Source organism: Schistocerca cancellata, chromosome 1 (genome assembly GCF_023864275.1).
Source record: "Schistocerca cancellata isolate TAMUIC-IGC-003103 chromosome 1, iqSchCanc2.1, whole genome shotgun sequence".
In the NCBI taxonomy this organism is placed as follows: domain Eukaryota; kingdom Metazoa; phylum Arthropoda; class Insecta; order Orthoptera; family Acrididae; genus Schistocerca; species Schistocerca cancellata.
This window is the reverse complement of record NC_064626.1, coordinates 792932908-793077086: the sequence shown is the minus strand read 5'-3', so window position 1 is coordinate 793077086 and position 144179 is coordinate 792932908. Positions and strand designations below refer to the sequence as shown.

The window sequence follows — 144179 nt, the reverse complement described above, 5'->3', positions numbered from 1 at the left end:
TAAATAAAATTTTTAAACTGTTGTGATCGTATTTCACACATTATTAGATATTCTGCTTGTGATATTTTCATATAAACATGTGTTTAAAAATGTAAAACATTCCCAGTATCAACATGTTTTGTTAAACGGATGTCATTAAATCAGAGCTCAGATATTGAAGACCACAGAGCTTTCACATTAATTGTAGTAATGGAGGGTTGACTTGATGCTTCCCCGTTATTTCTACAAGAAATTTAAGTAGAGTCGGGTTTTATATACTGAGGCCCACACATGTTAACAATATTTAAGAAACTTCTGATTGGTTTACCACAGCTTTTCAGGGGTCCTGTTATTTTCCAGGGAAAATATGGTAGGGTTAAGTAGAAGCCGATAACATTCTCGGAATAATAACGTTTCATACATTGTATTGTAGAATGCCGTCCAGACAGCTTACTTCAGAATATTTTCAACAATCGTGAAGATGATACCAGGCAGAAACATAATGTTAAATTTCCATTCAGTAACCAAGTAAACTATGTATATTTCCAAGCTTGTATTGTCGAGGTTCTTAAGACTTACTTAAACTAGCAAGTTGTTTAACAATATTAAAAATTTTTGTCGTTGGTAAGCGCAATCATTGCCGAGCTTGTATTGTCGAGGTTCTTGTGTTGTTGTGGTCTTCAGTCCTGAGACTGGTTTGATGCAGCTCTCCATGCTACTCTATCCTGTCAAGCTTCTTCATCTCCCAGTACCTACTGCAACTTACATCCTTCTGAATCTGTTTAGTGTATTCATCTCTTGGTCTCCCTCTACGATTTTTACCCTCCACGCTGCCCTCCAATACTAAATTGGTGATCCCTTGATGCCTCAGAACATGTCCCATCAACCGATCCCTTCTTCTAGTCAAGTTGTGCCACAAACTTCTCTTCTCCCCGATCCTATTCAATACCTCCTCATTAGTTATATGATCTACCCATCTAATATTCAGCATTCTTCTGTAGCACCACATTTCGAAAGCTTCTATTCTCTTCTTGTCCAAACTAGTTATCGTCCATGTTTTATTTCCATACATGGCTACGCTCCATACAAATACTTTCAGAAACGACTTTCTGACGCTTAAATCTCTCGATGTTAACAAATTTCTCTTCTTCAGAAACGCTTTCCTTACCATTGTAGTCTACATTTTATATCCTCTCTACTTCGACCATCTTCAGCTATTTTGCTCCCCAAATAGCAAAACTCCTTTACTACTTTAAGTGTCTCATTTCCTAATCTAATTCTCTCAGCATAATCCGACTTAATTCGACTACATTTCATTATCCTCGTTTTGCTTTTGTTTATGTTCATCTTATATCCACCTTTCAAGACATTGTCCATTCCGTTCAACTGCTCTTCCAAGTCCTTTGCTGTCTCTGACAGAATTACAATGACATGGGCGAACCTCAAAGTTTTTATTTCTTCTCCATGGATTTTAATACCTACTCCGAATTTTTCTTTTGTTTCCTTCACTGCTTGCTCAATATAAAAATTGAATAGCATCGTGGATAGGCTACAAACCTGTCTCACTCCCTTCCCAACCACTGCTTCCCTTTCGTGTCCCTCGACTCTTATAACTGCCATCTGGTTTCTATACAAATTGTAAATAGCCGCCGGCCGTGGCGGCCGTGCGGTTCTAGGCGCGTCAGTCCGGAACCGCGTGACTGCTACGGTCGCAGGTTCGAATACTGCCTCGGGCATGGGTGTATGTGATGTGCTTAGGTTAGTTAGGTTTAAGTAGTTCTGAGTTCTAGGGGACTTATGACCTAAGATGTTGAGTCCCATAGTGCTCAGAGCCATTTGAACCATTTTTTGTAAATAGCCTTTCGCTCCCTGTGTTTTACCCCTGCCACCTTCAGAATTTGAAAGAGAGTATTCCAGTCAACATTGTCAAAAGCTTTTTCTAAGTCTACAAATGCTATAAATGTAGGTTTGTCTTTCCTTTATCTAGCTTCTAAGATAAGTCGTAGGGTCAGTATTGCCTCACGTGTTCCAATATTTCTATGGAAACCAACCTGATCTTCCCCGTGGTCGGCTTCTACCAGTTTTTCCATTCGTCTGTAAAGAATTCGCGTTAGTATTTTACAGCTGTGACTTATTAAACTGATTGTTCGGTAATTTTCACATTTGTCAGCACCTGCTTTCTTTGGGATTGGAATTATTATATTCTTCTTGAAGTCTGAGGGTATTTCGCTTGTCTCATACATCTTGCTCACCAGATGATAGAGTTTCGTCAGGACTGGCTCTCCCAAGGCCGTCAGTAGTTCTAATGGTATGTTGTCTACTCCTGGGGCCTTGTTTTGACTCAGGTCTTTCAGTGCTCTGTCAAACTCTTCACGCAGTATCGTATCTCCCATTTCATCTTCATCTACATCCTCTTCCATTTACATAATATTGTCCTCAAGTACATCGCCCTTGTATAGACCCTCTATATACTCCTTCCACCTTTCTGCTTTCCCTTCTTTGCTTAGAACTGGGTTTCCATCTGAGCTCTTGATATTCATGCAAGTGGTTCTCTTTTCTCCAAAGGTCTCTTTAATTTTCCTGTAGGCAGTATCTATCTTACCCCTAGTGATACGCGCGTCTACATCCTTACATTTGTCCTCTAGCCATCCCTGCTTAGCCATTTTGCACTTCCTGTCGATCTCATTTTTGAGACGTTTGTATTCCTTTTTGCCTGCTTCATTTACTGCATTTTTATATTTTCTCCTTTCATCAATTAAATTCAATATTTCTTCTGTTACCCAAGGATTTCTACTAGCCCTCCTCTTTTTGCCTACTTGATCCTCTGCTGCCTTCACTACTTCATCTCTCAAAGCTACCCATTCTTCTTCTACTGTATTTCTTTCCCCCATTCCTGTCAATTGTTCCCTTATGCTCTCCCTGAAACTCTTAAGGCTTATTTAAACTAGCAAGCTGTTTAACAATATTAAAAATTTTTGTGTTTTGTAAGCACAGTCATTTTAAAACGTTAAAGGTTAAAAATGAGTACAGAGCAAAAAATGGCGCCCCCTTAAGGTGCCGCCCCTAGGCCCGTGCCTAGTGGGCCTATATGTAAATCCGCCCCTGTCAAAAACGTGACGGTGACGTTCCCGCAAATGTGAATTCACCTTTACACGAGCGAACCCGGCCGCGGCCGACCGCTCCATCCTGGTGCCCGCGGCGCGGGCAATTGAGCTCAAGCGTGCCGGCAACGGAGGGCGGGAGCCGTGATGCGCCGTTATCCCGGCCGAGCCCAGTTGTCAACAGCACTCCGTACTCAGCGCAACGAGGAACAGAGAGCGCTGGGAAGGCGGGAATGACTGGCCATCCACGTGCGGAATTGCTTTCTGAATCGTCTGCACTCGTTTGAGAGTCGTGAAGCTTTGATATGCTAGGCACAGGGCGTTCTTGATCCTTTACAAAGAAAAATAACGCGTAATGTAAAATAATAGGTGTAACATAAAAAAGTATGCCCTGTAACGTGGAAGTAATTGAATTCAATGCAAATGGTTTAATAGCCTTAATGCTTTTATAGTGGTTTACGTTTCACCTGTAACACGTCAAAGGAGCTGATGAAGCTTTTGCGCAATCGGTAGGTCCAGTGTGCAATATTAAAATATTTTACACTTTTCTGTTAATCCACAAGTTTTCAGTATGGATTTAACTGGCTCAACCCTCCCTCAGAATTGTTCAGGAGGATCTGCCTGCTTTACGTGTGACGTAACTTTGAAATCAGAAACCACGGAACGTAAAGACACTCTCAAATTACGTCTACTGTGGAGTTTGTTTCTGAAATTATTTTTACATATGTGAATGAAGGAGACGCCTTTTCGCACAGATATGTGGACGAGACAGGTAATACACTCGTTACCGCTTTATTTAACAACATTGGAAACTTCGCCTTTAAGCTTAACCACAAAGTTATCGGTAACAAACATTCATTTTCTGTAACTTAGTCACAGAAAGTTTCGAGTCACTACTCGTTTCAATTTACACTTCATGTGGATTCCATAATTACTGTCTTTTCGAAGCGACTGCGAATGCAGTTGTTATTACTAGGCAGAGCTGGGAAACAGTCTTTGAAATTTTTCCAAATCCTTTCATACGTTGCTCAACTTTATTCTTCACATTTTCGTCCGAAGTAAGACGAATTTCTACTAGTAAACCGTGAAGGATACCAAAGCACCCAATTTGATTGGAATTTATAAAGATTTCGCAAACTGCAAGGCTTTTAATGAACGGTTCGATACAGGATTGACCATTACACTGGTTTGTGTTTGTCCATGAAATAATAAATTTAAACTGTTGATTTTTAACAAAATGTCTGTCAAATAAGCAGTCGGGAGCTAGACTTGGCCTAGGAAAAGGAGTACCTGCTGAGAAAAAGATAAACGTCATACAATATGAGAACAGTTCTGCCGTTGTATAACCATTGGAGAATTTGGGCAACGAACACGATGTTCATGATGTGTAATGACTGTCAACATTACTGATTAACATACACAATACTTATTTATACACATTATACAGACAAATAGAACCTAAACATTTGGGCCCGCATCTCGTGGTCGTGCGGTAGCGTTCTCGCTTCCCACGCCCGGGTTCGATTCCCGGCGGGGTCAGGGATTTTCTCTGCCTCGTGATGGCTGGATGTTGTGTGCTGTCCTTAGGTTAGTTAGGTTTAAGTAGCTCTAAGTTCTAGGGGACTGATGACCATAGATGTTAAGTCCCATAGTGCTCAGAGCCATTTGAACCACTAAACATTTGGCTGGCTCTGAGCACTATGGGACTCAACTGCTGTGGTCATAAGTCCCCTAGAACTTAGAACTACTTAAACCTAACTAACCTAAGGACATCACACACATCCATGCCCGAGGCAGGATTCGAACCTGCGACCGTAGCGGTCGTGCGGTTCCAGACTGTAGCGCTTTTAACCGCTCGGCCACTCCGGGCGAAACATTTGGCGTCTCAGCCTGCCTTTGTGGCCGAGCGGTTCTAGGCGCTTCAGTCCGGAACCGCGCTGCTGCTACGGTCGCAGGTTCGAATCGTGCCTCGGGCATGGGTGTGTGTGATTTCCTTATGTTAGTTAGATTTAAGTAGTTCGAAGTCTAGGGGACTGATGACCTCAGCTGTTAGGTCCCATAGTGCTTAGAGTCATGTGAACCATTTGAACTTGGCCTCTCAGAACACACTGCCCGAGATCCAGAGATGCTGCTTTTGCAGTGATATTCTTGGAGACTGAAATCCACAGAGCTTGTGTCCCTACACCATCTTACATCCGTGTGATTCAATAAAATCGTTTAAATACTTAGGTTAATATTACAAAAATTCCCTAATTAGTAGGATAACCAGTAATAAAATTAACTATTCTCATTGCATCGTAAGATACAGGGGTTTTTCAGTGCTCGTAACAAAAAGTTAATTTAACAATTACAAGCAACGGTGGATATTTAAATAACAATCTTGTTGCTGATGTTGCAGCCATCGGATATAGTGATATAAGACCGGAAGTGAAGTAGTGTGTCGGTAAATACTGTGCGAAGTAAAAAACTGCTTGCAGACGGGCCACGGAATTTTCATTTGCCCCCCCCCCCCCCCCCCCAGCAGTGTACGGGCGGATTCGTGTTCTAGCAGGGCACGCGGCTCGACCTGTTCACCGGACAGCGCGAGTCAAGCACGCCTCTGCTACCGAAGCACAAGCAGATGAGCAAAGTGTAGCAGAATTAGACATGTCGCACGAAACCGAGTACGTGCAGTCGATTCAGTACCACCGTACAAACAGTCGTACAGGGAATATAAAGAAATACCCGAGGAGTAGCATGAATTGAGAGACTCAGAAGAATAGGAGAAACAGACGCGAGGAGCTGGAGAGAGACAAGTGGCTATGTGCCGTGAGGTGCAAACCCAGGTAGCGTCCTGGCAATAGACTGCGAGAACAAAAATGAATTTATTGAGTTACAAAAATGAATTTGAGTTACAGTGTCCGCAAAGTAATACCAAGAGTGTGTGATTAGTCACAGACAGTGGAGCGTAAATTAGCCTTGCACACAATAAATGCTTGAAGGAGCAGGTGCGATACAGACCAAAAGGAAGCATACGAATTGAAGGCACAGCGAACCGAGTGATGAACGCTAAGGGAACAGTGTATTTCAAATCAATAATTGGTGATGATCTACAAGTGACTCACGAATTTCACAGTTAGACCTCCAGAAATTTCTTTCAGTTATGCAATGTAGTCAACTGTGCAGACGGAAGTTTGTAGCTCAGAAGGTGAAGTTACGCAGGGTAATAAAGCCGAAATGAGGAGATCACCGAGAGAAGAATAGTAGATCAGAACATGAGCAAAAGTGAGTGATTGCAGTAAAGTGGAAACAAGTAAATTTTGGAAGCGCAACCGATGGGAAGCAGCAGAACTAGCCATAGAAGATAAGAAGATAAAACAACAGATTTAAGCAAAGCTATAATTTTGAAACAATAATTGTTGGAAAGGATATATCTGCCAAAGGCATTAGTAACCATGTAACTGCCACCGTAGAAAAAGGTACATGTAACCACTGTATTAAACACTACCTCCCATTCTGCACAGTATAGTGTCCAACCGCTGGAGTGGAAGCAGTACCAAGGGAAATGGTGCACGAGAAACATTGTATACAGAAGATAGCAAAAATGTCCATAGAGGTGCAATCGCAAAAGTTAAAGGAGTCGATTATCTGTATATCCAGAAAAACGGGCGATCACAGAGTTCTGCGCCACTTACAGAGACGTATTTCATTTAACCTACACAATAGCATCAATTGTTACCTTCTTACTCTTATTACCAGTTCTATTTAACTCACCACCCATGGCTGGATAGACAGCTTCAAGTTTACAACATCACCACAATAAAATGAATACAATGTTGCAATTTAAACCATGATTCTACAACGGATACTATAAAACGTAAAGTGAACAACCAGATTACAATATACTTTCCAATAATAAGACGATTAATATTAGTACACAGTGTAGTAAAATACCAGAGTTGCTGCTGCTATCATTGGCACTAAGTTGTAGCTCAGGTAGACACTCTTCTATCACCAGACAAGTATTCTCCATCACTGTACAAAGGTTGCTATTTTAACAAGCAAAATTTTAGTTATAACTTGTTGGTACTGACTGAATATTCTTACATAGAGCATTAAATGGTTTTAGGTCCAACTTGTTTACATACGTGTTCGGTTTTTTTATGATAGATTTTGTTTCACTGAAGCACTCGTTGTCTACGCTTGAGCTGCATGCAGCTATGTTGGGATCTTTATCAACGTTCTCTCTCTTTGGAAAATTACCACCTGATGATTTTGCTGGCTTTTTACTATTGTTTTGGTTCGTAATACTCGTAGGTGTTGCTTCTCTAATGTCCTCCAGTCTTGCATTGGGTTTTTCCCAGATTAGCGATATTTACAATTCAGATTCGGTCAAAGTACATGGAACATTATTTTCAATATTCTCTACACATTGTCTTTCCACGTTTCTCGAAGACTGACATGATAGTAATCGTAACTAAATTGAAAATATTAATTTTACATATATAAGTTGAACTCTTTAAATATATTTAAATTTTATAATTAACAATTTAACATTGCGAGAAATAAAATGAAAAAAAGTTGGCATCTGCAGGAACTGAACCTGCAGCCACAAATTACAAGTGAATACTTCAGATCACTCGCTTACATCTGAATCCTGTCACTGACGTTTACTCATAGTGTATGCTTGCACAATACGCTACACACAATTTCAAAGAAAAATACTGACCTTTAGGCTTTAGTAATCTGTGGGAAATCATTGACTTCAGATTAAGTACTTGTTCAGAACATGATCTGCCCTTCGTAAAACCACCTTGACATTCATCTAAATTTCTCTCAAGTGTTGTTCTTACTATGTTTAGTACATCCTTAGAAAATATGTTATTTGCAACTGGTTGCAAGAAATCTTCTGCAGTTGCTTATTCCCTTTCTTACGTAGTGGATGTATCAAGGCCACCTTCCACCATTATGAAAGGTTTTCTGTTTTCAAAGTTTTCTCAATGATTAATTATAGTTTATTTATTTAATTCTGAGTAGTGACAGTTTCAAATGTTCTGCTGTAATAGAGTCTTCTCCACTAGCTTTATGGGTTTCAATAAGTTCTTCAATTTCTGTGATAGCTGCGGGTAAGTCTTCTTCCAGATTTTGATTAGTATTTGAGTGTTTGAGCTTATGGATTGGTTCTGGACAATTAAGGTGCTGATCAAAATATTTTGCAAGTATTTCGAAATTTTCAGTATTACATAAGCCAAATTGGTGAGTCCCATCCCATGCTCCTCTGTTCTGAGATTTAAATTTAAAGTACGTCTACTTAACTCTTTAAAACTCGCTTTCGCTTCTAATGGTGTGCTGGAAAAGAGTCTCTTTAGCACATTAGCTACAGAAAACAATTTCGTTCTAAATTTCCTTCTATAAATGCTTGTTTTACCACCATCTAGCCTAAGATCTTTTGACTTACAAGGGTAGTAATCTTAACTAAATCGAATATATTAATATAACGTATATAATCTGAACTATTATTTTTAATTTTTATAACTAATAGTTTCACAATGCGAGGAATAAAAGAAAAGAAAAATGTTGATATCAGTGGGAATCGGACCTGGGCCCATAAATTTACCGGTCAGTGGTATACCACTCGCCTGCAGGCGGATTGGTGGCTCGAATTCGAAGCGAAATGGCATAATTTTAGAGCGATACTTACAGTTTGCTGTAGCACATTAGCACATGATAACCGGCCACCACTAGGAGACATTTCTTCACTTTGTGGCAACAACATTTCTAAGCTATAGTTTGTAGCAATCACAGTATCTAGTTTCTCTTTTATTTTTGTTATTACTGTTATGTTCTTTCACTATTTGAGTAAGATTAAATGACCTAGCATTAACCAAACAGTGGTATAGCATTATCCAGTTTGCAGATGACACAAGCATCTTAGTCAGTGGGAAGACAGCAGAAATGTTAAGTACAACACTATCTGAGACATTAACTAGTGTTGTGAACTGGTTCAGCTAAAACAAACTAATAATAAATAAAAGTAAAACATAAGTGTTAAATTTTCATAACATCTAGAAATCCAGCGAAGAGGATTTAAAAATGCAGATATGAGATACAGATAGTGCAAGTGTGGCTAATACAAAATTGCTGGAGATATGGCTCTAAAATAACTTTAGATGGGATACCCACATTGATAGCATGAGAGACTAAGTACCATGTGCTGTTTAATGAGAGTGCTTGAAAACGTTGTCATAAAGACTTTCTAATGACTGTTTTGTTGTGATAATATACATTCTATTGTGAAGTATGGGCCAGGATGCAGAAAATGACAGTGAGAATCATGGCTGGAATAAAAAAGAAAAATAACCAGCAGATCAGTATATAAAAGGATGGGTATTCTTCTTCCATGTGTTTACATCTTTGAAAGCGCAATGCTTATTAAGAAATATGTAACAAAAAACCCTACTGTCCTCCGCAGACATGGAAATCTGCATCAACACAACACAAGACAGAAAACTGACTTTCACATGCTTCAAATAAAAACCAATTTGTGGCAAAAATGAACATTACACAATGGTAAAATTATTTACTATAAGTTATCAAAAGAAATTAAAGTAATAAATGGTCAAAAAGTAAGAACAGTATTAAAGGAATATCTATTAATGCATTGCTTCTATAGTCTGCAATTTTTGATAGCCTAAGAAAGTTAATGTTACATGTATGAGCCACATTCTTTACTACTTAAAAAATATTTGTAAATATATCTACTTGTAGCATACAAAGACTGTAGACATTAATATTAGTTTATTCATATTTTAAGTTGTAATTTTCTAGCTAAAGTGGTTTAATAGTACGTATTCATTAATACATAGAAAACACCACATAAACATGAAGACACATTTGTGTTGATCTGTCCAATATCTGATGTGCTGTACTGAACATGTAAGATTCACTGGAACAAATAAATACAAAAAGAGACACAAATGCAACATAACCTTGCTACCTAGAGTATAAAATTTGATCATGTTTTACTGTATTTGTGTCCTCTGAGGTTTCCTCACCTAACCTCACGTCTCAGTTTTCACAAACGAATATTAACCGACCTTTTGAGCATTTTACAATGTGATCTTCACGGTCATGACCGGAGAATAAGTGGTGTATAATATGCTCTAGCCTGTACACAATGCTGTAAGTGCAGAGGCAGACACTGCAGCAAGGGGTAGGCAAAATGTTAGAAGACAATACAATAGTTCCAAGCATTAGCGAATGGAATCCCCAATTATAATGATCACGAAGAAAAAGGACTTCAGTAATAAAAAGAAATGGTGGATAGAAGCTGATTACCACGACCTAAATGATCGCTGTATCCTCACAATTTACCCACTTTCCCAAATAGATCAAATTCTAGATAATTTGGGAAAGAAAAAATATTTTTGACATTAGATTTGACGACGGTATGTTACCAGGTGTCACTCGTCATGAAGGATCAACAAAAGGTGGCGTCAAGCACTACACTCTGCGTGCGTTTGAGTACAAGTGAATGCCCATGGGATGAAAAATTGTTACCAGTACATTCCAAAAATTAACGAATTCTGTAATGATGGCTCTGCGAGGAGCTAAATTGTTCACCTACTAAAAAAATTAAATTTTTTTGGACCTTCCCTATAGAAGCATAATGACTGGTTTGTTAGCCTGAGGCTCCATAATTTGAAATTACGCAAGGAAGTAAATCCTAAAGAAGGTTAGTGCTGTAAAAGGATATCCAAAACTATGTACCATGAAACCATTAAAATTATTACTCACGTTAATCGACTGTTACTGATGGTTCATAAATGTTTTCAGCAGGACAGCTAGACTGCTGCATGAACTGCTAAATAAAAGAGAAAATTTTGAGTAGGGCAACCTGCAAGAGGATTCATTTCAGACATTAAAAAATAATAAATCCACTCTTATTGCATTACGTGGATTTCTCGTTATGGTTCATGCAAGTCAGGACGCACAAACAGTTCTACGCATGTTTTGGTGCAGAAGATTATACTAAAATTCAGATTCCAATCTGTTTTGTTAAGTGACTAAGGAGGTAATTTTCGAGAGTGACACCTTGAAGAATGTGTGCAACGTCATAGGGAAACGACACAGTCCTACATACAGAACTTTTTGGCCTTTTGCTACAGTGTGGACATAAATATGACAGCATCTGACAAAATCGCACACTTGGTGAAAGTGGTCACAGAAGACATGTATGAATATCTTCTGAACAATGTCACATCAACTGAGGAATTCATCAGATGGTGCCAACACAATGAGGAAATGAATGTGAAAAGAGTCGGATGAAAGAAAAATCTACGACTTCCGAATGTGATACCTATGGTACTTGCAGAAAACCACTAAGAAGTCGCCTCTCTGTTATGCCAGCTTGTGAGAGGAGAGTACAACATTTTATGGCAACCAAAACTGTCAAGAGGTAGCAGCCATGAATGTTGATCGCATATGTTGGGAGGTAATAGAAAACTTTGAAGAAGTGGGGTGACGATCTTTAGCACCAATAAAGTCGATGGCACCAGGGAGAATGGACTCGAGCAACTCGAACTTTTAACAAAGTCATCAAACGACGAACCAGCACGCAACTAGTGCAGGCGCAACGTACTCCCTGTTAAGTATAACGCCCTGCATATGAACAGACGTTTGAAGGGCAGAAAACAACACACCGATGTGCTTCCACTCTGGATGACCGAGACGTGTTGTACATTGCTGCAGCGAAAGAAGGAGAGTTTTCGACGACTACTACTCCGCAAGACCTCAACCGTCACAACAGTTCTATAAACACCATTAAACTGCAGATGATTACACTCTACCTGTGGGGTATCACTTTACCCTGGATGAGGTCACTCCCAAGCATGCAGTAGCCGCTCCCCAATGCTACACAGATACCAGCCGCTCACCTAGCCGCCGAATTCAGGAAACCGAGGCGGCTGTCTATGGAGGTGATACCACACAGATGAAAATTCTCTATGGACGACAGTCATCAAGATGTCAGGAAATCTCACTTAAGTCACCATTGACAGCGAACTATCCAAGCGATAGTCAACTCAGTAAAATTCCTTTTCTGTAATGTTCAATGTTTATCATCACCAGTTAATGAAGACTATATTCTGTGATAGGAAAGCATTTTTGCTGAAAGTCGCAAATAGGAAATACATCCAGCCGACAGGAATTAGTATTCCAAGAATAACTATCAATGACAAAACAGAGAACTTCGAATCTTTCCCTTTTATCACAATGTAGTCATAATGTTATTCTTGGATGAGACTTCCTGCAGCCATCACAAAAAGTCATAGAGTGAGGACGTTCAGAACTCCAGACTGACGAAGCTACACCAGCAAGCACACACAACTGTTATACTGCCGCCATCAACGAGACGAGTTCCATTCGTCAAGTGAGATAATCAATTAAGCTGTGAAGTTTCGGCGACTGAAAAAAAGCTGCTGAAGCTCACAAATATATTCTACATGCCAGTGACGACTACTACTCCGCAAGACCTCAACCATCACAACAGTTCTATAAACATCATTAAACTGCAGATGATTACACTCTACCTGGGGGGCATCACTTTACCCTGGATGTATGTGGTCAAGGAGACCTTGGAACCACTAATTCTTACGAGCCAAACAGGTGCTACGATTTTGGGGCCCCGGGTAAGCGTTTTTAGTCTCCTATCCCAACTTTTTTATTGTTTTTTGGGTAAAGTTAGAAAAAATAACGCAAAAAGTCTTTTTTAAAGAAAATATCTTAATGCTGGCAATTTCCATAAATTTGACTTTCTTTCTAGCTTTTTAGATCGAACTCTTCGATGATCCCAGTATATTCTAATGAGTGGGCTAACTCTAGCTCTGTTGCTATCGAGGTTAATCCAACAAGTCGCACTTTCTCTGCTGTAGTTCTCAAACAATTCTTAACTCTTGCAAGAATGCTGAATGACCACTCTACTTGGGCTATAATAACAGGCAAAGAGCAGGTAATGTGAAAGGGTACAACTATATTTAGAAATATATTATTAAAATTGCAGGAAGTAGACGTGGCTCAGGCCCAAAATGGGGTGCATGAATCTTTTTTAACTGTAAAATTAAATCTTTCAAATCCTGCTTATTCTCATCTATGCTGTAGAAAAATGCTACATTTCCTATTCGTTCTGATAGTGCAAAATAGTCTAGGCTTATTTAATTCCACAAGAAACCAAATGTGTCCATCATGTTGCCTACGGCAGCATTCCTTACAGTTAAGTTTCCGACAACATACTAATGTTAAAAACATTTAGTTTAAAACTGTCGTCTGGGCACATATTTAAATCTTATTCAGGTGTTTCATCTGCAAAGAAATTACTTTTGCTTTTCCGTTTCTCTGTTCTGTGAATCGTTACATTCAAATCAGGTGCTATTCCAATACAGTCTTCGCAATATCCTTTCTTCCAGGAGTGCTAGTTCTGCAAGGTTCGTAGGAGGGCTTCTGTGAAGTTTGGAAGGTAGAAGACGAGGTACTGGCAGAACTGCAGCTGTGAGGACTGGGCGTGAGTCGTGCTTGGGTAGCTCAGCTGGTAGAGCACTTGCCCGCGAAAGTCAAAGGTCCCGAGTTCGAGTCTCGGTCCGGCACTCAGTTTTAATCTGCCAGAAAGTTTCATATCAGCGCACACTCCACTGCAGAGTGAAAATCTCATTCTGAAAACATCACGTTATGTCTCGTGTAGTTCGCTAGTGCCGAATCGCACTGTAAGGAGTGCTAGCGGCAGTTGTGTTAAAGATGGCTGCCTTCACTGGACCCGAGTGTTCTGGCTGTGTGTTTTGGTGTGAAGAATCGAAGTCGGCTACAACAGTTAGCGTAATTTCCGCACCAAGTGCTCTAAAGATCCTCCTAGTGGGCCTACAGTTTAGGAGCCCCATGAAGTGTTGTAGAGACAGGGTGCTCGAAGACATAGGAAATCATTAGGTCGTCGAAGCACATCTGACGATGTCGTTGAGCGAGTGAGACAACGCTTCGCCAATAGCCCTACGAAATCGACATGGCGTGCATCTTGCAAACTTCAAATCCCACATACGACTGCTTGGCAAGGCTTGAGAAAACGTTTCCATTTTAAACTGTAATGATTGACGATCGTACAAGCAATAAAGAACACTGATAAAATTGCTCAAAGGAACTTCTTGTTAAATCTATTACATGAGGATGAACATTTCTTGGACAAAATCATCTTTTCTGACGAGTCGACTATTCACTTAAATAGCGAGGACTTGGGGCAGTGAAAATCCACATCATACATTGCAACATGTTCATGACAGCCCTAAACTGAACGTTTTTTGTGCATTGAGCAAGAATAAAGTGTACAGCCCCTTTTTTTCCATGAGAGAACCACCAATGGGATAGTGCACCTGGATATGTTACAACAATTTTTGATACCACAGATCGATGAGGATGACCAAGAACGAAATATTTACTTTATGCAAGATGGTACACCACCCCACTACCTAGCTGATGTCCGAGATTTTCTCAGTGAGCACTTTCCAGATCAATGGATTGCCCATGATGCACCCATTTCATGGCCCCACGTTCCCCAGAACTGACACCATTCGATTTTTTTTAACGGAGATCCATCAAAGATATCATGTTTGTACCTCCTGTGCCAGCTTCTCTACCTGAACTTAGAACAAGAATTTACGCCGCCACTGAGCAAGTTACACCTACAATGCTACTGTGAGTTTGGGAAGAAACTGACTTATGATGATTCTGTGTGTAGGATAACCAACGGAAGCAACAAACAGCATCTTTAGTTTGAGGTAAAAAAACTTGATGTGTTTCCCTACAAAAAAACAAAAAAAAAGTTCTGTATCTTCTTTCAACAAATTTATATGAATTTTTAAAGTTGTAAAATCCTTTTTGAAACACCTTGTATTTTCTACTACCTTGCAATTTTCTGTGTAAACACTATCCCAACTACTTCTCTATTTAATTATCTCTTCCACTAGACTCAACATTGGCACTTTAGACACCTAACTTTAATCAGCGTCTATTGTGGTTTCCCTTGCTTGAAAGACAACGTTATGAATGTTTATTGTTACTAATACGTTCTAAATTCGTAAAATGTTATGGCCTATTTTGCTGTGGTCGAAGAGAGTTTATATTTAAATCCAACGTTTAGTCCACATCTGTTGATGACATTTTGAAGGGGGATTGTAGCTTCTCTGAGTGTCCGGTTTACATCCTGCCCCGCTATTGACTACAGCAAAATTGTGATATTTCTGGCTGTGAAATTTTAAATTTTATGGCTAATACTTTGTACCACACCGAAGACATCAAGGCACACTGAAATGATTTCAAATACTGCTGAATTACCTTTAGTTCAGTACTTGCCTCTATGGTCAAATTTAAGTTAAAAGCAAGTCCCACCACCGAGCAAATGGTTGGTAAATGGAAGAATGGCATCTGTCACCACAGACCCTCTTGTTTCTGATAGCCCATGAAGGGGTGATCCAATACTTTCTTTTAAAATATTCCATCTTCAGGAGGCTAGAATGAAAAAAATATATATACACTGAGGTGCCAAATTCATGAGATACCTTCTAATATCATGTTCGGGCTCCCAAAGTGTTCAAACATTTCCAAACATGTACATTTATCTGGTTGAGAAAATACATACTTGCAAACATCAAGCAATATCTAGAACGCAGTAAGTAGCGACTTTTTGCCTTATTCTCTGTAACTCGCTTTCTTCCTGTCAAACGACATCGAAAATTACTTTTCTCGTCAAATAGTTCTGACATTTTCGCTGTTGAAGTAATTTTCATTAAACACGTTTATCTGTATACGTTCTTATTTAGGCATATTGTAGGATTTTTCCGTGTAAAACGAAAATACCTTTTTGCTTTGGGTTATTTAGTCTCTCTTGTAGGAGAATAGTGGTAGGAAATATAGCAGGACCTCGTGCAATCTTTTCATTGTCACAAAACGAAGCAAACAACATAATAATGATTAATACGACACGAAAGTACAAAATCTGTTTCTATAATAGGAGTGAGATCTCCCAGAACATGTTAACTTCCGATATTAGTAGAAGCGGCCATACTCTCCTGTTTCTGCACATGCGCTGTGTGCAGTATACAGCAAGACCGCGATGATCCGGCAGACTCGATAGTCCGGCATGCGTCGGATATTTTCCGGTATTTTTAACTCGGTGCTGTTGGCAGTACAGTCCGACGCCTTCAACAAACATCAAAACCTTTCGGCGCGGCGCCTGCTCAGTAATAATTCCTGCCTCACTGAGCGATTGTTCTCTCCAAGATTAGCCAGTTGCATTGTTAACTTCGTGCAAGTATCAACGATTCTTCATTCACTAAACCATAATGTATAGTACTTACATTTTTATCAGTGTTCTTCAGTTTTATTCAGTATTTGTTTAACAAAGTCAGTTCGCACGCACAGTGAATATATTTTCGAAGCAGAGTAAAGTGGGCCTAAAACGGCGAAACGCAAACGTTTCGTTGAGAGTCCACCAAAAACTGGACAGCACAAGAATACTGGAAAATGGAGGGAATCGAAACAATATCATGAGTGAAGTTAAAGCCTAGTTTACACGACGACATTAGGTTGCGCCACTAGTTGGGTGGAATGAGTTGCACGCAAATGGTTTCATATTTGACTGTAGACATGGAGAAACCAGTATACACTTCAGTTTCGTCGTTTTGTGGGTTCTTGAGTCGTGTCTGAAATGAAAGTTTTGGCAGCTGCACGTCGCACGAGTTGTGATGGAGTTAAAGCATGTGTAGAATCGCTGCATGAGAAAAAAAAAAATGAGAAACGTGTTTCGATCCGTGACTGGATTAAGGAAAGACGTCAGCTCGGTTGCTCAGCATCCTTGCTGAAATAATTTGTAATGGAAGACCCAAGAAGTTTTTTAATTATCTTAGAATGTCACCAGAACTGTTAACGTTTCTTCTAAATAGAGTTAATTATGCAATAAGGAATAAAGATATTGTAATGTATGACGCACTGTCGCCAGAACTGAAATTACATATCACATTGCATGCATTACAATCGAGAACACTCGGTATGCTATAAGATGCGGTTTTCATTAACACCAATAATTATTAACAGTAATGATTATTAACATTGACAGCAGTAATTATTCGAAGCAGGCCGCATTAAGAAGAGGATGGTTTGCAAACTACTCTCTTGAAGCTAGATCTGTTCAGTGGCAGTATTTGAAAACTCAAACATATGTGCATGCGAAGCACTGCTGCGACGTTTTATACAGATGAATACTCATTAAAGACTGTAGCTTCTCGATTTGTGTAGCCTTCCCTCCTGTCAACAACATTTATTTATTCACTTGTATATGTGCTGCTAATTTAGTAAATTTTGCCCTGCAGCTCAGATAATGTCGAACTAGCTATGTTCTGATCGCACGTGACGGCAATATCTTTGTAATCAGCATCACTGAAATACCACAAACACCTATGCAATGCATAGATACCCAAAAAGCAAACATTATTCTCCGTTTCCCACTTCATATTTCAGTTTGTCTACACTCTATGAACACACATAACCACAAAACTTATGCAACTAGTGTCGCCAAAGTTGGAACACGTCGAAAGTGTTTAGTTTCACAGACGAGCTGCGCGCATGCGCAGTGGCCGGTTGCGCAGTGGCCTGCGAACTAGTGTCGTCGTGTAAACTAGGCTTAATATAGTATCTTCTACCATATATGGTGTTAAAAAAAGAAAACTACAATTTCAAAAATTTGTCTCACAATCCGCTTCAGTTAAGAGCATAGAAATCAGGCAAACTCAAAAAAGAAAACCTAAGCTGGAAACACTTGATGAAGTTTTGTATTAAGTGGTTTGGTGCAAGAGAGCAGAGGGAAAGTCAATAAAGGGGTCTATGTTAATTGAAAAGACCATTTTTTTTACAAGGAATTAGATCTGCCCACAGATGACGTTCTTTCATTCTCGAAAGGATGGCTTCTTAATTTCAATATTCGTCATGGCACCCACAAACTAGACGTTCTGGTGAAATTAAATCCCCTGATGAGGCTGCTGCTAATGAGTACAAAACAACGTTTCAAAAACCAAATTTACAACGCTGATAAGACTTGCCTGGTATGATGGTGTTTGCCAAATTCAACCCTGGAGGTAGCTGAGGAGTGCAGTGCAAATTATTTTGAAAAGAATAAAGACGTATGATCGCCTTAGTGTGGGGAAATGCTTCAGGCAATCATAAACTGCCTTTTGTTTGTGATTGGGAAATATCAGAAGGCAAGGCGTCTAAAAATGAGACATATCTACATCTGTGGTATTACTCTGCTATTCACAATAAAGTGCCTGGCAGAGGGTTCAATGAACCACATTCAAGCTGTCTCTCTACAGTTCCACTCTCTAACGCCGAGCGCGAAAAACGAGCACTTAATTTTTTTCTGAGCGAGCCCTGACTTCTCTTATTTTATCGTGATCATGATTTCTCCCTATGTAGGTGGGTGCCAATAGAATGTTTTCGCAATCAGAAGAGATAACGTGTTGAAATTTCATGAGAAGATACTGTCACAACGAAAAACGCCTTTGTTTTAATGATTGCCATTCCTATTCCACAATAATACAAAACGAGCTGCCCTTCTTTGCACTTTTTCGATGTCACCCATCAGTCCCACCTGATGCATATCTCACGCCGCACAGCAATACTCCAGAATAGGGAGGACAAGCATGGTGTAAGCAGTCTATGTAATCCCAGCTAGCACTCAAGCTTATTTCAAGGTGGATATTGAGTTTACGTTCAGTTGAAAATTCAAGATTGAAAAATCAACCTGTTACACAGCTTGTTTCAAGGTGGGTATTGAGTTTAGGTTCAGTTGAAAATTCAAGATTGAAAAATCAACCTGTTACACAGTTTACATCAAGCTGTAAAAATTTAGCTTGAATTAAAATAATTTTCCCAAGCTTGAAATAAACTGTAATTTCCCTGGAAGGCTGTACAGCAGATGCGTGCGCAGCATAGCTTCCATAGACGTCCACGGGAAGCGCCACAAGCGTTTATAAGCCGTGACGTAAGGGTGTTGTCGTGTGTGACGTCATGACGGCGCGGAGTTTGGTTTGAGTGTGGCTGTCTCCAGTTCTGTTTTATCTTATTTTATTTACTTTTCTGAGCCTTGCTATGTTTACGGCCATTTTACCTTTGTGACGCGCGTTAATGGTTGTGGTTTGTTGACAAGTTTGTTTTATACTAGAAAACAGTTCGGTACGTTAATGTTACAAATGTCAAATATTACGTAACGTAAAGTTACGTTTACGGCCATTTTACCTTTGTGACGCGCGTTAATGGTTGTGGTTCGTTGACAAGTTTGTTTTATACTAGAAAACAGTTCGGTACGTTAATGTTACAAATGTTAAATATTACGTAACGTAATTAATTAGGTTCAATAAATTCAGATTAATATTTATATAGCTTAAAACAAGCTGTAAATACCAGGCTGTATTCCACGTGTGTAGATACAGCTGGAGCCAAGCTTGATAAGTCAAGCTTGAAATATAGCTTGAACTCTGCCAACTTTGATGTTTATTTCAAGCTAGAATCCAGCTAACAGGCTTGAATATTCCAGCTTTGATCAAGCTTATATACTTGAACTTTACAGCTGGAAACAAGTTTGAAACCGGCTTACTGTGCTATCTGGGATAGGGCTCTTGCACCTTCTAAGTGTTCTGCCAATGAATCACAGTCTTTGGTTTGCTCTGCCCACAACATTATCTATGTGATTGTTCCAATTTGGATTATTTGTAATTATATTTAGTTGATTTTACAGCCCCCAGGTTTGTGTGACTTATAGCATAATCGAAATTTAGCGGATTTCTTTTAGTACTTATGTGAATAACTCCACACTTTTCTTTATTCAGAGGGTCAATTGCCAATTTTCGCACCATACAGATATCTTATCTAAATCATTTTGCTATTCGTTTTGGTCGTCTGATGACTTTACAAGACGGTAAATGACAGCATCATCTGCAACCAATCTACAACGGCTACTCAGATTGCCTCCTATGTCATTAATATAGATCAGGAACAATAGAGGTTCTATAACACTACCTTGGGGAACGCCGGATTTTACTTCTGTTTTACTCGATGACTTTCCATCTATTACTACGAACTGTGACTTTTCTGACAGGAAATCGAGAGTCCAGTCGCACAACTGTGGCGATATTCCATAGGCACACAGTTTGGTTAGAAGACTCTTGTGAGGAACGGTGACGAAATCCTTCTGGAAATCTAAAAATATGGAATCAATTTGACGTCCCTTGTCGATAGCACTCATTACTTCCTGAGTATAAACAGCTAGTTGTGTTTCACAAGAACGATATTTTCTGAATCTGTGCTGACTATGTGCCAATGAATCGTTTTCTTCGAAGTACATCATAATGTTCGAATGCAGTATATGTTCCAATGCCCTACTGCAAATCGACGTTAGTGATATGGGCCTGTAATTCAGCGGATTACTCCTAATTCCGTTTTTGGGTATTGGTGTGACTTGAGCAATTTTCCAATCTTTAGGTACGTATATTTCTGGGAACGAGTGGTTGTATACGATTGCTAAATATGGAGCTATTGTAACAGCATACTCTGAAAGGAACCCAACTGGTATACAACCTTTATTAAGTGATTTAAGCTGCTTTGCTACATCGAGGATATCTACTTCTGTGTTTCTCATATTGGCAGTTGTTCTTGATTGGAATTCAGGAATATTTACTTCGTCTTCTTTGGGGAAGGAGTTTCGGAAAATCATATTTAATTACTCTGCTTTAGTGGCACTGTCATCAGTGACTTTACATATGCCAGGTATCTACGTGCACATACTTGGAAGACAGCTGAGATGTTCAAGGACTGATTCCTTCACCATTTCATTCCAGCTGCGAAAGAAAATTTCGAGAAAATACGATTACCAACAAATTCTAGAGAAGTTCGCATTTTGAACAACTGCCGAGCTCACCCCCAAGAATCAGAGCTTGTTTCAGGTAACATTTATTGCACATTTCTTTCTGCCAACGTTACATCACTAATCCAACCTTTGAACCAAGAACACAAAATTTCAGGCACCGGTACCAAGGTACGTTTGCACAAAAACTGCTCAACTCACATTCAAGCATCAAAGAGTTCCAGTACAATTTTAACATTAAACACGCTAGATTCACAGCTGCAGTTGCTTGAACCTCTGTGAAAAATACAACATTGCACGGGGCCTAGAGAAAACTATGGCCTGAACTGGTCGAAGAAGCCGAGATGGAAAGCCATGTAAATGATGATGATTCAACAACTGATCGCCCTGAAATTATACAAGTGATAAGAAGAAGTATATGAATTGACTGCCATTATGTGAAATTTACCGCCTGCCGGGGTCTTTCACTTCGACTACTATTTGCTAATAATGCAACTTCAATACATCTCAAAAAACGAATTGTCAAACCAAATACTGCAAAATTAAATATTAACATTCATATAATATTGTGGGCTGTACTCATCTGGTCCTTTTTGTCGATCCACTGCTGCAACAGTCACTGAGTTACTGTGTGTCCACTGTAACTTGGTGTTTTATGCCAAGAATGACTAAATTGAACATTGTTTCAGAACTTCTTTTTTTTATATCACCTAGTTTTTAACCTTTTCATGTACACTGGTGTAAAGATAGATCAGCCTTATTACATATTCCATACAATTTGGCAAGTCTGACATGCTTACTGCACGAATTTACATAAACTACTCACATAAGCAATTATATGCTTCTTGCACAAAATTTCATAAGATACTGACGTTTTTACTCCATCGAATGATCATAAAGTACTGCCCTCTTTTTGTGCCAACATGGCTGCCCCTTTTATATACAATTCCAAACAATCCTCAGTATTGCTATAAAGGGGTTTTTAATAAAATTACAATTAAAACTTTTACCTCAAAATTAATGACTCATTTCAACAGTTGCACTAGCTCTTATAGAGCAAATACATAAATGAATTTTCAAGCTTATAACATTTTAAGAGTGTACAAATGCTCAAAATATGAAGTATTAACAATATTTTTACTTTTTTTTATTAAATTCAAAAGATACCTGGTTCGGAAAATGTTCCTACCAATGTATATGTTTCCAAGTCTCCCACTGAATGTAGCAAAATAGGTCTTTTATTTATTATTGACAAAACACCTAAAGAACTACCTATGTTTACACACCACTTACAAACTTTTGCTAATTACATTTTAATCTTCTAATCAATTTTGATTCTCTCAGTTGGTTTTTCCTTTAAATACCACAGACTTTAATTTAGATACTGTTTTAACACAAATCCATCTCAGTTTCAAAGAAATGACTTTGACCGTTGTACTACATCATTTGTTACAGATTTCACCTAATTACGTTAATCCTAAATATTTCTACCAATTAAAGGACCTATATACTTCAATACAATTATAATTTAGTAACCAGTGTCATTGTAACAATTTTATATGTATAGTTTTACCTAGACCACTATCTTTTGTTTACATCAGTGATTCCTGTTTATTTCAAACTGGATCGAAAAATACGTGTTTTAAATGGGTTTCAATGGACTGTTGCGTCTCAATTGACAAAAATAGAGCCATTGAAGAAGTGACTGACGACGTAATATTACAAAGCGCTTTCAACCTATAGGGGTCACCAGAGACTATGACCAGAAGAAGGAACGCCTACAGCTCGCTTCTCTTGGGTTGAGGCTTCAGGTGCCTTAAACAACTTTGTGAAATTCACTGAGAGTAGCAGTTCTGAAGTTCTGATTCTGTATATCATGCAGAAAGAGATCAATCCAATAAACAAGCTAGCATTTCTATAACGTTTAGAGGGCTGAGATGAAAATTTCAGCTGAACTGTCAGTGGCAGTTACCAGTCCAACATATTCCACTCCGTCTACAACGTCAGATATCTGTACTATTACTAAAGACAATTATACTACACCAAATTCTTGGTATCAATTTTTATTAATTAGCTTTTTCCTGAACTTTTCAGTTCAGTGGTGGTTATTTTATTTCTTAACTGGCACACAAAAATTATTAATGTCTATTGAATTTTTCTAAAACTTGGAGCATTAGACTTATTTTATATCCCTTTTTAAACCAGTTTTTTAAACGTAGCATTGATAGTCCGCTGTATTTGAGAATCTGGTATTTACAGATCGCCAAGCAAGCTGGATTATCAAGGTCCTACTGTACTCGGAAATTTTGAACTCCACACTTAGCAGAATCTATAGATTACTGACGTCGCTGACACACTACTGAGGTGGTTGACTGCTGATTTACACGCATGTACAAAAGGTGCACGCTCTTCGACTAGTCGATTTTGACCAGAAAGTCACTCATGTAAAATGGGCTTTACTGACGTCTCTCTCTAGATCAACGTGTTTCCACCTCTGCGTCACTGATGCCACAGATGCTTCTAAACAACGTCTTTCTTGCATATCGACATCTGCAAAATTTTGAAAAAGTGCACTAATTTTTGAACCAGAGGATCGTTCTTCAGTACTACACCAAAACAACCTTAATAAGTTAAAAGTGAAACCATCCAGGTAAGGACGTACATTGTATCTGAGAATCCTGACTGGGCTCATTATCACTTATTATAGCCCCAATGTCATCTCCACATCCTTCTGACTCCCCAAATACTGTTTATGTTGCGAGTGGCACATTGATTAACAATGTCGTCCCATTTTGCAGCATTGTCTGTTTCAGCCTTACACTTTCGTTTTTGATGACCCAATGAAGTGCCGTAACATTTTTATCCTCTTGGGTCATTTGTTTCCCTTATAACAAAACCTTTAAAACTGTATGATGCAACGATACAAAGACGTAACATCATACACAACCACAAAATATTCATTGGACTGTTGCCTGTAAACACGTGCAGTGTCAGTGGTCTTGGAAGAGAGCTGTAGAGCGGCTCTGTAATTGTTCTCGCGTAGTGATTTGCAAAGAGGAAAAAATCGAGATTCGAGCAGTGATTAAGTACTTCATAAAGAAAGGTATGAAAGCAAAGGACATTCATGCTGATTTCCAGAATACACTGGGAGACTCTGCTCCTTCATATTCAACTGTTGCCAAATGGACAAACGAATTTAAATTTGGTTGGGAGAGCTTAGATGACGATCCGCACAGTGGTCGGCCAAAATGTGTCACTACTCCAGAAATCATTGCAAAAGTGCACAAAATGGTCACGGAGGATCGCCAATTGAAAGTGCGTCAAATTGCTCACGATTGCCAGATGTCATCTCAAAAGGGTATATGACTTTTTAACTGAAGAATTAGAAATGAAAATATTATCTACAAGATGGGTGCCACGACTCTTGACGCTGGATCAAAAATTCATGAGAATGGACATATCAGAACAATGTTTGGTCTGTTTTAGGAGAAACGAACAAGATTTTTTGCCCTGGTTTGTGACCACAGATGAAACTTGAGTGCACTACTGTACCCCAGAGACAATACAACAGTCACAGCAGTGGAAAGATGCTGATTCTCCACCACCAAAGAAAGCAGACAATTCATTCAGTGGAAAAGGTCATGGCATCAGTGTTCTGGGATGCAAAGGGGATTCTATTTGTAGATTATCTCCCCACAATTACTGGAAAATACTATGGTAACCTCCTGGACAAATTGCAACAAAAGATACGCAAAGAAAGGCCACGTTTATCAAGGAAGTAAGTCATCTTCCATCAAGAGAATGCGCGCCCGCACACATGTGCCGTCGCCGTGGCAAAATTACACGAACTAAGGTACAAATTGTTGCCACACCTGGTTATTCACCTTAATTGGCTCCATCAGACTTCCATCTCTCCCCAAAACTGAAAATTTTTCTTGGTGGACGAAGATTCACTTCAAAGAAAGAGGAAAGTCATTTTCGAGATGGGATCAAGACACTGGAACATCGTTGGACCAAGTGCATTAATCTACAAGGAGACTACTTTGAAAAATTAAAAAAGTTTCAGTGATGTAAGTCCTTTTTTCTATTCCGTTCCGAGAACTTTTCAAACCACCCATGTATCACCCACAGAATTCCATATGCGTATCTGTTGATGCTACAGGTTGAGGTGTAGAGTGGCCTCGCTATCCAACAAATTACTTCAGTAGTACAGGGGTCGCCAAAAGATTTTACCATCAGACTTGTCAACTTCCAGATGTGTGGAATCCAAGTACAGCTGCGATACTCTTACCCTCTACACCAAATCAGTAACACCAAAGAGAAGCCCATCGTTCGGGATATACCAAGCAACATTACAAGTGACTATAAAGGAGCAAAGACAACCCCACCATTCGGGATATACCAAGCAATATTACCGGTGACTATAAAGGAACAAAAAGTATCTCATAAAGAATAACAGGAAATGAAGAACTAACGTTACTGTAATGTTTAAGTCACAGAATAGGCAGAAAAGCTGGCCCCTCCATGTTGTTTGTAAGTTAAAACTTAGGCTAAGGATATCTTTCCTACTGGTTACTGGTTTTTGCCAAGAAAATGTGCGTGACAACAGAATTATTGATAGCTTGGCTAACTAATGGTTAGTGCCACAGACCTTGTGCACTGCTCAGTAAGGGAGCTAACCCAGTGTTGGATGACTTCCATGGTCATTGCACACCTGAAGTAAAGAACAGAGTTGCTGCAGTGAGCATAGACCTAGTCATTATACCTGGATGTAGGACTTCAAAACAGCAAGTGCTAGATGCCATTGTAAACAAGCCCTTTAAGGACTATCTCTAAAAACACTATCCTGACAGATTTTTAGAAGGGCTCACAGACTCACTCCTTCTGTCAACTTCAAAAAGCCATCGGTCGGCCTTATGTCTGAGTGGATTCTTTCTTCACTGTGCACAGGAACTGTCATCAAAATGCTGTGTGCCCAATGGCCTAGTATTCGTAAGTAGATGTTACAGCAATATGTGGAGAAGAAAAGAAGAATTTTTGTGTTTAACATTTGATCAACGCGGAGATATTCATTTATTATAGATGTAGCAAAAGCTTGGATTGAACACTTTTTGTATGAAATAACTTAGTGGTCAGACAGGAATTTGAAATCCATTCCTCCTGAATATATGGCCAAACAGCTTAACCACTGTGTCATCTCGGTCAATGCATGAAGAAATCTTCATTTCAATTTGGATGCCCAGTGATGCGCAGTCTTCCCAACTATCTTTGATACAACAACCACAAATACTTCCCATCTGGAAAATTTTTATGGTGCTGTGAATCAAATGCACAATGTAAAACACTTCTTTACAGATTTTCAAATGTGACATTACATGCCAGTCACTGTCCCATGTAGCTGAGATTTGGGCCACCATTATCGTTTTGAAATGTAACATTACTGGGGAAGAAATTATACAAACAAATAATTCACTTCTTAGAAGAAAAACATTAACAAAACAATTTAGTCATGAAGAGGAGCATCGAGAGTGTTGAAGATGGGCTGTACAGATTTAATGGCATAGGAACATACAAAAGCAAATTTAAGTGTATGAGAAACTGTAAACCACATTTCACACAAAATGCTTTATATTTTGTTTGATGTGTAGCTTACAGAGTACAGAAGGGTTGAGAAAACAGCTAGCCAACAATATCAGACAATGATCAAAGATAAGAAACAGAATACAAAGTGACAATGACTCACCCATGGACCAAACTGGTGGCTGAAGTGCAATTACACTGCTCGCAGCTCTTGCATTGCATGAAGATTAGGTGACAGTATATGGTGCAAATGAGGATTGCTGAATCTAATGGTTTATTTCAATGGAAGATGTGAACTGATTATGTTCTGGCATAACCACAAATGCCGGAATGAAGAGGCAGCATGCAAGAGCAGAGAAGGCGGTGAAGAAAGGGCAGCTAATGGTGCGTGGAATCAGACTGCACCACACCAGGCGTGCCCTCTGCAGCAAGTAAATATATACACAGCTCCTGCTAGCCTCGGGCACTTAGATTGGCCCGAGTCTGCAACGTGTTTAGAGTTTCACAGTCAGACTGTATTGTTTTCATGTGGCCTTTCGCTAGTGACATTTGCTATAGTCAAGTTAAGTAATTGTCAATTTGCTTTCTGGGAATAAAACTACTAATGTTATTTGACTGAATTGTTGTATAGCTTTCCGAGAATGCTTCTTCCCTTGGGCACTCTATTAGCAATGAGTGGGGCAAGGCACCACAACTGGCGACGAGTCTTATCACGGAACTTTGTGTCTGCTGGCCACAGACTTTTTTTTATGTATAGGTGCCTTAATTCTTTTACAGATTAGGTGCAGTGCTTTTGCACAGAATTGGTGATAAAGACAGAGCTATTGCTTTCACATCAAAAGTGTTATCCAAAGCTCAGTGTAACTATTCACAAATTGAAAAAGAGGCATTGGCTATTGTGTATGGTATCTCAAAATTCCCCCACTATTTGTATGGCAGAAAATTCTACTTAGTAATGGATCACAAGCCATTGCAGTCATTGTTTCATCTAACAAAACCAGTTCCTGTATGAACTCCCCAAAAATTGCAAAGATGGGATTTGTTGTTGTTTCAATACCAGTACGAGATTGTGTATTGCCCGACAGCTCAACGAGGTAATGCGTACACACTTTCACGCCTCCTGATTGCCCCTGACATGGACTTTGATGCTTCTGCTGCGTCTTGTTATCACATTGACGCTCAAGATTCTAAATTGCTTCAGGATTTTCCACTGAACTATAAGAAAGTTGCACAGGCTATGGAAGCTGATCCAGATGTGAACATTTTGCTCAATTATATTTGCACATCTTGGCCTTACTCATTGAATAGCATAAAGAACTCTGTAGTGCGCTGATACTTTGCATGTCAGCATAGCCTCACTGTACAAAACGGTGTGATTCTTGTTCAAAATGACAATGGATAGTTACATGTATTGATCCCTAAAGTTTTGCTAAAGGAAGTGTTGCAGTTACTTCACCAAGGACACTGGGGGATTGTTCGTATGAAACAGGAAGTGCGTTAACACTGTACTTGGCAGGGAATTGATGCCCAAGTTGAACCGATGACTCACAGTGTCATGCATATGCAGCAAATATGTCTGCTCCACAACAAGAGTTCTCTGATTGGCCTGAGGTGCAATCGTCATGGCAACTTGTGTACATAGATTTTGCGGGCCCCTTTTCGAACACTCGCTGGTTAATTGTGGTTGACTCATATAGCAAGTTTCCTTTTGCTGTGCCCATGAACTCAACAACAACATAAAGCACAACTCAGGTGTTGTCTTCGACTTTTTGCCTAGAAGGTTTACTTGAAGTAATAGTGTCAGACAATGGACCTCAGTTCACGTCACATGAATTTCAATCATTCTGTGAACATAATGAGACAGCATCTGTGTAGTGCACCATTCCACCCACAGTCAAACAGCAAAGCTGAACGTTTTGTCAGAGCATTCAAGCAGCAGAGGGCCAAACTTCACTCTGCACACATCAGGGATCAAGCATTGCAGCTGTTTCTTGCCTCCTATCATTCACACCCACAAGATGGACCATCGCTGGTGGAATTGCTTTACGGCCGCTGCCATTGCACACTGCTCCTCCTCCTTAGCACCCAGTGCAACAGGAAGGGTGCAAGTATCACTTCATGCCACATGATATTGTCTTTTACAGGGTTTTTAGCAGCAGCAGACGCTGGGCGCAAGGCGAGATTGTCTGTCGACTTGGTGCTTGCATGTATCTTGTTTCAGGTCCAGATGGTTTGCATCGCCACCATCAAAATCAACTTCGCCTCTGTCATGTACTTTCAGTCTCCCCCCCCCCCCTCCCCCCGATTCACAGATTCAGAGCAGAGGACAGTGTGGTCACAGCAGCTGCCGGAGGGTGCCAGCACTACACCGCGGGATGACCTGAAGGAGACGGAGCCTTTGCCTCCTCTGCCACCTCTCATCCTACCCATGGAGATGGACCTGCCCGCATCACAGCTGTTGCTGCCTTCTTCATCTGGTTCATGGCGGCAGGGGGTGCATGCGTACCTTTCTGGTCATTTTCCAGGGGATGTTTCCACCAGAGTGCAGGCTGGATGGTGGGGTATGGCCGAAAGCCGGTCATCCCCTGTGGCTACAGCTTCCAGCCCATCAGAGGCATTCACCCTCCTGCATCCCCTGCCATTGTCACATCCCCTGCCGTTGTCACACTGAATACATGATGATGGTCTGTCGCTTTTGGGGGGGGGGGGGGGGGGAGGAATGTTCTGGCACAACCACAAACACTGGAACAAAGAGACGGCACGCAGGAGCAGAGAAGGTGCTGATGAAAGGGTGGCTAATGGTGCACAGAATCGGACTGCATCGCACCACACGTGCCTCCTGCAGCAAGTGAATATATACACAGCTCCTGCTAGCCTCGGCCACTTAGATCAGCCCAAGCCTGCAATGTCTTTAGTGCTTCACAATCAGACTGTATCATTTTCATGTCACCTCTCGCTAGCAACATTTGCTATAGCCGAGTTAAGTAATTGTCAATTTGCTTTCTGGGAATAAAACTACTAATGTTATTTGATTGAATTGTTGTATAGCATTCCGAGAATACTGCATCCTGTAGGCACCCTATTAGCAACAAGTGGGGCAAGACACCACAGATTACATTTGTTTTCCATATGGAGAGTGCCACAATAATTTTCACTGGTCTGATTATTATGAGTTTTAAGGTAGGTTACTGATTTTTGTATTCCTCTGCTAACCAGAAAAAAACTAGATATAGTGACGCACTTACCTGTAGCAAAGCACAAGACCTTGATTAGGTTGGAATGGGACAATGTGCTTGTCAGATGGCAAAGCCACAGAATCTCAACATCAAAATACAATTGGTGAAATAGACTGGTGTGTAGTATAGTCCAATATATATGTTCATCATCACAATAACTTACTTGTGTATATATGTTTTGATTTTGTTGAAAACTTTAATGATATATTTAAATTCTAACCTAATAGAACAAAACACCATCTAAATTTATTTATGAACCATGGCAAATTTTGAATGAGCATTTTCGTTTGCTACTGACAACAAACCCATCATTCGACATATTCAGTTCCCATAATTCATCATGTGAGTTGTTATCAACATCAGCACATAATGTAATAGCCATGAAACCGTGGTAATTATTTGTGAGGGGACAAGCTTACAATTTTAACATAACTATCATGATTAGTTGGCAACAGGTCAGCTCACAAAACCACAAGATTGTCTGGTGATCTATGTTTCATTAGTAATTTTGCTTTAACTAGAACTCAGAGACTTTTATTACTATGTCAGGCTATTTTCCATCTATTCAAGACCAGAGAGGGTGAATTTATTTTGTAGGCTAATATTTGAACACAAATCTAGCCTACTGCCCTCATTTTATGACTGAACAGTTATTTATTTTGTACCATGGAAATCTTACTTACAAGGGAAAAAATAATAAAAAGGGAACTTCATATGAGGATTTTTGCTGCTATATTCATTAGGAGTTTCACACACTCCTCTCCAATAAAAAAAAAGATTCAATTAAAGCCTGTCCATATGAGGTATTAAGCTTTATTTGAAACATAAAGTATAGGAACTATCTAGTAAATAAAAAATATGCATTACACATGATGTAGCGAAGTGCATGGTAAATAATCTACCCAATGCTGAGAGAATTTTCCTAACTGAATTTAAGTAATTCAGGAAAGCAACTCATCAAACAAACATCACTGCCAATGTGGTTGCATTAAGCTACACAATCAGAAGACAAATGATACAGAAGAAATATCAGATGAAAGAAATGTACTTGTATTAGAACACATCGCACTATTTTCTTTGAAACAATCTGAAACTTTTGTACGCTTGACCCTTGCCACTCCAATGGCAAGTGGCATTCAACATTGTGAATTTTGTTTTCCTCTCTGATGTCTTACCTCACATTTGTCATGATTTTTCGTAGCTCCCTTATGCTCCATACCCAAATCTGACTGTACTGGCATGAATGCTGAATAGTACTGCTATCTAACAAGCCCTGTGTAAACTGTGGTGTCACCGCCAGACACCACACTTGCTAGGTGGTAACTTTAAATCGGCCGCGGTCCATTAGTACATGTCGGACCCGCGTGTCACCACTGTCAGTAATCGCAGAGCGAGCGCCACCACACGGCAGGTCTTGAGAGACGTACTAGGACTCGCCCCAGTTGTACGACGACTTTGCTAGCGACTACACTAACGAAGCCTTTCTCTCATTTGCCGAGAGATAGTTAGAATAGCCTTCAGCTAAGTCCATGGCTACGACCTAGCAAGGCGCCATTAACCATATCTAGAGAGAGTCTCACTTGTATCATCAAGAACGCTGTATACAAATGATGGATTAAAAGTTAAGTATTTCAGCAGTTACGTACTTTTCTTTATAGCATTCATTACGTATCCTGTCCCAGACCTCACGCCCGTCTGCGTTAGATTATAGCGTGCATTTCGGCCTCCTCTATCTACAAGGTGTTGGCACATTTGCCAATACATCATAAACTTCGTGTCGAACTGCAGCAGATGTGCTGAGAGAAAGGTAGTAATTATTATGTTCAAGTCAGCACGCAGAAAGTGATTAGCCCTTCATGTACAGCCGTTTCTGAGGAAGAGACTGTAGAGCTTTTACAGGAATCTCTAACAGAAAACAAGAGAAACAATTATTTTGATGATGATATTAATTCATTTGTAAACAATTTGCTTGAAAATGATGACAAAAACAGTGAAAATATTCATGTTTCTACTGATCCAGCCGAAGATTCATGGTGAATATGGAGTGACAATGACTGAATTTGCAGATTTTCTTTTCGATGTTAAAAAAATCAGTGAAACTAGTAATGTTCCATCATCACCAGTTGGTTCCTTTTGTTTAATTTTTACAAACAACCTGTATCAACAATCAGCAGCTGAAACAAACATGTATACTACAGTAAAAGTATGGGGTGTGACATCACTTCCACAACAATCTGCAAGGTAGGCTGGAGGAATGTCACCATGGCAAAAATGAAATGCTTCATGGTGTTCCAAGACTGTAAAAACTTGCACCATATTTTTTCAAGAGACTTGTTACAATCATTTGCCTTTTTTTCTGACTACTTTAGTCACATACAATTCATGCAGATTTTCTGAATGTTTCATGTCTCTAATCCAGAGGGTGCTTCAAATTTCAACACTCAGGTTCAGTCAAGTCTGAGTAAACGAGTAAAGTGAGTCACCTTGCGGCGGGAGGGGGGGGGGGGGGGTGAAAAGTAAAAAATTAATTAATTAATTAATTAAGTAAACCCAAAAACTTGATAATACTGGCAGGTTTCTCAACATTTATAGATCATATAAGTATCGAGCTGCGGAAAAATCTACAGTATTGTTTAAAGGTCCTATGTTACACAAAATGTACAATCCTCAAAAACCAACAAAATAGGGATTCAGAATTAACAAAATTTCAGATTCATCAAAAGGTTATCTCTGCAGTCTGGTACCTAATTTTGGTGCTATAACAACAGAGTCATAGGTTCTTTAACTATTCTGGAGGAATAGTTCTCCAATTGCTGGATAACATAAGAAATACTACAGGCCAATCATTTGTACATTGACCATTTTTATATATCATAGGTGTCATATTAGCTGAAGAACTATTGAAACATAACATGCACCTCACAGGAACAATCCAGGCCAATCACAAGAATCTTCCAGCTACCATCAAGAAAGGAATTCTATATTTAAAGAAGCATGAAATAAAATGCTTCCACAATAACAATATGATGGTTCTGGCATGGCAGGACACGTGAACTGTTCTCACGCTTTGTACAAAGGCAAATAATTCAGCGCCACTTACAGAAAAGAGGAACAGAAAGAAAATGGAACAAATAATAAAACCAATGTGATTACTGATTATACTTCAAAGAAGGGCAGAGCTGATCAATCTCATCATATTATTTCCACTTATGGATTATAATGAAAAGTCTCAGGTGGTAATGAAAATTGTACTCTGCTTGTTGGAGGTAGGACATGGAAACTGCGATTTTTGCTATACAAGAATCACATTGGAGGGTGGGAGGAATAAAAACTTAAAAATAAATAAAATAAATCCAAAAATTTGACAATACTGTCTCACAAAGAATTCTGTAAAAGTGTTATAAGAAACTTGGTGAAGAAAGAAGATAAGTCAGAAAAGACATCTTTCAACTTCTGATAACGAGGAAGCTTAAATAATTTCACATAATCGATTAGCTTCATGGGAACAAGAATAGGAATTGTGCAATGTGTTCAGACAGAAAAAAGAAAGGTGGGAGGCATAAAATATGTATTACTGCTAAACATTCTAACAAAACCCAACTCTCCAGTCTGAAGAATGTTTCACAAAATATCGTTCAATGAAAAGTTATGTATTGTAATGCTTATGTAAATACACTGAAGGCAAAAAAAAATCACAACACCAAGAAGGAATTGTGCAACAAAAACAAAAGTTGCTAGGCATGTTTCTACACCTGAAAGTTGATGTCTATTCTGATCTAGTGCCGGTCACTTAAGAGTGGTGCTAGAAGCACCACTTTGAGGATGCAAATCAGGTTTGTTTTAAATAGACACTGTAATGTCATGAGCATTATGTACCTTAGAGATTGCATATGGTGAGTTGATGTTAGTCAAGAATGCCTTTGAATTGACAAGGGCATTATTAACACCCCTGAGTTTGAACAAGCTTGCGTAACAGGGCTACATGAAGCTGAATGTTTCTTCTGCAATTCTGCAGAAAGACTTGGTAGGAATGTATCCAACGTACATGATTGCTGGCAGTGAAGGTTGCGAGCTAACATCCCAAATATGTTCGGGGTCACATGCAGTTCCTCTTTGTCGAAATGTCTTGGCTCAAACTCGCCAAATGGTTGAACCACACATGTCGCATTACACACCCTAAATTAGGCACTTGTGACACTTTTGTTAAATTGTCTGGCTGCTGGCAAATTTGTGAAATTGTATGAAACATACAATGTTAATATAACATGTAATAACAGTAATAATAATTTTGGGAGCTAAATTAACGACCAATAAATGATGTGGGCCACACAGTTGTGATTTGGTTACAATAATGTTTATTCAGAAAGCAAACTAATGGAAAAAGTGGTCGTATTTAGAGTTACTGTTACACTCGAGCACATATTCATTTGAAACAGTTTGATCATTCACAATCTCAACCTCGAAACGCAAGTCCAATATTCCACCTTGTTATTTATGTGAAAAGTTAAGAGTTCACACCAGGCGCACAGCTGCTCACTGCTCAGAGGCTAAGTCCCATGATATCACACAATGCATACATTTCTAAGTCATTTTACTTCCTACCTACCTGAAGACCGACCATCTGCTTTCACGTCTCCACCAGCACTGTCCCTCTGCCTGTCTCCCGGCCGCGTTTCCCGTGCGCCTAACATACTCGCTCAACTGACTAGGGCAGTTCCCTTTCCTGACGCCATCCATCTGATTGGCTACTGCTTATTCTACATTATTTTACATTTTAACATTTTTAAATAATCACTTTCACATTCTAACTAAAGTAACATAATATCCATTACATAATAAATATTAAATTCTTTTACATAAAACCATTACAATTTCCTTCTTAGCTTTGGATGTCAAGGCCAGTAGCGTTGCGCTGCTATGCTTTCTGATAAATAAATAAAGAACAAAAGTAACTATTATGCACTAAACTTTACAACAAATATTCTATAACCTAATGATTCAATAAGGTGTCATGCGGTCATCGTTCAATGTGTTTTGTGTGGAGGAAATGATGATATCATGCTTAACTCAAAATACTGATAATTTAAATTTACTATATCTTTTAAAGAAATAAAGTTACAGAGTTGATATTTAAAACATTTGTCATTTTAATGATGTGCTCCTATATGAAATGTTGATTGTTAAGATCAACCAAAGCATTCAGATTTTAGCATTCAGGTCTTTGTTGGAAGACTTGTTAATTACACTTTAACAGTAAATCCTAAATTATTATAGATATGATCAATATTCAAGTTTTATTGGTATCACCATGAAAATTTATGAAGGATGGTAGCTTAAAATTACTGTGTCTTCATTCCCTGAATTACTGCAGAATTAAATAGTTTTCATAAATGCTACTCTATATTGCCGATCTTCGGTCTGCCAAATTTAAGATTACTACATCTCCCTTGCCACAAACAGCTTCTACGGGGTTTCCCTATGATGTAGGTTCTCATCTGTCTCATTCACACACTACAGTGCTTGGACCTCATTCAGCACAAGAGACGTCTGTGTATTTCCCTATCTTGTGGCGAATCTGCGCTCTTTATGACACATGGTCCTGGACAACAGGGTTCATTTCACAATTCCTGAAGGCTGACTCTTTTGGCCACATACTTAATTGAGAGTGAAATGCTCATTAACTCAGAAGGTCATGAGAATGTTCAGTCCCAAGAAGACCACGCTTGGATGGCCACGTGGCATTACTAAGAAAAAGACCATTGTGCTCTGTGTATGGCTCTAGTGCATCATACTACAACTGTAGCAGCAATTTGAGCAGCAGTTGGCACCACACTGACACAAAAAACTGTCACAAATTTATTACTTCAGGGATAGCTCTGAGCCACATACCCTGTAGTGTGCATTCCGTTGACCCCAAACCACCACAATTTGCGACTTCAGCAGTTTCAAGTGAAAACACATTGCATACTAGACACACTGGACCTACACCTGGACTTATGGTCTGGGTTGCAATTTCGTATGAGAGCAGAACTCTCATGGGTATTCCATGCACCCTGACTGCTTATTTGTACATCAATCTGGTGATTCGAACTTTTGTGCTGCAGTTCATTAACAGCATTTGAGGGGGTGATTTTCAACAGGATAACATTCACCCACATACCACTGTTGTAACCCAACACACTCTACAGAGTGCTGTCAGATTGCCTTGGCCTGCCTCATCCCCAGATCTGTCTCCAATCAAGCACATATGGGACACCATTGAATGACAACTCTAGCATCATCCACAAACAGCATTAACCTACCCTGTTTTGTTCAACCGAATGCAACAGGGTGGAACTCCATCTCACAAACTGACATCCAGCACCTGTACAACACAATGCATCCATGTCTGCATGCAACATTCTGGCAGTTACACTGGTTATTAATGTACCAGTATTTCAGATTTGTAACAGCTTATCTCACACTTACATTAACCTGTGATCCTGTAATGTTAATCACTTAAACATGTTAACTAGACAAATGTATTCCTGAAATTTCATTACCCTAAATTAATTATTTTTGGTGTTGTGATTTTTTCCCCGTCAGTGTATATTTGAATGAAAGTGCACTTTTTGTTTCACTGTGTAACCCATCTGTTGGTCAGAGCCCTCATTGTTTTCACATAAAGACTTGTGCAATTGTCTGTGGTGCACTCACAGCCCAGGCAGAAACAATTTAAATAAGATTGCACAGGGATGGAGTGCAAAGGGTTAATGACAATGACAATATTCATTAAGCTATCATCTCATTCTCACATACGCATCTTGTTTTATGAATTCTGCACATTATATAGGGCTAGTCACATAAGATACACCCCTTTTATTTCAGGAACAGCTTCTGATGTCAAAATGAGGTTTTCAGCAAATGATAGTACGCAAGGGGCATGTAGTTTTGTTACATGATAAACTCTTAACTTTTGTATCGATTAAGATTTTGAAATAAGTATGATTTATTGTATAAAATGATATACCTTTTTTACTGGCATCCGAAGCACTTGAAAATATAAGTACAGTGATACAACACTTGTTCATTTTGAGGTTGTAACTCTTCACAAAATAATCAGAGAAATATTCTAAAATTGTAAGGAAGGTCAGCCAGAATCTGCTATTGTGTTGTAAACATGCTCATGCTAGGTTACATCATTCTATCAAGCATTTTGACTGTTTACTTGCCCCACTGGAGAACTAGCAGGAACAATGTTGTCTATCAGCAGATATTTCTGTATCAACATTCCTTGCAAGCAGACATGCACACCAATGAGAGGTTAGATGTGCTACTTTTATACAGTGATTTGCACAGAAATGCTGTTGAGATGGTGCAGTGGTATGGGGATGACTATCATGCTAATTGCCATCCATCGTGCCAGGTGGTCGCATGACTTATTAAATCACTAGTGGAGACAGACAGCTTCGATGTCAGAAGATGAGGACGAAGAATGCAACTGACAGAGCACTAGAGGAAACTATTCTGGCTATGATGCTTATCAATCTGCATGGTGGTGTATTTTCAAGGAATGTGGTGTCAACCAGAAGAGGGTAATTTGAATCTTTCATCGACATAAATTCCATCCTTATCATGTGTCACTACATCAGCCACTCTGAGAATATGATTTCAAACGTTGTATTTTGTCGGTTTGCTCTGCAGCACCTGGGAGACAGTACTACATTTTTCCAGCAGGTGCTGTTTACCAACGAAGCAATGTTTATGAACAACAGTTCAGTAAATTTACATAACATGCATTACTGGGCAGCTGAAAATCCATGCTCACTTCATCAGGAACAATACCAATGACCATGGAGTGTAAACATTTGGTGCAGCATCATACGAAATTCCATTGTGGGACCTCACTTCATTCCAGAGGAGTTAAATGGACATGTGTAAAAACACTTTTTGCGAGCATTCTGTTGTTCTAGAAGAGACAGTGTATGTGATTTCAAAATGACTGCTGCCCAGCTCACTCTTTCTATGTTGCAACACTATTACTGAATGAAAAGATTCCTGACCGCTGGATAGGATGGAATGCTGTAGTACAATGGCTGGCCAACTCTCTCAATTTGACTTATCTTGATTTCTTTCTGTGGGGAACACTGAAAGATGTAGTCCATTGTGAAGTACCAAATCCATCAGACAATATGCACTGGCTAATTGTCATGGCATGCAATAACTTATCTGTAGTGTCGCGGAATAGTAAAGAGTTGGAAACGTGGAATATTGTCAAAGTTTCGTTGCCTATGCCGAGAGCCAGAGGCAGTAGGTTAGCCAAGAGGTAAGAGGATTGCACATGTATGGAATGTGTCATCACGCAGGGGCAATGGACTGGTTACACACAACAGGCGAGAGAGAATTGCTTAGCATGTGGGTTTGTGTTAGACGGAGACTTTCGTAGAGTGTAAGACAGAGGTATAGCGTCAGATGTACTGCATTTCACAACTTTGCGTAAGTCTGCCGTAACAACATGTAACCCTGTCGCAAGAACACCTAAGGGGCGAGTACGACGGATGAATATGCAGTGTAAGTGGAATGAATGCGTTCATTACAAACGAGCATGACGTCAGGACGTTGCTTGTGCTTCCTTTAAATACGCCAGCTTTGATAGCAACAAGGCAGTCGCAGTTAGATGTGTACTGGGTCACTTGTAGCGTGGACGAGCCACTAGGAGTAGCAGGGAAGAAGACGGGGTGGGATAGAGTACAATCCGCTCTACGAGCACACCTCTCATGCCGACAGTGCCGAGACTCCAACCCGGAGCCTCCTATGTGCAGCAGCTTGCTGTCCGCAGCCGAGCTGGCCGGCCAGCCGGGCGCCACCAGCCACGCGCGGCCGAAGTACAAAGTAAGGACATTCCTTCGTTATGTCACAGCACACAGCGCTGCGCTAGCAAGACTGTGCGGCCCGGAACTGGTGTCATCGCTACGAATCAGCGAGGACCCGGGGAAGGTCGTTGATATCACCAAGCCACATTTTACTCGGCAGGAATAAAGGTGTTATGAATAAATAATGTTTCTTTGGCATTTCTGACGTGTCCACAGTCATTTCCTAGCATCCTGACAACTGGAGAAGTCAGCGCTCGGCCTCCAGTCCACCGTAGGCGACCGGGAGCACAGAGACCCCTACAGATTTGGTGTCAGAAGTCCTCGCGCCCACCGCCTACAGATTTGATGTAGTGGTAAGTGCATGAGGCGATTTTTGTTAATAACTATGGATGCACGTTCTTTGTTTGGAGTGCACTTTGTGAGACCTGCGGAAACAGCATATTTATCTGAGTTTAAGGGAAACAGTTAGGAAACATACCTGGTACCAGTCAGGTGTACTGTGTGTAATTTAACGGGTCATGGGGAGCCATGCACGAAGTTTGTACCAGTAGAATGTTCAATAACTAGACGGTTTGGCCACGCAGCGCACAGTTGTAGAGAGTGTCGCTGGGCAATAACAAGGTGGAAAATTAATTTTGTTTAGTTGTGTATTGTGAGTCTTGTTTGTCTTCTTGTGTGTAGTGCTCAACTGTGACAAAGGAGTTGAGTAGCTAGTGTAGTTATTGTTCTGAGGAGTAAATTCAGTATAGAGTTAAGTTGTTGGTAATTTGCACAAATCATGCCGGAAACAAGATCCGTTAGTACTGAAGTGAGTATAGCTGCTCTGACGGAGCAAGTCTCAAAACTGTTAGAAGGGAAAGCGCAGCATAAGTTATGTCATGTAGAATTAATGACGCAAATGGAGACCTTGCGTTCGGCGCAAGAGTCGCAAACAGGTTCAAGTGAGTGCAAGTCAGCAGCAATGTCCCACCTTGCAATATATCCTTCAGTAGCTAACCTGATCATGCCTTTCTTAGGTAAAACAACAGAGGATGTCGCAGCGTTCATTAACAATGTTTTGGCAACAGCTGCAATGAGCAATTGGTCGGACGTAACTACGTTACGTGTGGCAAATTTGCGACTTGCAAGGGAAGCCAAGACGTTCGTGATGTACCATGAGACGCTTAGTAAGGTAAGCACATTTGAAGAATTGGCAGATGGGTTACAACAAAGATATCGTAAGCAGAATAGTGCAAGATTTTTTAGGGAGAAGTTAGCTAATTTGACACAGAAGGTCAATGAGACAGTGGAGTCTTTTTCAGATAGGATACGGAAAATTAATTCGCAGACCTATGAATTATCGGGTAATCCTTATGCGGATCGTGTGTTACTAAGAGAGGCAGAAATCAGAGCCCTCGATGTATTCCTCAGGGGAATTCCTGCAGAATTTTCTCGTAGGGTTAGGATGGAAAATCCTGGGGATTTAGCTGCAGCACTGTGTATTGCAACGCATCTGCAGGAGACAGACATTGCAACAGGGGTTCGCAATGATAAACGCATCTTTGTGTCAGAGAGGAATTGTTTCCGTTGTGGGAGGTAAGGTCACGTGAAGGCTCATTGCAGACAGCCACATTGCTATGCTTGTAAACGCTACGGTCACATGGTGAATGACTGTTGTAGTAAACGGAATGGTAACAGGAATAAAAATGAAAAAGCATTAAACGGGAACGGGAGTGTTTCGTCCGTCGGAAAACATTCCCAGTAAGCAGAAGTACGGTGAAAACTAGTACAGAGATGGATTGTTGCTTGATGGGTGTTGTAAGGAATAACAGATGTAAGTTTTTGATTGATACAGGGGTACACGTATCTGTTGCTAGTCAAGACCTCGTGGGTAGGAGAAGACTAGGTACTCCTAGGTATAGATTACGTGGAGTAGGGAATAATGAGTTGCAATCATTGGGTACAACACAGCTCGTTTTTAAGATTGGAGCTGTAGAGTTCGGAGAGCAAATGGAAGTGTTGCCAACTGTGGGACAAGGGTATTCTGTGATTCTCAGACTGGACTTCCTCCATAAACACCATGCCAAAATTAATCTTTCACAGCGTACAGTTGAACTTAGTGGAAACTTGTTCTCAATGAGTACAACAGCTGTGAATTCCAAGGTGATTATAACGTCAAGCAAACCGTCAAGGCATCTGTACTACGTGATAAGATTCATCATTTGGAGAATGGTGATCGAAAAGCTATGGAAGCTTTGTTATTAGTATTTAGATTCGTTTAATTCAGAAGGTCCATTACCAGCAACTCCTATTACACAGCACTGTATACCGACTGGCGATAGTCCGCCGGTCTATAGAAAATCATACAGGATAGCGAAACACCTACAACCACTAGAGGAAGAATTTATTAATCAACAGCTAAGGGACGGTATTATAGAGAACAGTGAAAGCCCGTGGTCTGTCAACATAGTGGTAGTTCCTAAGAAGTCATTGGATGGTACTAAAAAGTATAGGTTTTGTTGTGACTATCGTTTTTTGAATGCACGAATTATAACAGATGCGTATACTATACCGAACATCACAGAAACATTGGACAACCTAGGTCGGTGTAAATCTTTTTCGACACTAGATCTAAAGAGTGGGTACCATCAGATAGAAGTAAGTCCCGAGGATAGACCAAAGATGGCATTTACAACAAGCCTTGGTCACTTTCAGTATCGCAGAATGCCATTTGGGTTGAAAAACGCTACTGCTACTTTCCAGCATCTGTTAGATGGTGTGCTTCCGGGACTGAAACCGAAGATTGCTATGGTATGCCTCGATGATATTGTTACTTTTTCGCGTAATATAGAAGAGCATGTGGAATGACTGAACGAAGTATTTAGTAGGCTACGAGCGGCAAATCTTACGCTTAATGTCAAGAAATGTCAGTTTGCTCAGATGCAAGTGACTTATCTTGGGGATATTATCAGTCAGGATGGGGTAAGAACGGATCCTCGTCTAACGTCGGCTATGCGTGGTTTTCCAGTACCATAGACCACTAAACAAGTTCAGCAATATGTCAGTTTATGTAATTACTACAGACGATATGTAAAGGGGTTCGCAGAAATTGCAAATCCATTAACGAGATTGTTAAAGAAAGGTGTTAAGTTTGAATGGACAGCACAGTGTCAGGAGGCATTCGAGAAGCTCAAACAGATACTAACATCAGACCCAGTGTTGATACTTCCTGATTTCGAACAAGAGTTCATACTATCTTGTGATGCTAATAATATTGCTGTAGGTTGTATTCTTTCTCAGAGGGTTAATGGGCAGGAACATCCAGAGGCTTATGCTTCCATGCAGCTGAATAAAGCAGAGAAGAATTATTCAACTACAGAGAAAGAAATGTTAGCAGTGATTTACGGTATCTCATATTTTCACTGTTATTTATATGGGTGTAAGTTCAAGGTGATTACAGATCACGCAGCATTGAAGTGGTTGTTGGGGTTGAAAGATCCTTCAAGTCGTTCGAGATGGGCACTGAAACTAAGTGAATTTCACTACGAGGTAATTCACAAACCAGGTTACAACATACGAATGCGGATGTGCTTAGTAGAAAAATAGCAGCTGTACAAGTTGTGGTCATAAGTGAGAAGGAGTGGATAAAGGTGCAAGCCACTGACAGAGAGTGTCAATTGTTCCAAACGCCCAACCACAGTTTGTAATGCAGGGTGGGTTGCTTTGCAGGAAGACGAAGTGCGGACTACACGTTGTAGTACCGGAGTCGCTGAGGGAAGAAGTGTTGAAACAAGCGCACAACCATGTATTGTCGGGTCATGGTGGTAAAAGAACGACTGATAGACGAGTAGCTGAAAGGTTTTGGTGGAAGACACGTCGCAATGATGTAGGGGAGTTTGTGCAAAATTGTATACCGTGTGCGCAGAGAGCAGATGTAAGTCATCAGAAAATTCAGTTACAGAGACTACCTGAAGTGGATCATCCATTCGCATTCATAGGATTAGACATAATTGGGGCATTTAACAAGATCCAAGCGGGTAATCGATACGTATTAACAATATTAGATCATTTTACCTGATACCTGGTAATGGTAGCTATTCCAGATCAGAAGGCAAGCACTGTTGCGCAAGCCTTAGTAAATAACTGGTTGCTGAAGTATGGTGTGCCTGATACTATAATTACAGATCAGGGTAGTAACTTTATGTCGGAGCTGATGAAGCAGTTATGCCGTTTATTGAAAGTTAAGAAATTGCGGACAAGCCCATTTCATCCTCAGTCGAACGGACTAACAGAATGGGTTCATAGGACGTTAGTTAAGATGATTAGTCATTACGTAAATTCAGAACACACGGATTGTGACATGTATTTAAATGTGTTGACAAGTGCATATAACACGAAAGTTCATACAGGAACGGGACTCTCTCTGTATGAGGTAATTTATGGTCGGAAAATACCGTCACCATTTGATGTGCTCAAACCTCAGGTAGGTTCACAGGATGAGTGTGTCATGTCGTGCCTCTGGCGAAGCGGAATTTACCGTTATTCTATCGCATGTCTAAAGCGAGAGTAATTACGGATCAGGCGAGTATACACGTAGAAGTGCAAATACCAGTGATGGGTATCAATTCGCAGTACCAGTGTTATACAGCACACCCGTATCCAATTAGATAGGGTGCACTCGGGAAGTGGGTGCAAGTGCAAACTCGGGAAGTGTTGTTAGTGTCAAGACGGAGGAGTGTTCATGTGGTAATGTCTACAGAAGATTTGACAGACTGTTTCAGGGGAAGTGTTTTTATTTGTCCAGCAAAGGAGGTGGAAACCCACAATCATTCGTGTGAGATGCAGTTGTTCTTGGGGAATATGGGAACCTTGGAATGCGAAAAGAAGGTGTTACTTCTCAGACCGAAATTTCAGAAAGTTGGGGAGCATTAGATTTACTCTGTGTTCGAACGAGAGACCGTAGTTGCCACTTGTTACAGAAATGGTAGATTGACAGATATATCAAAGCTTGAATTGCAGGGCAGTGGGTTATTGATTAATGGCACTGGATGTGAAATAGTGGGGAAGAATTTTCACCTACCAGCTTCTTTCACAGGTACAACAATGATTAACGTGACACAGCCTATCTTGTATCATCCAGAGGAACCACCACATATATTGCCTCGCCAGAACCTAACATTTATTAACGAATCCTTGGATCCCACATTGCTACAATCTTGGTGTGCTCCCTGCCGCCGTTGGATAAGCAGCTGCAGCAGCAAGTCGTATACTCCTAGCTCACTCATTTGTTACATAGTTTAATTCTTAATTTCTATGCGTGTTTTTGGTACTTGCATTGTTTAATTCATAAATTTCGGGCGTATTATAGTATTTGAGAGTTGTAGCATCACGTTTTAGTACTCGAATAGTGTTAAATCGCGTAGTCTCCTTCCGCCGCCGAGCAGTGTGTCAGCAGTGCACAAGTGGCAGCATTACTGCATTTACGAGGCAATCTTGTATTTTAATAACCGCTTCAATTTTGTGTCGTCTTGTTTGCGCTCTCTGTAGATTAGTTCAGACGTTCTTTGCACAAGTTTTTAGCATGGATAGGGACTGCAACTGCTGTGTTCGGATGCAGGCTGAGTTGGCATCCCTTCGCTCCCAGCTTCAGGCAGTGTTGGCTTCGGTCACACAGCTTGAGGCTGTTGCCAATGGGCATCACTGTGGGGGTCCGGATGGGGGTTTGACGGGGACGGCCAGCTCGTCCCACGCATCCCCCGATCGGACTACGACTGTGGTTGCCCGGGATACTGCCCGCATTGAGGCTGATCCCTCACCTGTGGTAGAGTGGGAGGTCGTCTCAAGGTGTGGCAGGGGGCGAAAGACATTCCGGAGGGCTGAACGGAAGGCCTCTCCAGTTTGTCTGACGAACCGGTTTCAGGCTCTGTCTCAGGCTGATACTGATCTTCAGCCTGACATGGCTGCTTGTCCTGTTCCAGAGGTTGCCCCTCAGTCTGCAAGATCCGGGCAGTCGCAGAGGGTGGGCTTACTGGTAGTTGGGAGCTCCAACGTCAGGCGCGTAATGGGGCCCCTTAGGGATATGGCAGCAAGGGAGGGGAAGAAAACCAAAGTGCACTCCGTGTGCATACCGGGGGGAGTCATTCCAGATGTGGAAAGGGTCCTTCCGGATGCCATGAAGGGTACAGGGTGCACCCATCTGCAGGTGGTCGCTCATGTCGGCACCAATGATGTGTGTCGCTATGGATCGGAGGAAATCCTCTCTGGCTTCCGGCGGCTATCTGATTTGGTGAAGACTGCCAGTCTCGCTAGCGGGATGAAAGCAGAGCTCACCATCTGCAGCATCGTCGACAGGACTGACTGCGGACCTTTGGTACAGAGCCGAGTGGAGGGTCTGAATCAGAGGTTGAGACGGTTCTGCGACCATGTGGGCTGCAGATTCCTCGACTCGCGCCATAGGGTGGTGGGGTTTCGGGTTCCGCTGGATAGGTCAGGAGTCCACTACACGCAACAAGCGGCTACACGGGTAGCAGGGGTTGTGTGGCGTGGGCTGGGCGGTTTTTTAGGTTAGATGGCCTCGGGCAAGTGCAGAAAGGGCAACAGCCTCAACGGGTGCGGGGCAAAGTCAGGACATGCGGGGACCAAGCAGTAATCGGTATTGTAATTGTAAACTGTCGAAGCTGCGTTGGTAAAGTACCGGAACTTCAAGCGCTGATAGAAAGCACCGAAGCTGAAATCGTTATAGGTACAGAAAGCTGGCTGAAGCCAGAGATAAATTCTGCCGAAATTTTTACAAAGGCACAGACGGTGTTTAGAAAGGATAGATTGCATGCAACCGGTGGTGGAGTGTTCGTCGCTGTTAGTAGTAGTTTATCCTGTAGTGAAGTAGAAGTGGATAGTTCCTGTGAATTATTATGGGTGGAGGTTACACTCAACAACCGAGCTAGGTTAATAATTGGCTCCTTTTACCGACCCCCCGACTCAGCAGCATTAGTGGCAGAACAACTGAGAGAAAATTTGGAATACATTTCACATAAATTTTCTCAGCATGTTATGGTCTTAGGTGGAGATTTCAATTTACCAGATATAGACTGGGACACTCAGATGTTTAGGACGGGTGGTAGGGACAGAGCATCGAGTGACATTATACTGAGTGCACTATCCGAAAATTACCTCGAGCAATTAAACAGAGAACCGACTCGTGGAGATAACATCTTGGACCTACTGATAACAAACAGACCCGAACTTTTCGACTCTGTAAGTGCAGAACAGGGAATCAGTGATCATAAGGCCGTTGCAGCATCCCTGAATATGGAAGTTAATAGGAATATAAAAAAAGGGAGGAAGGTTTATCTGTTTAGCAAGAGTAATAGAAGGCAGATTTCAGACTACCTAACAGATCAAAACGAAAATTTCTGTTCCGACACTGACAATGTTGAGTGTTTATGGAAAAAGTTCAAGGCAATCGTAAAATGCGTTTTAGACAGGTACGTGCCGAGCAAAACTGTGAGGGACGGGAAAAACCCACCGTGGTACAGCAACAAAGTTAGGAAACTACTGCGAAAGCAAAGAGAGCTTCACTCCAAGTTTAAACGCAGCCAAAACCTATCAGACAAACAGAAGCTAAACGATGTCAAAGTTAGCGTAAGGAGGGCTATGCGTGAAGCGTTCAGTGAATTTGAAAGTAAAATACTAGGTACCGACTTGACAGAAAATCCTAGGAAGTTCTGGTCTTACGTTAAATCAGTAAGTGGCTCGAAACATCATGTCCAGACACTCCGGGATGATGATGGCATTGAAACAGAGGATGACAAGTGTAAAGCTGAAATACTAAACACCTTTTTCCAAAGCTGTTTCACAGAGGAAGACCGCACTGCAGTTCCTTCTCTAAATCCTCGCACCAATGAAAAAATGGCTGACATTGAAATAAGTGTCCAAGGAATAGAAAAGCAACTGGAATCACTCAACAGAGGAAAGTCCACTGGACCTGACGGGATACCAATTCGATTCTACACAGAGTACGCGAAAGAACTTGCCCCCCTTCTAACAGCCGTGTACCGCAAGTCTCTAGAGGAACAGAAGGTTCCAAATGATTGGAAAAGAGCACAGGTAGTCCCAGTCTTCAAGAAGGGTCGTCGAGCAGATGCGCAAAACTATAGACCTATCTCTCTGACGTCGATCTGTTGTAGAATTTTAGAACATGTCTTTTGCTCGAGTATCATGCCGTTTTTGGAAACTCAGAATCTACTATGTAGGAATCAACATGGATTCCGGAAACAGCGATCGTGTGAAACCCAACTCGCTTTATTTGTTCATGAAACCCAGAAAATATTAGATACAGGCTCCCAGGTAGATGCCATTTTCCTTGACTTCCGGAAGGCGTTCGATACAGTTCCGCACTGTCGCCTGATAAACAAAGTAAGAGCCTACGGAATATCAGACCAGCTGTGTGGCTGGATTGAAGAGTTTTTAGCAAACAGAACACAGCATGTTGTTCTCAATGGAGAGACATCTACAGACGTTAAAGTAACCTCTGGCGTGCCGCAGGGGAGTGTTGTGGGACCATTGCTTTTCACAATATATATAAATGACCTAGTAGATAGTGTCGGAAGTTCCATGCGGCTTTTCGCGGATGATGCTGTAGTATACAGAGAAGTTGCAGCATTAGAAAATTGTAGCGAAATGCAGGAAGATCTGCAGCGGATAGGCACTTGGTGCAGGGAGTGGCAACTGACCCTTAACATAGACAAATGTAATGTATTGCGAATACATAGAAAGAAGGATCCTTTATTGTATGATTATATGATAGCGGAACAAACACTGGTAGCAGTTACTTCTGTAAAATATCTGGGAGTATGCGTGCGGAACGATTTGAAGTGGAATGATCATATAAAATTAATTGTTGGTAAGGCGGGTACCAGGTTGAGATTCATTGGGAGAGTCCTTAGAAAATGTAGTCCATCAACAAAGGAGGTGGCTTACAAAACACTCGTTCGACCTATACTTGAGTATTGCTCATCAGTGTGGGATCCGTACCAGATCGGGTTGACGGAGGAGATAGAGAAGATCCAAAGAAGAGCGGCGCGTTTCGTCACAGGGTTATTTGGTAACCGTGATAGCGTTACGGAGATGTTTAACAAACTCAAGTGGCAGACTCTGCAAGAGAGGCGCTCTGCATCGCGGTGTAGCTTGCTCGCCAGGTTTCGAGAGGGTGCGTTTCTGGATGAGGTATCGAATATATTGCTTCCCCCTACTTATACCTCCCGAGGAGATCACGAATGTAAAATTAGAGAGATTAGAGCGCGCACAGAGGCTTTCAGACAGTCGTTCTTCCCGCGAACCATACGCGATTGGAACAGGAAAGGGAGATAATGACAGTGGCACGTAAAGTGCCCTCCGCCACACACCGTTGGGTGGCTTGCGGAGTATAAATGTAGATGTAGCTGTAGATGTAGATAGCCTGATTATCTCAGAAAAAGAACAGATCTCAGTTAATCAACTACTGCAGCACGTGCAGCAATATCGGGAGAAACGTAAGCAAAACACAATTATATTTGGTGTGTCAACGACTAGCATAATCTTAGTTCTAGTGTTTATTTGTGCAACTTACTTTTGTATACGGAAAAAGATGTCTCGTTCTGAAATAACAACCGTACATCAAATACCTATGGGACGGATTGGGAATAGTGGAATGTAATATAAATAGATAACCAATGATAAGATTGGAATCAGTATTAACTGTAAATAGATTATTAGCGGATAAGAAACGTTTGACAGTGTTGAAGGAGTAGTCGTATTATACCTGTAGAGTATAAGGAAGTATGGCGTGCACAACCAGTAAGTCCAGAATTGTAAAATTCGGGACGAATTTACTTAAAGGAGGGGGATGTGTAGTGTCGCGGAATAGTAAAGAGTTGGAAATGTGGAATATTGTCAAAGTTTCGTTGCCTATGCCGAGAGCCAGAGGCAGTAGGTTAGCCAAGAGGTAAGAGGATTGCACATGTATGGAATGTGTCGTCACGCAGGGGCAATGGCCTGGTTACACACAACAGGTGAGAGAGAATTGCTTAGCATGCGGGTATGTGTTAGACGGAGACTTTCGTAGAGTGTAAGACAGAGGTATAGCGTCAGCTGTACTGCATTTCACAACTTTGCATAAGTCTGCCGTAACAACATGAAACTCTGTCGCAAGAACACCTAAGAGGCGAGTACAACAGATGAATCAGCAGTATAAGTGGAACGAATGCGTTCATTACAAACGAGCATGACGTCAGGACATTGCTCGTGCTTCCTTTAAATACGCCAGCTTTGATAGCAACAAGGCACTCGCAGTTAGACTTGCAGTGAGACGTGTACTGGGTCGCTTGTAGTGCTCAGCTCGGTGATCGACATGTTAATCTTTATTAAGGAGACGTTGCAGTAAGGGCGGCCCATCCAGCAGCAGACGTGAGGGGACAGTACCAGCTCTGGTCCTATCTGCTGCCGTTGTCAATCATCAACCCAGGATTAGCAGACATCGTGGCAGACTCGCTCGCTGCCAATGCTGACCACATCAGTGAGCCGCCGTCGAGATCGCGCGGGGCCTAGACCCTGTGCATCCGCCATCACAACCGGGTTAGCAGACGACGCTGCGGGACTGCAGCCCGTTCTGCCCGTCCACCAGAAGGAGCAGGGAAGAAGACGGGGTGGGATAGAGTACACTCCGCACTATGAGAACGCCTCTCGTGCCGACAGCGCCGGGACTCCAGTCCAAAGCCTCCTACGCGCAGCGGCTTGCTGTCCGCAGCCGAGCCGGCCGGCCAGCCGGGCGCCACCAGCCACATGCAGCCAAAGTACGAAGTAAGGACATTCCTTCGTTACGTCACAGCACACTGCGCTGCGCTAGCAAGACTGTGCGGCCCGGAACTGGTGTCATCGCTACCAGTCAGTGAGGACTTGGGGAAGGTCGTTGATATCACCAAGCCACATTGTACTCGGCAGGAATAAAGGTGTTATAAATTAATAATGTTTCTTTGGCACTTCTGACATGTCCACAGTCATTTCCTAGCATCCTGACAACTGGAGAGGTCACCACTCGGCCTCCACTCCACCGTAGGCGACCGGGACCACTGGGGCGCCTACATATCATTCAATGTACTTCTATCTGTTCATTTATCTCTCAAACGGTGACTGCAAATGTGCATTGCAGTCAATGGCAAACAATTGAGAAAATGCTTACGTAAAGTGTAAAACTATTTTACATTGAGAACAATATTTATTTTATGGATGAATGTCATCAGTCATTCCGAAAAGTGTATACCATCTTAATCACAATTTTGAGTAGTACCTATTGACACATTTGCCCAACAGCAGGTATTTTACTTTAAGAATACTTCAGGCAAAGGCGAGTCAGGTTTTTCCCCTTCTTTTTTCCAAATCTAAGAAAATTACGTAATATCTTGTTTTCCATGAACTGGGCAGTTCATCATTATAAAGTGAGAATAATTGACATTTCTGTTTCAGTTTTTACAAGTAAGCAGGAACAGGGACAGTTTAAATGAAAAACTACCTGACGAAACTGTAGTTGTTCCCACGAAAATCTGGAAACGTACACACACTTGAAATAGTTTTCCTAAGGCCCAGGTAGCAAACGCCATTGTTCCATATACAAGAATCATAGCTGACCCTGTATCTATGTCATGTGGGAAATGAGAGTTTATCTTATATTTTAGTAGCATACACCCGTCTTGCAACATATAATGATGGAGCCTGGCATGAGAGCTCTACCTGGCAGTATTTACCCACAATATTCAACTCTGTCTGCATTCCTTTCAAATTTTAGTACTTTTATGAGATTCTTTTGCAAAAGATTTCAGTGTCAATACTGACAAATGCTGTATCACTGTGATTGTATTTCCAAGAGCTACTGAATGCAGTTATGAAAAATATATGGTTATATGTATTAAAAAAAATAATTCTTGTTTCAATATCTTGGCTAATACCATTATCCATACAAACAAAACACTATGTGCTCCTTTGAGACTGCAGTCGCGCGTGCGCGCGCGCGTGTGTGTGTGTGTGTGTGTGTGTGTGTGTGTGTGTGTGTGTGTGTGTGTGTGTGTGTGTGTGTGTGGGGGGGGGGGGGGGGGGTCACGTTTGTGTCAGTGTGTGTGTGCGCGTATGTGTGTCTATTGCTGACAAAGGCCATTGGCTGAAAGCTTTAAGTGTGAAAATCTTTTTGTTGTGCCTATCTGCGACTCAACATCTCTGCTATATGGTGAGTAGCAGCTTTCCTTCTCATAATAGTGTTACAGTCTATCCTGGATTTTCCATTGTTTGATATGTGCTCCTTTAAATACTATGGATTGCAGAAAATCTTGTTTCGATACCTGGAAGAAGAAGGTGGTCTTCATGACCTTACTGGTACTTGTGTAAACAGCTTTTGATTTCTTTGGCAGGGGAGATGGGATGTTTCAACTGTTGACTTTGCCATTTGCTCTCAGACTGTTGGAATGCTGTTGGACAGAATCATCCTGTTGCACAGTAAAATATGTGCCAACACTGCGTACTGAACAAAGGCTACACTTCAGTGATTTGGTTGGAAAACACTGCAACATCCTCCGTACAGCCTGGATCTTACACAGTGTGATTTCACATCTTTGGTGACCTGAAGAAGGACAGACACGCATGTCAGTTTCAGTCGAACGAGGAAGTGCAAGAGTGGTTGTGGGCCTGATAGTGGCCAACCGCATTCTATGAAACAGGAATCGATCATCTTATTCACAGTGGCATAAATTTCTTGTACAGTGTACAGTGATTCCTTCCCTCTCAATGGAACCGTTCCCTAGTCCGGTAATGGCAGGTGTTTGGTCTTCATTTGACTGCTCCCCACAATACTCTTCATCTGAAATCAAGTTTTTCATTTTGGTTCTGTTTATCCTGACTGCTAGTTTGCTGTTACACCTTCACAACAGTTTCCCATCTTTCGGGGGAGGGGGGGGGGGGGCAGCATCATAATCAGTACCACTATTGGTATAATTATTACACAAACTATTCAATAAAATACAGATGAATGGACCGATACTTACCTTCAACAGACTCAACTCTCAGGTCAGCCAACAGCAACACAAATATGCAAATAAAAAGCTGTATTCCTAGTTTTCACAACCACAGGTTCCTTCTTCAGTGTAAGAAATTACAAAAAGGAGGAGGAGGACGCAAGAAGCATGAGAAGTCTGGTGTGGGTGAGTGGACAGAAACCAATGAAATGTTAGGAGAAAAGGACATAAGAATTACATCTATTGTTTACAGACAAATCTAGTGTTAACAACAGTGACAACTGTAAGGGAAACACATTTTTCTGAGTATACACTCAGCCTGAACTAACGACCATCACATTTTTCACCTGAATCTAGGCTGACATTTAAATTGTTAACTTACAGAAAAATTTAAATAATGTGAAATGAGTAGCATAACTGAATTACACCATCTAGCAGTGCCCCCCACTTTTTTTGAGTCATCAATCTTTTGACTGGTTTGATGCGGCCCACCACGAATTCCGCTCCTGTGCCAACCTTTCCACCTCAGAGTAGCACTTACAATCTACAACCTCAGTTATTTGCTGGATGGATCCCATTCTCTGCCTTCCTCTGCAGTTTTTACCCTCTATAACTGCCTCTAGTACCATGGCAGTTATTCCCTGATGTCTCACCAAATGTACTTATATCCTGTCCCTTCTTCTTGTCAGAGTTTTCCATACATTCCTTTCCTCGCTGATTCTGCAGAGAACCTTCTCATTCCTTAAAAATTTATTAGTCCACCTAATATTCAACATTATTCTGTAATACCACAAAATGGTTCAAATGGCTCTGAGCACTATGGGACTTAACTTCTGAGGTCATCAGTCCCCTAGAACTTAGAACTACTTAAACCTAACTAACCTAAGGACATCACACACATCCATGCCTGAGGCAGGATTCAAACCTGCCACCATAGCAGTCGCGCGGTTCCGGACTGAAGTGCCTAGAACCGCTCGGCCACCGCGGCCGGTGGTGTAATACCACATCTCAAACATTTCGATTCTCTTCTGTACAGTTTTCTCACAGTCCATGTTTCACTATCATACAATGCTGAGCACCAAATGTGCATTCTCAGAAACTTCTGCCTCAAACTAGGACCTATGTTTGATACTAGTAGACTTCTCTTGGCCAGGGATGTCCTTCTCAGTGCTAACCTGCTTTTGATGTCTTCCTTGCTCTGTCTGTCATGTCATGGGTTTACTTTGCTGCCTCGGTTGCACAATTCCTTAACTTTGTCTACTTTGTGATCGCTAATCCTGATTTTAAGTTTCTCGCTCTTCTCTGTTCTAATACTTCTCATTATTTCTGTCTTTCTTCAATTTACTCTCAGTCACTATTCCATATTCATTAGACAGTTCATTCCATTCAAATCAATCTCAAGATGGTGACAAGTAAAGAGTTAAATTAAGTTAAATTAAGTCTTGTGCTACACAAAAAAACTACAGCAAAAAACTATCCAATACAAAATGTAAGAATGTAACGTGTGATGTGCACCCTGACAAATCCAAACTAATTGAAACTATTAACTCGCTGCAAGAAATTGTGCACAGATCAGTTGAGGAGAACAGAGTGCTAGCTGATAGGCTGAGAAATACTGAAAGTGAATGTAATAAACTGAAAACCACCAAACAAGCTGAAAGTGGGTGTAACAAAGAAAAAGTGTACACAACAGCCGAAAATAACATTAATAATACCGTTACTCCCCCGCATGCTGCTTGCTACACAAATCATAGCATATGTGCTGTGTCATCTACAGTAAAAAATTCTCATGTGCTGCATCAAAGCATTTTATCAGACAACCATCAAACCATAAGCCAAGAGGAAAAGATTGCAAAAATTACACAACTCGTGCGTCCACTCCAGCTGAAATTGGCACTTGAAAATAAAAACAGTACATTTCCAACGCTCAAGAAGGCGAAAAATGTAACTAACACAACAAATTCCTCTGGAAGGAAAGTGTTTTTATTGGGTGATAGTCATCTTAGAAGTATTGCCCACGAAATAAAAAAACATTAACAAGGAGGTACATGCCCTACGTTATATCAAACCAGGTGCTCGCATTGACCAAATACTATCAACAGTAACAGATACTTCTTAAAAGGTAACAAAGAAAGACTACTCTGTGATCTGTGGTTGTTCAAATGACATTGCACACAATGAAGGTTTGCATGCTGCTAATGTGTTACGAACAGCTCTACATCACCTTAGCATTCTAACATAATTGTAGTTGATATTCCACACAGGCATGACTTAATACAATCCTCTCGTATAAACAAGGCAGTAAAAGCTGAAAATAGACAGTAGGCAGAAATCTGCGGCAGTTTTGTGAATATTCATAGGATTGAAGCTCACAAATTTGGTAGACAACTTTACACCACTAATGGCCTTCACATCAACTGGCATGGGAAAAATCATTTAGCGACTATCATTTGTGATATAATTGCAAATGCAACGCACAATATCAACCCAGGAAAATCAGATCTGAATGAAGAGTGCACTACTACACGAGATAATTGTAGGGCTAGGTGTAGGCAGACAACATTGGACAACTGGCTGGTGAAAAAACAAGGTAAAAGTGCTTCTACCCAATCAGTCAGTGTGCATAAACAGACCAAATTGGAGAAAAGTACAGTGAAAATTACCTTGCCCAGACCTTCAACCGAAACTTCTTTTTTAGAGAAAACAATGTAACTGCTTCTTCTAAAAAACTGTCAGTTTATCACCAAAACATTAGAGGCCTCTGCAGTAAGATCAATGAATTTATAATCAATATCCATGAGCCACAAAGTATAGATTATGCCCATGTTCTGTGCTTAGGTGAGCACCATATTAATTCTGGTATAGAAAAACTTGTGATAAATAATTATTACTTAGCAACATTATTTTTTAGAAAGTGTAAAGAAAGAAGTGGTATTGCCACTTATGTTAAAAGTAGAGCAATTGATGTGCAGAATTATTGTTTAGAACAATATTTGGAAGAATGTGCCATAAAATTGTCTTTGAATAACTCCAATATATCAGTAGTTACAGTGTACGGAGCACCTTCAGGGAACTTTAGTCGCTTTTTGAAGAAGTTAGATGCTCTCCTTATATACTTATTCAAACACAAAAGAGATGTGATAGTGCTTGGGGATTTCAATGTAAACTTTCTAACAAATTCCAGAGACAGATCAGACCTAGAAAATCTCATGTCCACATATAGTCTTGTTTCTGTAGTAGCTTCCCTACTAGAATAACTTCGTGTTCAAGCACACTGATCAATAATAAATTTATAGACCACGCCTAAATAGGCGATACAACTACCAGGCACGTCCTGAATGGCCTCTCTGATCATGATGGACAATCACTCACTACAAATAGTGCAAGTTTCTATGAAAATGATAGTGGCTCCAATAGGAAAATAACTAGGAAAATTAATGATGAAACTATCCAGACTTTAAATCACATCTCCACGCCACAAAATGGAGACTTGGGTATAATTTAGAAAGTGCCAATTCCAAGTACACTCTTTTCACTAATGAAGTGGCACTGATATTTGAAAGTATCTCCCCCCTCCCCAAAGACCCAAACCACAAAACATGCCAAAAAGCCCTGGATAACCACTGGTATTAAGAATTCGTGCAAATGGAAACTAAAGCTGTACATTTTCACAAAAAATTCAGACAACCACAACCAGCCAAATCACTATAAAAATATTGTAAAATGCTAAGTAAACTTATTCACAAGTCAAGTTTGTATCTGTGCTCCAAAATTAATAATTATAGTAACAAAATCAAAACTGTATGGGAAGTGATATGGAGGGAGACTGGTGCAAATTGCGCCAGTAGGTCCCAAAACATTCCCCAGTAGGTCCCAAAACATTGTTCTCAGTAATGAAGTTTGTCAAATGCAAAATCAAGAGACTGTGTCAAATATTTTTAATGGGCACTTTTTAAGTGTTGCTGAGAAAACAGGACATAATGGCTCCTTAGAAGAGGTCTCAAAAATACTGGAAGGTCATTTTCAAAATTCCGTATAGCAGATAGGTATACCCCTATAACAGTAAATGAAGTAAGAAAAACCATTATTTCTTTAAAAAGCAAAATTGCAACTGGTGTCGACAACATCTCCAACAAACTGCTAAAAGCCTGCTGCAATCAGTTCAGTTAAGTCCTAGCAAATACATTCAATGCCTCTTTCAGACAAGGTATCTTCCCTGACAGGATCAAGTATGCTATGGTAAAGCCCCTCTACAAAAATGGCAGTGCCTCAGATGTTATTGTGTCATCTCTCTTTTGAATGCACTTTCTACAGTCCTCAAAAAATTAATATATGCCAGGATAATCAGTCACCTAGAAAACTTCACAATAATTAGTAAAAACCACTTTGGATTCAGAGAATCTATCTCCACAACTGAAGTTATATTTTCATTTACCAATAACGTTTTGGAATGACTTGACATGAAGAAATTGCCTGTGGGCATATTTTGTGATCTGTCTAAGGCCTTCAACTCGTCAATCATTGAATGCTTATAGAGAAAGCATGCCACTATGGACTCTGAGGACGAAAATGGGGAGAGTCCGACTGGGGGACAGTAAATTATGGAGTTCCACAAGGTTCTGCCCTTGGTCACCTGCTATTTCTCATATACATCAATGACTTACATTTATCCTCAAACAAAACAAGCAACTTTACAATGTTTGCAGATGACACAAGTATTGTGACAGAGAATAAGACATCCCCTGACATAGAATTAAATGCCAACCAATCACTTAAGGCTGTTCTGAACTGGTTCACAGTAAATTCTCTATCAATAAACATCAGCAAAACCAATTACATTCATTTCAATTCTGTTACAAAAGCCCACAGGAGGTAAAAATTGCATATGAGAGACAGCAGATACAGAGAGTAGATTTTTTGAAATTTTTGTGTGTACATATAGATAACAGGTTTAACTGGGAACGCCACATCCACCAAAACCTGAAAAAGCTTGGTTCAGCACCATTTGCCATCCAGATTATCGCAAAAACTAGAGACATGTCTCAAAATCTGCTTACTTTGGCTGTTTCCATTAACTTATGTGTTGTGGAATAATCTTCCAGGGCAATTCACCACTGTCAAAAAAAGTCTTAGCAAGTCAGAAAAAGGTTGACCAAATTTTGTGTAGAGTGCCTCCATGAACCTCATCTCACAACCTTTTTAAGCAAATATGAATACTAACCAGTACTTCATAAAACCTCTTTTTAATCATGACATTCATGCTTCACAATACTCAATATGAAATGAATGAAACATACCACCATCATAACACCAGTAGGAAATGTGACATACACTGTGATCCAAAAAATTTGTCTCTGGTGCAAAAGATGTAAAATGCACAAGCACAAAAATCTTCAATGCACTTTCATGTAATATGGACAAACCTTGATATAACAAATTTCATGGGCCCATGAAAATTAAATTGTTGTACTAGGGTTATTGTTATAATGAGGTTTCATTATCATGACTCGGAGCAAGGAGCCATGTTTTTGTGGCTGAGGTGGTGGTCTAGGGGCTAGCGTTGCTGCCTCTGGATCACAGGGTCCTGGGTTCGAATCCCGGCTGGGTTAGGGATTTTCTCAGCCCAAGGACTGGGTGTTTGTGTTGTCCACATCATTCCATCATCATCATCATCATCATCATCATCATCATCATCATCCAAGACAATGGCTCAATGGGATTGTGAAAAAAAAGATGGACTGTGTAAAAATTGGGACTTTGTACAGGCGCTGATGACCACATAGTTGAGTGCCCCACAAACCGAACATCATCGTCACCATCATCGTCGTCGTCGTCGTGGCTGTGAAGTACATTACTGTAGTACTTTTCTGATGAAAAATAACATTAAAAGACAAATAATGAAACAAAATTTTGTTCACTTCACTTATTAATGCTGTACCTGTAGAATATCTTACTTTTGTGTACAGAAAAATTCACTTATTTTCCTTTGTTTCTTTTTTCTTAAAGACTCTCTTGTGAATATTGTCTTTATCTCCTCTAACACAATCAACTGCCATGCTGAAACACTGGGGATTGAAGATGCTAGTTGCTGATGGTTTCCAACAGACCTATTAGCTCCACAGAGGGGGGGGGGGGGGGGGGGGGATTCACACTTATTACATCACTATCATTGTCAGAATCCTCAACAGGCAAATTACTCTTTAACTCGCAGATGGTAGATTCGTCAGTATATGCTCCAAACACCAATGCCTCATCATCCACTGACAAGTTTTCAACTATTGAAGCATCTACGGTTTTACTTGTAACTGCTGAATAAATCTCCAGATCACTTTGATTATCATCCTGCGTTATTTCATCCACCACAACATTCTCACCAGCATCTACACTTTCAGAAATTCTTGCCTTTTCACAGCAGTTTACAATCACATTTGGCTGTACACTGTTCCAGGAACTAGCAATCATGTCACAAGCCTGCTTCACATTGGAACTGTAGGGATTGCTCACCTTTCTTTCAATGTTTGTGATCATGTGCTGAACTAAACATGAATGGTATTTTGTCTTCAAGTTCTTAATTATCCCCATATCTAGTGGCTGAAGAATCGAAGTACAGTTCGGGGGGAAGCAGCATAGTTCAATGTTGTTCAAAGCTGGCATGTTGTTATGTGCACTACAATTAACTATCAGCAATGCAATTTTCTTATTCTTCATTGACATCTCTTTATCAAATGAAAGCAGCCACTCACTAAAAAGAGTAGACATCATCCATGCTTTTCGATTTGCCTTGTAATTGACTGCAATAAAGGAAATCACATTTACAATATGACTGTAGCAAAACTTTACAGCTGAAGCTATACTGTACTGAATTAACTTATAAATTAAAGGAAGGTAAAATAAAAAGTATGTACCCTCTTGCCTGGTAAGCTTCTTACATTTTTGAAGCACCGTGGGTTTGCTGATCGTTCAGTCACCAATGACGTCAATTTGTGTGCCCTTGATGTGTTACTGCAGAGAACAGTTAGGTGTACTTTAGACTGCTTCTCTCCTTTAAAATTTTCTCCTCTAAAGGTTATCATCATCTCTGGCATCAGCTGATAAAACAATCCCATCTTATCTGCGTTGTACAAAATTTTCAGGACTGTATTTTTCTAGCAGTTTACACATGATGTTTTTTCTCCAAAATTCTGCATCACCTGAAGGGGCTGATTTTTCTTCTCCTGAAATCACTTTAAAAATGATCCCATGCCTGTCCTTAAATCTTTGCAACCACCTGTTACTTGCCATAAAATTAGAATTTCCAAGCAACTCAGCGAAATCTAAGGCTTTTTGACAAATCAACGGACCATTAATTGGTACATTCTGCGCATGCATCTCATCAAACCACCGCAGTGTAGCATTGTCCACATCATCAGCACCAGCCATCTTCATTCTTTTTCATGAAGGGTTAATATGCCACCTACAAAACTTTCTTCAATTTCTTTTCATTTTTTGAGGAATGTTGCTAACATTGATTGTGCAAGATCATTCCTCCTCACCATGTCTACTTGTTTCATTCCATTATCAATTTCTTTGAAAACCTCCATTTTTGTCTTCAACCTTATTGTTTCTGAGTTCCAGCCATTGTTCAAATCTTAGGTGAAGGCCAAAGCATTTACATCAACTAAAAACATTCACAGATTACAAAAATCATGGCGATAAGCTGCGCATGAGCCAAACAAAACACTCCTGTCTGCTGCTGAATTCAACAATGGACAAGCTAAACACTCGTTCAGACGTAGGAGCTCTTTGACATTTGCCGCTCAGCACCACTTGCCCACGGCTGTACGCTATTCTCTCTACCACCAGAATAAACACAGTACTGTAGTATGTAACAAAGCTTCTGGAAATAAAGTGCCGAAAGTCTAATAGCCAAATAAAGAATACCTACCACTATAGTGAGCTTCTTAGAAATAGGAAACAGTAAATTCCTTGAAATTTTGTCTTCGTTATAACAGGTTGCTACTAAATTTAATTCACTGTTGTAATGAGGGGTAATTAACATAGTACATACAGGAAATCAGCTGGGGCTATATAAAATTGTCACTGTACCTGGGTTTATCATTATATTGGTAATCGTTAAATGGAGGTTTGACTGTATTAAGTGTCTGTAACGTAATAATGTACTATTTAAAGGTAAGCTAAGTGAGTTCTTGCTTGAAAAAAGTTACTATTCTGTACAAGGATTCTTTCAATTTGTATTCTTAATCTTGTTTATTGTTCTGATGGAAGCAATGTAATAATGAATTAGGTGTTCTAACTCATTCCACATCCATGTGTGGATCTATGGAATATGTATTGCAATAAATAAATAAACAGCAGTGCTAAACATAAATTCGAAAGCATTACATTGATTTTTTTCAGTTTCAACATTTTGTTGATACAGGAATAGCAATGTTTTTAATGTTTCATGAAGCATTTATTACCAAATCTGTCACAGTTGCAGTAAACATGTTTGGCAAGTAGTCTGGAACCAACTTGTTCATTCTCAAGCCTGATCTACTGAGGCTGCACTGAAAACAAAGAACAAGTGTCAAAATGGCAATTCATGCTTTATACAGTGATATTGGATTCTGACTTGCTAAGTAAGCATGTGTTGATTGTGACAGTCATCTGGGATCACTTTATAAAGCCTGTATTGCTTTTGATGTTTGTTTTTAAGATAAGGTGCTTTCAGTGCCTCAGAAGATCAGGCTTGAGAATGAACATGTTGGTTTGAAACAGATGTTGGTTTGAAACAGATGTACTGCAACTGTGACAGATTTGTTAATAAATGTTCCATGAAAAAAATAAAATAAAATAAAAAATCAAAACTGTCTGATATGAAGAAAAATTTGTTCATTAAATAAAGGGAAAAGTGGCAGCTATTATTTTTAAGGTATCCACAGCTCACCAATTCAGTAAAAGGTTAATAAATAGTATTATCTGCAATACAAGACATTGTACAACATTTCATGAATGCATAAGGAAAAGAATGGCTGAGGAGGAATTCATATATACCCATAATCAGGAGAAAAATTGGAAATGGAAATACCATCTCCTGGCTAAACCAAGAAAAATACAAACAAAATTACAAACTTTATTTAAAATATATAAATATGTTACAGTTTTAATATAATCTGCACTATGAGATTCATATGGATCATTCTTAGTACGTGTGTGCAATACCTCATAATAAAATAACAAATATTCTTATTTTTCTTTTGTCTCTATCCTTTACAAACCAGTCCACGAAAATGCTTCATAAATGCAAGATATTGGGATCCACTTTCTACAAGAAAGTGTATTTCAAAAATTACATGTCACTAATTGCGTTTGTCTCACTGTAGTGACTACAAGTATACTGATGTCAACACTCCTAAAATGACATCAAGCTGATGAGAAAAGTATAAACCTGTGAAACAAATATATAATATTAATCAAAATTAAAGCATAAAATTAAAATTAACATATCTGATACAGAATAGAAGCGCTAAGATTCCAAATGTTGATGTGGGAACAACTGGAACAGGGCTGATAAGGAAACCACAACGAGAGTAAGAATTACAATGAAATCTCTGTATTCCAGTTGATTTAAAATTATATTCAGCAGAAAAAAAAGACATATGTAAAGGAGTGGAGGGAAAAATGTTTGTTCCTAATTAAATATCAAGAGAGAGACCCACCAAGTGAGGAAAGAATCAGATTTAATAATGGCTCAACAGCCTAAATTCAAATTGTAGGGAACTAACACTTAGCAATGAAAGGGGTAAAGGGAGAGCTAAATGGATAATTGAAAGAAAAGCAAAGAAACTTTATACTAAACATGACTGGTTAATAATGTGCTGCAACACCCTCTATTTTAATTTGATACGCCTATTAGCCGTGGACGTGCACTCTAACATAAAATTCTTGTCTTATGTTAAAATATGTAACAGGTCCATGCGACACCAACATTTGTATTTGTGTATTACTTATACTTTTTTGTTGTCATTCACTATACTGACATGAGGTTTAATAAAGGTGCTTAGACACATTCACATTTAAAACGCAACATGCCCATTGGCTGTGGACATGCGCTTGTAGATGAGGCGCAATGCTAGCACCACTGTAATTTTCCTGTAAATGTTGGCTATGTTGACCTCCAGTTTGATTTTGACTTGATAAGAGGCACATGTGAATTGTGGCATTCATTCTGAAAACATTTATGAAGCACGTGTTGTCACTTTGATGTTTATTATTAAGATCAGCCACTGTCACTCAGGTATGTTTGTATTCAAATAATTCGTTTGTTACAATTGAACTTTTTATTATAATTCCAGTTTTGTGTCCTCAGTAGGCCAGGCTTGAAAATTAATCAGTAAGTCGCCTGATATAAATACTGTAACTGTTGACAGGATCGTTAATAAACACTTTAATGAAAATAATGAAACCCACTATGGGGATTATATAATTCTTGACAGTTTTAGGATTTTAGAGTCTTTCGAGAATAAGTTCTAATTCAACTGTCCATTGTTGTCAATGTCATTAGCAACACAATGAAAATGGGGCAGAGAATATAATTTGTAGTTCTGACGAAGGAGCCATCTTAACAATCTGCTGGAACGGCTTACCAAACCCCTGTATGATTTTTTGAGAGTTGTATTGGAATTTACACAAATAAAATTTATTTTCTGCTTTAGTCACTATATGATTCAATGGTCACACTGTCATCATCATCATCATCATCATCATCATTGTGCTTGTCATAAGGTGGGTTTCAGTGTGTTTTACACTATGAACTGCACTTATGGCATGTGTAATAAGTGTCTCATCAATGGCTGCCAGAAAAAAGTCACACATGATTGCGACAGATACTTTATATAATGTAGAACAGAATGAAATGTACCAGATGATGACCACTGAAATGTACAAAGAATTTGTCTAAAGAGTCACTGAAGCAAGCAACTGATATTGTTCGAGTAATCTAAATTAGACATAGATCAAGATGGCTAGAAAGGGATTTAAAACCTTCTTCCCAAACATAAGTCCTAGGTCTTAACTACTATGGTACGTGTCTGCAAATAAGAAGATATTTTCTTAAATGTTCCATGCTGCTAAAATATAAAAGGATTTACATAAATGAGCTGACAAATAAATCACAGCTTGTGTAAATGACACTTATTCTGCAATCATAAAATATTCATTCTGAAAAGCAGATATTAGATCCTTATAAAAGAATACATATGTAAACTATACAGCAATTTTATTCTCTTTCCCCTGAGTTTGGGCGTTTATATTTTTATTTATTTATTTGTTTGTTTGTGTATAACATTTGATAAAGAAATGGTTGTAGGCCTATGAAAACACAGAAAAAAAATTCTACCTTTTTCCAAAATTGTATACGAAAAAGGAAGACAAGCAGTGCACCAGAAATATTTCCTATGAATCTGTTTCCTATCCAGTTATTATAAAATATTACAAGAGCATGTCATCTCACTATATTCAATAACTGAGATTCTGTATTTACTGAAATAATTCTACCAATGTTAACCATTTTACTAGGCAGAACCTCAAGTGACACTGCAGTACTCAAAAAAATGTTTTATAGAAAAAAGGAGAAAAATACCTCATTCTACAAGAGTTATTTAATCACAGGCTTAGTGATAGTTACAACTGGGTAATATTCCTCTGTCTTCCTAGATAAAAACAACTTGCTTTACTTTTTCTCATTCCTTCTAAGAACTCATATCATTATCATACTACTATTCAACAAGTACAGCTAACATTAAATCAAGAATTTTACAATTTAAAAAAAAATCCACTCCTATGGAAGTCAATGAGACTGTGTGCTAGAAATTAAATGCGCAGCATACATTAGACAACTTACTAAAGTTCCATGTGTTTGTTTATTATTTTGGATTCAAGGTGTGCGTGCAGCTTGTCTGCTTTGCGAGCATGCTTCTTGATACTGTCTTCCAAGTCTTCCAGTGTTGCAGGTTTCTCTCCTGCTGGTTTAGTAGCTCTATGTCCTGCGCCAAGTGCAGCTTCGGCTTGAAGGTGCCGGAGTTTCAGCAAACGATTCTCATAGTGCATCAACTCCACCTACAACACAAGTTTTGTTACGCTTAAACCACCTTCAATACAAATATGCACTAGTCAGAAAGAACTATAAGACCACCAATTTGAGTCTTCACAATGTACTAATTTAATTAAGAAGTGTAGCTATATTCTGCTCACAGTATAAGCTATTGCCAACAGAGATTATTTTTAAATCTAGTTTACATCAACATTCGACCATTTGAGTTCTCCAAGTAGAAATTTTGTGCTCCCAAAACTTTTTCATTCTTTCCAACTTGGCTGCCCTTTCTTCATAAGCCATGGTATATGTATCTGAGTATTTTTGTTTTACGAGGTGCATTCAAGTTCTAAGGCCTCCGATTTTTTTTTCCTAATTAACTACTCACCCGAAATCGATGAAACTGGCGTTACTCCTCGACGTAATCGCCCTGCAGACATACACATTTTTCACAACGCTGACGCCATGATTCCATGGCAGCGGCGAAGGCTTCTTTAGGAGTCTGTTTTGACCACTGGAAAATCGCTGAGGCAATAGCAGCACGGCTGTTGAATGTGCGGCCACGGAGAGTGTCTTTCATTGTTGGAAAAAGCCAAAAGTCACTAGGAGCCAGGTCAGGTGAGTAGGGAGAATGAGGAATCACTTCACTTCAAAGTTGTTATCACAAAGAAACCATTGCGTAACGTTAGCTCGATGTGCGGGTGCATTGTCTTGGTGAAACAGCACACGCGCAGCCCTTCCCGGACGTTTTTGTTGCAGTGCAGGAAGGAATTTGTTCCTCAACACATTTTCGTAGGATGCACCTGTTACCGTAGTGCCCTTTGGAACGCAATGGGTAAGGATTACGCCCTTGCTGTCCCAGAACATGGACACCATCATTTTTTCAGCACTGGCGGTTACCCGAAATTTTTTTTGGTGGCGGTGAATCTGTGTGCTTCCATTGAGCTGACTGGCGCTTTGTTTCTGGTTTGAAAAATGGCATCCACGTCTCATCCATTGTCACAACCGACGAAAAGAAAGTCCCATTCACGCTGTCGTTGCGTGTCAACATTGCTTGGCAACATGCCACACAGGCAGCCATGTGGTCGTCCGTCAGCATTCGTGGCACCCACCTGGATGACACTTTTCGCATTTTCAGGTCGTCATGCTGGATTGTGTGCACAGAACCCACAGAAACGCCAACTCTGGAAGCGATCTGTTCAACAGTCATTCGGCGATCCCCCAAAACAATTCTCTCCACTTTCTCGATCATGTCGTCAGACCGGCTTGTGCGAGCCCGAGGTTGTTTCGGTTTGTTGTCATACGATGTTCTGCCTTCATTAAACTGTCGCACCCACGAACGCACTTTTGGCACATCCATAACTCCATCACCACATGTCTCCTTCAACTGTCGATGAATTTCAATTGGTTTCACACCACACAAATTCAGAAAACGAATGATTGCACGCTCTTCAAGTAAGGAAAACGTCGCCATTTTAAGTATTTAAAACAGTTCTCATTCTCGCCGCTGGCAGTAAAATTCCATCTGCCGTATGGTGCTGCCATCTCTGGGACGTATTGACAATGAACACGGCCTCATTTTAAAATAATGCGCATGTTTCTATTTCTTTCCAGTCCGGAGAAAAAAAATCGGAGGCCTTAGAACTTGAATGCACCTTGTAAGTCACATGTCTCTGTTCTTCAGAATCATCTTTTTTCCCCGTTCTCAATTCATTGCATAATCAGTTATTATTGGTTTTATTTTTCCAAAAGCAGTTGAATATTTGTTTCACTAGCTCAGTTTCTGGCAACCTTGATATATGGCAAAAAAAGGTGATCATCTTTTTGCACATTGTATCTATTAGTGATTCGCTTTCCCAAAACACCACTTCGTTTGGCACCAACCTCTAATGACCCTCTATTTGGTGTTTTTTTGTTGATGACTGTTCTGTTGACATTTTCTTTTGGACTTCTACAATTTATCTGTTGTTGATTTGATATTCAACCTGAATAATGTTCTGCTTGTCAATGTTGCTTCTGTCTAACAATGGAGTATTAGTGTTTGAATTTGGTGTTCACTGAGAGATAATTCATCTTGTACCTGGCCAGCTGTTCCATTGTGCTTGTTTCAAATTAGTTTCATTTGACTACCAGGGTATGTTTTCACCACGATATTTAAACTTACTTACAATTTTAATTCGTTACCTTCAGCTGAACAGCTGGTTTTTCAAATTTAAGGGTTGGTATTTTTTGAATTTATTTAATTTAGTAAAATATAATTTGCTTGAGTGTTAGTCGAATTATAAATACAGGCATATAACTGAAATATAATACATAATTTAGTTACTCTGAAGGAAAGAGCAGGCTTTTTCACACTATGAAGTACCTTTAAAATTAATACAAGATATGAGTGGAATAGTCTACCCAAACATTACATGAATTCAGAACTTAAAATACAGATAACAAAACTATTATATTATCAAGTTGCAAAAGATGTAAGTGCTTTTCTGGCATATGGCCAACAGGCTGCTCTGCCTGCGACGCAGGTGACGAGGTACGCAGTAAATATAGTATGCTTTGTCAAGTGTGTTATTTCTAGCATATCTAACAAACACTAAAAAAGAAAAGTAAATTACTCTTGCATATTAAGCAAGGATATGTTGGAACTGCCTCCCTTCATTGTTCAACCATTTCTGACAACTGCTTAGGAAACTGCTCGTTACACTCTGCATTTCCTCTGAGAGATGGCATCAATTTCTTTTTAAGTTCATCTAAAGTGTGGATTTGATTTGTACACCTTCCTTTTTAATGCAACCAAGAGATAAAAATTGCAGGGGATTAAATCGGGTGAACGAGAAGGTTGCATGATATTACAGATAACTCGTATCTTGAAACATGTCATGGATTTCCTGTAATGAGAAGTTAGCTGTGTGAGGCATCACAGAGTCCTGCTGAAAGGTTGTGAAAGCACGTTCTCTCTTAGTCAATTGGCCAAAAAAAGGCTGCAAAATGTTTTCCACATATCTCTCATTGTGAATTGTTTCCTGGAGAAAAATGGGGCCTCTTCTTTCACTGCTAATAGCACACACACTCACTTTTTATCATGCAGAGGTGCCTCATGTATTATGTTAGGCTTTTCAGAATTCCAATAATGGTTATTTTATGAAGTAATGTATCCACTTAGGCAGAATCATGAATCATCCAAAAAGAAAGTTAGGTGAGGGTTACTTTCTCTGTCATGCACCCTATCCAAAATCCATTCACAAAACTGCAGGCTCTTTGCAGGGTCACCCAGTTTAAGATCTTGTACTGCAGTTGTTTTATAGGTCTGTAACTTCATAACTTTGTAGCTGTCTGAACAGACCCATAGGAATTTTCCATTTACTGAGAAAGACATCAAACCGATTTTCTAGGAGACCTTTCCATAGCATACCCAGTATTATCCAGAGTTTCTTCTGTGAGTACTATTTACATTTCCTGTCAAGAACACTTCCTGTTTCACAAAATTTGTTTATCAATAAGTGAATTGTGCTCAGATTAGGAACTCGAACATCAGTAAATTCCTCGAAATAACCTATTACTGGATGTGCTGATTCTGTATGCAAATATGAATCATACATAAAAATCATGTGGCAAATACAATACTTGTATTTCACCATTTCAATTGAAGCACTTTCACTCAATACTCTGTACTGTATCATTTAGTGAACACCTGCTACCGGTGCATGATTTCTACACACAGAGATCTTGCAGTGGAGGGGAAATGTACTCCCCCAAGAGTGCTGCTGCTGGCTGCCTACCAGCAGGGTAACAAAATTCCCACCAGGAGGTTAATTTAGGGATTGATCACCCTGTACCAATGCATAATGACAAAATCAAAGGTGAAATATAAACGTATATGAGTGCTCTCACACACACACACACACACACACACACACACACACACACACACACACACACACACACAGAGAGAGAGAGAGAGAGAGAGAGAGAGAGAGACTACTGTCCTCTAACGGTGATGCCAGACTGGAGAGAGTAGTGTTCTTGGCTGCGGAGAGTGGAAGGGCACAGTGTTGGAAGTGGGAAGACAAAGGTGGGGTGGTGTTACAAAAGATCATGTTGGGATGGAAAAGGAAATGTGTTCAGGAGCAGGTTGGATGACAATACTGAAAGATCCAGACATGCAGCAAAAGATAGAGAACAGGGGGAGAGTGGAGGGATCCAGAGAAGGAGAAACAAACTAAAAGCTACAGAAAGTTCCAAGAAGTGAGCTTGGCTGGGGTGAGTTGGCTAGGGGTGGGGAGATGGGAAGAAGGAGGTGAGAAGAGTTGGAAGACAGGGACTACTGGAGATTTAGGCCAGGGGGTTGCACGAACAAAGGTTACACTGCCAGGGAAGTCCAGAAGTCAGTCAATGCTTAGAATGTGGATAAAAATCATTAGCTATGGAGGCTGATGGCTTCCGATATAAGGATTTGTGCTCATTCTGGCCACAGCCTTATCAAATGGGGCCACAGCAGCACATAGAGGTTCACAGCACTCTCTTCTTGTGGAAAACTGTCCCTAAATGCAAAAGAATTAGCAATGATCAAATAATGAAAATGTAGAAGTGAATGGAAACCACTACATTAACACACAGTGCATATCCACAAGAAACATGGCCTCAAACTGAAAAAGTGTCATGATGCTCTCTCTACTGGCAAAAGATAAGATTCCAGATTAGTCCCTCATCTGGATCTCTAGAAGAAGGCTACCGGGGGAGGGAAAGATTGAGAAACCAATAAAGTAGTGACATTATATGATCTGGAACATGGAATGTCAAGTCTAATGTAACAGGAAAGTCAGAAAATCTGAAAAGGGAAACACAAAGGTAGAATCTAGATGCAGTATGGCTCAATGAAGTTATTTTGGAAAGAAACTATAGTTTCTGGTCAAATTAATTGATCATAATGTCAATACCAACAGAAAATGCTGTAATGGTGGAAAGATTACTGTCAGCATTGACAGAATTATTCTCATCAGAACTGACAGCAAACCAAAACTAACAATAGTTAAGGTACACTAGTCAACATCACAAGAAGAAGATCATGAGATAAATATAGTATACAGGGTATAATGCAAAGAGAGATGGAAATCTAAAAAATGGTGGGCAATTGAAATAAATATCATAGAGGAAGGAATAGAAGGTAGAGTTCCATGACAATAAAGGCTCAGAAATAGGAATGAGATAAGAAAGAGACCCCCCTTGATTCTGCAAAAAATTTCATCTAGTAATAGCAAATAGACTGTTCAAAATACACAAGTGGAGGAAGACTGTGATGACACAGCCTAGAATGTCATACAATATTTTTTAATGTCCCCCCTCCCCCCAAGGGACCAAACTGCTGAGGTCATCGGTCTTTTAATGTTTTATGCATATTACATGACTATAAGGATCTAACCTAGTGTGCCATCTAGTGCCTTAAGGTGCTAAATCTGTATGGAAATTACCCTATAAGAGAGTAGCACCCGCCACAGTCTAGCATAAATACTTAACAGAATCGCCGTTTAAGTTAGTGCCACCTGTCAAAACCTAGCGTAATTATTTAACAGAATGCACAGCTTCTGATTATCAAAAACTGCTAACTGATAACTTTGGGTTGCATTTGTTGATGATAATTATCAAATAAATAAGATGTTTGATGCAAAGAAGGATTCATAAAGTACATTTGTGTAAAAAAAAAAAAAAGTAAAACAAGAAAAGGCATGTTAAAAGAACACAAAAAATCTTTATAATGAAATACAATTAATATTCTAATTAGCTGTACTTATTTATAATACATAACATGTTAATATGGCTTGAAAGAATAAGCATCGTAAAATCACTGAATGTGGGAACCACTGTCCTGTCTATGTTTGTCTGGAAAATTTGAAGGCTGTATAGAAACAGACTTTCCACTAGAAGTAAGAATCTTCCACAACCATAATCATTTAACAACAAGTAAATGGATTCCAAATGATAACTCTGGGTAACAGTGCACAAAGTTGTGCAACAGTATCAAAATATTGATACTGATGTACATTTTGCAATGGTTCAGATAAAATATCAAATTGAATGTGATGTTAATCTCATTAAAATGTTAAGTATGAATTTAACAATAATTGTGCCCATTTCAATAGCTCCCTGCACTGTACCTCATTACACTGCAGCCTACATCTACATCTACATTTTATACTCTGCAAGCCACCCAATGGTGTGTGGTGGAGGGCACTTTACGTGCCACTGTAATTACCTCCCTTTCCTGTTCCACTCACGTATGGTTTGCGGGAATAATGACTGCCGGAAAGCCTCCGTGCGCACTTGAATCTCTCTAACTTTATATTCGTGAACTCCTCGGGAGGTATAAGTAGGGGGAAGCAATATATTTGATACCTCATCATAAAACGCAACTTCTCGAAACCTGGACAGCAAGCTACACCGCGATGCAGAGCACCTCTATTGCAGTCTGCCACTTGAGTGATACCTCCAACATACATCTTGCTCAGGAGTCATGAAAAAAATTAAGAGAGACTAGAACAATTATTGATGCAAGCAGATGGAATGTTTCCCTTGTTCAATTAGAGAAGGGGATAGGACAGTATTTCAATATTCATCATTTCAATATTGGTATAAAAAACCTTACACCATGCAACATAAAATGGCTATTTGTAATTTAACCTTCAGTTCATTATTAAGAAGAAGAATAAGAAGAATTGGGACCCATGCATCAAAATGCACTGTCTCCGTGCTACAACCATTTGAAAACATGTTGGAAATGCAATCACTTTTACAAGTAACTTAACTGATTGGATGTGACCCAATAAATCACTTGTTTTACAGTTCCACTCTTTAATGGCAAAGAAATAGCTTGTGCACTCGTTGATGGTTTCTCTTCAACGAGATGCATTATAGCCTCTTCCAATTTGGGTATGCGGTATCTTTTTGGAGTACCACCATCGCACCTGCTGACGATGGAGATACTTTTCCTCAAAATCATTGCTTAACTGTTGCAAAAAGGGGAAGTGATGGAGTCAGACATTGTGCAGAATGATACTGATAACAGCAACGAGCAGCTCTTCCATTACCATGAGCTTTCACCATTCAGAAGGATTATGTCAGTATATTCTGCAAATGTGTACTCAACCATGCTGCTCTAACACTCACAGACACATGAACGAGGCTCAAACCTGGTAAAAGAGGTAGGACATATGATAAATGACATCAGCGGACCTGAGATGACAACCCCATTCCCCTCCCAACTACCATGACTAACCCTGTAACCCCGTTGCACACCTACCTAGTAAACATGTTTTCAAACAACTGTAGCACAGAAACGGTAAGCTTTCAGATTGTGTTCCTGTTCAAAACATTATGTGCTTATTCCCCTCTACAAGCCCGATAAGTCTGTAATGGGAATTTCAGAATACCCTGTATGTATAAGTACTTATAATGCTTCTCCACATAGTCACCACTCAAATTCAAACATTTGTTGTACCATCACACCAGGTTCTTCATCACTTGAAAGGTGCTGTCTTGTATATCAGCCAGTTGTCAACAGCATTCTCGATCTTGTTGTCAGTCTTGAAGTATTGTGTAGTTCACTTGGCCTTCATCTTTGGGAGGAGATGAAAGTTGCTTGGTGCCAATTCTGGACCATAGGGAGGATGTTTAAAAGTCTTCCAGCCAGAGTTTTTCCTTCCTTCAGGTTTTTGGCAGTAAGTGATTGCACATTGTTGTGAAGGAGAATGATTACTTCTGTAATCATCAAATGCTGTTTGTTTAATATTGACCTTCAGTGTTTTGGATGAGTCTCAATAAATCCTTGATGCCACAGTATTCTCATGTATTACCCTTATGATGTCTGCCATCAAAATTCCTTTGCAATACCAGAAAACAGTAACTATCATTACGTGATTAAACAGTATCTGCTTGAATTTTTTGGGCTTATTGGGAGAATGAGTGTGCATCAACTGCTTGGACTGTTCCTTGGTTTCACAGTTCACATACTGCACCCATGTGTCGTTCCCAGTCACAAGTCCATTCAGGATTTGCTTCCCCTCTTCATAGTAGCACACTGAAGGTTCGTCCAGGCTAAATTCAGCAATATGGAATAGTTTCCCTGAAATGTAAGTAGCTCGAAGACTTCTTGAGAACAGAACACAGTATGTTGCTCTCGGCAGGGAGTGTTTATCATAGATAAGGGTATCATCAGGAGTAGTAGCACTGGGAAGTGTGATAGGACCGCTGTTATTTTCTATATACATAAATGATCTGGTGGACAGAGTTAGCAGCAGTCTGCGGCTGTTTGCTGATGACACTGTGATGTATGGGAAGTTGCTGGTGTTGAGTGACAGTTGGAGGATACAAAAGGACTTTGACAAAATTTCTGGTTGAAGTGATGGATTGCAGCTAGGTCTAAATGTAAAAAATATAAAAGCTTCAGTAGTGCGCTGCTTTAAATATCTAAGCAATACACTGCAAAGCAATATGAAATGGAATGAGCATGTAAGCACTGTTGTAGGGAAGGCAAGTGGGTGACTTCGGTTTATTGGGAGAATTTTAAGAAAGAGTGATTCATCTGTGAAGGAGGCTGCATAAAGGACACCAGTGCAACCCAACGTTGAGTACTGTTTGAATGTTTGGGACCTATACCAGTTCAGATTAAAGAAGACATTGAAGCAATTGAGATACAGGCAACTAGATTTGTTACCGCTAAGTTCGAACAACGCACAAGTATTATGGGATACTTCGGGAACTCAAATGGGGAATACCAGGGGGAAGGTGATGTTCTTTTCAAGGAGCACTGATGAGAAAATTTGAAGAACTGGCATTTGAGGTTGACTGCAGAAAGAATCTACTGCTGGCAATGTACAACTCGCGTAAGGACCCTGAAGGCAAGATCAGAGAGATCACAGCCTGTACGGAGGCATAGAGACAGTCATTTTTCCATTGCTCTGTTTGCGGAGTGGAACAGGAAAGGAATGACTAGTAGTGGTACAGGGTACCACTCTATACAGTGGCCTGCAGAGTATTCATAAGGATGTAAATGTAGATTTCTCAATTTTGTGAACATCAGTTAGACATTTTTGTATCCACTGTGCATAAAACTTATGGTAACCTAACCTCTCTGTGGCAATGTTAGAGAGAGTAGCCCTGGACATGTGAGGCATATCTTCAGAAAGTTCAGAAATTGGAAAACAATGTCTCAAATACACAATTCTGTCTACATGTTGCACAAATTTATCAGTCACATCTAAATGTCAGCCTTTAACACCTTTGTCACGTCATCTATGTGACCACCCTTGAATATTCTGCACCATTCTGTCACAATATCACCATCTGTAACCCCATCCCCTCCACACGATACAATCGATGATGAATCTCGGTGACATTGACTCCTACTGCTTGCAGGAAGAATATGACAATGTATGTAGCAACTAGTGGGAGATGCAACAACACCGTCCATTTCAGTTACTTGATGTTTACATACTGACGAATGAGACAGAGAGCTCATTGACACAACATCAAGTTTAAAGTCTCCTTTTCGAACCACACAAGAGCCATGAGGGTACAAGCATTTCTTTATTTTTAACAGCCAGTTGGAAGTTAATTAATGAATAGTCCTTGAATGTTGCCATAGAAGAATGGAAAGGGAAATCAACAACTGTGCTTCTGAGCTGCCTTTCATTCATATCTTATATTACATCTGCTGCTGCCTGTTAAACAGAAGCCATATAACCTTTATACAACCAGAATGATGTATAGGCGGGATCATTTCTATATGTAGTAATCAAAGAGCAACATCTAGGGATAAAAATAAAACACTGCACTGCTATTCATCCACATAGAAGGATTCATCTAGCCCAGGGATACTCAAACTTTTCCTCTGATGAAACACTTTGAGAAACCTGGTGCCTTGATGGAAAATGTTGTTTATTTTGAAGGTTAGTAAAATTTGCTTTATTCAATGATTACTTCAATTTTAAATCATACCTAATAACACAAAACTCATACCAAAATTTTAAAAAATAATTTGTATCATTAAAATGTCAAAAATGCCATTTTATTAATAGTTTTTTATTCCTACAAGACTATCATAAAAGGAATATTAACCAGCATTGTGTGGTGACTACATTTACAGTAATCAGCGTCAAGTATTGTAGCATCACTATCTCTTAAAATGACTGTTGAAAGTAATAAACAAGTTATGGACATTTAAATCTATATCCACATCTACATCTTACTCTACAAACCACCTTGAGGTGAATGGCAGAGTGTATGTCCCATTATACCAGTTATTAGGGTTTCTTCCAGTTCCATTCATTCACATATGGGGCACGGGAAGAATGACTGTTTGGAATGCCTCTGTGCTTGCAGTAATTATTCTAATATTATCCTCACGATCCCCGTGTGAGCGATACATAGGGTGTTGTAGTATATTCCTAGGGTAATCATTTAAAGCTGGTTCTTGAAACTTTGCTAATAGACTTTCTTGGGATAGTTTATGCCTATCTTCAAGAGCCTTCTAGTTTAGTTCCTTCAAGTATCTCTGTGACACTCTCCCACGGATTAAACAAACCTGTGAACATTGATGCTGCCCTCCTCTATATACGTTCAATATCTCCTGTTAGTCCTATTAAGTATGGGTCCCACACACTTGAGCAATGTTCTAGAACTGGTCACATGTGTGACTTGTAAGCTATCTCCTTTGTAGAGCGATAGCACTTCCTCGGTATTCTACCAATAAACCGAAGTCTAATTAAATATTTTTATCTGCTTCCATTCTTCTAGGCAGTGAACAATGTGACATCCTAGTTACTTGTTTCTCTCTCCATGCTTGCAGGAGAGGATGGACAAAGGGGGAGAGGTCAATGGAAACAACTGCATGCATGAGATACTTAAAAGGTTATTTTTTACGGACAATATTGTAGATGGTCTTACCCGAAGAGACTCCAACTCCTCAGTACTAAAATTACCATTCAATGCCATCTGCCACAATCCTTGTACTTTTGGCTCCACAAATTCTTTGCTATTAGGGCCCTTTGCAGCAATTCGGTGCAAGCGATCGTATCCATCTCTGATGTCACGATGGCGTTCACTACAATTAATTTTAAAATTCCATCAATTATTATATAATGGAACATTAGAAAACCACAATGTTGTTTTAAATTATAAAAGTCTAACCACAAGAGACAATTTTATGCATCATAAAACATAAACTCACAAACAATAGAAAAGACTAAATATACCAATATCAGCAGAATAATATAAATACGCCATATTACACACAACACTGCTGCAGGCTCCATTCCTAATTTTACACAATACTGCAGAAAAAATTTTATAGACTGTGAAAATACAACTTTCCCAGGTTACTCTTAATAATATCTACTGAAGATAAATTAAATAGAGAATATCAGTTGCCACACTGGTCATATACAAGACTATAAGCACAGTTGCTTCTGCTCCTCAATGATAATTCAAAACAACCCCTGATAAAGTGCATGGAAATGCGTATTTAATGTTCCCTGCTTTACACTTTTTGACACAGCACTCTTGCATAATGCTCTGTCAAAGAGTATGTTTTAGACAGGAAGAGAAAGGAGGCTGGTGCAGCTCACAAAAGCAGTCCAAGGAGTAGTCATGATTATTTTACTTATTATTCAGTATCAACAAAATAACTGTTATTGTACCCCTGATCATTATGAACACATTATTATTATTATTATTATTATTTCTAATAATTTCTTTGAATTTGGTGAAATTCTGAAGTGGTACTAATTTGCTCTTATTTGATAAGATATTATATATTTTGACTTTAAATTATTACATGGTGTCAATGAGGCAGGCTGTGATAGTTTACTAAAAACCTTTATATAGGTTATTTTGTGACTGTTTTTGGCTACTACTGTCAGTGTCTTCGGAGTAATTAATATTTACTTTGCGTACTGTGTTGTGGTAGTGAATGACTCACAAATGTAAAATTATGTTTTACTGGACATAAGGCCCCTTCCGTAAACACTATTCTACCAACCTCTCCAATGTTGTTACTGTGTGCAAAGTTCCTCATCACTGCATTCACAACATTGTAAGCACTCTGATGTGAGAATTTTTGCATGTGCCATACTCCCACTTTTTAATCCAGCACACATCAGAAGTAAAGATCTACTCTATCAAAGTAGAGGTATTTGTAAGATGACCCATAATTATGTGAAATTCCAGATAAGCTTTCTACATCAGCATATTGACATCTAACAAGGGAACCTCCCCATCACACCCCCCTCAGATTTAGTTGTAAGTTGGCACAGTGGATAGGCCTTGAAAAACTGAATATAGATCAATCAAGAAAACAGGAAGAAGTTGTGTGGAACTATGAAAAAATAAGCAAAATATACAAACTGAATAGCCCATGCGCAAGATAGGCAACATCAAGGATAGTGTTAACTCAGGAGCGCCGTGGTCCCGTGGGTAGCGTGAGCAGCTGCGGAACGGAAGGTCCTTGGTTCAAGTCTTCCCTAGAGTGAAAAGTTTACTTACTTTATTTTTGCAAAGTTGTGATCTGTCCGTTCCTTCATTGACGTCTCTATTCACTGTAATAAGTTTAGTGTCTGTGTTTTGCGACCGCACCGCAAAACCGTGCAATTAGTAGACAAAAGGACGTGCCTCTCCAATGTGAACCGAAAACATTTGATCGCAAGGTCATAGGTCAACCGATTCCTCCACAGGAAAACGTCTGATATATTCTATACGACACTGGTGACGGCATGTGCGTCACATGACAGGAATATGTTGTTGACCCACCAAACTTGTACACTTGGCGAATGGGTAAAAAGATTCTTCTACCTTGCCCGATTTAGGTTTTCTTGTGGATGTGATAATCAGTCCCAAAAAAGTGATGAAAATATAAGAGTTTGTCATGTAAACCGAAAATAAAAAATTAAAATTTTCACTCGAGGGAAGGCTTGAACCAAGAACCTCTCGTTCCGCAGCTGCTCACGCTAACCACGGGACCACGGCGTTCCTCAGCTCACATTGTCCTTGATATTGCCTATCTTGCGCATGGACTACTCAGTTTGTATATTTTGCTTATTTTTTGATAGTTCCACACAACTTCTTCCTGTTTTCTCGATTGATCTGTGTTCAGTTTTTCAAGGCCTATCCACTGTGCCAACTTATAACTAAATCTGAGGGGGGGTGCGATGGGGAGGTTCCCTCGTAAGCTCCAGATAAGAATGAAAGGACAATAACAGAGTTGTGAATCACAACTGCCAGCCTGCCTCAAGCAGGCTGGCTGGTGCAGTATGTTAACTGACCACTGGTTTGATATCACCAAGCTTCAGTTGCCAGAGGTTATCTTGTTTGAGCCAATGGCCTAACCAGCTATCAATGACCCACATAACAGCAGGCAGAGTTAACTTGCTGCACAGTGCCAAATCTAATCATTGTCTACAGACACAGTGATCCCCTGTGTGTATGCTCTGCTATTGCATTATTAGGCTCTTTAAATATAAAGAATAAAGTTTACCACCGTTTTTCAGAGGTATGGAGTAAAACAGCAGCATTGCCATGGCTGTTGCAAAAGGGCTGTGGAAGCCTGCAAGTGCAGAGCTGACCACAGCACTGTTACATCAGATGCATCAATACCACCATCCTGTTTCCTTGTTACAGACTGGGGCCAGCACCTGCAATACCAATGACACAGCAGAAAGGCAGGACAAACACAGCAATAGCAGGCCAGTTGTTTCACCTTCTGGCCATGTCTTGTTTTAGAGTAAATGGATGGAAGCAGTGCCTCAGCACACCATATACGCATTGAACCTGTGTAAATACCCATAATTTTTAGCTAAAGGGTTTACAGTCCAGCAACAGCATCTATGAGAGGACGACTGAGGACTACACCATGCGGTGCGACGACGTGGTTCTGTAAGCAGCCTCTGCAAGACTTGGGCTCCACCAGGGATGAGCCTACTGCTAGGTCTAAGTCCGTAGGAGTGGACTTGGCATCTTCCAGCTGGTGGGCCATCTTCCAGCTCACTGCAGCTGCAGCCAGCCTTCTGCCCTGGAGGGCGGTCTTTCATGAGAGGGGTGGTGCAGCCACTCCATACTGACACTGTACACATCCATTCACAAGGGCAGGCACCACCACTGGGACTGCCATCTGCTACGTGAATCACAGTGGATTTCCGAATCTGTCGGCATGCCCTGTCCTCAACTGAAAAGTCACACCAATATTGTGCATGATCTGCCACCATCAGCAGGTTGCTGGTCCCCTGCTGCATCATCACTACTACACTTGCTGCATTCAGAACACACCAAGGGGGCGTTCCCACTATGGAATGACACCATAAATGCTGCAGCTTGTGTTATAATAAAATGTGTGCTGTTAATAATGTTTTCTTGAGCCACCATCGGTCAACATCCTGATGACAATCCAATGCCTCAATTCAACTCTGCCACTCAACCTTGCCACAGCAGAGGCCACCCACCATGGGCCACTACAAAAATATAAAATTTACTTATCTTAAGAAGTAAGTACAGTTTTCTTTAGGTTTATTATAAGGGAATTCCATTGTCATTCAGCTTTCTCCTTCATAAGAAAGAGGTTTTTAATCTAGGGAAACAATTCTCACATAACTTTCAGTGATAAAGCATTAATAGTAACATTCAAATGTAGAGCCTATTTCCTTCATTTGAAGATTACTACAATGGGGAGATGCAGCTCAATACCACAATAACCGAGTGCTAGTCATTCAGCATTTCAAGTCTTTACTATTTCCTTCGAACACGTAGAAGTTTAATAGTATTTAATTTTTCATTTAACCTCTAGAATGAAAATGTGTGGTTGATCAAGCAACAGGGAAATATTTATGCACCTTTAGTTGTACTGTACATATTACCTGAAAGTATATGACACTCTCACAATACGGCTTAGCCGCACCAGATGAACACCACATTTCAAATGAAGAGGTAGCACACAATGTAGTGGTGTTGTGCCTGTTAAGAATCAGAGCATGTGTTGGGGTCTAACCACAGTTTGTGAACTTCGGTCTAGCCTGGTTGCGGGACTGAGGGTGGCTGGTGGCCAGCATCCAAACATTGTCTGAGAAAAGTGAGTGTGTGTGTGTGGGGGGGGGGGGGGGGGGGGGGGGTTCCTGGCTGCAGTGCTATTACAATTTTCAAATCTCATCTGCTACTAATATTTAATTGTTGATTACAATCATATATTTTGCTGTCTTCCTTGAATGAAAGTCATGTGTAGTCTCATGTCCTCCAACCTTTTTATCTCTTGCCAAAAAAATGCATCTTTGTTTCTGGCAGATAACATGTCTTTGACTATATTTGTCTGCATGTTGATGTTCCTGCATGGTAAGTACTATTTTTTATCAAAATTTAATTGCACTGTATGTAGAGTGCAATTTCACAATTAAAGTTTTCAGTCATTGGCCTTCATCAACTATAGACACACACACACACACACACACACACACACACACAAACACACAAACACACACACACACACACACACACACACACACAAGTCACACACATGACTGTAGTCTCAGACAACTGAAACCACACTACGAGCAGCAGTGCCAGTGCATGATGGGAGTGGCAACTAGGTGGGGGTAAGGACGAGGCTGGGACAGGGAGGGAGAGGGATGGTATGGTGGGGATGGTGGACACTGAAGTGCTGCAGGTTAGACAGAGTGTGGGGGAGAGGTGAGGAGGGGGGTAAGAAGCAGAAAAAGAGAGAATTAAAAAGACTGATGTAATGTTCCCCACGTGTTAGTGGATTTCATGACTGTGTGTTTTTGTGCAGTAGTGCTGAGACAATTTTATTGCTGCATAATAGACACTGTGATTACAATAAAACCTGTCTGTAATTTCATTATCTATGTTAAATGAACCGGACAGGTAAACTTTTTGCTCTTTCTCTTCTTGATCAACCATTGTCCGGTACAGTCGCAGTTAAGTAGAGATTCTATTATTTGTGCTCATTTTGTGGGGAACTTGCCCTTCAGTATATCCTCTCTTGTCGTTACCCACCAGGCCTCAACCTCCGCTAATTTCGAGTTGCCGCCGCTCATACCTCACCTGTCATTCAACAACATCTTTGCCTTTGTACCTCCGCCTTGACTGACATCTCTGCCCAAACTCTTTGCCTTTACAAATGTCTGCTTGTGTCTGTGTATGTGCGGGTGGATATGTGTGTGTATGCGAGTGTATACCTGTCCTTTTTCCCCCCTAAGGTAAGTCTTTCTGCTCCCAGGATTGGAATGACTCCTTACCCTCTCTCTTAAAACCCACATCCTTTCGGCTTTCCCTCTCCTTTCCTCTTTCCTGATGAAGCAACCGTTGGTTGCGAAAGCTTGAATTTTGTGTGAATGTTTGTGTGTGTATCAACCTGCCAGCGCTTTCGTTTGGTAAGTCACATCATCTTTGTTTTTAAATAATAATAATTATTATTACTTAATTTCATTGCGTTTGCAATTAAGAATAATCATACCTTTTTTCCTCAGCTTTTTTTTCATGAATTTTAAAAGTAAATGTGGCCTACTTTGTGTGGGGGTGTCTGTTGGTGAAGGATCACGTATTAACGGCATCAATCAGTGTAATACGTTTAGTTTGCTTTCAAAATAGAACCTGCATCTAAAATTTCACTTTTAGCAAAACGAAGTCTGATAGCTTTTAGGCATAAATCACGTCCCAAAATTATACTCGCCAACAGGCAATCCCGGTAGAGAAGCCTAGCTAAAAAATATGGTGGTAATTAAATTCCAATATTTCAATATTTACTTTAAAAAAGCTAAAATAAAAGAAAAAAATGGCCACCATAAAAATGGCTCCCTTAGTACAGGACTTATGTCTATATGTATGTATACGTATTATTGTAAATTTGGTACCTAATAAATGAAAAACCACTGTAATGAGATACAAGACAATTTCAATGAGCTGGGTAATATGAGATGTGGAGCACGATCTTTAAAAGAAAAAACCATGAGTCGAGATGTTGCTGAAGCGCAGTACGAAAGGAGGTAAGAACATTACTGTTTTCCTTTACTCTGGTGTGCAAAAGTCAGTTATGGAGTGTTAAATTCTAAAAAACATTGCTCACAATAGCTTGCAAATTTTTTCTGCGAATTTTGCAAAACATAATGTCGGCAAGATGGCCGCTTTCTAGAACAACAGGTCAATTTTATTAAATTCAGTGAGGTGTATTTTTTTAAATTCATGGGCTAATTCAGTAGAAACATTTAAATGGCTACACTGCCTATAGTAGAATTAGAAGTAGACAGTGACAAGCAAACTACGGTGAGTCACGAAACTCAAAATAATGAATTATCGGCAGGTGAAAATGCACCTATGGCCGAACATACTGAAGAACACAAGCAGAGTGAATCATTACCTACTACGAGGTGCATTCAAATTCTAAGGCCTCCGATTTTTTTTCTCCGGACTGGAAAGAGATAGAAACATGCGTATTGTTTTAAAATGAGGTCACGTTCATTGTCAATATGTCCCAGAGATGGCAGCACCGTACGGCAGATGGAATTTTACCGCCAGCGGCGAGAATGAGAACTGTTTTAAATACTTAAAATGGCGACGTTTTCCTTACTTGAAGAGCGTGCAATCATTTGTTTTCTGAATTTGCGTGGTGTGAAACTGATTGAAATTCATCGACAGTTGAAGGAGAAATGTGGTGATGGAGTTATGGATGTGTCGAAAGTGCGTTTGTGGGTGTGACAGTTTAATGAAGGCAGAACATCGTGTGACAACAAACCGAAACAACCTTGGGCTCGCACAAGCCGGTCTGACAACATGATCGAGAAAGTGGAGAGAATTGTTTCGGGGGATCGCCGAATGACTGTTGAACAGATCGCCTCCAGAGTTGGCATTTCTGTGGGTTCTGTGCACACAATCCTGCATGACGACCTGAAAATGCGAAAAGTGTCACCCAGGTGGGTGCCACGAATGCTGACGGACGACCACACGGCTGCCCGTGTGGCATGTTGCCAAGCAATGTTGACGCGCAACGAAAGCGTGAATGGGACTTTCTTTTCGTCGGTTGTAACAATGGATGAGACGTGGATGACATTTTTCAATCCAGAAACAAAGCGCCAGTCAGCTCAATGGAAGCACACAGATTCACCGCCACCAAAAAAATTTCGGGTAACCGCCAGTGCTGAAAAAATGATGGTGTCCATGTTCTGGGACAGCAAGGGTGTAATCCTTACCCATTGCGTTCCAAAGGGCACTACGGTAACAGGTGCATCCTACGAAAATGTTTTGAAGAACAAATTCCTTCCTGCACTGCAACAAAAACGTCCGGGAAGGGCTGCACGTGTCCTGTTTCACCAAGACAACGCACCCACACATCGAGCTAACGTTACGCAACAGTTTCTTTGTGATAACAACTTTGAAGTGATTCCTCATGCTCCCTACTCACCTGACCTGGCACCTAGTGACTTTTGGCTTTTTCCAACAATGAAAGACACTCTGCGTGGCCGCACATTCACCAGCCGTGCTGCTATTGCCTCAGCGATTATCCAGTGGTCAAAACAGACTCCTAAAGAAGCCTTCGCCGCTGCCATGGAATCATGGCGTCAGCGTTGTGAAAAATGTGTACGTTTGCAGGGCGATTATGTCGAGAAGTAATGCCAGTTTCATCGATTTCGGGTGAGTAGTTAATTAGAAAAAAAATCGGAGGCCTTAGAACTTGAATGCACCTCGTAATTTTGCAGAACTGTTCACATTTTTCAGAGAACAGATGTAAGGTGTACATCGCGCTGCTCATGAACAAAATGCATACTTTATAGAAGTTCAGAAAAACAGTAACAGACAGTTTGGATGCAAAACTGCAAACTGCAGCCACTGAAATCAAAACTAATATGAGTGGTAGTTTAGACACAAAACTACAAAATGTAACTGACAGATTAGACGCAAAACTTAAAAATCAGACTGACCGTTTAAGTAGAAAACTTCAAACTGTGACCACTGAAATTCAAAATAACATAACAACACTAGTAAACAAAAATTTGAATGCCACAGCCTATCAAATACAAGAAAATCTCGCCACACTTATTAGTGACGACCTTGATAGAAAATTCAGTAAAATTGGATTTCATGATCAAGCGGCTTCTCATAATCCACACATCACGTCAGTAAATGCCAAATGATGCCTCGCTTGGTGTAAGGAGCGTAAACACTGCATGACTGAACAGTGGAAAAACATTGAGTGGAGTGACAAACCACGGTACACAATGTGGCGATTTAATGGTAGGGGTGGGAATGGCGAATGCCTAGTGAACATCATCTGCCAGCAAGTGTAGTGCCGACAGTAAAATTCAGAGCTAGTGGTGTCATGGTGTGGTTGTGTTTTTTTCATGGAGGGGGCTTGCACCCCTTGTTGTTTTGCATGGCACTGTCACAACACAGGCTTACATTGATGTTTTGAGCACCTTCTTGCTGCCCACTGTTGAAGAGCGGCTCGGGGATGGTGATTGCATCTTTCAACACAATCGAGCACCTGTTCATAATGCACGGCCTGTGGCGAAGTGGTTACACGACAATAACATCCCTGTAATGGACTGGCCTGCACACAGTTCTGACGCGAATCCTATAGAACACCTTTTGGGATGTTTTGGAATGGCGACTTCATGCCAGGGCACACCAACGACTGACATCGATACCTCTCCTCAGTGCAGCACTCCGTGAAGAATGGGCTGCCATTCCCCAAGAAACCTTCCAGCGCCTGATTGAACGAGTGCCTGCGAGAGTAGATGCTGTCATCAAGGCTAAGGGTGGGCCAACACCATATTGAATTCCAGCATTACCAATGGAGTGTGCCACAAACTTATAAGTCATTTTCAGCCAGGTGTCCGGATACTTTTGATCACATAGTGTATTCTACTTCACTATTTACAACAGTCAGCGAATGCTAGGGCAACTTTTTGATTCCGTGACTGTAGAAATCATGTGGTTTGAGGTGAAGCACAGCAGTTTCATCCAGAAAGGAAGTATCTTTAAGGCTTTTCAACAGAGAGTGGAAAAAGTGAAAATCTGAGGACACAAGATCAGGTGACTAAAGTGGGTGCAGAATGACTTCCCAACACAACTCCTGTACAGTGTTTTCTGTCAGTCTAACAGAATTTGGGCAGGCATTATCATGGAGTAGCATCACTTATCATCTTCCTCGTCATTGTTATTGGACTGGGTTCACAAAACGTCTCAGCTGTTGACGATAAATGTCAGGAGTCATGGGAAAGCAATTTTTAGTACACCCACAGTTGCTGTTCCACCAGATGCATAACATCATCTTGCATGTGTGCTTCATCATATTTGCCATTCCTCAGGTACACTGACATGGATCATTGTGGATTAATATGTTTAAATGACCTTCATCAAACCCCAAAGTTCTTCCTGAACATGGAGAGCCACTAATGTTAAAACAATTCCCCTTTAAAAAAAAAAATGTTTTTGCTGTGCTCTGTCGAATGACATTATCCCCATACATGCTGAAAATGTTTCTGGCTGCCTCTGCTGCTGTCACACCTCTGCTAAACTCAAACAGAAGAGTATGCCGAAAATTTTCTGATTTCTCCACTTGGCACACCATTTTCCACCAGCATCTACAGCTCCACTCAGTATCTCCAAATGACAAAACAACAATATGTAAACTCAAATAGCAACAGTGAACTACAAAATAAAAAATGACAATCACTGAATGAACCAACAGCAACTGGAATAGTGACATGTGAAACAAAAACGCTATGGACTTATGCACCAACCTAATACATTCTTCCTTGCATGCAGCTGTTTTAAGTAATGTGAAAGATTATGTGCATTAAAAAACAGTATAAATAGAATAATGGGGGGTCCAGGATGGAATAACAACAATATGGAAGGGATAGATTGACAAGGTTGGGCCTTTGCAACTAGACAACAGTGGCTCTGTGTGTGTGTGTGTGTGTGTGTGTGTGTGTGTGTGTGTGTATTTTCTACTTCTGAAGGACTTTGTCCAAACGCTGAATATTTCTAGCATTCTTTTTCATGGTGTCTGTCTGCCACTCAACACCTCCTCTATGTGGTAATTAACAACCAATCCCTTCCATTTTTCCAATAATGGAAGATGTTACACAGCAAAGAGTGGCCCACCAATATTACCTACTGGAAAAAAGGAGTTAAATTCAAGTGACAATAGAGAAGTAGGTACTAATGTTGCACAGATTTAGCTATTGACATCACAATAATAAATTGTCTGGCAGTGAAATGTTAGCAAAAAACAACAGAGATGCAAAGAATAAAAAATATGACTGGATGACAAGAACACAAGTCAAATGGAAGAATGAGAAAAAAGGAAAAGATATGAAAACCAAAAGTGTCACTCAGCACAGTACAATTCCTTATTTTTTGCATCATCATTGCCAGCTTTAACTGTTGAGCCTCTTGGCATTTCTTTCAGCTATTCGTCACAAGCTAATGAGTTCAGTCACTTTGAAAACCTTCCTCTTACTGATTATTAGTGATTACATATGTCAGGTGTTGTTATGATACCAATTACAATAGGGACTGATGACCTTAGCAGTTAAGTCCCATAAGATTTCACACACATTTGAACATATTTGAACCAATTACAAGGCAAGTGCAGCCATGCTAGAGAGATACTTGGTTGGAACTTAACCTCATAGTTTCTTTTGATTACTGAGGGTGGCTCCACAGTGGAGTAAAGACATCATCACTGCTTTAACACTTACAGCATGGTGCCCGTATGCCATATGGGCGCGGCCACCCTGACCTTGGTGACGGCGCCCGTGTACCGTACGGGCGAGCCTTTATTTGGCTCTGTAAACGCGTTTAGCGCGTCTCCGAATCAGTTTCGTCAACTAATGTGGAGGTATTTCATTCTTCTTCCGCAAGAAGCAAGCACTTATCGGCCATCTCATCCTGGGAGCGGCTGTGAGCACTGCAAAGATGAAGTTACCTGCACTTCATTCACAGATGTTTATGATCGTGAAAAAATTGCGCAGCGAGTTGATGGAGGCAGAGATCTTAGATATTCTTTATGGAGATGCAGGATCTGAAATTGACGATTCTGACAAAGAGGATTCATACTCTCTACACGAAAGTACAAGTGATTATTCAGCCATGCTTTGTCTCAATTGTTCATAAAGTGAAGAGTTCATTACCGCATTTTGTATTGTGAGTAGTGTTCATTACTTCACTTGCATTTAGTACCTTTTAGTACCAATCTTAGCATTATTTTTTGTTCTATGCAGACAATGGTACAGACCATCAGTCACCATCTGTGGTACCTGGTTGTGTGTGCCTCACTGAGCACAAAGAGCAAGATTGGTCGGAACTGGACGATCAGCCAGCACTGCCGGATTTCCAGGAAGTAGTCGGCGTAGCATCGCATTTTTCAGATGCCACTGAGGAGCTTCGATATTTTAGTTATTACTTTGATGACGACCTTATTCGGCTCATCAAAAGTGAAACGAATCTGTACGCTGGTAACGTTATTACGACAATGAAACGCAAAGGTAACCTGAAAATAAACTCTGTTTGGCATAAGTGGTTTGCAGTAAAATTGCAAGAGATTTACTGGTCTCTCAGTATTATTTTGCATATGTGCGTCGTCAAATTGTTGAAAATCAGTGATTATTAGTCAACAGACCCGTTTCCGCAGACAGGATTTGCGAGTAAATTGTTGAGTCGCGATTGATTTTGCACTACATTGTTGATGTTACACTTGAACGACAATGCTACGTTCATTAGCAGAGGCGAAGAAAAGCACGATCCACTTCACAAAGTGAGGCCTTTGTTTGATTTCTTTGTGAATAAAAGCAAAATTAGTTTTCGTCCAGGCATGAATCTGACAATAGATGAGGCAATGTGTCCCTTTCGTGGTAGAATAAGCTTCAGAGTATACATGAAAAACAAACCCAATAAATATTAAATAAAACTGTATGCTCTCTGCGATTCATCAACTGGTTATATGCTAAACTGTGATGTATATACAGGTTCTGCAGGCAGTATTGACAATAGTATCCAGGGCCTTGTAAAAAGGTTGTGTTCACAGTACTTTGGCAAAAGACATTGCATTTATATGCATAGGTACTACACCAGTCAATCTCTTTTGGGCATGTTGTGGGAAAATAAAGCTCTTGAAGTGGGAACTCTAATGAAAAACAGGAAAGGTTTGCGACGAATATTCAGAACACTAAAACTAAAAAAAGATAGTTTTTCAAAGGAAACACTATCTCTTGGCAGTGAAGTGGAAGTCAAAACAAGATGTTTTTTGTCTTTCCACAAAGCATAAGTCTACCAGCACTAGTATTCAAGTGGGGGCCAAAGGTGGAATAGCACAAATTGTAAAGCCAGACGTTATTACTGATTACAATAAGAATAAAGCTGGGGTTGACAGAGCAGATCACTTCTCCAGCTATTATCCGTTTACCCGAAAAACTTCGAAGTGGTGGTTAAAGCTGTTTTTCCACTTGTTTATTGTGTCAACTATCAACAGTTTTATTTTATATAAAGAGAACACTAGGAAGAATGTATCCCTAGTAGACTTTATTCACAGAGTGGGGAAGAAATTGGCTGAGAAGAGTGGAAATATTTTTCAGCAACAAGCCGTTTCATCCTCACAAACTGGAAGGACATTTGCAAGGCACTTTCCAGAGAAGGTCCCACCCACTGCAAACAAGGTCAATACTACTAGATATTGTAAAGTATGTTCATCACAGACAGAGGGAAGAAAGAGACGGATAAGCACATCAGGAAGGAAATTAGATGGTGGTGCAAGGGCTGTGGTGTTGGCCTTTGCGTCCCACAGTGTTTCCAGGATTTTCACACAAAGGCTAACTACATCTGAACTATTAAAATACTCTAGTTTACGGGCGCCTGCAGTTAGACAGTCCAGTGATATTTTGTTTTAAATTTAGATAAAGTAATAATGACATTACTCAAGAGAGAGATCATGTAAAACTTTTTATCCACGATATTTTTGTGCTTTCTTTTTTAATTATAACACCCATTTGTATTTTATATTGTAAAATAAGATCAAATTCATGTAAAGCTCTTACTTTTTCCTTTTAAGTGATGCAAGAACCATATTCATATCATTTTTCTGCTCTTTGCAACCTAATTTCAAACATTCATTAAATATGCCAGTTCACAGCCAAGTGTCGGATGTAAAGAGGGCAGTGTTGAAAGTGTTAATTGACACATGTAGTGAAAAATCATTCCCACATTCTGAGGTAACTCTCAATCATTACAAAAAATATCTGAAACTGAAATAAAAACTTTGCCACAAAAGAGCACTGTGTGACAGTTTCAGGAGGTGAGACAGCCGTCCACACTGCATGCTAGCCAATACTAGTCTGCATTATCAAACAAACTTCTGCTGTGTGATACTGGCTTGACATTTATAGCAAGGAAATAATCAGAAATTCTGCACCATGTGAACTTGGAATACATTCATCATTATTATCTAAATTACAGTTCACATTATCACCTCTTATAAAAATCTTTTCTACTGTGTAAATTGTATCTTTTTGTTTCTGAGTTTATGACACTTGTTTTGTAAAAAAAAAAGATTCGTGGCAAGCAAATTCACTTTGAATCACAAAAATTAAAAACAATAGTAAGGCAGCAGGCAATTACTGCAGAAAATGGCTTTTCTTCGCAGTTAATATATGCAATAATCAAGAAAAAATATAAATTATAGATTAGAAGGATGCTCCTGACGGAGTCATAATATTTATGAATAGCAACAAGCTATGCTGTGACTTAAACGGCCTAATTATAAATAAAAAATAGGTCACAAAATTTTAAAAAATTATAATTAATAATGATCACTGTAACCAAACTGTACCGTAACATGTTGGCTTTGTGCCTGTGATCCTTTGCAGGCTCTTCCTGTTCTTCAAGAGCATTGAAACGGTCTAATGTATTATCTACAGAATCTGTTGGACAGAAAGGCATACATATCAACATTTAAACACAAATGAATATACACTTCAGTACTATGATGAGATCTTAGACACTTTACATATGAAGAGTGCACATTCATGCAGTTATCAAAATAATAGAAATGTTTGAATAAACTTTTCTGTTAGAATCTTGGAACATATTCAGTCTGCAATACAGATACAATTCTTCACATCAGGGACACAGACAACCAGTGAATTGTTTCCACATAAATGTTGAATCCCCTTCCATGAAACATGGACCTTGCTGTTGGTGGGGATGCTGGCATGCCTCAGTGATACAGATAGCTGTACTGTAGGTGCAACGACAATGGATTTAAGTTTGATGATTTAGTGGGAATTAGTGAATTCAGTGGCAGGAGGAACAGGACTTCTGATCAGGTGCATACAGGGGTATAAATACAAAATCAAATATGGGTCATGCAGGAGTAGGTTTAACAATGAATTACAAAATAGGAATGCAGATAAGCTACTATGAACAGCACAGTGAATGCATTATTGTAGCCAAGATAGACACAAAGCCCAGACCCATCACAGTAGTATAAGTTTATACACCAACTAGTTCCACAGATGAGGAGGAGATTGAGGAACTGTATGATGAGAAAAAGAAATTACTAAAATAGTTACAGGAGACAAAAATTTAGTAGTCTTGGGGAACTTGAGTTCAATAGTAGGAAAAGGTAGAGAAGGAAATTTTGGAGGTGAATACGGACTGGGGGAAAGGAATGAAAGAGGAAGCTGCCTGGTCAGGCAGTTGTAGCCGGCCGAGGCACAAGCAGCTACAAGGAAGTAACTGATATTGTGACTTTTACGAGTTCCTAACCAGGAGCAAATTTTATATCATCATCCGTGTGCTTCAATAATTTAGTTTCTTGAATTTCTGCATGTTAATTTAATATCTAATAGCCACAGTTCTCGTGTTTTCATTTGCGCCAGAAAGTAAACCAATTTTGTGACATATTACAAGTTCCTAATCAGGGGGAAATTATTTATTTTCACCTGAGTGCTTTGGTAGTTAGTTTTCTGAATCTCTGCGCATCAATCTAATTTATTAGACACAGTTCCAGCATTTATGTCAGGGTCTACTGTAGCGTTGAGCAGCATGTGCCGATAGTCCGTTTATCTGCATAGTTTAGTTTTCCACAGTCTTTAGTATGGACTGGGACTGCAACTGTTGTGTGCGGATGCGAGCCGAGTTGGTGACACTTCACTCTCAGCTTCAGGCTGTGATGGCTTCGGTTACACAGCTTGAGGCTGCAGTGGATGGGCACCACTGTTGTGGGCCAGCTGTGGGGATCCAACAGACGTCCAGCACGTCCGAGTCCTCCAATTGGTCCTCACAAGTGGCCAGCCCAGTTACTGCTTGCACTGAGGTTGACCTGTCACCTGTGGTCGACTGGGAGGTGGCTCCTGGGCATAGCAGGTGGCGAAAGACTTCCCAGGCGGCCGCACGTAAGGCCTCCCCAGTTTGTCTCATAAACAGGTTCCAGGTGCTGTCTGTGGCTGACACTGCTGCCCTGTCCTGTTTCAGAGGAAACCTCTGAGCCGGCAAGATCCGGACAACCACAGAGGGTGGACCCTTAGGGACATGGCTGCCAAGACGGGAAAGAAAACCAATGTGCAATCAGTGTGCATAACGGGTGGAGTCATTCCATATGTGGAACGGGTCCTCCCAGATGTCATGAACAGCAGAGGGTGCAGCCAACTGCAGGTGGTTGCTCACGTCGGTACCAATGATGTGTGTAACTTTGGCTCAGAAGAGATTCTCTCTGGTTTCAAGCAGCTAACAGAAGTGCAAGATGAAAGCATAGCTGACCATTTTCAGCATAGTCGACTGGACCAATTGCAGGCCTCTGGAACAGAGCTGAATGGAGGGTCTGAATCAGAGGCTCAGATGGTTCTGCGACCTTGAAGGCTGCAGATTCCTCAACTTGTGCCAAAGGGAGGTTAGGTTTCGGGTTCCACTGAATAGGTCACATGTCCACTATACGCAGGAGGCAGCTACACGGGTAGCAGGGGCAATGTGGTGTGGACTGGGCAGTTTTTTAGGTTAGAGTCTCAGGAAAACACAAGGAGGGCTTCAGTCACAAATGGTGCATGCCGAACATAGATACAGGAACCACTGGTATAACGGTCGTAAATTGTCGTAGGTGTGTTGGGAAAATACCAGAGCTCCAAGCACTAATAGAAAGCACTGATACACAAATCATTATAGGCACTGAAAGCTGGCTAAAACCGGAGATAAGCTCAGCTGAAATTTTTGCGAAGAACCTAATGGTGTTCCGAAAGGATAAGTTAAACACGGTTGGTGGTGGTGTGTTTGTTGGTGTTAGAAGTAATTTATCTTGTCGCAAAATTGAAGTAGATAGTTCCTGTGAGTTAGTATGGGCAGAGGTCATTGTTGGCAACTAGAATAAAATAATAAAACAATAATTGAATCCTTTTACTGACCTCCCAATTCAGATGATACAGTTGCTGAAAGTTTCAAAGAAAAATTGAGTTTGGTTTCAAACATGTACCCGACTCATACGATTATAGTTGGTGGTGACTTTAATTTACCCTCGATATGTTGGTGAAAGTAGATGTTTAATTCCGGAGGTACACATAAAACATCATCCAAAACTGTGCTAAATGCATTCCCTGAAAATTGTTTCAAGCAGTTAATTCATGAGCCCACGCAAATAGTAAATGGTTGGGAAAACACCATTAACCTCTTAGCAACAAATAATCCTGAGTTAATAATGAGCATCAAAATGGATACAGGGATTAGTGAACATAGGGTTGTTGTAATGAGATTGAATATTTTAATCCCCAAATCCTCCAAAAATAAACAAAAAATATACCTGAATGATATTTTCACTCTGCAGTGGATTGTACGCTGATATGAAACTTTCTGGCAGATTAAATCTGTGTGCCGGACCGAGACTCGAACTCGGGACCTTTGCCTTTCGCGGGCAAGTGCTCTACCATCTGAGCTACCCAAGCACGACTCACGCCCTGTCCTTACAGCTTTACTTCTGCCAGTACCTCGTCTCCTACCTTCCAAACTTCACAGAGAGGACAGGACGTGAGTCGTGCTTGGGTAGCTCAGATGGTAGAGCACTTGCCCGCGAAAGGCAAAGGTCCCAAGTTCGAGTCTCGGCCCGGCACACAGATTTAATCTGCCAGAAAGTTTTATATCAGCGCACACTCCACTGAAGAGTGAAAATATCATTCTGGAAACATCCCCTAGGCTGTGGTTAAGCCATGTCTCTGCAATATCCTTTCTTTCAGGAGTGCTAGTTCTGCAAGGTTCACAGGAGAGCTTCTGTAAAGCTTGGAAGGTAGGAGACGAGGTACTGGCAGAAATAATGCTGTGAGGACAGGGCGTGAGTTGTGCTTGGGTAGCTCAGATGGTAGAGCACTTCCCTGAAAAATATACCTATTCAAAAAAGCACTGACACCTTCTTGAGAGACAATCTCCACTCCTTCCATATTAACAATATGGAAGATGTGGCTTGAATTAAAAGAAATAGTATCGATAGCAATTGAGAGATTTATACCAAATAAATTAACAAGGGATGGAGCTGATCCTCCTTGGTACACAAAACAGGTCAGAACACTGTTGCAGAAACAACGAAACAAACATGCCAAATTTAAACAGACACAAAATTCCCAAGATTGGCGATCTTTTACCTAAGCTCAAAATTTAGTGCAGACTTCAATGCGAGATGCTAATAATAGTTTCCACAACAAAGTTTTGTCTCGAAACCTGGCAGAAAATCCAAAGAAATTCTGGTCATATGTGAAGTATGTTAGTGGCAAGAAACAATCAATACCTTCACTCTGCGATAGCAATGGACATACTATCGAAGACAGTGCTGCCAAAGCAGAGTTACTAAAGACAGCCTTCCGAAATGCCTTCACAAAAGAAGACGAAGTAAATATTCCAGAATTCGAATCAAGAACAGCTGCCAGCATGAGTACTGTACAAGTAAATATCCTCGGAGCAGTGAAGCAACTTAAATCACTTAATAAAAGCAGGTCTTCTGGCCCAGACTCTATACCAATTAGGCTCCTTTCAGAATATGCTGATGCATTAGCTCCATAAACAATCATATACAACTGTTCGCTCGAGGAAAGATCTGTACCTAAAGACTGGAAAGTTGCACAGGTCACACCAATATTCACAAAAGGTAGTAGGAGTAATCCACTTAATTACAGGCCCATATCATTAATATTGATGTGCAGCAGGATTTTGGAACATATGTTGTGTTTGAACATTATGAATTACCTCAAAGAAAACGGTCTACTGACACACAGTCAATGTGGGTTTAGAAAACATCGTTCCTGTGAAACACAATTAGCTCTTTATTCGCATGAAGTGTTGAGTGCTATTGACAAGAAATTTCAGATTGATTCTGTATTTCTGGATTTCCGGAAGGCTTTCGAAACCTTAACATGCAAGTGGCTTGTAGTGAAATGGCGTGCTTATGGAATATAATCTGTTATGTGACAGGATTTGTGATTTCCTGTCAGACAGGTCACTGTTTGTAGTAACTAACGGAAGGTCATCGAGGAAAATAGAAGTGATTTCTGGTGTTCCCAAAGGTCGTGCCATATGCCCTTTGCTGTTCCTTATCTGTATAAATGATTCGGGAGACAATCTGAGCAGCCATCTTAGGTTGTTTGCAGATGATGCTCTCATTTATCGAGTAATAAAGTCATCAGAAGATCAATTCAAATTGCAAAATGGTTTAGAAAAGATATCTGAATGGTTCAAAAGTTGCCAGTTGACCCTAAATAATGAAAAGTGTGAGGTCATCCACATGATTGCTAAAAGGAATTTGTTAAACTTCAGTTACTCGATAAATCAGTCAAATCTAAAAGCTGTAACTTCAACTACATACCTAGGAATTACAATTATGAACAACTTAAATTGGAAGGAACACATAGAAAATGTTGAGGAGAAGGCTAACCCAAAAACTGCGTTTTATTCGCAGGACACTTAGAAAATGTAACAGATCTACTAAGGAGACTGCCTACACTACGCTTGTCCATCTCCTTTTAGAATACTGCTGCGCAGTGTGGGATCCTTACCAGATAGGACTGACGGAGTACATTGAAAAAGTTCAAAGAAAGGCAGCACGTTCTGTATTATTGGAAAATATGGGAGAGAATGTCACTGAAATGATACAGGATTTCGGCTGGACATCATTAAAAGAAAGGCATTTTTCACTGCTACAGGATCTTCTCACGAAATTCCAATCACCAACTTTCTCCTCCGACTGCAAAAATATTTTGTTGACACCAACCTACATAGGGAGAAATGATCACCACGGTAAAATATGGGAAATCAGAGCTCTTTCGGAAAGATACAGGTGTTTGTTCTTTCCGCGCACCATAAGAGATTGAAATAATAGAGAATTGTGAAGGTGGTTCAATGAACCCTCTGCCAGGCACTTAAACACGATTTGCAGAATATCCATGTAGATGTAGATGGTACAATTTTGCACAGAGCATAATTTAATCACAGGTAAAATTTGGTTTAATAATCATGAAAGAAGGTTGTGTACGTGGATGAGACCTGGAGACATCAGAAGGTTTCAAACTGATTATGTAATGGCAAGACAGAGATTACAGAACCAGGTTTTAAATTGTAAGATAGTTCCAGGGGCAGATGAGGATTCTGACCACAATTTATTAGTTATAAATTGCAGATTAAAACTGAAGAAACTGCAAAAAGACAAGATTCTAAGGAGATGGGACTTGGATAAACTGAAAGAAACAGAGGTTGTAGAGAGGTTCAGAGGAAGCATTAAAGAACGATTTACAAGAACAGGGGAAAGGAATACAGAAGAAGAAGAATGGGTAGCTTTGAAGGATGAAATAGTGAAGGTAGCAGAGGATCAAGTAGGTAAAAATACGGGAGCTAGTAAAAATTCTTGGGTAACATACGATATACTGAATTTAATCGATGAAAGGAGGAAATATAAAAATGCAATAAATTAAGCAGGCGAAAGGCACTACAAATGTCTAAAAATTGACACTGACAGGAAGTGCAAAATGGATAAGCAGGAAGAGCCACTGATACCCTTGGGAGATCCAGCCATGACAAAACTCTTCCATCTGGTGAGTAAAATGTATCAATTCCAAAGAACACAAGTGCTGACAGGTGTGAAAATTATGAAGTAGCAGTTTAATAAGTCATGGGTGCACAGTGCTAACACGAATGCTTTACAGAAGAATGGAAAAACTGGTAGAAGCCGACATCAGGGAATATCAGTTTGGATTCTGGAGAAATGTAGGAACATCCAAAGTAATACTGAAGCTAAGACTTCTCATAGAAGATAGGTTAAGGAAAGGCAAACCTATGTTTACAGCATTTGTAGACTTAGAGAAAGCTTTTGACAATGTTGACTGGAATACTCTCTTTCAAATTCTAAAGGTGGCAGAAGTAAAATACAGGGAACAAAAGGCTATTTACAAGTTGTACAGAAACCAGATGGCAGTTATAAGAGTCGAGGGGCACAAAATGGAAGCAATGGTTGAGAAGGGAGAGAGGCAGGGTTGTAGCCTATCCCCTATGTTATTCAACCTGTATATTGAGCAAGCAGTAAAGGAAGCAAAAGAAACATTTGGAGTAAGAACTAAAAAACATGAAGAAGAAAAAAAAAATTGAGGTTTTCCGATGACATTGTTAGTCTGTCACAGACAGCAAAGGACTTGGAAAAGCAGTTGAACGGAACACATAGTGTCTTAAAACAGAGGATATAAGGTGAACTCAATAAAAGCCAAACAAGGATACGAGAATGTAGCTGAATTACATCAAGTGATGCTGAGGGAATTAGATTAGGAAATGAGACACTTAAAAGTAGTAAATGAGTTTTGCTATTTGGGAAGCTATGTAACTGATGATGACTGAAGTAGGGAGGATATAAAATGTAGACTTGCAACGGCAAGGAAAGCGTTTCTGAAGAAGAGAAATTTGTTAACATCGAGGATAGATTTAAGTGTCAGGAAGTCATTTCTGAAAGTATTTGTATGGAGTGTAGTCACGTATGGAGGTGAAACATCGATGATAAACAGTTTAGACAAGATGAGAATAGAAACTTTTGAAATGTGGTGCTACAGAAGAATACTGAAGATTAGATGGGTAAAACTTCCTGGCAGATTAAAACTGTGTGCCAGACCAAGACTCGAACTCGGGACCTTTGCCTTTCACGGGAAAGTGCTCTACCAAGCAAGACTCACGCCCCATCCTCATAGCTTTACTTCTGCCAGTATCTTGTCTCTTGTAAAGAGCTTCTGTAAAGTTTGGAAGGCAGGAGACAAGGTACTGCAGAAGTAAAGCTATGAGGACGGGGCGTGAGTCATGCTTGGTAGAGCACTTTCCCGCGAAAGGCAAAGGTCCCGAGTTCGAGTCTCGGCCCAGTACACAGTTTTAATCTGCCAGGAAGTTTGATATCAGCGCACACTCCGCTGCAGAGTGAAAATCTCATTCTGGATTAGATGCGTAGATCACGTAACTAATGAGGTGGTACTGAAGAGAATTGGAGTGAAGAGAAATTTGTGGTACAATCTGACAAGAAGAAGGGATCAGTTGGTAGGACACATTCTGAGGCATCAAGGGACCACCAATTTAATACTTGTGGACGGTAAAAATCGTAGAGGGAGACCAGAGGTGAATACAGTAAGCAGATTTGGACAGATGTAGGTTGCAGTGGTTACTCACAGATGAAGAGCCTTGCACAGTATAGAGTAGCATGAAGAGCTGCATCAACCCAGTCTTTGGACTGAGGATGACGACGACAACAACAACAACAACAACAACAACAACAACAGCAACAAATTGTTGAATCATTTATTGAGACATACAATACAGACTTCCATCAGTGGTGATCTGAGGAGAAAATCTGCTCGGTGTTGTCTGAACTAAAGACAAGGAGAGAGAACTGATAACATTCAAAGTAAGCTTAACCCACACTTTCTTACATTCCTCTCCTACATGTTGTTTGTTAGAATTTTACCTCTTTAACGCATAATTATTTATTTTGTCCCTCTCTTCTAAAAATTCCCTCTCCTTTGCCTTTAGTTCTTTCCTTTATATTCTGGTAATTGTGAAGTCTCCTCCCTTTTCATTTTATCTTTAATTCTTCTCTGTCCCTTTTATCACTATTGAACTGCTAGCATAACGCTTTCTAAGGTCCTATCTTTGATATCCTACTGTGGTGGTTTTTCCTTCAATATTATCTCTCATCCTTACCGTAACAGATGCTCTTAGTCTAGAAACTGAATGACCTGCTCTCCCTTTCGAGGCTCCTCCTCCAACTGGTTTCTCTTTTGTACATGAAAAAGAAATCTATTCTACAAAATGTTATGAGTGCTGCTATCTATTTCAAGCGTTTATGTAAGCAGTGCTCATGGTTTGCCTCTCCTGAAGAAAAGTATGGACCAACCTTTTGCCATATATTACATGAGAAAGAATGAAAAAGAATAATAAATGAATTTCATGGCTTACTACTGTCTGTATCGTCTGCTGCCATTCCTTCCTTTACTTCGTGCAGGAGAGAATAATACTGATCTATCTTGTCCTGATGATGACCAAATTCCTCTTTTAAGGCTTGTAACTCTTCAGCTGTATGGAAGCAGAGGCAAAATAATTAGGGCAATTTATTATTTTCTAAATGTAGATTAATGAAAATGGCTCAATAATATTTTAATAACAAAATGTAATGATGATTTAGCAACAGTTACATTACAGACAGTCAAAAAACTTTTAAAAAATAAGAACATATCCAAACAAAGTGTATCCAACCATGTAAGAGAATAATGCTCTTTCAGCTACCTTGAAAAAGCATACCTATACTTTTCTGCAGTTTAAAAATCTTATTAATATCAAGTAGTCACCTGTGAAACCCGCCTTTTCTGCTTTCTCCCACAACTTGTTCAGTTTCTTGTCCTTAAATAAACTTTTATTTATATAATCCTCAGATGCTTCATTAAAAGCCTTGTGCTGCTTGTACTGTTTTGGGTCATTGATATCTTCAAAATGTTCAAGAAGACCATATGTACTCATTATTCCTGTAAAAAAGAAAACTCTTGAATTATTGATGTCACTTAAGTGTCTAAGAAGACTTTACATACTCATTATACCTGTATGTGCAATAAATAACTTAAAAATTCATGCAGAGAGAAAAATTTAGCTAAAAAGCAACCAAGGCTGTTACTGAAAGAAATTATTAACATAAATAATTAATATATATGAAGTGAATTCTGAAAGTGGAATAACAACAACATGTAAAGGATACATTGTTACCACACTGAGGAGGCATTGGCTCACAGACAAATAAAATGAAAAGATTGATAAACTTCAAGCTTTCAAACAAAAAAAATAGTGTGTGTGTGTGTGTGTGTGTGTGTGTGTGTGTGTGTGTGTGTGTGTGAGAGAGAGAGAGAGAGAGAGAGAGAGAGAGAGAGAGAGAGAGAGAGAGGGGGAGAGGGAGAGGGAGAGGGAGGGAGGGGAGGGGGGGGGGAGAGAGAGAGAGAGAGAGAGAGAGAGAGAGAGAGAGAGAGAGAGAGAGAGCATGGTTGCATATTCTATTTTGGAAGAAGGACTATATTGTCCAAAAGCTTATAAGTTTAGCAGTCTTTTAATTGCATCTGCGACTCAGTGCCTCCTCTATAGACTGAGTAGCAATCTAACATTTTCATATTGTTGTTAAACTGAATATGGTCTATTCTTTTCATGATGGCTACTTGTAACTAGTAAATATTAAAATTCACTACACACAACCATCCATACCAAAAAATTACAGGGCTTTTAGGGAATATGGTTGGTGGATATGAGATTTAAGATACTCAACAGCACAGTTATCACCATAGATTTGTGTTTGTAATGGAATGGATATAGTTTAAAGAGTTTTGGACAACCTAAATATATACCATAAACTACTAAGAATGCCATCTGTATTAACATAATAGCCTTGTACATAAAAGTGCTTTCATAAACATGTTCAAATCTATTACAAATTAGCACATACTAAGAGAATAAATCTAAACAAATACCTAAAACAATAATGCAGGTGCTTTGCATCTGAATGGTTAATCACACAAAAATCAAAAATGAGTCAGTCATCTGGTCCCACACCAAAATCTCTTCTCAATCAAAACTGGCTGCAGACCTAATCCTGCACAGAAACCTAACATATGTTTTTAACCAATCATTACTACAGATGGATATTAGGTTGAGTAATAAGTCAAGGGCCTCCTCCATATAAAATACAGGAGATTAAAATATGGAGCACATTAACAAGTAATAGATCCAAGTGAATCTTCATGCCAGAGGACGAAAATGTGTGTCAAAAGGCACAACAGGAAAATGAGACCCATTTCTCATTGCCTATGAGAGAATGAAGAGAGGTACCACAGTCTATTTATTTCACTAACAGTAGTACCTTTTTTTCCCTTTGCCCCCTAACTTTTCATGTTGACTAATTACTCTTCTTCACTACTGTGAGAACAGTTTGAAGAAGAACATTACAATATTCCAGAAGGCCATCCTTTCGAGTTGATTTCAACTTTCGACCAGGGAGTTTTTATTTCTATCAAATAGTTTTCCTTGCACCCAGTACCCACAAGAATATCACAATCTGCAACTGCCTCTTGGAGAAGAAGCATCTTCAATTTGCTTCACTAATTTATCTGCTCAACTACTTTTACTTGTCTCTGGGAATTAGAGCAGACAAGGAATGTCCTGTTATCATGAAGCCTCATCTAGTGCTGTGCATGTAAAAAAATGTCTATACCTGTCCTTTTTTCCCCCTAAGGTAAGTCTTTCCGCTCCCGGAATTGGAATGACTCCTTACCCTCTCCCTTAAAACCCACATCCTTTCGTTTTTCCCTCTCCTTCCCTCTTTCCTGATGAAGCAACCGTTGGTTCCGAAAGCTTGAATTTTGTGTGTATGTTTGTGTTTGTTTATGTATCTATCAACCTGCCAGCGCTTTCGTTTGGTAAGTCACATCATGTAAAATTCTGTTAGAAACTTATCATCATACTGTTCCAAAGTTTATGTGGCTCATGTACATCTCTACTTATTATCCACATAATTTTAGAAACATCACAATATGTTTTTACCATCACTTTCTTGTAGCTTGCATTTCCTATTTATCGGCAGTGGATATGAATATAATAAATCCACTCTGACTTCATTTTATTACTAACTTCATATTATAATATACATGAAGTACATATGAATTTTAATGTGAATGGATAGTTAAAAATGAATCTACTCACAAGTGGCAGCAGGGGAAAACACACACACACACACACACACACACACACACACACACACACACACACACACACACACACATTTACATGCTTTCAGAGCCATGGCTCCTTCTTTTAGCAGAAGAGTTGAAGGGGAAGGAAAAAGGGGGAAGAAAAAGGGCTGGAGTGGTTTAGGGAATGGGGTACAGTTTAGAAAAGTCACTCAGAACCCTGTGTCAGGGGAGACTTACCAGATGGAATGAGAAGGAAAGACTGATTGTTGGGGGCTGCACCAGACGAGATTTGAAAACCTCAAAGCAGGTTTTCAAATCTTGTCCAGTGCAGTCCCCAAAAATCAATCTTTCCATCTCATCCTGTCCAGTAAGTCTTCCCTGACCCAGGGTTCTGGGTGACTTTTCTAATACCCCTCTTTCCCTAAATCACTCCAGTCCTTTTTCTTCACCCCTTTTCCTTCCCCTTCAATTCTTCTGGCAGAAGAAGGAGCCACTGGCTCCAAAAGCTTATAAAAGTGAAATCCTTTTGCAAGTGTGTTCCCCTGCTGCCACTTGGCGAGTAGATATTTTTATCTATTCGTTTACATTATATTATCAAAAACTGATTATTTTCGTTATTATACGGTATGAATTTTTACATATGTATATCACTTTTCACATTAGACGGGCATCATATTAGGTTTATTTTCATGGCAAAACTAGTCAAATATTATTGATGCTTTTCTGTCGTACGGGGACTTGATGAAATGTCCAACCAAAAAAAAATAGTCAAGTTTTTATTCAAACAGCAGGTTATCTGGTAATCATGATATTCTTCAAATATTTATAAGTTGTGGGGCACAACCTAAATAAAATTTACAACAATAATGAAAATTTGTGGATGAAAACATAAGTAAAACAGGCAAAGGTTGGTGCATGGTGCACAGAAACACACAATAGAAAACAACAACACTATCTTTCAAGCTCTTGCTCTTTGATAATTTTATGCTCATTTGTTGGACATTTTTGTCTGTGAATTAGTCTACTGTTTAAGGAAACGTTTCTGCAAGTGGTCAGGATTGGTAGCCACACAGAGGTGCAGTCATTTAAGATGATATTTTCTGAAAAGGTAGGAACCATTTGACTACATTATCAGTTAAGATCCAAATGCATTTAACAACACTCCACACTGAACCTCAGGTTCTACGACCCACTGGCAGCATTAGATAGCTGTAATTTTTGTTAAAAATAGCAATCTTGAGCACACATTTGCATTATGTATAATAACTATGCCTTTCAGACTCCATATTCTAACATCTTGCAGCATTCAGAGGGAGTCTGCAAGTTCATCGATTGTGCAGATGACCAAATAATGGTATTGACACTGGCAGTATGTGTGGCAGAGTATGTGTGGCCTTCTGCACACTGAGAAGCTATCACCAGATGGCAAGAAGCAATAATTCAGGTAAAGCACAGAGGCTGGGTATGGAAATCTGTTTTGATATGTTCCTACTAAGCAGCCAAACCACTATTCTTTCTGAAAGGATCTCCAAATATTACAACTAAACAAGCTAAACTGTAGAGTGAAAAGTTGGCAATTTAGCTGTTTTGGTAGTTACAATGACGTGGCCCAATACTCCAAATTATTTTATCCAAAAAGAAAAAAAAAATCTGTTCTACGTCCGCGTTCCGCCAAACGTAATGGCTTTACAATTATCCTCTCCATTACTTTTTAAGGAGAGTTTTACTGGCAGCTTCATAGCTGATGAAGTATCATATTTTATGAACTACAATACGCACCTTAATTTTTAAGCAATTTTTTTAATAACATTTTTATTATTAGATTGAAAAGCTGGATAGGAAAAAAATTCTTAATTTATAAAACTAACCTAACCTTAAAAACCCTGAAAATCATCATCTGAACTTTCTTCTTCTTCTTCTTCCTTTTCATATATAAGATGGTCTTCACTGCCATCAAGAGCGTTACTTATGCTGCACTTCTTGAAAGATTTAACGACAATGTTTTCTCTCACTCTAGACCACGGCTGTTTTATCCACTGACACACTTGTTTGATTGTAGTCAAACAATGGAAAATCCAGGATGGAATGTAAAAATATTGTGAAAAGGAAAGTTGATACTCACCATATAGTGGAGGAGACACTGAGTCGCAGATAGGCACAACAAAAAGACTGTCACAAATGTAGCTTTCGGCCAGTAAGGCCTTCGTCAAAATTAGATGACAAAACACACATACACACTCACGCAAACACAACTCCCACACACATAACTGCAGTCTCAGGCAACTGAGGCCCCACTGTGAGCAGCAGCACCAGTGCATGATGGGAGTGGCAACTGGGTGGGGGTAAGGAGGAGGCTGGGGCAGGAAGAGGGAGGGATAGTAGGGTAGGGGTGGCGGCCAGTGACATGTTGTTGGGGAGCGCACAGGGATGAGGTGGAAAGAAGGTAGGGCAGGTATGTGCATTCAGAGGGTGGACGGAGGGCAGCAGAGAGATGCGTAAAAGAATATGTATTAAATTTTGCTACAAAACCAGAGTAAAGTGCAGTGAAGATTTCAAAATGTTAAATATTGCTTTTGGTGAATCTGCTATATGTGCAACAAGAACTTATGAGTGGTATAAGAATTTGAAAGAAGGCCCTGGAGATGTTGAAGATGACGAGCAACCTGAATGCCACAGCACATCGTCAGCTGCTGTAAGTGTGGAAATAATGAAAGAAATGACAATAAACGATTCCCAAATCATGATTAGAAAGGTTGCTGACAATGTAATGCAAAGTTCTCAGTAGTCACTAGAAGAAGTCAACCAAAGATCCAAATTACTTAAATGTGTCATAACAGGTGATGAAACACGGGTATATGGTTATGTAGGCAGAACCAAAGTTTAACTGTCTCAGTGGAAGCACATTCAATAATGCACCTGTTCACATTTTGGTGCTTGTACATAAACTTTTGGTCAAATAAAGCTGTAATTATGCCTTGACTGCCTTATTCGTCAGACATGGGTGACTTTTTTATGTTATCAAAAATAGAGAAAACTTTAAACAGTACACACATAGATCTGATTAAAAATGTGTTGGTGAGTGAGCTGAAAGCTACCCCAAAGATGAATACCAGAAGTGTTTCAGAGATTTGATTGGTTGGTTGGTTTGGGGTATAAAGGGACCAAACTACAGGGTTATGAGTCCCTTTCTCCTGATGCAAGCAAGGCTCAAGGTACAAAAACACCCACCACACCTAAAAAGAAAACGAATGGAACAAACAGCAAACGGGGAAAACACACACCACAAGGAAAAGCAGAAGAAGGTGTTAAAGCCATAGAGCAGATGGTCTGGGCTGGCTGAACACAATAATAAAAGAGGATGAACCAGCCACCTTGCAACACATTAAAATGTCCACCCCCAAAACCACAAGGTGAGATGAACACATGTAGGGAAAAGACAACCACCAAGACAAACAAATGCAAAGAAAGTGTGAAGAGTTAAAATGCAGGGAGGGTGGCAACCCACCCTTAGATGGTACGATAAAAATCCCCCTCAAGAATAAAAGGTAAAACTAAAACTGCTGTTGAGGCATTGTCGTCCAACACCGTGCAGCTAAAAGGGAGCAGTCCAGCAAGATGTGGATGACAGTCATATGTGAGCCACAGTGGCACCGAGGTGGGTCCTCGCGACGGAGGAGGTAGCCATGTGTTAGCCACGTATGGCCAATGCAGAACCGGCAGAGGACCACAGAGTCCCTGAGAGAGGCCCGCATGGAAGTCTTCCACACATTCGTAGTCTCCTTAAGGGCGTGCAGTTTGTTGTGTGTACTGAGATTATGCCATTCCATCTTTCAAAACTGAAAAACGTTGTGGCGTAATTATGATCACAGGTCAATTACAGGGTTGCTGATCTCCAGAAGCAGTTTCTGTGTAGCCTGTTTGGCCAGCCTGTCAGGGAGTTCACTTCCTGGGATTTCAACGTGGACTGGGGTCCACACTAACACCACAGAATGATCGGACCATTCCAGGGCATAGATGGAGTCCTGGATGGTCACTACCAAAGGATGGAGAGGGTGGCACTGGTTGATAACTTGTAGACTGCTAAAGGAGTCAGTACAGAGAAGAAACGACTCACCAGGCCACGAGTGGATGCACTCAAGAGCATGAGAAATGGCCGCCAGCTCCGCAGTGAAAACACTGCAGCCATCTGTCAAGGAGTGCTGTTCAATTTGTCCTCCATGAACACACGCAAAGCCAATGTGACCATCAGCCGTCGAACCATCGGTGTAAACCACTTCATGGTCCCGGTACATGTCAAGAATCGAGTGGAAGTGACAGTGAAGAGTGGCGGGGTTAACTGAGTCCTTAGGACCATGTGTAAGGTCCAGGCGAAGATTCGGCCTAGATATACACCATGAAGGTGTACATGACTGGACCTTGAGTATAGGTGGTAAAGGCAAGGACTCCACTTCAGACAGAAGAGATTGGACGCCAACCACAATTGTAAGCCCTGATCTGGGCCTTCGATGCGAGATATGAACCACTGTGGATGGGAAAAGGAGACGGTAATTCGGATGCTCAGGAGAACTACAAATGTGTGCTGTGTAATGTGCCAGTCAAACACCACAGTGGTGCACTGGGTAGTAAATGCAAAGATGAGGACACTGCCGAACCATAAACCAGACTCCTGTAGTCAAGGTGGGATTGAACAAGGTCTCTGTAGAGCTGCAGCAGCGTAGAGCGATCTGCACCCCAGTTGGTGTTGCTCAGGCAGCGGAGAGCATTGAGATGATGACAGCACTCCCGCTTAAGCTGACGAAGATGAGGAAGCCATGTCAATCGGGCATCGAAAACCAGTCCTAAGAATCAATATGTCTCCACTACCGTAAGTGGATCGTCATTAAGGTACAGTTCTGGTTCCAGATGAATGGTACAATGCTGACAGAAGTACATGACACACAACCTCGCAGCTGAAAACTGAGCCCATGACTACGCCTTGTGGATGCCTCCCTGTAGGCGCCGCTCAGCAACACCAGTACTGGACGAGCAGTATGAAATGCAGAAGTCGTCTGCATACAGAGAATGTGAGACCAACGGCCCGACAGCTGCTGCTAGACTGTTAATGGCCACTAAAAATAGAGATCCACTCAATACAGTGCCCTGCAGGACCCCATTCTCCTGGATATGGAGGGAACTATGGGAGGCACCAACTTGGACATGGAAAGTATGTAATGATAGGAAATTTTGGATAAAAATTGGGAACAGGCCAGAGACCGCACTCATGTAATGTGGCAAGGATACGATGTCGCCAAGTCGTGTCGTAAGCTTTTCGTAAATCAAAAAAGACGACAATGAGGTATTGGCGTCTGGAAAAGGCTGTTCGGATGGCAGACTCGAGGGAAACTAGATTATCAATGGTAGAGCGACCCTGGCGGAAACGGCCCTGCATGGAGCCAGTACGCCATGTGACTCCAGGACCCAACACAATGGCCTACTTACCATAGGTTTAACAGCTTGCAAGGAATGTTGGTGAGGCTGACGGGCCGACAGCTATCCACATCAAGCGGGTTTTTACTGGGTTTGAGCTCTGGAATAATGGTGCTCTCCCGCCATTGCGATGGAAAGAGGCCATCGCACCAGATCCGGTTGAAGATGACATGGAGATGTTGCATGTAGTCGAACAAGAGATGTTTGATCACCTGACTGTGGATCCAATCTGGCCCAGGAGCTGTGTTAGGGCAATGTGCAAGGACGCTGAGAAGCTCCCACTCTGTAAATGGAGCACTATATGGTTCACTGGGACTTTCAGTGAACAAGAGGGCTTTCCTCTCCATCCACTGTTTGAGGTTGCGAAATGCTGGAGGATAATTCTCTGGCGCGGAGGCTCGAGCATAGTGCTCAGCAAAATGCTCGGCAATTGTGTTTGCGTTGGTAGATAACACGCCATTGATGTTAATGCCAGTAACACCCTTCAAGGTCTGGTACCAACAAACAAGTCTGATCGTCCAGTCTTGGGAAAGTGACATATGGCACCCAATGGTCGAGACATACCTCTCCCAACACTCCTGTTTCTGTCTTTTTATAAGCTGGCGAACGCAGGCATGGAGCTATTTAAAAGCTATTAGGTGCTCTAGGGAAGGGTACTGCTTATGTCGCTGTAGAGCTCGCCAACGCTCTTTAATGGCCTTAGCGATTTCTGGCGACCAACAAGGTATGGACTTTTGCTCGGTGCACCCTAAAGAACAAGGGATCGTGTTTTCTGTCGCAGAAACGATCGTTCTAGTGACCTGCTCAACTACCACATCGATGGTACCATGTGGGAGAGATTCAACAGTGACAGCAGAGGTACAAGCTTCCCAGTCTGCACTGTTTAAAGCCCATCTTGGTAGTCATCCAGGGGATTGGTGATGGGGAAGTGACAGGAAGATGGGAAGGTGGTCACTACCACACAAGTCACCGTAGGCTCTCCAGTGGACAGATGGGAGAAGTCATGGGCTGCAGAGGGATAAATCAATGGCCGAGCAAGTGCCATGAGCGTCATTGAAAAGTGTGGGGGGCCCCAGTATTTAAGAGGCAGAGGTCGAGTTGAGAGAGAAAAGTTTCAACATCTCTACCTTGGCCAGTAAGCACAGTACCATCCCACAAGGGGTTATGGGCATTAAAATCTCCCAGAACTAGAAAAGGTTTAGGGAGTTGATGAATCAGTGCAGTCAATGCATTCAGGAGTAATGCACCATCTGGAGGAAGATATACGTTGCAGACAGATATTTCCTGCATCATCCTCATCCTGACAGCTACAGCTTCACGAGGGGTTTGAATGGGCACAGGTTCACTGCATACTGAGTTCAGGACATAGACACAAATTCCACCTGACACTCTACTATAGTCACTACGGTTCTCGTAATATCCCCTATAGCTGCAAAGGGCAGGGGTCTGTCACCTGCTGCCACCGGTTTGAGTATTTGTATCCATTCCAATTGTGGATGAGATATCATTGACAACCAGGTCTTCAGGGGACACTGAGATCTCCACCTCATCCACAGGTGCAGAATTGGTAGGGAGTGGTGGTGCTGGGACCACCAGAGGGTCCTTTTTCTTAGCAGACTTCTTTGTTTGCTTGCCCACTCGCTTCTCTTTTGGGGCTGTGCTGGGAGGACTTCTCCGAAGCAGCTTCAGTTATGGAGGAAGACTGTGAAGCTTTTCGTCCAGCAGCTTTTGGTTCCTTTAGCCACTGGCAAGTGTCCACTGTGACATTAGTGGAGAACTTGGGAGAGAGGGTCCCGAGGGGCCTCTTTCGCACAAGAGGAGCCGGAGGAGGCTGCTGCTTCTCCGGCTGGGGGCAGGGGACCGATGTCCCCTGCATTTGGAGGGGCCTTGCTCCCGAAGTAGGTACTTTGGGAGCAATGGAAGGAGATTTTCCCCCTACCACCAAGGGGGCGGATGTATTCTGGAGGGCTGAAGGGCCCACTATTTGTGGCATATAGTGTGGTATGACTGGTACTCGTGATAGCGATGGTAATGTAGCTGCAGCATTTGTGGACATCAACTTAAAGGGGTGTAATCATTCAAATTTACGTTTAACCTCTCGGTAAGTCAACCAGTCCAGGGTCTTGTACTCCGTGATTTTCCACTCCTTTTGGAGTACTGTGCAGTCTGGTGAGGAGGGGAAGTGCAGCTCTCCTCAGTAGATAGAAGTGGAAGGAGGCACACAGGGAGTATCTGGATGCAGTGGACGTCCGCAATCTCGACATGTGGCACTAGAAGTGCAGCGGGAAGACATGTGCCCAAATTTCCAGCACTTAAAGCACTGCATAGGGGGAGGGATGTATGGTTTAATGTCACAGCAGTAAACCATCACCTTGACCTTTTCAGGCACTGAATCACCCTCAAAGGCCAAGATGATGGCACCAATAGCAACCTCTTGGTAAGTCAACCAGTCCAGGGTCTTGTACTCCATGATTTTCCACTCCTTTTGGAGTACTGTGCAGTCTGGTGAGGAGGGGAAGTGCAGCTCTCCTCAGTAGATAGAAGTGGAAGGAGGCACACAGGGAGTATCTGGATGCAGTGGACGTCCGCAATCTCGACATGTGGCACTAGAAGTGCAGCGGGAAGACATGTGCCCAAATTTCCAGCACTTAAAGCACTGCATAGGGGGAGGGATGTATGGTTTAATGTCACAGCAGTAAACCATCACCTTGACCTTTTCAGGCACTGAATCACCCTCAAAGGCCAAGATGATGGGACCAATAGCAACCGTGTTGTCTTTGGATCCCCTGTAAATGTGCCGGATGAAGTGAACACCCCCGCCGTTCTAGACTGGCGCGGAGCTCGTCATCAGACTGCAAGAGGAGGTTGCAATGGAAAATAATCCCCTGGACTATGTTGAGGCTTTTATGAGGAGTGACAGAAACAGGAATATCACCCAGCCGGTCACAAGCGAGTAACGCCTGGGATTGGGCTGGGGATACTGTCTGAATCAAGACTGCACCACTTCTCAACTTGGACAGCGCTGTCACTTCCCCAAACTTATCCTCAAGGTGTTCAACAACAAACTGAGGCTTTGGGGGTCATCTGCCCTAATGCTACCCACTCCGATCAGGGGCTCTCCCCATGGGTGCCACCCAGCCACAGCAAAGGCCACCTGGCATGATGGCTGTTGCCAGGAGTCCTGATGCCCCAGGAAGGCAGACATCTACTCCTTGGCACACATGTGGAGTTTACAGCTCAGGCATCAGCAGTGCGATCCCTATGTTGTCAGGAGGCTATGACCAAATGGGTACATGACAGCCCCACCACATAGGACTGGTTACAGTGCTGGATAATGGGCACAGATAAATCCAATACTGTCATGGGGGCGGAAGAGGACAGGAGACAACAGAAGAAGATGACATACACTGGAAAGTGTCCTCACCCAAATAGTTGAATTGCAGGTGGAGATGCAAAGCCATGACAAGAGGTTCAGGGGATCGAATCTAAGGGCACTATAGGGAACTCATGCACCACGTAAGGCTTCTTCCCTATAAGGTCCGCACTCCTGTAGAATTTGGAAAGTGGCAGGTCAAACTATAAAATGGGACCTGAACTTATACGACCAAAAAGTGTGAGACTCCTTTTAGTTGCCTCTTATGGCAGAGTTCAGATTCCATGTTTTAGGAACTTGCCTAAAACAACAGTTGATGATCTGTTCAAGGATCTTCCTAATACAGACCGTGGTATTTCTGAAAGGATCAAGGAAGGAGGAGGAATGGAGGGGTAGAAGGAAAGTAAGCTTACAGCTGGGAGGAAGAGGTGGTAGGGGAACAAGACAAGAATGTGGCAACAGTGAGCCCACCTGGAGCTGGCAGGGGAAGCTGTGTGTAGACATAATGAAGAGGAGTGAGTTGAGAGGGAAGGGAGCTAAGAGAATATGCCACAGAGAGAGAGGGAGACCACAAAGAGAAAAGTCTGAGTGTACATTAATGAAGTAAAGTGGGAGGTATTGTGAAATGGGTGTGATAGTACATTAACACATCATATCAGGTAAAGTCAGCACAAAGCAGGTAATGTACAGTAATATACAGTCAAATGGTCATTTATTCTTTCAAACAATATGGTATGACTGTGGCTCAGCACCATCAAAAAAAATTTTTTTTTTTTTTTGCTTGGTTTTATTAGGTGAAGTAATTAGAGGAAGTTCAGGGGTGAAATGCCTTCTACAGACCTTAGTTATCACACTTATATTCGTGTAGGCAATTTACATGGATATAAAGTTCTTCTAGCACATCTATTACTTCTTCAGAGGAAGAGTAATCTCTTTTCCCTAAATTATATCCCTCAACTTCTCACAGCGATCAAACTATATAAGTGAAGTTTACTTTATAGAGACAGATAACGGAACTGCTTCTGTTCTGTATTAAGTAACACTCTTGAAAGCTTCAGAAACAAGAGTTAGTTGCAAACTCATCCTGAATACCATGCAGAAATTTTCAGAGATTAGAAGTTAAAGTCATTAACTTTGATCTTTTACTAAATGCTAACTACTATTCAAAGGTACTCAAGTTCAAAACAGTGTCTTTGAGACTTTTACACTTGTCATCTGTTTGTAGCCTGAATTCCCACCTCATATAATTAATTCAGTAGCAGTTCGGTTCTCGTCATCTAGCTTTGGTGGCGATGCTGGTACAAACAGAATCCCCTTAAGCCACTGAAAACAGTCTTTGTTGGTTGCATATGAATTGTTTATTTTATAGAGCGATTTAGCTGCAATCTTTAATGATTAAATGCACTATTCTTGAGTGCCGTGAGCTAATTAGTCTCTTTTTTTTGTGGTAGGAGTCATTAGCCAGCTTTGACTGTGGTGCTGTGTGACAATCATCATGTCACTAGTGTCAGAGAAATTTCTTGCCTGGAGGGCAGCCAATTCTGGATAAATTAGTATGCTCTTGTATGGAGATAAAATTCACTTGGTTTTGCCAGTCCTAATGCTTCCTGCTGTCTTACTGACTCCAGTTTTGTCATACTTAACACGTCAATAAACCTGAGTCACTACTTGTGAAGCTGAGGAATATGTCTTCAACTGAAAAACTGTCTGTTGACTCTTATTGGTCATTACAAGCTTTGTGAAATTGCCACAGTTAGTCAAACATGTTGTGGTCAACTGCATGTTCTGCTCTTGTGCTGTAAACTCTGTTCATCACCCAGTTTGCTAGTGACCATTCATTTGGATGGACAGCAGGTTTGTGTTCACATGTATATAAATCACTGTGCACAACTTCCTATACAACACGAATATTCTCACAGGCGGCACTGAGTCTGAAAGGGCAGGATATGCCCGTGACAGGACTGGAATAAGAAACTGTTAGAGAGTTGTTTTAACAGGTAGAACAACTGTTTGTGACAAGTTGAAACTATACACTGGACTGAGACTACTATACACTGGACTGAGACTCAGTCTACGGTACCTCTTGTCTGTGAATAGTAGTTCTTTTGTCTGAACCAATAAAGTACGCTTATGGAAAAACTCGCAGTTTCAATGTGCCACTGTCTCTCCTCCATTCCTTTAACACATTACAGAAGATCTTCTGTAATGCTTCAGGACTTGCATCACTTGAAGGAGGAGACCTGGAAAGAATTGAGGGAAACCCATGGCAGGTTAAAGCTTTGACTTGAGCTGTGAAGCAGAATTTAAGGGGACTACCTACATATGGCATTTATCTCCATTAAGATCCCTGTCTAGCACACTGTTTATCTTGTTGCAAATAATTAATGCATTATTCTGACAAGAGTAAAATATGAGATGATTTGAAAGTTCCTGGCACATTAAAACTCTGTACTGGACCGAGACTCGAACTCGGGACCTTTGTCTTTCATGGCCAAGTGCTCCATCAATGGAGATACAAAAGCGCGACTCATCACCTGTCCTCAAAGCTTTACTTCTGCCAGTACCTCATCTCCTACCTTCCAAACTCCACAGAAGTTTGCAAGACTAGCACTCCTAGAAAGGCTATTGTGGAGACATGGCTTAGCCAGAGAATGAGATTTTCAACCTGTAGTGGACTATTAACTAAAATGAGGTACTGGCAGAAGTAAAGCTATGAGGATGGGTCGCGAGTTGTGCTTGGGTAGCCCAGCGGTAGAGTACCTGCATGCAAAAGGCAATGCTCCCAAGTTGGGATCTCAGTCCGGCACACAGTTTTAATCAGCCATAAAGTTTCATATCGACACACACTCCACTGCACATTGAAAATCTCATTATGAAATTATTTGCTAATATCCACTGATTATTCATTCACAAGCAAATCAAAATGCTGTTGTCTGCACTATCCATTTTAATATCACTTACCAATCAGACGCTTTCTCATTTTTGCTTCTTCTAGACCATCTTTGTCTAACCCATCTGCTTTCATCTTCTTCCACACCAGTTCTTCTTTGTCATGGATCTTCAGTTCACTATACAAAGACTTCAGCTTTGGTTCTGTTAATCTCTGCAAAAATCATATTTAAAAAAATAGGTATCATCAATGGATAAAGGTTTACATACATTTCTTTTTTCTAGTCTGATGCGTCACACTGACTTCCAGTCCCCAATTAATACCCAACACATAGCTACCAGTAGTTTCAGTTTTACAGTCCAGTTCTCTTTCAAAATGTTAATATTACTTCATCACTTTCAATTCTATATCAATACATTTTGAGTCTTCAAAGTCTAAATGCTACTTCAGAGGAAATTATATGTGCAACACAAGACAAAATTTCCCACAGTTTCATGATCAGTTAATAAAGTTTCCACAGCATAATGGACTGGATCACGAGAGACAATATAAGGTATCTATATGACATACAATGATTTTGGCCTCCAATTCCAATTGCTTCTGTTTGCATAAAAGTTATAATAGATCAGGACTCTACTAGATAATTTTTTTCTGCTAAGTAGTTTGCACTCAGTTTACAGTTTCTTAAAATTGGAGGTGATGCTCAGCATATTCGTAGCATTATAAAAAATGCTACACATATGCACTACACTGTTTTATGTGACAAGCACCTCAAGAAAATGTGTCAGCTTTCACAGCATTGGTGAGAACAGCTGTAGTACTTGAGTTGTGCAAAGTGTTAACATTACTTATTTCTTTTGATACTTCTAACTGGAAATGTATGATCTCTAGATTTTGTGTGTACATATTACTCTTTGCTTTTTAAACTATTTTGCTTGTCTATTGTATTTACAAGAGCCAGGGATGCACATGAGAATTTTGTAATGTAGAGCCCTACTGTCATGAAAGTCACAACTGCCTGATTATAATAGGTCAGTGACCATTGAAAACATAGCTCAGTAAGGCTACAGCTTATGCAATAGGGAGTTTCAGAAGCAATATTTACAGCAACCGTGGTACTTTGTTCATTCAACAGGCCTAATTTACTTAATTCATCACACTTTACTAGTTCTTTAGATTCTTTCACACACCTGGTTACTTCTATCTGATTACGAAAAATTGCCTGAGGACTGTGTGAGTTGTGTGCAGATGAAGGTGGAGTTGGCTGCCATCAAAAAACCTGAGGTGCTTTACATTGCTGCATACAATACACTTGATCCTGTTGATTCAACGTCAGCCAACGATGAATGGCAGACAGTGCCAGGGTCAAGAATCTCTGGGCAGGAGGTTGACGAGAAGATACCTGAGATAGCATATGCCACTTCATCACCTGAATTGGGTCTGATCAGCTTGCAAATACAGACTTGTATGGATTGCTTGTCACTGCAACCTCCAATGCCAGATGGTTAATAGAGAAACTGCAGACAAGTTGGGAAGGGAGGCTAACTGGGGGGAGATCTCATCTGACACACAGAAGAGGTCCTACTAGCAGCTGTTGACTGCAATGGGTGCAACAGTCTGGCAGTTGTCATTCAAGTCAGATACAATGATGCCTGTCATTCATGTACAGTTCTTTTCGGCTGGAGGAATGGTACATGCAATGATTGAGCATAGTGTTAGTACTCACTTAACAGGTGCTTCTGTTACAATAGTTGCACAAAGAGATGAAACAACTTAAACACATTATTTATTAGATGTCCAGACATCTTCCTTAAGCTTTGTGTTAATCTGTGACATGTAGATAGTTGCTTGATTTTAAGTAGGTGTCCAGAAATAAACATTCATTACAACAGCATAAAAGTGGTAACCGAACATAATTTTCTTTTAAATTTGGAATGCTTTATTCATTGCTTCTGAACAGTGTTCTGACCCATTTTGTGTCCCATGATGGATCAGAATATTCTCTTATTAATTTATGTCTCAGTTGCCACTGCTTACCTCTTAGATGCCATTGATATAATTTCTTTGAATTCAAACCACACTCGGTCCACGCTTAGATAGCAACAGCAGGAACTATCTCAGAAAAGTGTAGAGCAAATTTTTATCTGCCTTTTTTTTTAAACAGCTGTACTTAGTGTTTATTTTTGGTGGATTTGGATGCTATGCTATTCAACCTCACTATAACTGCTTTGTCACTAATCCCTGTATTTGACAGGATGCTCCCTATTTGCTCAAGATTATTTGTTGCTGCAACGTCAAGTATTCTTTCACAACTATTTATACTCTGAGTGGGTTCCTGAACTAATTGTTCAAAATAATCATCTGAGAAAGCATTCAGTACAATTTTGGATGATCTTTTATGCCTACCATCGGCTTTCAACATCTTTTTTTTGCCAACAGCTCAAGAATAAATCAAAGTCACCCCCAACTACAACTGTGTGGGTGAGGTACCTGCCGGCCAGGGTGGCCGAGTGGCTCTAGGCGCTACAGTCTGGAACCGCACGACTTCTACGGTCGCAGGTTCGAATCCTGCCTCGGGCATGGATGTTTGTGATGTCCTTAGGTTAGTTAGGTTTAAGTAGTTCTAAGTTCTAGGGGACTGATGACCTCAGATGTTAAGTCCCATAGTGCTCAGAGCCATTTGAGCCATTTGGTGAGGTACCTTTTTGAAATAAGACTCAAGTTTTCTGTTAACTGTTCAGCAACTGAATCATCTGAGTTTGGGGGGGGGGGGGGGTGGTGAAACAAAACAATTGTTAATTCAATCCGGTTGTGAATTAAAGCTTGTTACTCCCAGATCCCTGTGATATGCAATGTTTCATGGCCATGGGCACAGTGGTTGCTGAACCATGGTGAAAACTTATTGATACTATTATAGACGACTGGCAGGACTCCTGCTAGGAATCTGAGATTTACCATTTTAACTGGTTCAAATGGAGGAATTAGAGCTCTTCACACAGTCAAGGCCACTGTCCAAGAGACTCATTTCAAATGCACTGATGACACTTTGCTAACAGGTTATAGCCCCCATTTTGTATGGTGAATGGTTGTCTTTACTCATTCCACTGCAGTACCAAGATAGATACTGAGAAGTTTCCAAACTTAAAGTTCTTTTGCACAGCCACCAGCAGAAGATTATATTAGTAAAGCACAAAGATGACTCCTAAAAGTAACATAAAAAATAGGGTCCTCATCAATGCAGCCCCTAAAAGAGAATAGTGGCTGGTATTCCATTTAATGGTCTCTCCTACACTACTTGTGAAACCAACTCTTTGACACCTGATAATGAATGTAATATAGCAGCAATGGAATCATCATGATCTTCCAACAGAAGTCACTATGAAGCCCTTCAAACCATATTTCATTTAAATATCGGGGATTGTCTCTGTTGATCTGACGTCCCGTGTAGTAGTAATTTATATCCAGTGCCAATCTGTTCTTCATGCCATATCATATGCGATAAATAAGACACTGACCCTGAAGGAAATAGGGCTGTTACAAGCTTTTTAGTTTTCTGAAGTAAAATGTAAGTTTCCTTCTCTGTGGTAGGTCTTCTGACGTCGAATGTGGTGCTCTGATTGTCATTCAATGGGGTTGCTTTTGTGGTCTTCGATCTAAAGACTGGTGTGATACAACTTCCCATGCTAGTCTATGCTGTGTAAGCATAACTAGCCCATCCTATATCCACTTGAACCTGCCACTGTAGACAAGCCTTGGTCTCCCTCTACAATTTTTAACTACCACAATTCCCTCCATCAGCAAACTGACTTTTCCTTGATGTCTCAGGATGTGGCCTACCAAGAAATTCATTTATTGATAAGTTGTGCCATAAAAATCTTTTTCCCATGATTTGATTCAATATGTCTTCTTCAGTTAGCCACACTACCCAGCCTATCTTCTGCAACCCTGCAGCCAGGCGACTAGCGCGAGTTTTGGTGTTCTCTTAAAGTTAAGCCATTTTAGATTATAAAACATATAGTTTACTACTGATTACTTGGTGAATAGGTGTATTAATGTGCCTTTTAAGTGTACCATTAAAGGTTTCATTTTTCTTTATATAATATAGCAGAAAATGCGAAAAGATCTACAGTCGTATTTTCCGTTTAAGTTTTGCCACAGTAAATCTATAGAGTTTCGTTTAGTTGTTCTTTGCTCTCTCCAGCAATTTAACTGTAGCATACCTCTTCATTATTTAACTAGCAGTTCTGGAAAGTAGCGTAAAGTTTAAGTTGTCAATCCAGCAACTTTGCATTGTTGTTTTTGTTTACACACAGTTGCATATAGGCCAAATTTGTGGAACCATATTTTCGTGTTATTTAACTGACTTATTCTTAATACTCTATTATGTTTATCATGAGTGAAAAGTGCTTGACCTGCCCTAGAATTGTTAGGTCGGGGCTTTGGTGTGATGGGTGCTGTAGCTTTTTTCCGTGTGGGTGACTGTAGTGGCGTGGGAATAGGGGAAGTAAATGAGACTCATCAGTGGTTTTGTAGGATTTGTAGTAGAGACAGGAAGATACTGGAACAGGAGGGGAAAATTGCCGCCCTTCAGGCTGAGTTAGACAAGGCCAGGGGAGATATTGATAGGTAAAGGAGGGAGAAGGTAAAAAGAGGTGGGAAGTGGCAACAGGCAACAGGAGGAACAGGCCTAGAACTTTGTCTGACATCTTCATGGTGAATGTGGAAAATAGATTTGACCTGTTGCTTCAGTTAGAAGCTGGTGAGCCTCAAGCAGTTGCAGGTGTAGACAGGGCACAACAAACTTTCAGCAGCAAATTGAAAAGTAAGAATGTAGGGAAATCAGTAAAGAGAAAGAAAGTATTGTTGTTAGGTAGTTCCCATGGAAGAGGTGTTGGCCAACTTTTGCAGGATGAACTAGTATCAGAATACCAGGGCACCAATTTTTTTAAACCTGGTGCTGGTCTGGAGCAGGTGACAGAGGATTTAGGATCACTCTGCAAAGATTTCACTAAGGAAGACACCGTGGTTATAGTGGGTGGGGCAGGTAACAGTACTGACAGAGATCCTGGGTACAGTATAGAGTGTGACCAGGCAAAGATTGCATCAGCATCGAAGCATACTAGTGTTGAGTTTGTATCTGTTGTTGGGCGCCATGACCGACCTCATTTGAACTCTTCTGTCAAGAGAGTTAATTTGGAGTTGGAACGGCTGCTTATGTTGGGTGCAGGGTCACACATTGGTATGGTTCCTGTTGCTTCTCTCAATAGGTGGGATTATACTAGGCATGGCCTTCACCTCAACAGGAAGGGGAAGGGTAAAGTGGCTGGGAAAACAGCAGGAAAGTTAAAGGGGGGAGGCACTGTCATGAGTGATAAAATACCAGTGGTTATAGGGTTCAGAAAAGATCCTTTTTTAGGGTAGCGAGGACAGAAAGAAACCAAATTTTAAGAAAGGTTAGGACTGAGACAAACCTTCAGTTTGAGAAAGAAACCAAAAAGCATAATTCTAGCTTATTACATCAGCAAAACAGCTATTGGTTAAGAATTTACAACAGTCAGCAGATATTTTAACTCTACCCAATTTTAACTCAGTCAATGTGAAATGTCAGCTCTCTTTATTGTATCAAAATATTCAAGGACTGAGAAATAAAATTAATGAATTAATTATCTGCATAGATGAATTAGAGTCTTCAAACCCAGCTGACATAATCTGCCTCTCTGAATATCATGTGACCACTGGAATAGAACTTTTAAGTGTTACAGGGTTTAGGTTAGCATCTCCCTTTTGTAGATCAGAAATGGAGAAAGGAGGAGTTGCCACTTTCATCAGGAACTGTCATAAATTTAAGAACATAGACATTCATAAATTTTGCCTAGAACAGCATATGGAAGCATGTGCAACAGAAGTAGAATTTCACAAAAAATCCTTCATAATATTTAGTGTATATCGAGCACCTGCAGGTAACTTTAATCGGTTCGTAAACCACCTTGAAGCTGTACTGGCCCATTTAACAACCAAAAACAAAGAAATAGTGGTTGCTGGTGATTTCAATGTAGATTTCCTTAAAGACTCTCCCAATAAGAACTTATATGAGTTAGTAACACTATCATTCAACTTAATTCCCACTGTAAAGGACCCCATTAGGGTAGCCAAATGCTCACAAACAGCCATTGATAATATCTTTATAGAAAAGTCCAATGAACAAAATCATATTACAAAACCAATAGTCAATGGTCTCTCAGACCATAACATGCAGTTCCTTCTGTTAAATGTTAATACTGAACAGGATATAAAATCTGTTAAATCTGAGCTCAAGAGGCTAATCAATAAGCCAAAAATTGATTATTTTAGGACACTCCTCAGAGACATTCACTGGACTGATGTTTACAGTGCTCATGGCATGAATGAAAAATATAACATTTTTGCTAATAAAGTTCTTACCTTATTCGAACACTGCTTTCCCCCAAAACTTACCAAGGTTAGAGCAAAGTCTACAAAGAAGCCATGGATTACTCAAGGAATCGGGGTACTTGTAAAACAAAAAGAAAACTGTATCTGTCAATCCGAAACAGTTCCGATGTTGATGCTATAGCACATTAAAAGAAATGCTGCAAAATATTAAAGACTGTAATACGGACATCAAAGCAAATATATTACAAGGAAAAGATAGTCATATCAGATAACAAAATAAAGACTATACGGGATATAGTGAAGGAGGAGACCGGTAGAACCAGACATGAAGAGGGACAAATAGCATTAAGAGTAAATGATACATTGGTGACAGATGTATATAGTGTTGCAGAACTTTTCAACAAACATTTTATAACTGTTACTGACAAGATGGGGTTGTCAGGTTCTGTAGATGCTGCTATGGAATACCTTCCATAATATGAATTTGACCCTCACTACCCCAGCAGAAATAATATCCATCATAAAATCATTAAAATCAAAAACATCTAGTGGGTATGATGAAATATCAACAAAGTTAATTGAAGAATGTGAATCTGAGTTAAGTAACATATTAAGCTATCTGTGTAACCAGTCATTTATCAGTGGAATATTTCCTGAATGGTTGAAATATGCTGAAGTTAAGCCACTGTTTAAGAAGGGAGATAAAGAAATAGCATCAAATTTCTGTCCAATTTCACTTTTGCCAGCATTCTCAAAAATTTTAGAAAAAGTAATGTACAATCGGCTTTATAACCATCTTATCTCAAATAACATACTGTCAACGTCACAGTTCGGATTTCTAAAGGGTTCTGATATTGAGAAGGCTATCTACACTTACAGTGAAAATGTGCTTAGTTCATTAGACAAAAAATTGCAGGCAACTGGTATATTTTGTGATCTGTCAAAGGCATTTGACTGAGTAAATCACAATATCCTTTAAAGTAAATTAAAATATTATAACGTAACAGGAAATGCTGCAAAATGGTTTAAATCTTATATCTCTGGCAGGAAACAAAGGGTGTTATTAGGAAAGAGACATGTATCAATCTATCAGGCATCATCCAACTGGGAATTAATTACATGTGGGGTCCCACAAGGTTCCATTTTAGGGCCCTTCTTTTTTCTTGTGTATATCAATGGCCTTTCACCAGTAACATTACCAGAGGCCAAGTTCGTTTTGTTTAGCGATGATACAAACATTGCAATAAATAGCAAATCAAATGTTGTCTTAGAAAGGTCAGCTAATAAAATATTTGTGGACATTAATCACTGGTTCCTAGCCAATTCTTTGTCACTAAACTTTGAAAAAACACACTACATGCAGTTCAGTACTTGTAAAGGGTGTCCCACGAGGATATGCCTAACATACGATGACAAGCAGATAGAAGAAGTGGACAGTGTTAAATTCTTGAGATTACAGCTCCATAATAAATTCAACTGGGAGGAGCACACCACAGAACTGCTGAAGCGTCTTAACAAATCTCTATTTGCAAAGCGAATTGTGTCAGACATAGGGGATATAAAAATGAAAAAGCTGGCATACTATGCTTACTTTCATTCCATAATGTCATATGGGATTATTTTTTGAGACAATTTATCAAGCCAAGCTAAAGTTTTCCGGGCACAAAAATGTGCAGTAAGAGTTATATGTGGTGTGAACTCACGAACATCTTGCAGAAGCCTGTTTAGGGAACTGGGTTACTAACTACTGCTTCCCAATATATTTATTCCTTGATGAAATTTGTCATTAAAAATACATCACTTTTTCAAACCAACAGCTCAATTCATGGAATCAATACTAGAAATAAGAATAAGCTTCACAAGGATTTAAAGTCACTTAGTCTTGTACAGAAAGGTGTGCATTATTCAGGAACACACATTTTCAATAACTTGCCAGCAGCCATAAAAATCATAAAAACCAATGAAATTCAGTTTAAGAGAAGGCTAAAGGATTTATTGGTGGCCAACTCCTTCTACTCCATTGATGAATTTCTCAGTAGAACCAACTGATTATATATATAAAAACACAGATGATGTGACTTACCAAATGAAAGTGCTGGCAGGTCGATAGACACACAAACAAACACAAACATACACATAAAATTCAAGCTTCCGCAACCAACGGTTGCTTCATCAGAAAAGAGGGAAGGAGAGGGAAAGACGAAAGGATGTGGGTTTTAAGGGAGAGGGTAAGGAGTCATTCCAATCCCGGGAGCAGAAAGACTTACCTTAGGGGGAAAACAGGATAGGTATACACTCGCACACACACACTTATCCATCCGTACATACACAGACACAAGCAGACATTTGTAAAGACAAAGAGATTGGACAGAGATGTCAGTTGAGACGGAAGTACAGAGTTAAAGATGTTGTTGAAAGACAAGTGAGGTATGAGCAGTGGCAAATTGAAGTAAGCGGAGATTGAGGCCTGGAGGATAACGAGAAGAGAGGATATACTGAAGGGCAAGTTCCCATCTCCGGAGTTCTGACAGGTTGGTGTTAGTGGGAAGTATCCAGATAACCCGGACGGTGTAACACTGTGCCAAGATGTGCTGGCCATGCACCAAGGCATATTTAGCCACAGGGTGATCCTCATTACCAACAAACACTGTCTGCCTGTGTCCATTCATGTGAATGGACAGTTTGTTGCTGGTCATTCCCACATAGAAAGCTTCACAGTGCAGGAAGGTCAGTTGGTAAATCACGTGGGTGCTTTCACACGTGGCTTTGCCTTTGATTGTGTACACCTTCTGGGTTACAGCACAGGAGTAGGTGGTGGTGGGAGGGTGCATGGGACAGGTTTTACACCGGGGGCGGTTACAAGGGTAGGAGCCAGAGGGTAGAGAAGGTGGTTTGGGGATTTCATAGGGATGAACTAAGAGGTTACGAAGGTTAGGTGGATGGCGGAAAGACACTATTGGTGGAGTGGGGAGGATTTCATGAAGGATGGATCTCATTTCAGGGCAGGATTTGAGGAAGTCGTATCCCTGCTGGAGAGCCACATTCAGAGTCTGATCCAGTCCCGGAAAGTATCCTGTCACAAGTGGGGCACTTTTGTGGTTCTTCTGTGGGAGGTTCTGGGCTTGAGGGGATGAGGAAGTGGCTCTGGTTATTTGCTTCTGTACCAGGTCGGGAGGGTAGTTGCGGGATGCGAACGCTGTTTTCAGATTGTTGGTGCAATGGTTCAGGGATTCCGGACTGGAGCAGACTCATTTGCCACGAAGACCTAGGCTGTAGGGAAGGGAACGTTTGATGTGGAATGGGTGGCAGCTGTCATAATGGAGGTACTGTTGCTTGTTGGTGGGTTTGATGTGGACGGACGTGTGGAGCTGGCCATTGGACAGATGGAGGTCAACGTCAAGGAAAGTGGCATGGGATTTGGAGTAGGACCAGGTGAATCTGATGGAACCAAAGGAGTTGAGGTTGGAGAGGAAATTCTGGAGTTCTTCTTCACTGTGAATCCAGATCATGAAGATGTCATCAATAAATCTGTACCAAACTTTGGGTTGGCAGGGCTGGGTAACCAAGAGGGCTTCCTCTAAGCGACCCATGAATAGGTTGGCGTACGAGAGGGCCATCCAGGTACCCATGGCTGTTCCCTTTAATTGTTGGTATGTCTGGCCTTCAAAAGTGAAGAAGTTGTTGGTCAAGATGAAGCTGGATAAGGTAATAAGGAAAGAAGCCTTGGTAGGGTGGCAGGTGATTGGCGTGAAAGGAAGTGCTCCATCGCAGCGAGGCCATGGACGTGCGGAATATTTGTGTATAAGGAAGTGGCATCAATGGTTACAAGGATGGTTTCCAGGGGTAACAGATTGGGTAAGGATTCCAGGCGTTCGAGAAAGTGGTTGGTGTCTTTGATGAAGGGTGGGAGACTGCATGTAATGGGTTGAAGGTGTTGATCTATGTAGGCAGAGATACGTTCTGTGGGGACTTGGTAACCAGCTACAATGGGGCGGCCGGGATGATTGGGTTTGTGAATTTTAGGAAGAAGATAGAAGGTAGGGTTGCGGGGTGTCTTGGGGTCAGGAGGTTGATGGAGTCAAGTGAAAGGTTTTGTAGGGGGCCTAAGGTACTGAGGATTCCTTGAAGCTCCGCCTGGACATCAGGAATGGGATTACCTTGGAAAACTTTGTATGTGGTGTTGTCTGAAAGCTGACGCAGTCCCTCAGCCAAGTACTCCCAACGATCAAGTACCACAGTCGTGGAACCCTTGTCCGCTGGAAGAATGACAATGGATCGATCAGCCTTCAGATCACGGATAGCCTGGGCTTCAGCAGTGGTGATGTTGGGAGTAGGATTAAGGTTTTTTAAGAAGGATTGAGAGGCAAGGCTGGAAGTCAGAAATTCCTAGAAGGTTTGGAGAGGGTGATTTTGAGGAAGAGGAGGTGGGTCCCACTGTGACGGAGGACGGAACTGTTCCAGGCAGGGTTCAATTTGGATAGTGTCTTGGGGATTTGGATCATTAGGAGTAGGATTAGGATCATTTTTCTTCGTGGCAAAGTGATATTTCCAGCAGAGAGTACGAGTGTAGGACAGTAAATCTTTGACAAGGGCTGTTTGGTTGAATCTGGGAGTGGGGCTGAAGGTGAGGCCTTTAGATAGGACAGAGGTTTCTGATTGGGAGAGAGGTTTGGAGGAAAGGTTAACTACTGAATTAGGGTGCTGTGGTTCCAGATTGTGTTGATTGGAATTTTGAGGTTTTGGAGGGAGTGGAGTTGGAAGTGGGAGATTGAGTAGATGGGAGAGACTGGGTTTGTGTGCAATGAGAGGAGGTTGAGGTTTGTTGGAAAGGTTGTGAAGGGTGTGTGAGTTGCCTTTCCGGAGGTGGGAAACCAGGAGATTGGATAGTTTTTTGAGGTCGAGGGTGGCATGATGTTCTAATTTGCGGTTGGTCTGTAGGAGGATGCTCTGAACAGCCGGTGTGGATGTGGGAGAGGAAAGACTCAGGACTTTTATTAAGGATAGGAGTTGATGGGTGTGTTCATTGGCTGAGTTGATGTGTAGGTGAAGGATTAGGTGGGTGAGGGCAATGGATTGTTCAGTTTGGAATTGGTATAGGGACTGATGGAAAGAAGGGTTGCAGCCAGAGATGGGAACTTTAAGTGTTACGCCTTTGGGGGTAATGCCAAATGTCAGACAAGCCTGAGAAAATAAAATATGGGAGCGTAACCTGGCTAGGGCGAAGGCATGTTTGCGGAGGGAATGTAAATAAAACTTAATGGGGTCATTGTGAAGGTGACATGGTATTAGAAGGTGGAAAGTGTAACATTAGGCTGAAATGAAAATGAAAATAAAAATATATGGAGAGAGATAAAGGTGAACTAGAAAGCAACTGGAGATCTGGTGTGAAGAAAGGCGAAAAAGTGTTGGTTAAAGCTGGGCTATGTTGATCCTGTGGTCAACTTGGGTTGGTAGACAACGATGTGCACAAGGGTTAGGTGGTTGTGTTGCTGCCAAAACACGTTAAAGGGTGGAGAAATTCAGGAAAATTTCGAAAAAACTGCGTGTAAATGTATTAAAAGGAGTGGTTTTGTGGTGGCAGATTATGAAAATGAGGCTAACAATTGTCTGACGAAGAAATAATGACGTTAAAACCTGTGGGAAGCGGCTAAAAATGATCAGTGATGTGGGAAAAACGGAAATGGAAATAAAGCGAAAGTTATTAGAACCAGCCGAAATGGTTGTTTAATAGGTGAAAGGAACTGTTTGTGAACGGTGAATTTTATAGCAGCGGTAGTGTTGAAAGCGGAAGAATTTTTTTTTTTTTTGGCTATGGTTTGGAAGTGGGTTACGTATTATTGAGTATATATAGGCGGGATAAAATTGTATAGTAGATTACGGTAAAAAGGAGAAGGTGAATACAAAGTGAAACTAGTGGCAAAAACAGAGAGAGAAAATACGACGACAGAAAAGATTTCGATATGCAACAGTGACAATAACAAACGTAATTGTTGGGTTCAAATTAATGATATGGATATAATAGAGGGAAACATTCCACATGGGAAAAATATATCTAAAAACACAGATGATGTGACTTACCAAACGAAAGCGCTGGCAGGTCGACAGACGCACAAACAAAAACAAACATACACACAAAATTCAAGCTTTCGGAACCAACGGTTGCTTCATCAGGAAAGAGGGAGGGAGAGGGAAAGACAAAAGGATGTGGGTTTTAAGGGAGAGGGTAAGGAGTCATTCCAATCATTTCCACCAAACCTCAACCTCCTCTCATTGCACACAAACCCAGTCTCTCCCATCTACTCAATCTCCCACTTCCACCACCACTCCCTCCAAAACCTCACAATTCCAATCAACACAATCTGGAACCACAACACCCTAATTCAGTAGTTAACCTTTCCTCCAAACCTCTCTCCCAATCAGAAACCTCTGTCCTATCCAAAGGCCTCACCTTCAGCCCCACTCCCAGATTCAACCAAACAGCCCTTGTCAAAGATTTACTGTCCTACACTCATACTCTCTGCTGGAAATATCACTTTGCCACGAAGAAAAATGATCCTAATCCTACTCCTAATGATCCAAATCCCCAAGACACTATCCAAATTGAACCCTGCCTGGAACAGTTCCGTCCTCCGTCACAGTGGGACCCACCTCCTCTTCCTCAAAATCACCCTCTCCAAACCTTCTAGGAATTTCTGACTTCCAGCCTTGCCTCTCAATCCTTCTTAAAAAACCTTAATCCTACTCCCAACATCACCACTGCTGAAGCCCAGGCTATCCGTGATCTGAAGGCTGACCAATCCATCGTCATTCTTCCGGGGGACAAGGGTTCCACGACTGTGGTACTTGATCGTTGGGAGTACTTGGCTGAGGGACTGCGTCAGCTTTCAGGCAACACTACTTACAAAGTTTGCCAAGGTAATCCCATTCCTGATGTCCAGGTGGAGCTTCAAGGAATCCTCAGAACCTTAGGTCCCCTACAAAACCTTTCACTTGACTCCATCAACCTCCTGACCCCAAGACACCCTGCAACCCCACCTTCTTCCTAAAATTCACAAACCCAATCATCCCGGCCGGCCCATTGTAGCTGGTTACCAAGTCCCCACAGAACGTATCTCTGCCTACGTAGATCAACACCTTCAACCCATTACATGCAGTCTCCCATCTTTCATCATAGACACCAACCACTTTCTCGAACGCCTGGAATCCTTACCCAATCTGTTACCCCCGGAAACCATCCTTGTAACTATTGATGCCACTTCCTTATACACAAATATTCCGCACGTCCAGGGCTTCGCTGCGATGGAGCACTTCCTTTCACGCCGATCACCTGCCACCCTACCTAAAGCCTCTTTCCTCATTACCTTAGCCAGCTTCATCCTGACCCACAACTTCTTCACTTTTGGAGGCCAGACATACCAACAATTAAAGGGAACAGCCATGGGTACCTGGATGGCCCCCTCGTACGCCAACGTATTCATGGGTCGCTTAGAGGAAGCCCTCTTGGTTACCCAGCCCTGCCAACCCAAAGTTTGGTACAGATTTATTGATGATATCTTCATGATCTGGATTCACAGTGAAGAAGAACTCCAGAATTTCCTCTCCAACCTCAACTCCTTTGGTTCCATCAGATTCACCTAGTCCTAATCCAAATCCCATGCCACTTTCCTTGATGTTGACCTCCATCTGCCCAATGGCCAGCTTCACACATCCGTCCACATCAAACCCACCAACAAGCAACAGTACCTCCATTATGACAGCTGCCACCCATTCCACATCAAATGGTTCCTTCCCTACAGCCTAGGTCTTCGTGGCAAATGAGTCTGCTCCAGTCCGGAATCCCTGAACCATTACACCAACAATCTGAAAACAGCTTTCGCATCCCACAACTACCCTCCCGACCTGGTACAGAAGCAAATAACCAGAGCCACTTCCTCATCCCCTCAAGCCCAGAACCTCCCACAGAAGAACCACAAAAGTGCCCCACTTGTGACAGGATACTTTCTGGGACTGGATCAGACTCTGAATGTGGCTCTCCAGCAGGGATACGACTTCCTCAAATCCTGCCCTGAAATGAGATCCATCCTTCATGAAATCCTCCCCACTCCACCAAGAGTGTCTTTCCGCTGACCACCTAACCTTCGTAACCTCTTAGTTCATCCCTATCAAATCCCCAAACCACCTTCCCTACCCTCTGGCTCCTACCCTTGTAACCACCCCCGGTGTAAAACCTGTCTCATGCATCCTCCCACCACCACCTACTCCAGTCCTGTAACTCGGAAGGTGTACACAATCAAAAGGAGAGCCACATGTGAAAGCACCCACGTGATTTACCAACTGACCTGCCTGCACTGTGAAGCTTTCTATGTGGAATGACCAGCAACAAACTGTCCACTCGCATGAATAGACACAGGCACACAGTGTTTGTTGGTAATGAGGGTCACCCTGTGGCTAAACATGCCTAGGTGCATGGCCAGCACATCTTGGCACAGTGTTACACCGTCCGGGTTATCTGGATACTTCCCACTAACACCCACCTGTCAGAACTCCGGAGATGGGAACTTGCCCTTCAGTATATCCTCTCTTCTCGTTATCCGCCATTGCCTCTGTACTTCCGCCTCAACTGACATCTCTGCCCAAACTCTTTGCTTTTACAAATGTCTGCTTGTGTCTGTGTGTGTACGGATGGATATGTGTGTGTGTGTGTGTGTGCGCGCGAGTGTATACCTGTCCTGTTTTCCCCCTAAGGTAAGTCTTTCTGCTCCCGGGATTGGAATGACTCCTTACCCTCTTCCTTAAAACCCACATCCTTTCGTCTTTCCCTCTCCTTCCCTCGCCGGCCGAAGTGGCCGTGCGGTTAAAGGCGCTGCAGTCTGGAACCGCAAGACCGCTACGGTCGCAGGTTCAAATCCTGCCTCGGGCATGGATGTTTGTGATGTCCTTAGGTTAGTTAGGTTTAACTAGTTCTAAGTTCTAGGGGACTAATGACCTCAGCTGTTGACTCCCATAGTGCTCAGAGCCATTTGAACCTTTTTTTCTCCTTCCCTCTTTCCTGATGAAGCAACCGTTTGTTGCTAAAGCTTGAATTTTGTGTGTATGTTTGTGTGTCTATCGACCTGCCAGCACTTTCGTTTGGTAAGTCACATCATCTGTGTTTATATATATATATATATATATATATATATATATATATATATATATATATATATATATATATATATATATATATATATATATATATATATATATACAAAATCTAGTTCCATTAACTGCCTCCTCAATACACAAATTGAATGAGATGGAGTATAGTCTACCACCTTGTCTCATTGCCTTCGCAGTAACTGCTTTCCTTTTACGTAGTTTCAACTCTTATAACTTCAATCTAGTTTCCATACAAGTTCTCGTAAACCTTTCACACCCTGAATATTTTATATCTGCTATGTTTAAAATTTCAAAAAGTGCATTGCAGTCAACACTGCATGCGAAAACCTTTCTCTAAATATACAAATTATGCACTCAAGATTTTTCATCACTTGGAAAATATTAACTAGGGATGACAAATGATTGTCTAATGTTACTGACTGGCACTGCAGACATTTCCCTGCAGCCTTCTCAATGGGACTCTACAACAGAAACAAATTCTTCCATGAACTTCTACCATGACCTCCTTTCCTTGCATAATTACTTGACTAGTTTTTGTTCTTACTAGAAAAATTGGAAGAGCAGTTGAACGGAATGGATGGTGTCTTGAAGGGAGGATATAAGATGAACATCAACAAAAGCAAAACGAGGATGATGGAATGTAGTTGAATTAAGTCGGGTGATGTTGAGGGTATTAGATTAGGAAATGAAACACTTAAAGTAGTAAAGGAGTTTTGCTATTTGGGGAGCAAAATAACTGATGATGGTCAAAGTAGAGAGGATATAAAATGTAGACTGGCAATGGCAAGGAAAGCGTTTCTGAAGAAGAGAAATTTGTTAACATCTAGTATAGATTTAAGCGTCAGGAAGTCATTTCTGAAAGTATTTGTATGGAGTGTAGCCATGTATGGAAGTGAAACATGGACGGTAAATAGTTTGGACAAGAAGAGAATAGAAGCTTTTGAAATGTGGTGCTACAGAAGAATGCTGAAGATTAGATGGGTAGATCACATAACTAATGAGGAAGTATTGAATAGGATTGGGGAGAAGAGAAGTTTGTGGCACAACTTGACCAGAAGAAGGGATCGGTTGGTAGGACATTTGTTGAGGCATCAAGGGATCACCAATTTAGTATTGGAGGGCAGCGTGGAGGGTAAAAATCGTAGGGGGAGACCAAGAGATGAATACACTAAGCAGATTCAGAAGGATGTAGGTTGCAGTAGGTACTGGGAGATGAAGAAGCTAGCACAGGATAGAGTAGCATGGAGAGCTGCATCAAACCAGTCTCAGGACTGAAGACCACAACAACAAACAACAAGAAAAATTAGGTAGCTGTGTGTTGGAATAATTTTCAACACCTACTTCTTATGTGCTTACAAGTACTATTATCAGCACAAACACCTTACCTATTTAATACTGTGATAAGGAGTGATACTAAGATAAATATTGGGAGAATAAAAGGAAATACGAAAGTGTCCGATCCCACCCGTCTGCTTTGACCCATGACGTCACAAATATGGCGGAAACGACCAACAAACCACAATTCCAATATGGCGCATATAAAGTCGGCACTTACACATTCTGAGGACGAAAATACATCGAAAAACAAACACACACACTTTCCACAAAAAGCCTAATGACACTAACGGGCAAAGCACGGGAAATGGGGTGTTTTTGAGAGCAAAGTAAATATAAACAAATTTAGACACCAACCCCCATACAAAACCACACAAAACGACGAAAAAAAACCAACATCACAAAACTCCTCAAATACCACTAAACACAATATCATCTGGAATCGGACACTTCCCTTGACCCATATAGCTCAACAGCAGATCCCGATCCCATAAATTAGGATCAAACACTTCCCTTGGCCTATATAGCTCAAAAACATCTCCCGATACCAATATCAACATACACAGCCACACATTGGGATCAAACACTTCCCTTGACCTGCGCACTGTTAATTTTATCCGTCATATCCGTTCCTGAACAAAAACAACAACCGATTAATTTTACAAAAATTACCACACGATATACAGCGAACAACACTAAATTAACCTTCACACAAAATCGTTAACTCACTGAAGCGAATTCCACTACAAACACAGCCGAGACTCGAACAATTCTGGATAATGAGCAAAAGCAAACTGAGCCCATTACACCACACAAACGAAAACCCTGAACATACCACAGAGAGCACAACAAACCACAACACGATGACATCTACAAACACGCCACACACACAAACCAAACTCTGCGCCGTCATGACGTCACACACGATAACACCCTTACGTCACGGGTCAAAGCCGACATGTGGGATCGGATGCTTCTGTCGACCCGAATAAAAGAATGAGAACGATGTTCTTGAAATCTTTGAGAACTTTAGTGCTTAGTGTTATACAGCAAAAGTATGAAAATCTATGAGACGAAATGTGCGAATAAATGTAAATACACCAGCTGATGAAGTGACTAATAGATTGTAAGTGAAAAGTGAAACAAAATAAGAGCAGTCTCTCTTTTGCTTTGTATGTCTATGTTACCTCATTTCACATTTAGTTGACCAAACACACGATTAGCAGTTTTGTTAGTAAAGTTAAGAGTTCTAATTGTGTGTTACATTAATCTGTATGGAATCCCAGCACTAACATAATACAAATAAAAATTTATTCCTTAATGAAATTTGTTGCAAGTAATACATCTCTATTTCCAACCAACAGCTCAATACATTGTATCAATACTAGGAATAAGAACACTCTACATAAAGACCTAAAATCACTTATCTTGGTCCAAAAAGGGGTCTAATATTCAGGAACACACATTTTCAATAAACTGAAGGCAACCATTATAAACTTGGGTTCAGATAAAGCAGGGTTTAAACAGAGTTTGAAAGACTTTCTGATAGGCTACTCCATAGATGAATATCCTAACAGAGACTGTTAAGCCAGCTTAAGTAAAAATATCCGTTAGATTTCAGTTTTGATAGCACTTGATAACAACAGTCAAGATTAGGTATTTTCTGTACAATAAATTTATTAATATTTCATAACAGTGTTTCATCCTGACAGTGTGTTAATTCTGTAAATATTAGCTGCTCCAGTGTACCACATTGTATTCACCTATTTTGACAATCTCCTGAAAAATTATCAGGGTAGAAAGTACTATATTAAAATGTTTTATGTTATATTTTGTGACATGTTCCACACCCACGAGAATCATCTCATTTTTTTAGGTCTATGGAACGAAAAATGAATCTAATCTAACACAACACGGATAAATTGCCACAACAACCTCATGTAAGTGGCCGCATGTGTCAGGGCAATACGTCACTATCCATCCGTTTTCCTGAGGTCAGTCACTCATCACAGAAGCTAACAGTATTTTGATAATCATACAGAAGCATCTTCATTATCTGGAAATTCTCAAACCACAAAAATGGCTCCAAGCACTAAATGACACAATAACAGGGACAGAGAAGAACTTACAGCTACAAAGCAGTGTCAACTGATAGACCCATAAATAAACGTTTGCTGCCATAATAATACATGGTTTCTTGGATCTAGCACACAATGCTGTCAGTCAGTACATTCTTTCAAGTATGGGGTCATGTGAATGTTTTTACAGTGCTATAATAGGTGTCATTTGTGCGACCTGTTTAAGGTATGCTGTTTACTTTTTGTATGTGTCATGGTGTTTGCATGATTTTGCGATAGGCTCATATTTCAATTGTTCCAAATGTTGGTTAGGGATATGATGACATGAAAAATTTGTTTATATTCTAATCCATTGAGAAGGTGGTGGCCTGATTCATGTTGTGTGCTAATTCTATACAGATCTAATGGAATGATGATCCAGTGAGGAGGCTTTGTTGGTCTAGATCATATGATTAATACAACAGGTTGATTTTCTTTTCTTGTGTTTGTCCACTCAAAATCCATATTCCCATGCAAGCTCCTGTTTCCAGCATGTGGATGACACTGGTGGTCTATCAGCATGGTATCATGTTGCTTACTAACCCTTATTTCTTCACCTGGTATCATGTTGTTTACTAACCCTTATTTCTTTACCTGGTACAAGTTAAAAGGAAGAAAGCTTGAAGGAAACAAGACTATAAAGTAAGAGGGAGAAAGTCGCACAGAATTACTTATAATTCATTACAGCTAGAAATCATCCACATGGAATGGCTTTATTGGGCAACGCCTGGTATCGCAGCTGTGCCTGCATGTAATTACTAACAGTGCAGAAAAGTAAAGCATAAATCAATTTGTTGCTTTCAAGACACATATGAAAAACAATAAAAAAGCACAAGCAGTGTGCCAAATGGAGAACGATCGGATGAACCAGGACACAAACAATATCCAATTAAATGAAAAAACTGAACATCAGCCACCGAGTTCAGTACTCACGAAATGTAGGCATACGTGCAGAATGAGAACAATATAATTTTATGCCACTTCACGTAACCGTAATGTGATAAGAATGATGAGAAACGTCTAACGAATAACTGTGGCTACTTCGTTTCAACCCGCGACATTCTAATAAAACCTTCTATCATTTAATATCATTCCTGTTAATTTGCTCCTGTCAAGTGTAAAAGCGCTACATAAATTATAGTACTGCAGATGACGTCACTCACCAATTGTGCCTTGGACCATAACATATTTAATTTTGCCATTCTAAATGGTTTTTGCAGTGTTCTAAAGTAATTTCCTGATTCACTTAAAATGTCAGATTTCACATTTGCACCGGCAGAATATTTGTTATGTTCACTCGCAATAACGAAACCGAATATTAAAACAATTATTAACTCCCGTAAAAACATCTCTACAACTCCGAGTTGGACACACAGTCCTCAACACAACTTATGAGAACCGCGATGACGCAAACTCCTAAAGCGTACAGTAGTGCTATACTCTGGTTTACGCCGAAATCGTAAACAATGCACAAAGTAGTAACGTCTGCTTAAGAAGATATAACACTCTCCACGGATCATTATACACTTTGAAAAACAAGTTCTCGTTTAAAAGCTGCGTCATCAGAGGCATGGAAAACTAGCAAATACGTCACCATAATAATACCACTGTGATAATAACGTTAGAAAATGTGCCAAACGTGCGGTCGGAAATTCTCATAGCACAGTTTGCAAAATGCCAACAAATGAAGTAATTTCAAGGATGTTACTGTGGTTGAGCTGCTTTGACTCAAGAGACTACAATAAGGTTAACAGAGGAAACGGACCCCAAATATGCTATACGAAAATCCCCTCTTTGTTGATATCATTTGGAAGCGACAAACACGCTAAAAAAAATACTATCGACAGGTATCGAAATTTCCTACGTAAACCAATTTTGAATGTGACGAACTAACTATGAATGTAATTCAATAGACCAACTCACAGAAGAGAATCAACTGCAAAAATAATTGTGATGGATATAGTGCTGGCAGGTGTTCGTGCGTTTATATTTTCCAAAAGTGTAATATAAAGTGATCGTGTGTATATGTCTACCTGAAGTGAGAGTCTAAATGAGTACGGGAATTGTTGCAGAAATCGAGACTGTGAAGGATTTCAGAATGTCCAAACAACCACTTCTTTACTGTTAAGCAAGATACAAATATAAATTACGAAGAAAAATTCAAGATTTAGGCGTCCAGTATCACCTTGACAGAAGCTGATGGTTTGCCTACAATATGTCTAGATGGGCCGTTTGAGTGTACTTGAACTATGTTTACTTATATTTCTGCTACTTGCTGTTCATCATTAATTTATTACTATTCTTATTTTAAACTTCTGCATGTCGCATCAGCTGTACTCCACGTTTTTCTTTTCGCTATTCCACTGGGAAAATACAAGATATGTATCGTTCATTTTGCAGTGTATGTATAAAATACTTTAATTTAGTATTGTCTTATAGCACATATTAAGATCTTTTCGCGATAGCACTCAGTGGGGAATACTTCCGTATTAATTCACACTGTGTACTTAACGTAACAGTTGCACGCCAAGTAGGCAACACTGTGGCCCATCAGAACATTCTTCCTGAGAAACCTTGACATGACGCTGATGTCAGGAGAATCTGTTGATGTGATGGCGACGTTCTGTTAGTGTGAAACCACCTTAAACCTCATAGTGTATGTTTGTGTCCCTTGGAACAGACTCAGTTTGTCATAAGTTTACTCTTAGGAGTTAGAGATCACTCTCCACATTTTCATCATATGACAGTTTGTGTAAGTTCTTTTTTGCTAACACGATGCACATGCAGGATAGCTCAAAATTGGTGATTCCGAAAATGTAGAAAAATTCGCAAACGGGAAAATACTATGACAAGTCATGCATTATCATCTATCAAGAGTTTAGTCAAGCTCAGTCTGAGCTGCAGCTGCTCTTACGATAGGAATGCAGGATAACAGAGACACATGTCCATGATCGTTTAGAGACGGCAGAAATTCTGTAAACAGGCAAGCAGACAAACACAATATAAAAGTCAAGTCAAACATGAAACTGCAAACTCCACGGTCCTTGGCAGAGTAGCCGGAATTATGGTTAGCAATGTCACACCTAGCATTTGTACAGAACCAGGTGACGGACGATCACACAAAACTCGCGGTGACGGTAAACTGTTTGGATGTTAGGGCGACCGCTGTAGTCGCGGCGGTTGTATTGAAACCACAGAAGAGCAACAATATATACGAGGAGCAACAATGAACTAATGAGACTTATTTTCTTTGCAAGATGTGGCAACCCTGCATTCTTGCTTATGGAGAATATCTTTGACCTTGGTCTATAAGCTGCTTCTAGTCCAAGCGGCACATCGATGCAACTGGTCAGTCATGAGTTGTGCTGTAATAAGTTAACATGTGTTTGTGTATCTCGTCACGGAAATGGAATCGCATAATATTGCGCAACAGTATGCCATTTTTTTTTGCATTAAATTGTGTGGAAACACGACGACAACTTACGGTAAGCTTCAGAAGGCTTTTGGAGAGGAGGTAGTGTCAAGAGCTCAAGTTTTTCATTGACATAAAATGTTTAGTGAAGACAGAACGAATGTTGAAGATGAAGACCGCAGTGCACGACCATCAACCTCATGGACGGATGTCAACTTGGCCAGGGTGCATGAACTCGTATGATCTGATCAAAGATTATCCGTGAAAATGATTGCAGAAGAGCTGAACATCAATCAAGAAATGGTTCACCTAGTTATAACTGAAGATCCTGGTATGAGAAAAATTTGTGCAAAAATGTTCCCCAAAAATCTCACACCACAACAATGAGAAACATGGAAAAATGTGGCAGCCAATGTGTTAGAGCAAATAGAAATCAATCCAGAATTGTTGACCCGTGTTATCACTGGTGATGAAAGATGGTTTTTTTCAGTATGATCCGGAGACAAAACGCCAAAGTTCGCAATGTTGCTCAAAGGGATCACCCAGACCAAAAAAAACTCGCATGCCAGAGTCAAAAGTGAAATGCATGCCTGTGTGCATCTTTGATTCCGAGGGATTTCTTCATAAAGAGTGGGTGCATCCTGGACAAACAGTTAACCAATATTACTACAAAGAAATTTTAGAAAGAGTTCGTAAAAGAGTTCTTCGTGTCCATGCCAACATTGCTGATAATTGGATTCTGCGTCATGATAATGCACCATCTCATACTGCTCTGTCAGTACAGCAATTTTTAACCTCAAAACAAATTTCAGAACTACTACAGCCACCTTATTCACCAGATATCGCTCTGTGCGACTTTTTTCTATTTCCAAGAGTCTAAATGGCGGTCAAACGACACCCATTTTCAAAGAACACAAGATGTCCAAAAAGCTGTGACGAGGGTCTTAGAGGATATTACAGAAGATCAGTTCCAGAAATGTTACCATCAATGGCCGAAGCGCTGGAAAAAGTGTGTGCAATCAGAAGACAGCACTAAACTTGACTAAAACGGTAATCAACATTTTTTTCACATCAGTGTCATTACTTTATTGTCGCACCTCGTATATGATATGTGATATTGCTGGCAATGCTGGACAAGGCAAGCACGTTGAGTGTAATAAAATTAGCTGAAGAAATCAGCACATGAGATACTGTATACCTGTCTGAAGGAGCATTGGATCATAATTCGGAATAACACAGGAACTGCAATATTGTACTTATCCCACGACGCCAGGCAAGTGACTTTCAAATAAAATGTCTCCCTGTACAGGAATATACATACTGGGTGTTGTTGGCAGTAGGGGGACATGGGTGGCGTCAACCCAAGTACTGTTATACAAGATGGCGGCGATGACGTCATCCTAGAAGGTGACCATGATGCCATCTGATGACACCATCCAAGATGGAAGATTTTGGTGGGCTACCTCCACTAACCTAACCAACCCTCCCCTCCCCCCCCCCCCCCCCAGAAAATTGGCGGTAAGATCAAATTCTATCAGCACAATGCAACACACCACGGCTACCTCTACTAACATAAGAAAATGGTGGGAATATACGCCAGTTGGGCTACCTCCACTAACCTAAGTCATCCGACTGCCGCCACTTCCTAGAGATTGGAGAGAAATTTGAATTTTGGAGGTAAAGAAAGTCCACTTGGGCTATCTCTACTAACCTAAGAAAATGGCGGTACAGTAGGTCACTTGGGCTGCCTCTACTAACCTAAGTCACCTGACCGCCACCTCTTCCCAGGAACTAGAAAGGAAAAGGACTCAATTTGTGCTGGACATAAGTCTTTATTTTTCATTCAGTCTTTATTTAAACAATTTGAGGCACTACCACTATCCAGTGTGTTTGCCACGAGGTCCGGAATCCAACTGACCTAGTACACAGTATGCCACCAGAGGGCACTGTCATCCATTCTGTGACATAATTCAAGATGTCGGGGAAAATGGCGGGAAAGAGTGTGTTCGCCATGAGGTCAGGGCCTAGTACACAGTACACTCACCAGGGGCACTGCCATCAGTTCCGTGACGTAATCCAAGATCGCGGTCTGGAGGGGAAAAAGATTCAGCCTGCGCTGGGCTGCTGGAGAGAGAAAGGAGTGGAACAGTTTATTTAGGGATGGATTTGACATAGTTTATTTATTACACTGATACAAAACACACGCTCTGATGTGCTTGGGGTCGCAATTCACAGTGTACAGACCCGCAAACTAGTTGTAAATTATCGAAATAACACATGTTAAACGCTCTGCAGACACGCTCACTAATTCTAAACTGTCCAAATAATGCACTACACAGCACACAGACATGCAAACTATTCTTAAATAATGCGGTATACTGATGTACAGAAACGAAATCAACTCTTAAATTACCGAAATAATGCATATATAACGCTCTGAAAAACACACTCACAACGCTTAAACAACCGAAAATAATGCACTGCACAAACACTCAGCGCAGGTAAAAAATGCTTTCGAACTATAGCCAATCACAATGTATCAGGCTACAACGCGCACATGCATCAACGCCGCCACGAGCCAACGCCGCTGCCGTACCACATATAGGTGTCCATTCTCGTTCTGCAAGCATGAGATGGTGGCATCCCTTTCATTCATGACATGTGAGAAATTCATGTCGAAAATACGTGTTCACCAACGCATAGCTGCGGTGGGGGTCAAGTGCTGAGAGAGATGTGTGCAAAGCAGCTAAAAGGTTCGCAATGTTAAACTGACAGCACAGATCGCCCTATAGAAATATGTTCAGCTGCGATCCTAGCTGGACGGCCCGTTCATCAGTGAAATTTCCCGTCAAACTGCTGCCAGTGTGGGAGCACCGTCTGCAATTGTTTTCTGCAGACAAGACTTTCACAGACAAAAAACTATTTTTCTTTTTTATAGATCGCCATATAGCACTGACAGTTAAACCCTGTAAAAGAGCCCTGCATTTCGTCAAATACAGAAATACTCTTACTCAATTACACTGCTCTGCCACTGAGGACAGGAGCGAAGATCTATTTGCAGAGCGACTCACCCTCGCAGACGCTGCAGAAATGCGTTCCATTGCTACCCATACTAGCACAGTCTGTTTTCTCCCTAGCAATCCTAACGGGACATTCCAGCTGCGTCTAGCTCAGGGTGGCTGACGCATCGTCGCGAAACGTCCACATACCATCTGAAAGTTTCTCAATGTTATACTGACATAACATATATAAGAAAAAAGTCGACCATTCGGAAATTGTATAGCGTCCCAGAAAAAGTTAACACTCGCTTTTGTAGGAGCTTTCGTGATGTCTCAGCTTGTCTGCATGGAAATTCTTGCTCTAACAGAATCTGTTAACGAAAATAGCGCAGAATAACGTCGAACCCGTTCTTCCCCATGGTACTAATGTAGCACCTCGTCCATCACATGTTTTCCTTCCTGTTTTCAACATACGCAAACGCTCTCACCACTTTATGGAGACTTCTATGTCCTGGCCCAAAGGATGTTTTGTCAACGAATGAATGGAGCATTATGATTGGTTCTTATTGAATTTACCCGCCGAATTACTGATGCCTCCGGTGTGGAAGCACTGTCCACCCTTTTTTTCTTTTTGCAGACAAGACTTTCAGCGGCAAAAGCTATTTTACACAGATCGCTGTATTGCACCAAAAATTAAACCCTGAAAAGTGCCCCTACATGTCTTCAAATACAGAAAGACTCTTACTCAATTACACTACTCTCCTACTAAGGACAGGAGTTTGAATATTAGAGTGTGAAACTGATCTCCAACCCAGCAATATATCACCGTGTACTGCGTTGATGTAGTAAACATACAATTGGTATCCTGCGCCATATAAAAATCGCTCCTTTTATACAATTCGTATAGCTATCGACACCAGACACTCATACATATACCGCGAAGACAGATTGCACTGTAGGTATACTAGCAATAGATACTTCCCGCAAGGATGAGTGGTCATCCACTCCCATGGTGAGACCAGAGCACCCTCAGTGGACCGAAGTCACTTTCAGAACTGTTCTACAAATTCAGGCTCATTTCCCCTTGGCACTAATGCGTTACTGTTTCTGGTCCGGACCTGCTTACTTGCTTTTCTACACCCATGTCCAGACTCTGGGATTACAAGAACACATGTATTTTCGCATGGTTTTCCATAATATTATACCATTTTCACGGTATTTCTCGATATCAAGCACACAGCAGTATCCCACTGATCACTCGCACACCATAATTCCGAAGATATAGACTGGAAATTATTTCTCTACAAAACCGAAACTTTAGCGAGGTGGAGCATGCTGTAAACCATTAAGTAACTTGAAACTTATCCCGTCTGCAAAGACCTGTACGTGAGATCTCGAAAAAAATAGACGAAACTGATATTTCCACTTGCGAATACCAGAGTCGGTGATGCAACAGATTCGAAATCATCCCTATAATTTACAAAGTCAACTAAGGTGTTTCTCAACATCTAGAGAACCAGCAAACGTGCCTTCCACCTGTCTTTTACCTGCTAGATGCACACACCACAATCGATGTTCTCTCAACTAAATAAAGGCGCGAAATATGCAGAAGCAGTCAACCAAACAATTTACATGGGAGGGAATAATGCTCCAGCGCAAACACATGTCCATATTGAATCTTATTAAATTTCCACACGATCTCGAAAGCTATCCAACACATACCAGGTATTAGTTCGCTATTCGGCCGTCTAGAGGTCAACACGGTTAAGTCAGCTACATTCTACACTCCAACAGACCTCTGCATTCGGATGGCTCCTACAGTTAATGGCAAATGTGAATCATTCTTGCCACAGATCACCAGCGCTGCATGCCAAGCACGAAAAGACAGAATCGTCCTAGGAAAAAACTGGCCTCATATATATTTTGTCCCTGTACTTGCAACTAAATGTTACAATTGCAATCGCAGTTGAACGACATTCGACAATGAACGAAATATTGGAAATACACCCTGCTGACGGCTGTGGGACTGGAAATCGAAATATAGGTACCATTCTTATGACTTGACATACTCCTCCCTTGCTATCACAGTACTGCACGTCAGATCCATACCTTCCTTATGACTGGACATAGTCGTTTCCATTGTATATGTCGGAACACAAACACATACTTTATAAGTCTGATGCTCAAGGCGAACCTATCTCGCACTCCCTACTACTAAGTGTAATACCGATTTCTGGCGATACGAAATAATACTGACCTAAAATCAACGATGGGTGGTGTCATGCTAGAGCCAAGGTAGCCAGTGAGGGCTGGCAACCCATATTACACCACAGAGGATGGGGTTGTCTACGTCCAAGGCATACCAAAAGCACTATGGTAAACACTGGCTATTTACATACAAGATAATGGAAACAGACATTCCGAGCACTACTTCCTGCAGGGGGAGCTCGAGCCACGACGTGCAGGAAGTATCACTATACCAAAACCTGATTGGCTGGAGACAGCTATTTAGGGGCTAGAACCAGCCCTGAAGTTCAGTTCACTCTGGATGCCGACCTCCTAGACATCGGCCACTGAAGATTACGTTTTCGTCTAGGATTTAAACTTTTACTAGTGTGTGTGTGGTGTCACGAACCTGTATGGAAAATTAGTAGTAAACTTATGTTTGCCTCAATTAGGAGACTTTTACTGGCATCGTTATTGTTACCTTTCTTTTGTTGTTCAGTCATCAACTTTGTAACTTACATAAATAAAAGTAGTGTTTTGTGAAAAATTGCGAATTTTCAGTCACAACACAAGTGGCGACAAGTTGGTGCCTGCTTGTGTCTTCCTCATGGCGGAAGTTGTACTTCAGCAGCTGGTCCAAAGTGTGAATGACTTACTACAAGGTTTTCAACAGTTTTGCAAGTAATCTCAGGATACACAGGAACGTTTATTTACGGGACTGTTGCAAAACCGCCCGGTTCCGCCGCCCCCGCCGTTTCCCTCTTTCAACGAGGATGCTGAAGACTGGGAAACATATGAGAAGCAGCTCCAGCAGCATTTTCAAATCCACCAGGTTGTCCAAGAGGCTGCTCGTCGTTCCTAAGTTTTGTCCTGGATCCAGTCCAAAGTGTATGTTCTCTTGATGAAACTCCAGCCTTGATCTCTTGATCTTTCAGTTTCTCCCAGATTTGTGAGGTTCTCATGACTTACTACCAACGAAGGTTCCATATGTTGGATGACCGTGTCGAATTTTACCAGTGACACAAGAAGGCTGGTGAATCCTATCGCCAGTGGGCAGCGGAACTGCAGGGTCTCAGTGGGAAATGCCACTTCAACACATGAGTGTCCAAAGAATCCTACACAGACGAGATGGTCTGCGACCACCTCATCCAGACCGCCTCTGACATGGCTTTCTGGCGAGACGCCCTCAGACTTGACGATCCTACTCTGGACCAGATGATTGATGTAGCATTCAAGTACGAAGTCTCTATGGCGGCCTACAAGTGTTTGGTATCCTGGTCACAAGTGGCGGCTCTCCACCACCACGACGCCTCAGAGCCTGTAGCATCGCTGGCAGAGGTCGGAGACATTGCCACCATCTGTTCCGATGACTGGGGCCGACCATCCTCTTCTGCACAGCATTGACAGGGAAGCCGCCCTGTCCAGGAATTCGTGCCTTTGGATGGCTCCATGGGCCCAGCTCAGACCATCAGTGCACAGAGGCCCCCGTGCCCTGCCAGTGCTGTCAGCCCCTCTGGCTGCTGTTCTGCCCAGGATGCTTTAAGAACCATGCACAGGAAGACTGGCCTGTCAGGTGGGCATATTGTGCAGTGTGTACCCATAACGGAAATGTCAGTTCGGTCTGCCGATCTCGGCAGCCCCCTCCTCATCCAGCCAATGACCATCGGGGGCCTATACCCATGGATATCAACCAGGTGCAGTCTATGGGATCTTCCAAGCTGATGATCGATGTTCAGGTCAACGATCAGCTGCTGTAGATGCAGGTGGATCCTAGAGCAGCGATCTCACTGATCAACTATTCCTCTTATGCAAAAATTGGGGCTCCACCCCCTCCCCCCATGGCGCCCACACCTCGACGCCTCCTTACTTACGATAAGCAAGCGATCGCCCTCTTGGGTCAGTTCGCAGCTTCCATCCTGTATAAGTCGGTTCGCCGGGAAGTTATCTTCCTTATGGTCAACAACATGGCCATGGCGGATCATTTCGGGTTGGATACCTTCTGGGCCTTTGGCTTCAGCATAGACTACAATGTTCATCTGGTGTCTTCCCAGATTCCGTTTCTGGCAGTCGATACGTTGTGCATGGAATTCCAGGACCTCTTCTTGCCGAGCGTTTTCTGTGCTCAAGATTTTCATGCGTCACTCCAGCTGAAACCGTCTGCCCGCCTGAAGTACTTCTGCGCCCGGCAGGTTCCCCATGCCCTCGAGCAACCTCTTCAACAAGAAATGGACTGTCTCACCAGGGATGGAATCGTCACTACGGTGTGTTATAGCTCGTGGGCGACACCCTTGCTCATCCTCAAGAGACTAGATGGGCGTCTTCGAGTTTGTGGCGACTTCAAGGCTACTTTTAACCCTCTGCTACAGGCTGAAGACTATACCCTTCCATGTCCCAAGGACCAGTTCTCCAAGCTCGAAGTGGGACAATTTTTTTCGAAGATTGATCTTGCCGAGGCCTACGTCCAAATACCTTTCGATGAACCTTCTACTCACTTGGCCGTCGTCAACACACCGTGTGGGCTGTTCTGGTTGAACTGCTTCATGTAAGACATCGCTAGTGCACCAGCTATATTTGAGCATTACTTGGAACAGCTCTTGCGGGATGCGCCAGGTGGTATCAACTACCTTGACATCATCGTCACTGGCCATACCACAGATAAACATCTCAGTCATCTATGACAATTGTTCCTGCACTTGCAGACTGTGGGTCTAAAATACAACCTTGCTAAATACTCCTTTTTTCAACCTGCTACCTCCTAACTGGGTCACATCATTTCCCACAATGGCACCTACCTTCTCCCACATCGCCACTATAGAGGCCCTTCCTCGTCCACACGATGTCCACCAATTGCGGTCTTCCCTGGGTAAAATTGCTTACTTTCGAAAGTTCATTCCCTCCGCCGCCCACATTGCGGCACCCCTCCGTCACCTATGCCGAAAGAACGTGCCTTTTTATTGGTCCCTGGCTTGTGAATCGACTTTCCAAACCTTAAAGCGGAGGTTGCACTCTGCGCCGTGTCTCACGCCATATAACCCATCTCTTCCTCTACTCTTGGCTACGGACGCCTCAGACTATGGTGTTGGGGCTGTCCTTTCGCACCGTCTACTAGATGGATCAGAACGCCCAGTGCTGTACATATCTAAATCCCTTGCAGATACCCAATGCAAATATTTCCAAATTGAGAAGGAGGCCCTAGCCATCATGTTTGCCTGTACCAAATTCCTCATGTACCTTTACAGTACGTCTTTTCGCTTAATGACTGACCATTAGCCTCTCGGGGCCTTATTTTCCCCGTCAACCCAGTTACCTATAAAGACTTCCCAGTGCCTGCAGCGATGGGCCCTATTCCTTTCACGTTTTAGGTACGCCATCAATTTCTGGCCCACCTCCCAGCAAGCCAGCGCCGGTGTCTTGTCTCAGCTCCTCTCCGACCAGGATTCGGCATTCGATTCGTCGGACCTCCTAATTTTTCAGGTCAGTGACGACATACAGGATGCCTTAGCTGCATTCCCAGTCACAGCTGAGAGAGTGGCCGCAGCGACGACCGCAGATCCGCTCCTGCAACTGGTGCGCCGCTATGTTCTCCGCAGCTGGCCGACGCTTCCTCCGCCACGCGCCCAAACTGACCTCCGATTCTTCTTCTCCATCTGCCATCAACTGGTGGCCGTCAACGGGGTGCTCCTCCATGCGGAAAATACCGCCAATCCATGAGTCATCGTACCAACTTCCCTGTGGTCCCGGATTCTCCAAGTCTTACATCAAGGTACACGTTTACAGATCGAGTTCTTAAGTTCTTTTACTGTTTTTTTTCTTTCAATAAAGGAAATAACTGATTGATTTCTAACGTTATTGGGAGAAGTAGTGCACCAGATGTAGTTTGTTTCAGAATAAAATCCACGTGACGCTGAAAGGCCTTCTCGTTAGATTGCAGTCGATCGGTGCTAGAATGACACACAGTGTCGAACACCCTTACGGTGACCTGGTAATCAGCAGGGTGGCACCAGTTGTTTCCCAACCTGACGATAATGCAGCTCGAAATCACGTAACAGAATTTTGAAACAAGACAGTTTGTTTTAACTGTAATCAGGGAGGATGGAAGCATTGTAAGTCAAAATTCAAAATCATTTCGAGTCCTTTATCTCCACCGATTACATCCTCTAAGTAACGTTGTAACTATCTATCTGACCCAAGAAAAGTTAAACAAATAGAAAATATACTAATGTGCTGAGGCTGCCAAGTCAACTACTTGATTAAATCTTTGTAAGTTTCAACCAGAATGACGTATGAAATTAAATAGGTTTGATTAATAAAACTATAAATTAACAGCTGCAAAATATGACGCTCTTCATTATATTGGTGCATCTTACAAACAAATAATAAGCCACTCACAATAAACACCGGAAGGGTGATTTCTTCTATCCAGATTTACTTGATCACAAAACAAGTTAGTCCAGTTAACCTGGATAGACAGATTGTAAAAACAATCCATGACGATAAAACAATATCAAATGAACAAATAAGCAAGTAATAAAAGCCTACTGTTTGAAAGTCACAAAAGCAACCAATTTGTAAGACAAATGCAAAAAAATAGATTTAATTAAACTAAACAGTTCTAAGTGAGATTAGAAAAAAATAGTTCATAAGGGGAGGCGAATAAAATTCGTCATAATGTTTGCATTGGAACTTGGCCAAGGCACTTGATCAGTTGGAGTTTTTGTATGTGGTCTACTACGGCAGATAAATTGCGTGTGAAACATCAGTATATGGTAATGCTCAG

General features: G+C 40.8%; 1 protein-coding gene across 2 annotated transcripts; it reads right to left on the bottom strand.

Annotated features, from left to right (window-relative positions):
* Positions 1 to 60782: 60782 nt before the first annotated feature.
* On the bottom strand, positions 60783 to 132231 carry LOC126187689 (alpha-2-macroglobulin receptor-associated protein). Of its 2 annotated transcripts, XM_049928940.1 has the most exons (8): positions 131929 to 132231; positions 111815 to 111956; positions 97639 to 97812; positions 97250 to 97366; positions 88635 to 88725; positions 74699 to 74855; positions 63572 to 63786; positions 60783 to 61117 (listed from the first exon to the last, which is right to left on the bottom strand). In XM_049928940.1, coding segments are annotated over exons 1-8 (1083 nt in total). In that variant the 5' UTR covers positions 132115 to 132231; the 3' UTR covers positions 60783 to 61116. The 2 variants fall into 2 exon arrangements, with proteins under 2 accessions (XP_049784897.1, XP_049784890.1); XM_049928933.1 differs by lacking the exon at positions 60783 to 61117 and having other exon boundaries at positions 62912 to 63786.
* Positions 132232 to 144179: the final 11948 nt, after the last annotated feature.

Coding starts and splice junctions, on each gene's coding strand:
- LOC126187689 (XM_049928940.1), bottom strand. CDS start 132,114: ATGTTTTTACGGGAGTTAATAATTGTTTTAATATTCGGTTTCGTTATT. Junction 97,813..111,814: donor AATGAGAAAGCGTCTGATTG/GTAAGTGATATT, acceptor TCTTTTTTACAG/GAATAATGAGTACATATGGT. Junction 97,367..97,638: donor AGAAAAGGCGGGTTTCACAG/GTGACTACTTGA, acceptor GCTTCCATACAG/CTGAAGAGTTACAAGCCTTA.